Below are 129307 nucleotides of genomic sequence, written 5' to 3'. Positions count from 1 at the left end.
CTTTGCTCATATTTCCGGCGCTTTATCAAGCATTTCGCACAGCTTGCCTCTCCCCTCACGTCTCTCCTTCACAAAGACACCCCATACGTGTGGACTGCTGACTGCGAGTCGGCGTTTCAACAGCTGAAATTTTCGTTGACTTCTGGACCGGTACTGCGGCATATTGATCCGGAGGCGTCAACTGAGCTCCATACTGACGCCAGCGGTGCGGGTGTTGGCGCTGTGCTTGTTCAGCTCTGCGGCGGCCGTGAGCATGTCATTGCCTACGCTAGTCGGACACTTACAAAAGCGGAGACAAACTACACCGTTACTGAACTCGAGTGCCTAGCAGTCGTCTTCGCCATTCAGAAGTTCCGTCCGTATCTGCATGGCCGCGCATTCACGATAGTGACTCACCATCATTCACTCTGTTGGCTGGTTGGGCTGCGTGACCCGTCTGGCCGGTTGGCCCGCTGGGCTTTGCGCCTTCAAGAGTACAGCTTTTCCGTTAACTACAAGAGCGGACGCTATCACACGGATGCTGATTGTCTATCCCGTCTCCCTTCGCCGCACACTAAAGCTGAGGATGATGACTTCGATGACTACCTAGTTTCCATCTCTTCCGACTTTCCAGACCTGCGTACCTTCGAGAGCGAGCAACGTTGCGACCCTACCTTGAAATCCCTACGGACAGCTGCACGTGAGCTAGCAGGAACAACACCGTTTACTTTTCGTAATGGTTTGCTGTACAAAAAAAATTACTCGGCTGATGGTCCCCCATTGCTTCTAGTTGTGCCCGAAAACCTGCACCCTGCTGTCCTTCATTCTATGCATGACGATATCACGTCCGGGCACCTTGGCTTTGCACGCACACTACACCGACTTAGAGATTTTTCGGGCCCAAGCTCTGGAAAACAACGAAACAGTATGTCGCCAGCTGTTTGCCAGCGCCACAAGCAAACGACGACGGCCCCAGCAGGCTATTTACAACCAGTTAGGCCACCGACGTTACCCTTTGAAAAAGTCGGCATGGACTTTCTTGGCCCGCTCCCAAAGACGTCAGCTGGCTACCGCTGCATTACAGCATGCGTAATTACCTTACTCGCTACACGTAAACGGCGGCACTTCCATCTGCCACTGCAGCAGATGTCTCTTCATTTTTGTTGCACCACGTCATACTCCGTCACGGCGCTCCCCGTGTTGTCATCAGTGACCGTGGACGGCTATTCACCGCCGACGTCGTTGAATAACTTTTACGGCTTTGTGGTTCTGCATATAGTCATTCCAATCCTTACCACCCGCAAACCAATGGTCTCACGGAGCGGACAAATCGAACCCTTACCAACATGTTATCAATGTATGTCGCTGCTGACCACAAGAATTGGGACGCCGTCTTACCTTTTGTAACATACGCGTACAATAGTGCCAAGCACGAAGTTACTGGATATGCGCCGTTCTTTTTGCTGTACGCACGCGCTCCCCAGAGCTTTCTGGACACTATTCTACCTTTATCGTGCCAAGAAGATCCTTCCATCGCCCAAAATCTGTGTCATGCTGAGGAAGCACGTCGACTGGCGCATCTTAGGACGTTGTTCTCACAAGGCAACAGCAAGATTCGCTATGATGCGCGGCACAGCCCCGTTAGCTTTACTCCCGGTGATTATGTTTGGCTGTGGACACCTGTTCGCAAAAAGGGATTGTACCGCAAGTTTCTCGCCACTTACACCGGACCATTCGTTATACTCAGCCGCTTGAGGGATGTGAACTATGTCGTCCCCAAAGTGACGGCAAGTTATCGGCGTTCACGTGCGACGCAAGTTGTTCACGTGGCCAGACTCAAGCATTACCATCACAGGTCCCTTTAACTCGCTCAGCGAGCTTCGCCTGCCCTCGGGGAAAATGTCGCAGCACTGCGCGACTGAGGCAGAGAAATAAGTAGAGTGTGCGCGCGTGATCTCGGGGTACTCGGCGCCGGCTGGGCCTGGCCTGTAGCTTCCCTCTCGGACCTCTTTTCACCCTGTAAATAAGCATCATTCGTAACAATATATATATATATATATATATTATGTTCTCAGTGAACAGTTATTTTTCGGGCACCAAGTATGTATGTTCAGGCACGTTTTGTGCCTTCTCTCTCCACCGGAATGAGATCGTCGCCGGTGACAATCGAACCCTCGACATTAAACAGCCATCTTTACTGTCAGCCTTGCTCGTGTGCACCTTCCGATTCTGTCACGCAAACAGAAAGAAAGTAACCGTGGCCCGCGCCCCTTGGAGAGGCACCTTCGCACTCTCGCATGATTGCGAGAGTGCGAAGTAACGAGAACGCCACGAACCGTATAGAGGCTACTTTTGTTCAAGCGGCACGATGACCGCCTCCGTACGCAGAATAGTGTATCTGTTGGGCTTCTCTTTTCCATCACTTTTACTCTTTCGTTCCGTTCGAGCTGGTTGATAAATATGCAGTCTGTTCTTTTTCTTTTCTCTTTCAATTCAGGCGCTCCGAATAGGCAAGACGAAAAACCCGAGGATGCTGGCAAGCCACTCAGACCATGCAAGTCCCATGCGGCGAATCCCATACGAACGCCGAGGGTCACGCTCCAAGGCCCACGCACCCACTCGGCACTTGATGAGCGAAAGCGGCGCTCGAGCGATTCCCCGTTATCGCCTTTCTCTCTCTCTCTCTCTCTGTTTCGTTTCTTTTTCTTTCATTTGTTTGTTTAGTCCAGCCTCTTAAAACTTTTGTTTCTCTCTCTCTCAATCTTTCTACGCAGTCGTTTTCCCTATCATAGCGTAAATAAGGAATGAAGTTGTGGGGGAAAAGAGCGTGTGGCGTCCGCCATGTGCGTATTTCAGGCAAATTGTCGCACTATGACCATTCTTCCATCTCTTGCCTTGTATTGCCCTACACCCTTGAGTGACTGCGCCGTAAATCCTTGCCGCGCCAGTGTGGTATCCTTTCTCGGCTGTAGCCGAAGCGGATCGGGTGTCTGTGAAAGAAGCGTATGGGATAGACCGGCGAGCCGGGACACGCCCGGGAAGTCAGCAGCCGGCATACACGTCTGGCTTCCGCGTCCTGCCTCGAATGCATATAGTTTCGCTGCTGCCGCTGCCGCAACAAAATAGGAGCCAGGAAGGCGGTCAGTCCGCTGGTGGCATTTCTGCTGCGGAGATACGGAGGCTGGGAAGGCAAGCTTCCGCACGGATCAAAAGCAAAGACTTTGGGGCAGGGCTATGTAGCTTCGTGCGCATACGCGAAATCTTGAGCGAGACGAGACGTGCGCAACGAGAGAGAGAGAGAGACACCCATTCGTCTTGCACCTGCTCTTCGGCATGGTTTGCCTGCTTCCCGAACAAAGCTCGGCTTGCGCGCACAAGCGGGGCGCGACGGGCGCGAAGGCGGAATGTCTGCCCGTCCGTCTGTCGGCAGGAGCCGCTCTGTTAGCCGCCTAGCTAGTCGGCAGCCAATTAAGCAAACGGGCTTGAGGAAAGCGACACGGATAAGTGCGAGATGCGCGCGTGGTAGCTTTTGTTTCCGTTTCCCGTAACTGCGCGCTGCAATTATAAAGTGAATTGTACCCTTGATAGGAGTAAGCCTTCTATGTATAGCGCAATTAGTACGGGCGCGTGTCGAACAAAAGAGGTAGGATATGTAGGTGGATGTGCCGTGGACGTCGAGTTTATAGTTTCCATCTTGGCTTAATGCGTCCTTTAAATGACTTCCCTGTAATGAAAGGAGGTGTGCCAGAGAGCAAAACACCGGGTAGAGGGGCGCGCAGCAGTTGCCTGACACTCTCGTGCAGCGGGTGCGAAAAAGAAAGCAGTATATATCGTGGAAACGGCGCACGGGTTGCGGAAGCCTCCTGCGTTTCGGGACGGACGGGCGTTTTGCGGAAGCACGTATGTAACGAGAGTTAAAACAAAAGCGAGCCGTCTTGCCGGGGCGTCGTTCAGTATAATATCCACGGAGATGCCGTGCTCACTCCTAGTTTTGGACATCCTAGGAAAGTGGAACGACTCGCTTCCTACTGTGACGGCAAGACCCAGTTCGTCGGGGCGACTGCCGTTTTATATAGGGTCACTGATCGGCACATTTGAAAACCGCAGCTAAAGAGGCTGTTTGTGGGCTTAACAGGGCCACCTGTAACCAATGTAGGCACAAGAAGGCGCCACCAAAAGTGGTTCTAGATTGTTGGCGAAGCACGTGAGCTGCACTGGGTTTGTCGCGGGCAAGCGAAAGTTGTAGATTGCAACGTTAGGTTTCTTGTCCTAACTAGCCGTGACCGATGCATTCCTCTTGTATAAAGACGCGCTCGCATAGCGAGAGCCTGCCTCTGCGTGAGGCAATCGCGAAGAACAAAAAGGAAAGCAGAAATCGAGACATTCGCGCTAGTTCCCGAAGCCTGTGACGATCGCTCGGCTGGGCATATACGCTGTATAACCAAAAGTTTCAGATAAGAGGGAAAGTAGGGGACCCCACTTCGTATGGCTTATATAGGGAAAAAAGAAAACACACGCACACACACACACACAGCTCGAGGTGAATGCGTTCTTGCTCACTTTCTAAAACGGGCACCGTATAAGAGGATGCGCGCGCGCGCCGCAGCGACCGCGAACAGCGCACCCAGCAGAATAGCAATATTCCAGGTTCTCGAAGAGGTCGTCGCGCGCTGGCACAGCGACGGTCGGGCAGGCCCGCACGCGCGCGCACCCGGAGCATATATATCTTAATCGGGCGCGCGATCCCTCGACCGCGACCCAAAGCGCCTGCCCGTTGACCTCGTGGGACTCGTGGGAAAGCCAAGCAGTCCTCGCCTTCTTTATTCTTTTTCTTTTCTGTGTGCCTTCCTTCTTGTGCAAAAGAAGCCGCTTTCTGCAATGCCGGTAAACGGAAGGCCGTGCCTTCGGCGCAGCTCGGGTGCCAGCAGACTCTTCGCTGGCGCGCAGAGGAAGAGCGCTGCTGCCGTGGCCTTTGTCTTCCCTGCTGGACGAGACCCGTTTCTCAGCACGGAATAAACCGAACCTTCCTCTAAAGCAGCGGCAAACGCAACAACAATGTTGAAGCAACGCAGATTAAGAGCGAAAGGAATAGTAACAGTGAGAAACGTTAACCGGGTTTGTGTCATATTAGCTGTGCATAAACACACGTCGATGTAGGAGAGAAACAACGTTGCACTCGCGCGACGTGTTGGTTATCAGGATACGTAGGCGCTCGGCTCTTTCTCGCGTTCATCGCATTTTGGTAATAGCTCAAGGCTCCCTTGAAGAACGCAAGTGAGTAACTATTTAAATAAATGAGGGAGAGAACTTGTCCGCTCACACCAGCACGAAGCTACGAAACAAAAGCGGGAAGAGAACAGGAGGGAAGGGTATTGCAACTGCCGTCGGAGATAGCCTTGCAAAAGCAGCCGGCAATTGCTCCGTCCGAGCGGCCCTTTTCGAGTGGGGTGGGTGACGTGCAGGTTGTTAACTGCGTCCAGGTTGAACGCCGTCTTGGTCGTTGACCTTTCATGTATGTATTGTGACGGGCTATGCAGACGGTACCGCGACGAAAGAAACTCCATGTAGGTTCATCGGAAATAAAGCTTCGCAGCTGAGAGGAAAATAGGATATTTCTTTAAAGTAATAAATAGGCTAAAATGATATTGCGAAATTTGATTTAGCTTGTTTGCATCATTGAACACGGGAACAGAGCCTTTATCGGGTGGTCACTCTACCATATATTAGCTAATCAGGTAGTAGTAGTCTAGCAGATCACAGGGCGAGGCCGAATCAAACACATACTCAAAGCACAGATACGCCAACTATGGCGAATCTTTTCTGCAGCGCGGAAATTTGCAAGGCAGATGAATATTCATGAGCAGAAATCATATCAGTTCATAGATAAAGAATGATAATAATGATAACAGATAATATAACTTCTCAGATGCGCAGACAGACAGACAGACAGACAGACAGACAGACAGACAGACAGACAGACAGACAGACAGACAGACAGACAGACAGACAGACGAACGAACGGACGGACGGACGGACGGACGGACGGATAGATAGATAGATAGATAGATAGATAGATAGATAGATAGATAGATAGATAGATAGATAGATAGATAGATAGATAGATAGATAGATAGATAGATAGATAGATAGATAGATAGATAGATAGATAGATAGATAGATAGATAGATAGATATGGTCATGAATTGAACTGGGCCGCTCTCCCAGATTAAAGTAAAGGGTTCGTTAAAGTATCTCTATATTAAAGCCTTTTCGTTAAGCACTCTCTCTCACTTCTTTGGTTGAAAGGGCTGTAGACACTGCTAGATACCAGTGGATATAATCCGTGCTCAGGCCGTTAAGGTTACCCGAGAACAGCGCCGAAGAAACGGCGGCTGCGCCCAGGGAAAGGGGTGGCCCCATACGCGGTTTCAGCAAGGAAAACGATGGAACCGGTTCGCCACTTCGAGACTGCACAGCGGGTACCTCGTTGCCAGATACTCCTGCTTGGATGAATTTTTAGACCGCGAACATAATGTAGTGTTGTGTACGGTCGTGTAACTACTGTTTAAACAGTGCCTGCGTGCTTCGACCATGTGACTCCAATCGTGATGTCTCTATTCACCGCGGCCAGTGCACTACATTAAAAAAAAATGTTCTACACTCTTGAAATGTTTGAATTAGTAAAGGCAAGGCGCAGAAAACCAGGACTCAAGAAGAAGAACACAAACGACAGGACCGGCGCCTCGTTCATGTTTGAATTAGTAAAGGCAAGGCGCAGAAGACCAGGACTCACGAAGAAGAACACAAACGACGCCGGTCCAGTCGTTTGTGTTCTTCTTGAGTCCTGGTCTTCTGCGCCTTGCCTTTACTGATTCGTCCTGTCGTTTGTGTTCTTCTTCTTGAGTCCTGGTCTTCTGCGTCTTGCCTTTACTAATTCAAGCATGAACCAACTAGCCCAAGCAAGAGTTTTTCTTGAAATGTATCTTGTCCCCAAACAATATTCGCCACCAATCTTGGGTAACACTTCCTTTACTTGACACTCTGCGCTACTTTCCCGTCAGGAACGCTATATGCCTCGCTGATACTCGCATGCCGTTCGTGACCTGGAAGCATAGTACGGGAGCGTAGCGTTAAGGAAAGATAATGTATATAAAGGGGACAAATTTTAGTGCGCTAAGCAGTTAAGCACTGGATATATGGGTATCCATGTTCCATCACGGTTCCTTGTAACACCAGGCCCAATGTTTCGGGAAGCAAAATGGAAGAAGAAAAAATACTCGCAAACTTACGCGGGTTCGAACCGCAAGCACCAAGATTTTGAAGCGTGTGTGTTCAACCACAATTACAAAGCCGCATTTCATTTGTGATGAAGAAATATTGTGTCATGGGCTTACTCTGCCAGTTCACAGACTGGCTTTAACGGGTCACCATAATGACATACGAAAACATCAAGACCCGCCGGGGTTGCTCAGTGGCTATGGTGTTGGGCTACTGAGCACGAGGTCGCGGGATCGAATCCCGGCCACGGCGACCGCATTTCGATGGGGGTGAAATGCGAAAACACCCGTGTACTTAGATTTATGTGCGCGTTAAAGATCCCCGGGTGGTCGAAATTTCCGGAGTCCTCCACTACGGCGTGCCTCATAATCATAAAGTGGTTTCGGCACGTAAAACCCCATAATTTAATTTTTTTAAAACATCAAGCTATTTCTTCCATGGATGAAAGTGTGCCTTTAACGTACCCAAGGGCCAACCGCCCAAGCAACACTTCGCGTTTTCGTGTTCTCCCATCCCCTGAAAAAAAAAAAAGACTATTTTACTATGTACTATGTTACTTCGCTATACAAAATGCTTTTAACTGGGCACATGGCATGTAGAATAAAAATAATAACATCTTTCATTATCAATTTATGTTATCCTTTAAAGGACACAAGGACAGAATAATCAATAAACAGCGTGCCTTTCCGTCTTCTTCAATGCAGTCATTCCAGGCTCAATATCGCGTGACTGCCAGGTCAGTGAGGCCGATCATTTTATACCCCCAAATTTACGTAAGCAAAGTTTCAGATGATTATTTTCTTCTCACATCACATTTGCTGTGTTCCAGCCGGTAAATTCACTGGCATGGTAACTAGGGCGAATAAAAAGATAGTAGCTGAACCTGCAGCATTATATTTCCCCCCCCCCCGGTCCCCCACTAAAGAGAGAGAGAGAGAGAGAATGAGCTGCAGTGTAATTGTACTTTTACAGATCACTACATAGTGACCACACACGAGAAAAGGAAAGCGTGAAACTGATTTCGTGATTGAAATAAAGCTTTTAAAGCTCTGCTAAAGGAACATAGTGCTACACGATCAAGCGGTGTGTGCCGAAGAGTATTAGCCAGTTCCATGGCTTCCGAAACTTCGTGGTTGACTCGATGCTCGCCTCCCATCTCTGGCGTACTTGGAGCGTATACACATGCTATATGTCTCCGTTCGATCCAACGTGTACAAACAAAAATCTGTGGCCATCACAAGCTCTGCTGTATGTTCCATTGTTGAAGAGCACAGTGCGGTCCACAGCTGAAGGGAACGCTGTAATGTGCGACTCTCACTCTGCTGGCGCTGTGGCTGCAAGTTCCTGCTGAAGCTACGTCAATGGTATGTATAAAGGTGCCAGTGCCACCAACGACACCTCACCTACTACAAAATGGGGGGTTTGTACATCTGCCAGGGGGCAAAATTAACACATGTTACACACTAATGTGCTCCTCTTAACAGTGCACCGCTATGTACATATTTATCCATCTTTGAAGGAGTTATTCTTGACTGATGCATCTGACGGAACGGGGAACTGCAACTTTCACCACGTCACTGATACCCCGAATCTCATTGCACAATCGCGTTCGAACGACGACTAATCTTGAGCATCGCTTATGTAAACATTCCTTCGATCACTTGCGTAACTGAGGTTACTAGGTCACTAGAAGGAGTACAGCGCAGTAGAGCTGCTTAGCGCAGCCATTGACTGCCGATTCTGCGTCGTTTATTTTTAAATGTCGCTTTTCGAGACCGACTCTCTCGTACAACCAAGGAGCGAGAGCAACTATCATGTAATCCTGTCGCCTATGACAGCAAAGCGCTTGCGTGTATAACTGAGCCCAAAGGGAAGTCGCCCGAGTATTTCCTTTATTTCCTTCTTTATTTCTATATATCTTTCTTCCCGCGTCTACTTTGTCACCTAGCGACTTATCTCCGCTGTAATCAGTGTGCCACCGGTTTCAGCGAAGGCGGGCCTGGCAGAGGCGGCCGGCGTTCGGGGTCGCCGGAGGAACGCGGCGCGGTAACTTCCCGCCGCCTCGAGGAGCTGGCGAGGTTTGGCCCGCATCGCATTCCATGCGAGATTGGCATAGCCGGCTAAATAGCGCCGCGGGAATCCTCGGCCGAAGCCGAAACAGAAGCCGCCGCCGCCCCGCGCGCAATCCGCTGCTCGCTCGTCGCAACTGGAGCGCTGCTCGCCCTCCCGCGCGCACTTGGCTGCGTAAGTCCGCCCCGAGGCTGCGGCCGGGATGTACGTGCGTACCGTTCTTCGACGCCGCAATTCGTCCGCGCTCTCAGCGAAAAAAAAAATGGGCCACGATGCGAGCGGTGTAAGTGTGTGTATATACATCGGCCGCGATGACGACGATGCCTGACTCACTCAGCAGCGGTCCGGAGATATTCTCGTTTGTCAGGAAAGCGTGGATTTAGTGAACGGAAGAGTGCTTCGAGTAAGACAGGGGGAGGAATAAACTTTATCTGTAGAAATGAGCCGACGGTAAAATTTTGCGAGGTGGGCGACGTCCCTAGTCCAGGAGGCCGCGGGCCTGAGCCGGTAGCTTGGACCTGCTCACCAGACGATACTGATCTTCTGGACTCGGGCTTGTCAGCTGGGCCTCCCACTTCTCCATGGTTGGTCCTTTAAGGGATGGTGTCAAAGGGTTGTGCCCACACTCCCATACCATGTGGTAGATGGTATTGGATGCAGAAGAGAAGGCGCAGTTGTAATTGTAGCTCGTATGATACATGGTGTGCAGCATAATGCCGTGTGGCAACGCGCAGGTGTTAGTTTTGGGAGCATCACCGCCTCTTCTTTGATCAGTTTGGGATGCGGAGATGGGTAGGCCCTCCTACCCAGTCTGTATACCGGTTTAGGATGTCAGTGTATCGTTTCGGGACGCCACCATGTGGATCTACCGGGGTCGTGAACCCGGTGGAACAGCCCGGAGAATGTGATCTCAGGCAGCGGCGTGAGCCGCTAGATTACCCGCCAAGGACTCGTGTCCCGGGGCCCAGACAATGTATATTTCTTGAAAATTGTTCAATTTCTCGAGGATGTTCAAGGCTTGTTTGGAAACGCGACCCTTTCGGTAATATCTGCTGTGTAGCAGGCTCACAAAGCAACCTGGGCATTGCCACAGTTTTTGAAATCAACAGGCCTCATGCGACGGATGTTGGTATAATGTCCAGCCTCACGTGCTCGTACTGCTAATGGTTTTCGCGCTCACTTCTTCCCTGTCGTCCATGTTTCTTCTTTTTACCTATGCGTTTTCCCGATGCATGGTAGCAATCCGTACGCGCGTTTCGTTGAGATCCCTTCCTTTTCTTCGTTGTTTATCAACTTCGCCTTCCTTGAGCGCGCAAGTGATACATCTGTCTGTCCATCCGCCCACCCATCCAACTGTCCGTCCTTCCGCCCGTCTAACCATCCATCCATCTATACATACATACATACATACATACATACATACATACATACATACATACATACATACATACATACATACATACATACACACACACACACATATACATACACATACATACATACATACATACATACATACCTTACATACATACATACATACATACATACATACATACATACATACATACATACATACATACATACATACATACATACATACATACATACATACATACATACATACATACATACATACATACATAGCATTGCGGACATGCAACTGCAGATTTCGTATCTGTACCCGGACGATTGTTTCGACATACCTGTACAATGTATCTGATTGTATCTGTATTTATGTTATTGATGTAAAAAAAGAAATAACACTTATTGATGTTTAAGTTCTACCGTGTTTCAAATTGCGGCTATTGTATTCAATACATTTTGTTGTTAATTTATGTGCCTGTGTGACCGCAGCTGCCAAGAGTGGCGAGGCCCAGTCAGGCACGTTCAGTGCCTTTTGTCGCGTCCCCCAAGGCATTTCCGTAAGGAATGTCTTGAATAAATGAATAAAGAAAGAAAGAAAGACATACATACATCATCATCATCGGCAGCCTGGTTACGCCCACTGCAGGGCAAAGGCCTCTCCCATACTTCTCCAACAACCCCGGTCATGTACTAATTGTGGCCATGTCGTCCCTGCAAACTTCTTAATCTCATCCGTCCAACTAACTTTCTGCCGCCCCCTGCTACGCTTCCCTTCCCTTGGAATCCAGTCCATAACCCTTAATGACCATCGGTTATCTTCCCTCCTCATTACATGTCCTGCCCATGCCCATTTCTTTTTCTTGATTTCAACTAAGATGTCATTAACTCGCGTTTGTTCCCTCACCCAATCTGCTCTTTTCTTATCCCTTAACGTTACACCTATCATTCTTCTTTCCATAGCTCGTTGCGTCGTCCTCAATTTAAGTAGAACCCTTTTCGTAAGCCTCCAGGTTTCTGCCCCGTAGGTGAGTACTGGTAAGACACAGCTATTATACACTTTTCTCTTGAGGGATAATGGCAACCTGCTGTTCATGATCTGAGAATGCCTGCCAAACGCACCCCAGCCCATTCTTATTCTTCTGATTATTTCCGTCTCATGATCCGGATCCGCCGTCACTACCTTCCCTAAGTAGATGTATTCCCTTACCACTTCCAGTGCCTCGCTACCTATTGTAAATTGCTGTTCTCTTCCGAGACTTAAACATTACTTTATTTTTCTGCAGATTAATTTTTAGACCCACTCTTCTGCTTTGCCTCTTCGGGTCAGTGAGTATGCATTGCAATTGGTCCCCTGAGTTACTAAGCAAGGCAATATCATCAGCGAATCGCAAGTTACTAAGGTATTCTCTATTAACTTTTATCCCCAATTCTTCCCAATCCAGGTCTCTGAATACCTCCTGTAAACACGCTGTGAATAGCATTGGAGAGATCGTATCTCCCTGCCTGACGCCTTTCTTTATTGGGATTTTGTTGCTTTCTTTGTAGAGGACTACGGTGGCTGTGGAGCCACTATAGATATCTTTCAATATTTTTACATACGGCTCGTCTACACCCTGATTCCGTAATGCCTCCATGACTGCTGAGGTTTCGACAGAATCAAACGCTTTCTCGTAATCAATGAAAGCTATATATGAGGGTTGGTTAATTCCGCTTCTATTATGCTTTATTATTATTATATTATGCTTCTTTCGGCCTCCTAACTTCACTGAGTCCTCTTATATCCCATTTGCTGCCCTCTAATTCCTCCAATAGCACTGCTAGACTCGCCTCACTAGATAACGTTCTAGCGTTAAACGTTGTCAGGTTCATATTCCAATGGCGGCCTGTCCGGAGCCAGGGATTCTTAGCACCCTCTGCTGCGTCGCAGGTCTGACCGCCGCCGTGGTCAGTTGCTTCGCAGCTGCTGGGGACTGAGGGCCGAGGTTTGGTTGTTGTGTTCATATAGGAGGTTGTGGCCAAGTACTGCACCAGGGTGGCCAATCCTGCTCTGCTAAGGGAGTGCGTTGCCGGTTCTGGTCACCGGGATCAGGCCACACTCCAGGCCTGTTTATGCAATTTTATCAACACGCGGATTTTTTTTTAATCCGGTGGGAAATTGCACGGCAACGGCATTCGAACCGCGGACCTCTTGCACGCGAGGCGGGTATTCTACTTCTACGCCACCGCTGCACCTCATACATACATACATACATACATACATACATACATACATACATACATACATACATACATACATACATACATACATACATACATACATACATACATACATACATACATACATACATACATACACACACGCATGTATATGTGCAGGCCTACCGCACCACCGACAGTATTATCTGCGCTCTGTTAAAGGGCTACTGTAACACATTGCATCGAAGCAGCAGTTTCCTTGTATCAGCGGCATTCTCACCCCTTTCCCAACGCGAGCGCGCTGGTGCAGCGGGTGCAATGACCGCGATACTTGGCCACTCATGAGCAGCCTTTCTAACCTTCTTTGTCACCGATATGCATGCAAACGTTCGTTGCTGCTGTGTTCGAAACAATATTCAGGCATTGAAAAATTTGACATCCATGAAAATGAGGCCGAACTCTCGAAGCTGTTATAATTCGCAAGAGCTGTTTACCGGCTGTCTTCGCTTACACGATTGGCTAGCATCTATACTGAAAAAAAACTTCATGTTTAAGCTTATTAACCAACGATTTCACCTTTATCCAAGGTAGCTTCAGTATTGGTAACACACAGGAATCTCCAGAGTGGGGAACTGTCGGGGGTTCCATAGAAGAACAGTATAACAAAAAAAATTATGTGAAACAACGGTCACGGTAACTTAACCTTACGTCTGAAGATTTCGCTTCTAGCAAAGAAGTTTAGCATAAGAACTATTTTGTGAATACTGGCTCTGATATATGCAGCTCACATCCATTGCCGAGAGCGATACGTGGCTCTACAATATAGGGTGTCCCAGCTGACGTTAGCAAAGCTGTTCAACGAAGGAAAAAAAAATATATTTAGAGAACATGATGCAAGATACGATTTCTAGACCTACGGTGCTGAGTCATAAGCACTATGACGGCCGAATGCCGTAGGTTTCATAATTGCATCACGCACAGTGTTCTTTCTTAATCTTTATTCTCGTTCAACAGCTTGACTAACGTTAGCTGGGACACAGGGTATAGCCGGAAGTGTGAGGGATGCTAACGACATGCTCAGCAAGCGTTCTCTGATGTCGAAAAAAAAACTTTTCAGCTTCTCGAATCGCGAGAGAGTCGAGGAAATAATTGTGCGCATTTCGCTGACTATACGACATTTAGAAAATGGTTAGTCTATCAACATCACAGTTCTCTGCAAATTGTAAAGTAGCCAGGATTATTTCGCAAAGCACAGAATATGAACGCGGAGCTCGCATGTTTCGCAACACGGAAGATTATTTGTGTGGGACCCGACACCACTTGCCAGTGTCGAGAAGTACTATGGGCGTTCAGCGATTTTTCCTCAGTCGAACTGTGATCAGTTCCGCCAGCGTATTTACCGAATGTCTCAAGGACTGTGACAACACTTCATTCTCCTCCTGAACCGAAGTCTCCCCAGCCCGTGTGAAAATGTTTGTATGGCAACGCATTCTTTGCCTCATATCAAGCACATTGCTCGTTTTGGGCCTCTTCAAGAAAAATTAACTTCTCATCGGATGGTGGCCTTCAAACCATAGTCTCCCAGGACAATTGCCCGGCGCTTTATCATAATGCCACAGACGCATGCATGATTCTCCTGTGCCAATGGCAACTAGCGCTTTTAAATGATTGGCGAGTGCATGCGTGCGTGCGTGTTGAACTATGCACAGTTTTCTGCAAAGCTTACTGGAGGGAATCTGGCCAGGCTCTGCAAGCATGTCGGTTCACCCAGCTTGAGAATGATGGGTATTACATAGATGTGCCTAAACACCTTATTTGCGAACCGAGCGTATCAACTCCGTACACATTTTCTTGTTTCGAAGTTTTTGCTTCTTCCACATGCGAGGAACGAAACAATGTTCTCATTTACATCCGCTGGGACATGACCATATATGTTTTGCATACGGTTCATCCTCATGACTACAAAGAAAGAACAAAGTGTCTTTCACTCTTATTGGTTGTTGCATCTCCACATCAAGGCAGTTTGACTGTGAAAGGCTGAAATATATATTAAATGAAACTTATGGCCCCTAGGTCATCACTGGTGATTTTAATGTGCACCACTTGATTTGGGGAAGCACCAAGATCAATTACAAGGGAAGGAATGTTGGGCCGCTAGCCTCTGATTGTGACGTCTGCATAATGAACGATGGTAGCCCGACGTATCTGCAGGGTCCTGCGTACAGCAGCTGCTTCGACCTTAGTGTCACGGAGCGTCACGTCACATGTTAAATGGTTTTGCGACATCGAGACACACGGTAGTGATCACATTCCCACCTACATAAAGGTTAATAGGCTCACTCGGTCTTTCTCTCGTGGTGTCCTGAAGAGCACTGACTGGACTGTGTTTACGTCGCTTATGGAAGAAGCGTGTCGGGAGATTTCACCGGCAACGTCGACGACACCATCGCAGAAGCCATTAAAGCTGCGAAGTGTTTATTATCACTGTCGTCAAACCGAACGAATTTTGACATTGAACTTGAGATACTTCGTGTGATTCGACGGCGTACAGAGCGACGATACAGACGCACTAAATCAATTCATGATCTCAGAGACGCACGACGCATTCAGAAGAAAGCGTCGCATCGGCAAACTACATAGTGAGCGACGGGAGACATTCTGTGAAATACTGGACCGCCGTAAGCCGCCATCACGTATGTGGAGGACAGTCCGCGGTCTTCGTTCATCCCCGCAACAACGACACCCATTCGCAGCTTTGCCCTCCATCTTGGCCGAACTGAACTTGGTGTGGCGGAGGAATTCTATGCAAGAGTCACTGGCGAGCCTGTAAACACCAACGTTGATGTGAGTGACCTTTGTGCGCCTCGGGTACCAGAAATGGACGTGTCCTTTACCATGGAAGAACTCGAAACTGCCTTGGACGTTTCTAAACGACCACCCTATCGAGGCCCTGACGGCGTCACCTATGCTGCCCTGGGACATCTTGAACAAAAGGCAAGTAGAGCGCTTCTCAACAGTTTCAAAGCTCATGACATAGAGGTACAGTTCCCCGGCAATAGAAGTTAAGTCGGCTGGTACATTTGCTAAATCCGAGGAAATCTCCGTTGGACTTGGCAGCATATCGCCCTATCGCTCTGGCCAGATTCATCGGTAAGGTAGTGGAAAGGATGGTTCTTGCACGTCTAGAATGGTATCTCGAGCGTTGCGCTTCTATGTCAGGCTTTCGTCAGGGTCGTTCCTCAATTTATAGCGTTATTGACCTGATAACGTTTGTGCAACAGCAGAAAAGCCGTAAGCGCATATTAATTGCGCTCTTTCTCGACGTGAAAGGCACGTACGACAACGTTGCACATGACGCCGTCATCTACTCCCTGGAGACAATTGGTATCGGTGGCCGCATGTGTCGCTGGTTATCCGACTACATAACTCTTCGGCCGTTTTTTTTTTTTTTTTGTACTAACAGAAGATGGACCCACAGCTGAATATTACATCTGCTGCGGCGTGCCCCAAGGAGGAGTATTGAGTCAAGTGTTGTTCAATGTGACGCTCATTGGACTAGCTGAACTTTTACCTAAACCAATCTACCTCTCGATATACGTAGATGACATCTGCATTTGGACTTCTGCGGTCACTCGCCTTCAGGTTCGCGCGCGATTGCAGCGGGTAGGAACTTTGACATCAGCGTACCTTCAAACACAAGGCTTGACTGGACCGAGAAATGTGCATTGATTGCATTCACTCGTAAACCTATGACACCAAACCCAGTTTCCATTAATGGACACATTATCACCTATGTAAACATCCATCGATTCTTGGGTACAATAATCGACCCGAATCTTTCCTGGAGCCCTCATTGCGCGCACCCGAAGAAAAAAACGGTTGTCGATTACCCAGGTACTAAGATCCATGTGCGCGAAAACATGGGTCACATCTGTACACCCCATGCATAATTTGCACAGAGCTATATTCCTAGGATATATACGCTACAGCTTTCGAGTGTTGTCCAGTACGCGCAAGTCAAATATTCGCTCAGTGGAGAGCTTACGGTGCTAAGCATTACGCACGTGTTTAGGACTTCCTCGCTTTGCGTCAACAGCTGCAACAATCGTGTTCGCCAAAGATCATACTATCCAAACATATGTTGCTGTGGATTTTCTCAGGGCGCATTCCCGTCATCTTTTCCGCGTCCCCGATCATCACTTGGCGCTCGTGCCATTGCATAGACCTTGTGCAATGTTTTCTTAAGTTATAATCACCCATATAGATTGTCTTCCCTTAGGATACATACCAGCAGCAAGGCGTTCATTACCCTTGTGGCGTCTCCAACAGCTTCAGGTGCGCCTAAGTATTCCGGGTGTAAACAAGAAGGCGAATCACCCAAAAATAGCTCTGAAATAGATGACGCTGCTATTAATCAATGAGGCATACGGGGACCAAATACACATCTATACCGATGGTTCGGTCTCACCTACCAGCGCTTCAGGTGCCGTTGTCATTCCGGCTACGAAAACCACAATGAAATTCAAACTGTCACACATGAAAACATCAAAGGCGGCAGACCTAGCTACCCTGCGTGCAGCTGTCAAATACGTCCTGCAACAGACACCTCAGAAATGGGTCATCTTTTGCGACTCTAAGGCAGCACTTCAAAGCCTGAATTTTGCCCTATATCATAGGAGTCATGAGCAACTGAGATATGAGATAAGTGAAGACTACAACCAAGCTAGTGGCTACCTGCACGTACCGGCATTGCTCGGAATGGCCTCGCCGGCGAAGCCGCCCGGTCTGCCTATCTGGAAGCCCAAAGAGTTCCAATCCCCTTATCCAGAACCGACACTGCAGGAAAGCTTCATATCGTGGCTAAAGCTACGACACACAAATACTGGTCTTCTCCCAGCCTCCAAAAGTGCCATCTTCATGGGCTTGATCCATCTTTAAATTGCCATCAAAAGTTTCCCGCTCTCAGGCGACAGTATTATGCCGCCTCTGGCTAGGGGTGGCATTTGAGAAAGCCTGCTCGTTCCGCATTGGAATAGGGCATACCCCCATGTGCGACTCTTGTAGAACCATAGAAGCAATTGAACACGTACTATGTACCCGTCCCCACTACGACGTAGAACGTGAAGCTCTCCGGACATCATTGACCCAGCTGGACTCTAGACCATTTTCGGAAATGACGGTCTTTGGACCATGGCCGTACGCGTTGATGGCACGGAAAGCTACGAAAGCGCTGCTGAAGTACCTCAAGTCGACTGGTCTTGGAAACCATGTGTAGACTCGGTGCGAACCTTCAAATGTGCACGAAACTGTGCTCTTTCTATCTATCTCCTCTCTCTCTTCGTCCCCATACCCCCTTCCCCAGTGCAGGGTCATGGAGGCTAAGGAGGTTAAGGTCATGGAGGTTAGGGAGGTTAACCGGACATGCGTCTGGTTAACCTCCCTGTCTTTTCTCTCTTTTATGTCTCTCTCTCTCTCTCTTTGAACTTCACCCTCCCGGCTTCAAATGACTTTGTCACTTAGCAGATTACCATATTCAACAAAATAATGCATTATAAGTTCAATAAATCGCAACGAATATGCATGTGCGCAGAGTCTTTGAATACCCCTGGTTTTTCGCCTTTCGTTTTACTTCCTCTCTGATTTTCCCTTCCCTCAATGCGCTACGGCGCCCAAGAATTCACGCCGGTAACCTTCAGACCACAGGTTGCGTGCCACGTCGGGACGACCGCGTTCGCGTTGCTTGTAATACTAGGACGGTTCGCACGCTCAGAGGTAGCATGCTTCCATATGCGGGTAAAAAAGTCAGCCGAGAACCTTCGACGGAGACCCCTTTCAGCTGTCAAAAAGTGAATCTGCACGCAACCTCGAAATTCCAAGCTTTCTCAGAGACATGCAGTGTTTTTCCCACGACGACAAATTCGGCGGCGGCAATGACCTCTGGCGCGCCTGCAGCAATGGGCCGTAGCGTGCATGCGGGCGAGCCGCGATTTTCCCGCCCACAATGCAAACTCCAGCTGTGGTCCTAGCCAGCGTATGCACACACAGACACGCTAGGTGCCGTTCGCGCTCTAAGGTATATGCTGCGAGCGCGCGGCCCGCCGCGATATAAGTGCGGGTCCGGGGAGGACTTCCTTTCCTTCTTTCTTTTCTGAGGAAGGAGCGGGCTTCGAGTAGAAATGATGACAATAATTGTGAAGATGGTGTTGTTGGCGGTGGTGGTTGCGCTTGTTACGGGGATGATGATAACAATCACGTTTATTGCAGTGGGGTGGGGATGATATGCCGGTTTTGATAATGATGGCGATGATACAGTTGTACCGGTGGTGGCGGGTATGATGTGGTGGTGATTGCGGTTGAACGATGTTTACGTTATTGGTATAACAGTGCTATTTCTTGCTCGCATTGTACACGTCATTTTTCTTTTATTGAGCTTAAGGTAGATAAGACGACTTGACACTTTGGCGCCGTGGGCCACGGCTTCTGGCCGACGTCGTGGCTTTTGACCGTGGGATTTAGCAGTGCGAGCCGCAGCGGGTCCAGCACCAGGAACAGGACGTGATCATTGGTCATGTGGGTTTTGGTACCATCGGATGATAACGTCGGAGGCCGGTCGCCAGAATTATCGCTTTATGGGGCATATAAGGCTTTTTCCTTAATAGGAAGTCTTCATCTGAAACATTTGCCTCGGACAGATGTTCTTGTACACAGCCACCGCATGTACTTGTGCATATACGTAGTGTGCGTGTATGTCATGTATGTGCTATTGCACGTGTGGCATGACAGGCATGTGGCCAGGCTAACATCTCGAACTAGCATTGGTTAAGGAATGCCTACATCTCTCTCGTTCTTTTACGGAATTCGTTGGCTTATAAAAGTAAAGATGTGGCAGGGGTATAGGGGCAGCAGTAAAGTGGCTAGAGTTTTGTGGGTAAACTAAGCTATGCAGTACAAAACAAACCGATGATATCATCAGACTCATTTAAATGCGTCCCTGTTCGGATTATTTGGAAATCATCCCTAGGCCGGGCGTGTTAGTCCTTGAGCCATGCTTTCTCATTTTATGCTTGAGACGTTTGAAAAGAAGGTTCTGTAATGATAGATATACATGGAAGGGGTTTCAAGCATCAAGCTAGACCGAACGACAAAGTATTCTTCGAGAGATAAAGATAAGTTTGTTTAATTTAACGTTAGTATCATCACTGCTGATTCAAAATAAGAGCCCACGTATCGTGGACCCTCAGTAGATGTGACCTGCATCCGCAGACGGAGGTAGCCTGAGGTTCGTTTTGGAGGGGACTGATAGCCTACGGGGTAAACATTTCCGTAGAATATATGCGCTATCTTAGAGTGCCCGTTGCAGTGTTTGCACTTCGATTGGGGGATCTGTTACCACAACCCCGTATAAAATTATTATTGGTTAACGTTTGGAAAATACTCGTGTGCGCTTTACGTCCTCCCACTCAAAAACCCACCAATTTGTTTAGTAATCATATCTTTCCGTTCTATCTGCGCGGGCAGCTCTAAAGGCCGGTCGAAGGTGGCGGGGCCTCGTTTCTTCGTCGGCCGGACGGGGAGAACCTGCAGCCGGTGAGCCTACCTACAACTCCCCCCCCCCCCCCCTTACGCCCCCCTTTCCACCCGCCTTTAACTTCTGTGCCGCCGCCCGAATGTGGGTCGGCCCGCAGCGTCGTCTCCCCGTCATCCATGCCTCGCGGCCGGTATGTGGAGTCTACGCCGCCACCGTCGCCGCGAACGCCCCGACAGTGTTGTGCTAGAGGTTCCTCACTGCGGTTTCCCGGTGCAACGGCAATGGTGGCGGGAGAGGACCAGCCGTCCGAAGAGGTTTGGCTACGCCGCATTGAAGCCGGCTAGTGCCCAAACCTCGTTCGCCCCTAGGGATACGTGCCCGGGGACTTGAGAACGAACGCGAAACAAAATAAAGTAGAAATCGCAACTCGAAATTTCTACACCACGCGCCGCAACTGAGCCCACCCACAGTGGGCTCTTGGCTGCGTAATTGAAGCCTTAGATTATAAATATCGAAACCTCATTCATATATAAACACATCGCTGCGATATCGAACGAATTGTCCTGCCTGGCGTTAGCAAAGTGTTTGTTTTGCGCCCAAAGTACTTTTGGGGCTTAAAACTTGCCAACCCGTAGTCATTTGTATCTTTCCTTTCGATGCGCGCGTGGGCCGCCGCAAAGACATACGACCCGCGAGCGTGGAACGGACGGCACTGTCATGAACGTACAAACACTTATGTATTAATATGAGTTGTTGAACCTACTTAAGTGAGTCTGAGGCATTCAATGGCGAAGTAAGTGCGTAAAACTAAACCCTTAATGTCAGATATGCTCACTGCTTCTTAGTCAAGGAGTGAACATGTCGCATTAGATAGCCGAAATGAAGGAAACCAATAGCTATACATTTATATATCTATATATGAAAGTAAATAACATCTATGCGACTAACAGTTGGAGTTATCATCATCATCATTTCATCAATTTAAGACCACTGCACGACAAAGGATGCTCCCGTTGATCTCAAATTTTGTAATCTAATGAAAGCTCCTAATCATCTGCGGCCGCCGAGAGCATTATCCTTCTCTAGGTAGTGATCTTGGCATTTTAATCAACCACCGGTTATCTGTTCGCCTGCTCACTGCATGATCAACTCAGCTATACTTCTTCCCCATGTTAACAGCTAGATTATCCGCTGTAGTCGTTATCTTTATAACTAATGCTACTTTAGAGCCCATGCAGTTAATTCCTTTTGTCACTGCAGATAATATATAGCCATAACTAGGCGATAACCAAGTTGTTTAGTTCCAGCTAGAACGCTGTTAAAATTAAATGCTGGAGTTTTAGGTGCCAAAACAACCACCTGATTTTGAGGCATGCCGTAGCGGGGGCTACGAATTGATTTGGCCACCGGCGCTCTAAAAAAATATTCACTATTTGGGGCGAATCTTTGTCCTACTGCAATCTTTGTCCTACTACTACTCCTACGTCGTAGCCGACAGAGTGCGTCATGTTCCCATGACGAGCCCCGTCTCCCCCCTTTCTTTTGTCTTTTTTTTTTCTACGTTTTTGTTGAGCTGCGCACTTACAGGGGCGGCATTTCGCGTTCCGAGTTGGACGATTTTCTGAAGTCATAATCAGTGGCGTCTTAGGGAGTGCGTTTTACGTAGAGGCATTTGCATGTGTGACCTTGACTCTCTGGCTGGGACGCGCCTCCCTCGAGAGGGGGGCTCGCGGCGTTTGGTTTGAAATTTCGGCTGTCTTCGGCACACGCAGCGGTATAATACTTTGCAGGCAAGCTCGTCAGCGCCTGAATTATGTGCTGCGCTTGTCTGTTTCAAATAGCCAAGCCTTGTAGAGACCCTTTAACGTGCACCCAATGCACAATACATGGCCGTTTTCGCATTTTGCCTCCATATAAATGCGGCTTCCGTAGTCGGGATTTGATCCCACTACATCGTGCTTAGAAGAGCAACGTCATAAACACTAAGCCGCCCGGCGGGTTTTGAACGCAGTTATTGTTATAGCTGCATTGAGCATCTCGGCGACGTCTGGAGATGCTTATAGTGCTGCAAGTGCTACTGCGTGCTGTGCGGTGACAGTATGCGGTGACAGTGACCGACTGTGATTGTATGTCTATGCTCCTTTCTTTCTTTATCTCCACTTTGCTATCACTTTACCTCCCCCTCCCCTCTCTCCCCAGCGTAGGGTAGCAAACCGGATCTTCCCATCTGGTTAATCTCCCGGCTCTTCCCCTTTCCTCTGTCTCTCTCTCTCTCAGCGACGTCTAGCGTGACTTTTCAATGCAGGTCTGTAGTTGTGGACAGACACCTTGCTCTTCTTCCTGTTGGCCTGGTATAGTGTGGGATAAATCGACTAGTCTGCTGGTCGTCATGCCAGTTCAAATACTGCAGTGGTGTATCGTGGCTACCCGACCTTATACAACACGAATACGGCCCTTTTCACAGACGTCACCTTGTTCAGCATTTCTCTCTCTTAGCCGCTCCACCTTGGCAGAGTACGTTGCATCTTCGTAGCCTGAACATCAGACATAAAAGCCGGTTATTTGCTCAAGTTTCAGTAGCAAGAGCGAGTAGCTATTAGGCCACATGCTGCACTGGCAACACTTTGGTCATTTCATCCATGTTCAAACAACGTGAGCCTTCAACAGCCATGACCAAGCAGGAAACATCATCGCCCATGACAAGCCTCGTCTACTTTCACATTATGATGCAGACAGAGTTTCTTTTTTCTGTGATTGGCTTCCTGTTGTCGCTTTTTTTTTCTTCATTGTCTGTTTAATTCCGTACAATTACTTTTAGAGATCAAACAAAATCCAAGAAACGAAATAGGGGTCACGTTTTGAAAACATCAGTCAATGTTCGGTTGGCGCGCGCTATTAAAATTCCTTCAAGATAGTTAATTATCCGACGGTTGGCAATCATTCCTCTTTATACTTGAGTGTATTTTACTCTTACCCATAGTTTCTGATCTCGTGCACTTGATTTGCAAAGGAGAAGCGACCACTTTCGATACCGGTAGCGCCTTCCTTTCTTCGAACTGTTATGTTTCATTCTATCGCCATCGTCATAGCATAATTACGATCATTTCGGCTTTGGCACACAGTACTGTATAAACAGCTGTTCGTGAATAAGCTTCATCAAAAGACATGATTATAATCATTACTTTTTCTGGACGTCTGGTCGCAAGCGGGGCACGGCTGAACAGCTCTGGTACGGATCGAGCGTGGCATCAACAGCTGTTTGCTGCAATAGAAATTGCCGCAGGCACTATAGTACGTAGCGCCTCGCAGAGCAAAGTACACTGTTCAGCTGCACATCCTCGAGTCCAGTGAATGTGCTGCCCGGCATTGCATGAGGCCCTTCCTGCTAACGCACCGGTACGTTGTTGTTATCACCTTCACAAAATTTGATCCCTGAAATTAAACAACGGTTACTGTCATGTAAAGCTGACTCAGAAACACACGGCATTTTCGTTCCGTTTATGCTCCCAGCGCATTCCACCGACTAAACCCACGTTCCTTCAAGTGTCAATGGCACCTCGCGGGGGGCGTTGGCTTCCCGTGCATCGCGAGCGTTTCTCCGTTAACCTTGTTATGCAAAGCCGGCCGCGTCTTGTTTCTCTGGACCAGCTGGCGGCTCTTCCGCGCCAAAATGTTGCGTGCCCGCTCCGCTCAGCGCCTGTCGTGTATGTGCGTGCGTGTGGGCTCGCAGCACCTCGAGGCATCATCGGGTTTCGCAACAACGCGAGCGCATCGCTCTCAAACTCTCGCCTTCTCGAGAGCGGCTCCTCACGTGCTGCGGCGGCGATTAATTTGTATATAATGTCCGTAGCAGCAGCAGCAGCAGAAGTAACAGGGCGTAGGCGTTAGAAAAGGAACGGTGCGCACCGAACGGAGCAAGAAACAACGGCGGGTGGTTCGTTGCTGCTGCAGGGGGAGAGGCTTCTTCTTCCACTGGGCACGCCATACCATGCGCCCTCGGTTTTGCACGCGCGTCGGGGCATTAAGCAGGGGAGTCACGCGAGCCGCTGCTGCTTCTCCCCTGCAACCGCTGCAACGGCGGCCAGCGCACAGGTGCCTAGGTATGCGGTGAAGTGCAACGCGCAGCCACACCACCAACCCTGTGAACTGGGCATCGAGGGCTCCCGGCGGCGGCGACGGCGTCCGCCCCTGAAAGCAGGCGTTGCGTGAAATCGGGTGTGAGCCGGCCCAGAGGCTGCCGCGGGGGCTGCGTGCTGGACGGAGCGCGTAATGGGATAGCTGGCATGTTTGGATGCCGCGCGAGTAGAGAAGGGGGGGGGGGGGGGGGATGCACTGAATTCGCCTTCGGCATCCGCGGCCGCACCGATGGGCTAACGACTGCGTCCGTTTGCTGCGCCGGCGATATCAGCGCGAGCGAGTGTCCGCTCCCGCATCGTCGCGCTGTAGCGTACGTGCAGTCTTTATCGAAAATACCTAGCAGAGTCGGAGCAGATATCCGACAACCCCTGAGGGCTTCTCTAGAACTTGCTGCATGTGCTACGAATTGCGGAAAAGTGAGGAAGATTGTTTCAGTCCCTATCTGTGTGTTGTCCAACATCGAAATGCAAGGATGCACGCTTCGGAAATGCGACCTCCTTGAACCAGCCCATGGCCTGCTAAGATATGCGTGGTGGAAGATAAACATGCAATAAAAAGTTCTTTTTTATATATATATACCGGCACTAGAGTGCGAATTTTCAGCTTTGGACATGTCATGCTGAATACACTGGATTTTGTCACATCGTTGAAGCCTCAAAACACTGTATACAGTCACTATTTAAAAAGTCGACCACCTGGGAATGCTACGCGCTGACACCTTCTTTTTACCAAAAATGCAGTTCATGAGTCCGCCATGCAGTTACGAAGTCTGCATAGACGGATCGCTTCCATGATCCCACCCAAGGCAGCCGTTTACAAAGCACGGCACCTCCATCCCCTCCGTCTGACCTACGTATGCTCAACAAATGAAATACAGGCGCATCAAACACGTTAGCTGCCGCCATGGCTTAGTGGCTATGATGTTGTACTGTTAAGCTCGAGGTCGTGGGTTGGATTCAGGTCGCGGAGGCCCCGTTTCTATTGCAAGCCCCATGTGGTCAAAATTAATACGGAGTCTCCCGCCAGGTCGTACGTTGTAGTTAGATTGTATTTTTGGCATGTAGAACCCCAGAATCTGATTTATTTTCAAACACATTGTCTTTTAAACAAAACCACCCGGCTCCTAGAAAAGAAAAAAATGCCCAACCAGCGGCAACCATAACGTGCAATTTATGCGTGGGTGTGCGCGATGGCGACGAAGTGTAGAAGGCATGCCGTCAGTGCTTGCTGAAAATGTCGGTCAAATGTAGAGAACGCTTGAGTGTACGAGCACCCGCGCGCGTACTTTCGCACCCCAGACTTTTGAGGAAGAGGACCGAGGAAACGCCTGAGGTCAGGCGCGCTCAATTCGAGCTGAATAACAACTGCGGGAACGGTATGCCTCCACGAAAGTTCACTAAGGTTAGTAGGTGCGACATTTTTTTTTTCTTCATGAGTTGAGAAAACGAATCCCAGCCAACAGTGAGAACCTGAATGGCGTACGTTTGAAGAGGGCTTGCGACAAGAAGCGTAGGGGGAAAGTTTTCATTCTTCCGGGGGGAGGGGGGGGGGGGGGGGGGGGCGAGCGTCTTTCCCAACCCGATGTGCATGTATATACGTATGTGTGTATATATATTTCTTGCACTTGAAGAAACTTCGTTTGTAGAATTGAGCGCTCAAGTGACGGCGTTATATGAGTATATACAAGATCTCCTAGTAGCAATCAGTTCAATTTCACAGCCTGAGTCCTCTTGGCGGTGCAATCTTCCTTCGTTTAATTGTCGCATGCTTGGCTATCACTAACACTGCTTCGCCTTTCCGGCGAAACTGTAGCCTCTCTTACTCTCTCTCTCTCTCTGTCTCTCTTTCTTTTCTTTTTCTGAGTCCGGGTATAAGCGATGCTGCACATGACTGCTGGTGATTCTTAATTCGAGTGAATCCAGCCTGGCCTCGTTTCAGTTACTGAGTGAATTAAACAGTGTTTCCCAACTGTCATGCACCAAGACTTTAAAAAAATGGCAGTTGCGTTACTCGATGAAAACCTAGTGGTTATTGTTTCCAGTACCGTGGAGTAGCCGCCGCAAATTCTTTCATTACTGGGATTTAATTCGGTAATTGCAATTATTTATCTAACTGGAGATGTACGGTCCTAATATTCAGTGACGCATTTCTGGCACACCAAAATGACATCTAAGTGCGGTGTTTTCAGCGACGTACTAATTGCGTACATTTTTTTCCGACTGGCAAAGCCACATCACGAAGTATGAAAAATACCACGTGAGAGCGCTCCCACCCGCATTATAAAGCCGCGCCCTCAAATAGGCTGAATGAAAACAACTGCATTGCCTGTCGCAAACCCGCAGAGACAACGCATCACCTTGATAATGGTGCAAAAGGAGCGCCTACAGCAGGTTTCGCGGCTTCGCAGCTATTCCTTACTCTCATTTGTACGTCAGACTTATTATCCGTCTCTCAACGCCAACTGATCACATTGATAACAAAAGCCCCTGATAACGCGGCCGAAGCACCGCTCTGACTAAAATGCGAAAAGCAATGGAATAGGCCTGGAATGTTTCAAAATCCTAACTTTGCTAGCATCTCATCGAAAGAGTGCGCGCGATGCTATATTTCGCGCAATAAACTTGCTTCGTACCAAAGCCAAAATAAAGTGACCCTCTTATTTTTCATGAAACGGTATACGTGCTGCAAAAACAGGTTCGTCTCAAAAAATAAAAGTGAAATAAACAGACCGGGAAGCGACCAACGCGTAGAAAAAAAATGGCAAAATCAATGCGTTAAGAGAGTAAATATAACACTTCTAAATTAGCCGAATTGGCAATGAGGATGTCTGCACAAAAAAAAAAAGGAAAGAAAAAAACGAAGAACGTCAGATTTCAATGTGCCGTTAAAATCCATGAATGTTTAAGCTCTGTCGAATACCAGCCTACCGTACGTGTTCGCATAGGTCTCCTTTTTTGCAGCTGCGCAGTTCTGCGTCCGTTTTATCGCATATTCAGTGGCTTTCTTGATGACCGAGCCCGGAATTCTGCGGCAGACGTTCTTTATCCTTGCCTTGAACTAATCTGACGTCAGTCTCGATCATGTAAGCACGATCTTTCACATAACCCCAAAGAAAGAAATCGAGTGGAGAGAGGTCAGGTGACCTAGCCGGCCAATTTACACGTACGTGCCTTCCAATCTATTGCGCATGAATAGTCGCATCCAACCAGTTTCATGCTCGGCTGCAGCTGTGTGCAGGTTCCCCATCTTGCTGATACCACAGATGGAAGACGTGACAGTGGGACTTCGCTGAGAAACTCATACACCACTCTTTCAAGGATTTCGATCACGTAACAATCTCCAGTCAGTGCGTCATCGAAGATGGGACCGATTATAGCACCGGGGTAAATTCCGAACCACACATTGAGCGACCACTAGTACTGGTGCCGATTGCGCTTTACCCAGTGCAGGTTGTAGTCCGTCCTATAGTGCGCATTATGCAAACTTACCTAGGCGTTTCTGCGAAATTTGGCTTCATCTGTGCATATGACTTCCGGAAAAATCCAAAGAGAAATACAAGGGGAGGGGCTCGAGCCCCGGACCCTCCCCGTAGTCGGCGCCTATGATAAGCAGAGTATCAATGACCTCTTTCTAGGATGCCCAGCACTTGGTAAAGGCGAGTGGGTAGGAACAGAGCCAGGGGCGTCGCTTTGTATTCATTTTGCAACGTGAAGAGTGTAAACGGTAATCTAGAAAAGGCACCAAACCGAACAAGCGTGATTTACTTTAACCACGCCGTTCCCGGTGCGGCACACGCGGTAGTGCGCGTCCACGTGTGGCGTCGCACAGCACCGAATGCGCATGCGTGGCCGCCTAAGAATGTCAGTCTGTCCGTGTAAAGTCGTCAGATTCAAGAAGCCGCAACGAAGGTCGCTCGTGTCTTCATTTCGTATCTCTAAATTGCGCAAATCTCACTCAAAACATCCCTAAAACATCGAACCGGCTGGCCGAACGGGTCTTACACGGAACGACAACGTTTTACGGCTCGCGACGAAAAATCCAGCACGGCGCACGTGCATGCGGTTGGAGGCGCACGCCCGAGGCGCCGTGCAAAGAGGAGCACTACGGGAAACGAAGAACTAGAAATACCGCCACACATAAGCGAAAGATCAAAAGGGGAGCAAGTTCGCCCAGCGAGGGCGATGTACTACCGAAACGACGTTAACAAAAAAATAAAAGAAAGCAAGAAATCGCAAAGCAGCTTATCAGCAGACCGAACTCCCGCGCGTTCTCTGATGCGTTTCGAGCTGCATGCCGCGCGCTGACTCGCGACTCTTCGCCTTGCCGTGCCCTGCGGCTGCTCCCCCTTCCATGGCGGGCGAAGGCAGCGGCGAACCGTTTAAACGGTGTACGGCCGAAACTGGCGCCCAGCAGCAGCAGCAGCAGCAACAGCAGTGGCGACTGAAAGAAGGCGGCAGCGACGAGAGCGGTGCAGATCGGCAACACGCGCCGGCTCGTGCACTGCCGTGAAGCTGCAAAGCGCCCATCGCGAGACCCGGAGAAAGAGAAGCGGCCCACGCTGGGCTGCAGCGTAACTGAATCGTCCCGAAGAAGGCCTCCACGTAACCGATATTCCAGTTTCCAGTCTCTTTCTGCATCTCTCACTCCTCTAGCCTCCCCCCCCCCCCCCCCCCACTCTTCAGCTTTTTCTTGTTTATTTCTTAATCTTCGTTTTCTTACTGGGCTTTCTTCGCTCACAGCAGCCACGTCACTGATTGTTCTTTCAGCCTCTTGCGGCCGTATACTATATACCTCCGCGAGCAGCGTTAAAAAAAAAACGAAGAAAGAAACAAAGGAAGGAGTTCTGGGAGCAGTGCCGGCGCTTACACCGCGATGCTAGCTGCGTGCCGGCACTGTTTGTTTTCCTGAGCGTCGCCGTTTTCTTCGTGCTCTTTGTCGGCGCCGGCCTCTCCGTGTCTTCAGAACAAAACGACGGCCGGACCTGCTGCACTGCTGCGCGGTGCAGGTGAATGGGCGGTGCAGTGCTGGAATTGAAAAGGCGCCTCTTAGCGGCTGAACGTGCGAAGGAGCTCGCGGGAAAAAAGCAAGATCCGCAACAGTGTTCGAGGAACTGGGCCGCGGTAGTATACGTGTAACGCGGTCGAAATGGAGTAACGCTGCGAGCGACAATAGGAACAGCACGACAACAACAGCATCGACACAATATGTGGCTGCATACTTGCGATCCTCGTGGCACTCGATGCACGATCAATTGGCTGCAAGCAGGATTACGAATAATCTCCAACTTACAATGGAGTTGTGCAGGAAAACGTTGCTAACGTCGGCCCAACTGGAGCTGCTTGACCCGCGCCGCTTAGTGGGCACGAGGTAGCTGTTTAGATTTAAGACCGTGGTAGTCTCGTTCCTGTGGTGCCGCGGAATGCGAGAAGACGATGTTGCTGAAAAATCGGCGTACACGTGGAAATAGTCTCCAGGGAGTCATCCGCTACAGCGATCCATGGCGGTGACTCAGTGGCTATGGCGATATGCTGCCCAGCGCGAGGTCGATGGTTCGAGTTCCGACAGTAATGACCGCATGCCGTTGGGGAGCGGAACGCATAAATACTCATGTTTCGCGCTTTTCGCGCACCTTAAGAACGCGGGGTGACCAAAATTAATCCGGAGGCCCCAATTATGCTGTCCCCTAATGTAATTTGTGATAGAAGCACTTTCAGTCTTTCTGTTGATCTTCTTGTTGCCTTCTGTTAAGACGCCCTAACTTTATCCTATAGCTGGAGCCAGCCTACCTTTGATATGCAGTGTTGGACTAAGCGAGGATGAGCAGCCGTCATTCCCCATCATGCCAAACTCACTTACGCGACGCATAAAATATTTAAAGCTAAAAAGAAAGCAACAGAATATCATGCACTACTTTTGTAAAGTTCTTTTGTTGATCCTATGTTGCTTTCAGACGTTAAACCTCAATAACTTTCATGCTCGATTTGGATGGTCACATAAAAAAATATAGTCAATAATACTGCAAACAAATGCTAAAATATGTAATTATCATCAAAGTAGGTCTGATGAAAACAAAAACAGAGAGAGAGAAATATATATATATATATATATATATATATATATATATATATATATATATATATAATATGAGAGAGAGGGGGAGAGGGAGAGAGAGGGCGAGAAATAACAAAAGAGATGAAAAAGGCAAAGAAGTTAACCAGAAGATAGATATCCAGTTTGCTACCCTGCACTAGGGAAGGGGTAAGGGGAGACAGGAAGATATTAAAAAAAATTCCTTACATGTAAAAAAACAAAAAAAAAGACAAAAAGAAATGTAGCAGTAGATACGGTACCCCGAGCAGCGTAGCTAAGAGAAGAATCAATGAATCTGCGAAATGCAGCTTGAGTTGCCCTGTGCTCAAATGAATAACTCCAAACATTAGCGTATTAGGGACAGTGAACGAGAGCCCAAGATGTCCAAGCAAAATAATGCGCAAGGTGGTAACATGGTAGCAAGAAAGACGATAATGATGAATTGCTTCTTCTTTGTTGTAAAAGAAGCTACGGTTTCTGATCGAGAAGACGGACCGCTAAAAGATGATGATATATGATTACAATTACACTGCGGAAGTTTGTCAGTGTCACCTCACTTTAACGAGGAAGACATGCATTGATCCGCGTGTCATGGAAATTGTAGATATTGGAAACAAACCTAAAATATTGAACGAACGTTGATATCACAGTGGTTCGTGTCATCATCCCTGTCGAAAGTTGGCGATATGACTTCATTAATACAACGGTACGAACCATTTAATGGCATATACAAAAGCACATAGCCTTTTACACAGCGTGCACCAATGATTACCGATTTTCTCTATTCGTTGCAACTTTGGCTGTCCGGTAGTCGAATGTGCCACATAGCGCCCTGCTCGTTCATGAAACATGCATGATACTATTGTCACCGGGTGTTTCTAGGCTATCTTACGAGAGGACATCATACAAAAGGGATTCGGGCATGACTCTAGGAGACAGGATCTGTCGTTGGCTCCTGTATTTCTTTTGTATAAGATGTCCTCTGGTTGGCTAGCCTAGAAACATCTGGTGGAATTATTCTCCCTCCCTACGCAGCATCGACTCGATGTTCAAAGAAAAAAAATTATATGGCGTAATAGTTCCGCGGAGACCCGCAACGTGGAGATAAGTAATTAATAAAGGGAAAATGAGACATCCACCCAATCGTAGCAGTCGCTACAAAGGAAACCCATACGGATTCCTCGAAAAAGAAGCCTTGCTATTGAAAAAAACATTTGTCCTGGTCTGGGACACTCTAGCTAATGTCTGCGTCCCTGACCAGGACGAATTTTTCTTCAACTGCGAGGCTTTTCTTTCGAGGAACCCGTATTGGTTTCCTTTGTAGCGACTGCTACGACTGGGTGGATGTCCATTTCATTTTCCCTTTATATATAGTTCGCGTCACTCACACGCCTTAAGACTTCATATGGTCCACTGTACTTGTTCAAGAGTTTGTCGCCGAGGCCTCGCGGTCCGACTGGAGTTCAGACCTAAACTTGGTCACAAGGTTGGTAGCTAACTTGTCGGCGGCGAAGATTGTATACCGTTGCGCATCTGCGCACTGCTGCTGTCCTATGTGCACGCGGGGCAGTTGTCGCGTTTCCTCGGCGCGCTGAACATACTCGTCGGTGTCAGCAGTTAGCTGGTCGAACCGGTCGGCGTTGTCACAGGGAATCATGGAGTCTAGCATCATTCGAACATCTCGACCATAAACGAGACGAAACGGCGTAAGGCATGTAATTTTCTGCGTGGCAGTGCTGTACGCAATGGTTACGCATATACGGTAAGGTTTCGTCTAAGGTTTTGCTCTGCGCATCCACATACACAGAGATCACGTCTGCCAATGTTTGGTTTAGTCTTTCCGTCAAGCCACCACCATCATATCGGCTGCATACCAGTCTGAGACTGGTATGCAGCCGTCTTTCGGTGGCTTGTGCAGCGCAGTTTAAGATGTCGTCCATGAGCTTTGCTGTGAGCGCTGTCCCTCGGTCAGTGATAACGAATGACGAGGCGCCGTGCCGAAGCACAATGTGGTACAAAAAAAGAAAAAAGCTGAGCAACTTCTGATGCTGTTCCGCGCGGTAGTGCTTTCGTCTCGGTAAAACGAGTCGACTAATCAGCACCGACAATGATTGACTCGTTTCCGAAGGAAGACAATGAAAACAGTCCAACAAGGTCCCTTCGCACTTGGTCCATTCCCACTTAGTCCAATGGGTTGAATTAGGCCTGCTGGTTTCAAGAGTGGGGATTTCCGTCGCTGACATTCGCGGCAGCCTTTGTCATAACGCTTGACGCAGGCACTAAGTCTAGGCCAGTAGTAAAGTTGACGCACTCTAGCTAATGTCATCTAGTAGCCCATTTGCCCGGATGTAGGTTCGTCGTGGCGATGTGAGAACGTGAGCTCGTGCTTGCTCAGGAATGAAAGACTTTCCTTAAAGTGCAATGAGCCTTGCCCAGAGATAGAAAAAGAGGGAGGAATGAAAAGCAAGTAAGTCAACCAGACGGGTGCTTGCTATCAAAAAGAGAAGAGTAGCAGAGGCGTTAATAGAATGAGCGGTAATCACACAACCTGCAGACATTTTTGTTGGAATGAATACACGCAGAATAACTAGTTCACTGCAGTCCGCTTTGGGAAGAACTTATAATCCAGTAATAATCCAAAACAAGCTAAGCACACGGGCTTGTTTGACTTATACGGTACAAGTAAACAGGCCAACACCTGAAAGTAAACCTGGCCTCAGTACGAGAGCGTGTAAACAGTAGTTGGGGTGAGTAAGCGTCGTGAGAAGAGGCAGTACGCGTTGACGTCATTGCCACCATCATATCGTTTGCATGTAGCACGATGAATATCTGGGAGTTACACCAGCCGACAACATGGCGCCCCTCCCCCCCCCCCCTCCCTCCTCTACTCGTCCTGACGCCACGTGAATACTCCATACTACCTCAGGGCCGTGAAACGCCAGTAACAAAGTTCGATTCATTTTCGTTTCCTGAAAGGAAAGTTTCCCGACATGCGCCCTGAGCACCGCTCTCCGAAGCGGTCTTCAAGGTCTCACGCGTACAGGCAAAGAGAACGGGCCGGAGTTTCCAAAGGACGTGCCAGCCTAAACACAACCGCACGTGCGTGAAGAATCCACCGGGCCCAGACGCTTTCTCCCCAGAGCGTCGCAAGCGCATGTAGAAAGCGTCCTTCACTCTCGGGGGCGTGAAGCGTTTCCGCGCTGCATCCATGCACGAGCCGAACCATGACAAGAGATATCATTGCTCAGTTCTCTCCCGACCGCTTTGATATGTGCGGTGCGTCTCACCCTACCTCTGTTCGTTGACCCCGCGACGCGTATGAGAAGAGAAAGAAAAAACGAGGGAAGCGCACAAATCCTCGGTGGCGCGACCCGTTTACCTTTGAACAGAGCCGCGGCGGCCCGCAGCTTGACGTTCGCGCGTGCTCCCAGAAGAACTCGGTTGCACTGTAGAAAGGAATAAGAAGCGGGTTTTTTTGCCCGCAGAGCCGAGAAAACCGGCCTCTCAAAGGCAATCCTTGTCGGCACTGCCGTTTTCAAGCTAGCGTTGCTCTGAAGCGTGAAAACCCGGCCCGAGTTCGCGCCGCCAAGGTACGTGAAGTTTGTGTGAAGGATGTGGCTGGGACTTTTGAGGAACCCAAAAAGGGCCCAAGTGTGCGGGTTTACTCACCTGTCCTGGGAATATATGCACATGCGTCGCTTCGGTGACAGTCCCGAGGTAGCGGGAAAGTCGAACAGTGCTCTAGGTAACTTGATCACAGCCAAATGCTAAATATATGCCATACGGCATAGCCACGATGTTGAGAGCTTTTTTCATTATATTTGCAGATTTAGGCTATAGATAGAAATTATAATCGTCATCATAAACTTTATTTATGTCTGCTTTCAGGACGAAGGCCTCTTCCATGCGACCTCCAATCACCACTGTGTTACGCCTGCTGATTCCATCATATGTGCGGAAGCTTCCTAATTTCGTCGCATCAACTAAACCTCCGCCGTACTCGGAAGCCTTTTCTTTCGCACGGCGCGCATTCCGTTACCAGTCTAATAGGCCACCGGGTCTCCGCTATACACGCTATACAGCCTTCCCGGCTCTAATTCTTCTTCTGAATTTCAACTGGAATATGAGCTGCCCACGTTTGATTTCTAATCCACATCGTTATCACCCTACCTCTTGATGTTACGCCTATCACTTATCGCCCCCTTCGCTCATTGCATGGCGCTTAGTTTTCACCTCCTCCTCCCCTCTCTCGCCAGCGTAAGGTAGCAACCCGGATCTTCCCATCTGGTCAACCTCCCTGCCTTTCCTCTCTCTCTCTCTCTCTCTCTCTCTCTCTCAAGCTTCTTTGTTGTTCATCATAGGTAAGTAGCGAAAAGACAACACTCTAGTTACGAATGCTAACTCGATGGTACAATGTAACCACGATCGATAGCCGCGGTCGTTTGTCTCAAACCGGGTCGCACAAATGTCGCACGCTCTGGCGAATGTGTAAACGCAAAAGTGCGTTCCAGTTTATTCGAATTATTGACTCACCAGTTTGTATAGATGCTACGAGCGTGTGATGGTGCTATGTGACTTACATATAACATGAACTGTATACTGTCAGCGTCTTCAAGTGGAATGGAGGGCTCGAAAGGAAATATATATGATGCATTGCAAGTATGGTGCCTACACATTGATTCATAGTCTCGGGAAGATTAGTCGACCTATTGAAAAGTTGGCACCTTGCTGTAATTCAGCCTTGCAAGTTTCAGTTATAGGATAGGGATAACTTTAATAAAGTGCCGGCAAACGACGGTTTAACGCGTCGTGACGCTGGCCAAGCGTCCGCCCGGGGTTATACCCTACTGTGCACTACCCAGTTGAACCCGTTTGTAGTGGGTCATGAGGTTTGTGCTTTTCGAGCGCACCCCGGGCCTGCTGGACGGCCCATAGTTGTGAGTCCTTGTCTGCAGACTGCAGTGCACCTTGAAGTTCGGGCGGGTAAGTCCTTGAGGTAGCTGCCGTCGGGAACCTGGCACAGTCCCACATGATGTGCCATTGGTCCGCCGGACCCGCTGCACAAACACCGCACAGCCCACCCGGATAGAACTCTGGGTGAAGCACCTGCAGCATTGCGGGGGCGAGGAGTGACGCGGTCTGTATTTGCCTTAGTATTACGGCCTCCTCCCGACTGAGTGCCGGGTTGGGAGGCGGCATTGTCCGTCGAGCTAAGCGGTAACACTTGGTTACTTCGGCATAACTGGTCAATCTGTCCTTGGTTTCGAACCACCACACGTAACGGTCACTCTCGGGGGCGCGGAAGGTAAGCGCTCGCGCCGCCGAATGGGCCGTCTCGTTGTCGTTCGGTGAGGATGCACACTCGCCGGCGTGCGCCGGGAACCACTTGACACGGATGATGCTGCCGCGGTCTTGAAGTTGGAGCTTGCCGATGACGGCGGCCGCCGGCGCGCATATTCGCCCCTTGGCAAAGTTGCGCACGGCATTCCTCGAGTCGCTAAGCACGGTGCGACACTCGGCCTCGGCGATCGCCAGAGCGATGGCAACCTCCTCAGCGTGGTGTTTGTTTTGTGTGTATATGGTTCGTGTAAGTCGCTCAGTGAAACCAGCTAATGTGATTTTCTTTTTTTTTCTTTCTTTAATGTTGTTAGGGGTGTGAGAATATTCGATACTTTCGAATAAGGAATCGAATAGTCACTGTTCGTAAATGCGAATATTGTTCGAATACTTTTCGAATGTTTTAAAGCCTCAACTGCGCCCAAACACACAAAGTTGGAGCAGAAGTACGGTAAGTTTTCGCCCCGGCGGGCTTCATACAGACATAAAACATGAGTACTTGCGTAGTGGAGCAGGCTTCTTCACTTGGATAGCAATACTTTACAGGTTGTACAGTGATCATCGCACTCTCTGAAGAGCCCTGTGCATGTGAAGAACTACTTGTTTGCTCCTAATGCCGGGTTTGTGCTTTTTGACAAACAACGCTTCATAACGTACTATGTAATGACAGAAACTTGCAAACACTAAGAATGCTGGTATGTGAACATCGTTTTATATTAGTTGTGGTCACATCTTAGTTTTATTCCTTAAAGGCTCCTTTCTTTTACGGGCATTACATAAGCTATCCATGATGTTACATTACGTTACATTACATTACATAAGCCATTCATTGTTAAAAAACTATTCAAAAGGTACTCGATATTCAATTCGATTCGGATGGGGCAATATTCGATTTGTGTTTGATCCGGTCTGAAAAATCACTATTCGCACACCCCTAAAGGTTACAGAAGGCTCTTATGAAACGACGGAGGCCTCACTCATTTTTTTTCCTCACTGTATCTGCTATCATTTTATTCTGTTGCAGGGTGCATAGTGCAAAGTAGTAACAACAAGGCACACATTTTTCACACATTTTTGGTTAAGTTTTGTCGTTTAAATCACATTATTTTATATAGAATTCTCCATGTACCACCTTCTGATAATCTGTATGGTGACCGTCTTTTCACAATAAAGCTTAGTTAGAAGTTAGCGCTCGCCCCTGTCTATTATCGTCCTGTTGTTATTGTTTCGCGATATACGGGCTTGCAACATAATAGAATGCCAAGTAGCACAATCTGCTTGGCTATCATTTCGTCCTCTTCAGAAAGCAAGTTTTGGCCAAAGAGAGACCATCATCTCTATTTGTGTTCTATATACTCAAAGCTGCAGAAGACTTACGAAACTGATACCATTGTCTCGCCAGGCTACATTTTAAGGAGCTTCATTTAAAGCGAACCATTTTAAGCACTGGTCCGCAAAGTCACTGGCTTCCGACTATTCTTACAACTTAATCTTGCGTCAATGAATCGGATACACGCTATCTAAAGCACTAGCATAGTTTGTGTTGGTGGGATGCGTATAAAAAGCTAGTTAATGCTCGCTTTGTCTCGTTACGGGAACCTCAAAAGTTCCCAGGATAATATTGAGCCATGCATTATATGGCTTTTAACATGTTTCTAAGGAGCTGAGAAAATAAAGCAAATGGCGACAAGAGACGGGAGCTTGGTTCATTAATGGGGTGACCAGTAAAGAGCCATTTTCTGCCTTATATAGTTGCCGACTCGCCGTGGCGCAAGAATCTAGAGCGTACCAGAACAAGAAGGTGGCACGGTTGCTTAATTCCGGCTAGAAAATGGAACGGCCATACACATACAAGCGTTCCTGTGGGCCTTATTCTTGTTTCTTGCACAAGTAGCCCATCAGTTTCTCGAGAATGCTTAATTACAGCACTCGTACGGAGGGCAGGCAACGCGCAAAGATTCCTCACTATTTTTTTAATCTTTCTAATTTTCCTTCGTGAACAGTGTGACAACCTACGCGAAAGATTCAGCGGAGCATTTAAGAAAGAAGGAGAAAAGACTCCTTCTTAGTATACGAAGAATAATCCTCTGGCTTGTGCAGAGGCACATTTATCAGCACTCGGGCTCCTGATACTGAATGAGAAACGCAAGCAAGACGCATAACGGCAACGAAGTTATCAAATCTGAGTTTGACAAAAATCGCGAGGTCTGTTTACACTTCACACTTTACATTTTATTTATTCACGTAGGCTTAGTTTTCCGCGTATAAACTTCGCAGTCCTTTCTATGCTTTACCCAGGTTAGTGCTCGCACCCTCACGACTTTCGTATTCGCACGAGAATTACGTCGCGAACACGTTAGGGCGCGTAAACTCACCGGGCATTCGTCGGCATTCGACACAGACGCCAACGAAGCGGTGGTGGTGGGGGTGGTGTTGTAGCAGGAGGGGTTAGCCTGGCATACATAGCCGGCAATTGTTCAGCCTGAGCCTGCTATGAGTGTCGCTTTGTGTGTCACCAGGTGTCGAAGAGCCCCGTGTCTCGCATGAAGGCGATCAGCAGTCGTTGCGCCCTCCTCCTGATTGCCGCAGGCCCTCCGAGCAAAACGACGTCTTCAAAGGTCCTGTGCGAAAGGCCATTTTTTTGCACGCGGTCGACCATCGCTTTCCTTTCTGTGTCGAACTGCGACCATAGCCTAATGAAATGTTCGATTCGGAAATATCACCACAGAAGGCACAGGACGGGCAAGCGCATCGTCCAGTCTTGAATAACCAAGCCGAGGTGTGCGCGGAGTCGATTCGGATGCGGTACAACAGCGTTGCTTCTTCCCGAGTTAGTCCATGGGTCACAAACGCTGAGTGTGGTCTGGTGGATCGCCTTGATGTGAATGTGGATTGCATCATTGGGGCTCTCAAAAATATTTGGCACTCCTTACTTTTGGGACACATGTCAGTGCCAGGCGTGCAAGAGCGCCAGCTTTCTCATTTCCTTCAATTCCTACGTGGGATGGGATCCATTGAAATTTTACGTTAAATTCCTTGCTCATTAAAACTTTGATCAGTGCCAGAGACTGCCTTGTAAACGTGTCTCGAGGTAGGCCACGGTGTAATTGTTGTAACGATGATTTTGAGTCCGTCAGTACCGCGACGTCACGTGCGGAATAAGCGCGTAGTTTTCTCAAGGCCGCGGTAATGGCGGCACTTTCTACTGTTGTGGACGAAACTACGCGATCCAGGCGGCCAGACCATGACACATCAAGCGAGGGTATGCAGAATGCCGCTGCGCAGCTGTTGGCCTGTGCAAACACCATCCCGTCTGTGTACACTTGTAGGTGGCTTTGAAACGATGTGCTCAAGTGTTCTAGCACGAGAAACTTTGCTTCGGCAGTTCAAACGGTGTGTTTCGCCGGTAGTTGGAGTACACCGAGGCTGCACGTAACGTCCGAAAAAGACCATGGCGGGTCGAGGCGACTCCGTTTAGGCCACTCCAATCCTAAAAATCGAAAGGTGTTCAGCGCCGCATGGAAATGGGAGCGAGTTCTTGCTCTTAGCCGCCGGAGAAGCGCCGCGCATGTGCGGGACTCGACCAGCCTTAAAAGCTGCGTCAGCAATGCCTGAGATGCCAAAAGGACGAGTGGAACAGACTTCGCTTCAGTACTAACCTTCTTGTTTGAAGCCGCCTGAGAAACTCCCATAGACACGTGAAGTCCCTTTCTGTGCACTGACTCCAAGTGCTCGAATTGGCTCGGTGATGGTGATATCAGCGGCAGCTGATAAAGAATGCGGCTTGTTATCGGTGCAGCGTTCAGTTTAAGCGTAGTCATAGGATTGTTTCCCCACGTACACCTCCCGTGTGACTAAGTGCACTGACTCTTTGCACTGATACAGCCACAACACTTTCAACTGTGAGTCTCCATAGTAGCTTATTGTCGATGGTGATGCCCAGGAATCGAACACTAGTTTCATGGCGATTTGGATGGCCTCTAATATTCAACGACAGGCGAGTTTACTTGCGCCTCACTCCCGAGAAAAGCATTAAGGTAGATCTTTCCGCTGATAAAAATAGTCCAAGCGTCGCCAAGTGACGATTGAGGACGGAGATTGCACCTTGGGCTATGCGGGCCAAACGTTTGTGTTGCTATCCCGAGATCCAAATGCAGATGTCTGCATAGATGGACATTTTAACAACATTCCAACCTACCTTCAGTGCGTCTGGAAGGGTGGCCATGGAAACGTTAAAAAGCAAGGGAGATAGGACACTTTCTTGCGGGACGCCGAGGAAAATGCGTCGCTTTTCGCTCATTCTATTTCCGAGCTGAACCTGAACATGTCGCTCTCTAAGAAATTCATGGACAAATCGAAGAGCATTTCCAGAGACACCCATGGCTTGGAGTCCGTTGATGATGCCAGTATGGAGCACAGTCATATGCTTTGGCAACGTCCATAAAGATGGCGAGTGTCGAAAGGCCGTCGACGCCAAGGTACTCCCTGTAGCTTAGTAAGTCCAAGACACTGTCCTGGACACTCAAACGTGGACGAAATCTGGTCATACACGATGGCAGTCCATTTCCTTGCTCAAGATACCAAGTCAACCTCGTACATATTAGTCTTTCCATCAACTTTGATACGCATGATGTTAGTGATACTGGCTGATATGGCAAGGTTTGCAGCATTCTTTCCAGACTTGAGCACTGGCACCCCCCATGCTGTCTTCTACGTTTCGGGGATCTCCTGAGCGCCAGACGCGATTAAATATGTCCAGAAGGGCTCGCCTTCGCTCGTATGGTAGATTTGTCAGCATTTGATTGCTGATAAAATCGGGACCCACAGCAGAGCATGTGGGTCCCGATCTGCGAAACGCCAAATAGAGCCAAGACGTCGAGGATGTAGGAAACGTATGACTCTGTAGATGACTGAGCACGAGACGCAAGAGCCTTTCTCGCGGCAGCCTTGCGCCCAATCGGGTCGCCGAACAGTTCCCGTAGCTTTTCTTTGAAACTGTCCCAACTGGTTATTTCGTCATCATGCGTTTGGTGGCACACGCGTGGGGTGCCGCCGAGATAAAAGATGACATTGGCGAGCATGATCGTTGGGTCCCACCTGTTATTAGCACTGGCGTGTTCATACAGCTTGATCCAGTCGTCGACATCCTGTCCCTCCAGGCCAGAGAACACACCTGGGTCACGGTGTGGGGCAACCGTGACGATTGGAGCCGTCGGACAAGCCGACGCCGTTGCAGAGGCGGGCTTGTCACCGGGAGGCATGGTGACAAGCTCGGTGTGCCGACCACTTCGGAGACACAGACACAGACGAATGATGATATTTACACGCTATTTACACTGGAGGCAGGCAGCCAGGATGACACTCGCTCGCGCCAAGGTCACCGACCAACTTCTTCGTCGTTCTCGCGGCGGCTCGTCTCTTGAGCATCGCTCCATGATATCGTAATAATAATAATAATAATAATAATAATAATAATAATAATAATAATACATATATATATATATATAGAGAGAGAGAGAGAGAGAGAGCAAGGAATATTATATAGGAAGGCAGGGATGTTAGCCAGTCAAGGGTCTGGTTGGCTACCCTACGCTGTAGGAAGGGAGAAGGGGAAGAGAGAGAAGGGCGTTTCAATCTCATAATATAGGACAATAAAGTTCACTTGCCTTAAATCAGCTTTTTCTGACACTGCAGCGATTAACACAGGATGCCCACCATCCGGTCTTTACGATGGCGCACGATTCGGAAGCCAGCCTTGTCCATATCTAGGTCTGAAAAGTTCGCCTCGTCGTGGTCTCCGATGATTTTGGACTTGTCCTCAGATTCCCCAGTGTCTTGTCGCTTGCAGTCAGGCAGGCTTATACAAACCAGCTGGCGTTTCTGACCCGGTGTCACCCATTGAGAGGTCATAGCGGAGGGCTCGTTGGAGCCAGCTTAGGTCCTTCTAGCACCTTGTGAGACGATGGGTGGCGCAGCATCCCTCGGTCTCCGGTATGGAAGGTATCTTTACGAATCGTCTGACGTCTTGAACAGTTCCGACCAGTAAGACGACCAGAAAATAACAATAAATACAGGCAGAGCTATTTAGATAGGCAGCAGCAGCTTCATCGTCTTCTCGCTCTCCCAACGTGCCTTGTTTATAGCGTGCAGACAACGGCCGCGTTTGGTAGTGCGTTGAGACATTTCTGGCGTATTAATTACTGGTCGAGATTTCAGTGTGGCAAAAAGCTCCCGACAACTCGTGTGCGTTAGGGTCACACGTGCTGCTCTATCTCTCTTTCCGCAATTGGCCTCCCTCCCTATAACCTCATCTCACTCGCTATTTCCTCACTGATCTAGCCCTACGTATCTCGCTAAATCTGTGCGACCCCTCGGAAGTAAGGTGTGGCGCGGATACAAACAAGAAAGTCGCACCGCAAAAAAAGAAACAATAAAGAAAAATAAAATAAAGAAATATGCCACTTGGTTTTGCAGGCGTATATCGACGGCACTACGAGACCGAAGGAGCGCATATTCAGCAGCGTTGCTTTCGTCTGCCGCACGCAGCAGACTACGCATTCTATATTCTAGAGCCTATGTCATTCAGTCAAATTACATGGTTGAGAAAAAAACGAGTAGTGGGGGGTGATGGGAGCTGGAGGAGGGCGTTCCGAAGGCCGCAGCGTGGAGCTTTACCTCACCATGCACCTAACATTTTCGACGTTCCTGCTTTGTGTGTGTGTGTGTTCAAAAGGATAAGGCCTACATTGTCTACAGGTTGAAGCCGGGATCTCAGCCTGAAGTGTTGGCTTCAGGCTGAGGCTTCACTGGTTTGCCACGGGTGATCACTAGGAGTGAACGGCAGCACTCGCAGATCTCAATTGCTCCCTGCATTCAAGTAAATAAGTAAACAAAATCACAATAATGGTGTCTGCAGAGAAGACTGGTATGTGTGCTGCAACTCTTCTAGAATTATTTGGCCGCAATTTTCTCAAGAGTGCAAAGAGAGTTCATGACCTCTGCTTTCGAAGCTTAAGAACGTGAAGACCGTCATGGAAACCCCGTTATGTGGCTAACCAATAGAAAGTTTTAGAAATAGCGTGCCCAAGTGGCTTTGCGTACCCGAAAAATCAAAACTACATTTTGTACGCCTTTCGCTTTCTTTTGTACTCTGCGTTCTTTTGTCCATCTGGCCGGTAGCCAGGCGTTGGGCCCCTTCCGGTGGCAGTTGCCAGCGTGCTCCTCACTTTCCCTTTCCTGTCTACCGTATATATGTTTGCAAAACAAATAATAATAATAATAATAATAATAATAATAATAATAATAATAATAATAATAATAATAATAATAATAATAGCACTCCCCAAAAATTGGGTTTCCTATTTCTAAAACTGTTTATAGCACGGGTGCGCTTGCACAGGTATACGCCATCTATCGCTCACTTTTGGCTGCGTATACTTTCATCAATACCATTTATTGCGTGCTCGTCTCGTATTCCACGGCCGGCTATAGCTCCTGTAATACCGCAGGCTTTAATAGGGACAAAACGCGAGAGGGGTTTATATGAGCTTTATTTATGCGAGCTGCTTGCGTCTCGAAAAGGGAAAACACGGCGCCTCGAGTAACCAAAGGGGTCAGGAACGAAAGTCGCAACGGGACACCGCTCGCAGGATTCTTTCGCCTCGCACGGCGCCAACTTGGCACCGCGCAGTGGACACAACCCGCGCAGGTCTCAACGCCGCGTTCCCGAGGAAGGAAGTCATCGCGCCCTTCTTGCAAGGACAATCCGAGGGTTGCCCTCGGCGCCGCAGCCGGCGATAATAGCGGCCGACGAAGGGCCTTCATGGCAGCCCCATTGTTAGTAGTGAGAAACAGTCGAGAAGGTGGGGAGGGGGTGAGGGAGTTGTATGCGTTCAGGGCCTCCTTTGGCTTCAAATGAGTAGCCCCATTTGGGAGCGCGCAAATTAGACGCTCTTGGCGAGTATAGCCAAGCCGAGCCACCTGCTCGAGCAGCCAGTAAGCGCCGCTGTGTTTTCTGCGACGTGCCTTCATATTCAGCCACAACGCTTCATTCTCTCCCTCTTTCTCTCTCTCTCTTTCTACCAAGCGCGGCGCCGGAGAAGAGACAGAGAGAGACTTCCCAGTCGCCTCCGGTGCAAAGTTCAAAGCAGTTTGCTCATTAATAGCAGCTGCGGTCATGTTCCGAGCCTCTTGGCTTTGAAAAGCCTGTTTGTTTGCTTAACGAGAAACGTAGTGCTGCTATATACGATAATGAAGTGTGTGTTGCACGCCTGCGGTTCTGCATCACCGAGCTCGTGACGGCATTTGTGTGTAGGCGTCAGGTGCACTGAGAGATGAGAGGATGCTGTGGAGTCGCGAATAGCAAAGGCGCAAACTTGCCAGGTTACAATTTTCGCCGGGATAGCTGTTGTGGGAACTGTCTGGGTGCATTCGCGTCATAGCCGTATACGCGCGATCACGTTCTCTAAAACGCCCGCAATTTACCGGTGCGCTCTCTGCACGTGCTTCCTTGCACAACACCATCGTTGCTGCTGTAGTTGCCCGGGAGCTCTCGTCAAAATATTTCTTTCTCGGGTGGAGGAAATCTCTCTTCGGAGAATACGGGCTGGGCTAGCTCTTACGCCTTCTGTCACGTGGGCCTGGTTTGAACACGTGAAGGCTCGGCGAACTGTCCAAAGTGTGTTGCTCCGGCTTCTACAGCGTATATTACCCCCTGTTGTTGCACTGCTCAAGGACGAGGGTTACTAAAAAAAAGGATGCTAAGGGCTACCAGGCTTCCAGTTATAGGCGCTGGCTTATGGAAAGCAAGTTCGCTAAGCCAATGCTGAAATGTGTGCATAAGGAGGGTCTCCGCGCTCTTGTTTAAATAAACGTCTGTGCAACAGGCGAAGAGAGAAGAGAGGGAAAGAAACGTTTATTATTTGAAACAGTGTCCCGAGCGAGCCTAGCCTCACGAAGAAAAAATTTAAGGAGTAAGAATTTTTTCTCGTTCGCGTATGCCTCTTAGATGTATGTATGTATGTATGTATGTATGTATGTATGTATGTATGTATGTATGTATGTATGTATGTATGTATGTATGTATGTATGTATGTATGTATGTATGTATGTATGTATGTATGCTTTATTTCCACAAAAACTAAATAGAGCTTTGCGGGGGTAAAGTGGGGAAAAAAGGTACTCGTAGCAGCTTGATCAGCCCCAAATACCCTTAATACAAAAAAAAGAAGGGAGCAGGAGAGCGGAAATACAGTTTTCCCAAGTACTTACGTATTCAAGCACTACAACATATCATGCATACGCATCGCAAATCAGGCGAGGAAGAAAAAAAAGAAAATACAACAAAAGCAAGATGTGAGCAAGGAAGCAAGAAAGCACAAAATCTCACTGCACGTGAAAAGCATATAGACATTGTACAACTCACATATGAGAGAAAAAATCAAGAATATCAGGAGGAGAACAAGTTGCAATATCAATTTTATTAATAATAAGATCATGTAATAACCGAGGTAGCCTGGAGCACAGCATTTGTGATCCATAGTTTGTGCGCGATTTTGGTACGTGCCAGTACTCCGACTTTCTTCTACTGTATGGAATTGCGTGTAGCTATAAGTTAGCCATAAAATTAATGTAGTTTATCTTCTTTTTCTGTTCATTTTTATACGCAAGCATTAAACGATACTTTAAAAGGGCCTGTACTTTTGGTGTCTTAATTTTATGAAATAAATAAGCTGAAGGGAAATCGTATGGTTTATTACAAATAGCGCGAAGTGCATTCTTTTGCAGTATGTATAGCCTGTTGATATTTGCTTCAGAAGTTGTAGCCCAGACAAAACAACAATAATTTAAATGGCTAGAAAAAGTGAATTATATAACAAGCACTTAATAGAGCGAGGAAGATAGTTCAAGGAATAAAAAATTCCAATGATTTGTGAAAGCTTACTAGCAAGAAAATCTATATGGCACTGCCAGGTCATAGTATGATCAAAAAATACACCTAGTGATTTTACCGAGTGTGCAAGTTCAATTTTAGAATTGTTCCTTAGCAAGTGTTCCTCTAGAGTAATCTGCGTGTTCTTAGGGCGAAATAATACCGCCTTAATTTTTTTGGAAAATAATAGCCAAATCGTTGTCAAATCACAATGTGTATAGTTTATTCAAAACTGCATTAGCTCTTATAATAAATTCGGCAGGGCGGTTAGATGAAAGGAATAACGTAGTGTCATCAGCATAGATTACGTAACGTGTATCAACATCAATGTTTACTAAATCGTAATAGATATATTAAAGAAGAGGGGCCCTAAAATACTGCCCTGGGGTACACATACCTTGACCGACCAAACTTCAGATTTAAAGGTATTTACTTGTACAAACTGCTGTCTATGACCAAGATACGACCTAATCAAGTCAAGTGCATTGCCGCGTATACCATAGTGGTGTAACTTGCTAAGCAATAGAACATTATTTATAGAATCGAAGGCTTTTGAGAAGTCGACAAATGTTCCCAATGTTAGCAAACGTTCCTCAAAATTATTTAGAATTAGTTTTTTCTGTTCAAGCAAAGCTAGCTGTGTTGACATATTTTTCCGGAAAGCGTACTGATGATTAGTTATCAAGTTGTGCTTGTCCAGAAAGCCTGATATTCTGCAAAAAATAATTGTTTCCTAGCACTTCGAAAATATAGGGAGAATAGACACAGGTAAATAACTAGATAAGGCAGTTTTGTGACCTTTCTTGAACAGTGCGACTACTTTTGCCATGTGCATTTTATACGGGAACACACGGGTAGAAAGGCAGATATTATAAATATGGGCTAGTACTGGAGCTATTATATCTATTACAAATTTCACAGGCTTGATTTTAATGTTATCAGCATCGCAGGAGTTGCTATTATTTAGTGCGAAGAGCAGTAAAATTATTTCTGAAGTGTTTGTGGGACACAAAAGAATTGAATGCACACAGTTCGCTGTAATGAAACGGCATGCGTTGTCATTCACATTGCATTTAGGTAGATTAGTGAAATAATTATTAAAACAGTCGGCCAACTTCTCGTCAGGTATGTCCGCTCCGTCAGAAATTATACGCAACCCTGCCGCTGAATTGAGCACTTTATTCAGCGAATAATTAAGCCAATGCCATATCTTATTGCTGTCATGGCTGCAAAATGCGAAGGATTGCTTATAGAATGTAGTTTTCGCAGCACGTAATTCCTTAGTTAAGCAATTTCGAAATGATTTAAACACTCCTAAATCATCAGGATTCCGAGATGTGACGAATTTATTGAATAACCTGGCCTTTTCTTTTATCTTTTTAAATAATTGAATAGTTACCCAGGGTTTACGTATCCTTGATGGAGCGAATACTTTAGGAACGGAAGGAAAATGTTTAACAGAATAAGAGATGAACGTTTCCAGAAAAGCACCGTAAGCGCGATCAGCACTTGTAGCAGCAATAACACTCTCCCACACTACGTGACGTAAGTCATCGCGAAAATACACTAACCGTTCTTCATTCATAATTTGCGAGAAGCAAACTCGTTTTCGTGATCTTTTATCTTTGACAGTGAGGAATACCGGCATGTTATCACTCAAGCTGTATGAAATAGTGCCACATTTAACACTGTTTGATCCGTAGTTAGTAATGAACAAGTCAAGGCATGTGGATGTATCGCAGGTAATTCTGGTAGGAGTATTGATAACACTGGAACACCCAGACGTTTTTAAAAGCAATTCAAGTTCACGTGTGATATTGCAGTCAACCAGCATGGTTATATTGAAATCGCCCCCACAAATCAATTTATACTGTAATTCCTTGAACTATTTTCCTTTTACGGTATTTAGATGTCGCCTTTAATTGGCGCCGGCTACTTCTTTTTACATAGGGAATTAAAAAAAAAGGAATAAATCATAATAAAAATAATGAAATCATAACAGCACAAATTTCAGTCACATAAGTACTAATGTCACACTGTAACTGAAAGTCAACTCCAAATCATAAAAGCACAAAGTCCAGTCAGGTAAGTTCATTAAGGCCACACTAAAACTGAAATTCAGCTAAGGTACACAGCAACACAAGTCCAGTCACATATCTGCACTAATGTAAACACAAAGTCCGGTCACTTAGCTAGACTAAGATCAGGGCACATAATAAATCACAGATGAAATTTTTCTTTACGGTGGCAGCAGTTAAACGCCAGAAACTTGGATTCCCTGTGTCCATCCGTATGTCCCTTTTGTTACGCAGCAGTCATTGTCATTGTCGCGTTGTCGTCAGGCCACCTCTGCGCGATGATGATGATGATGATGATGATGATGATGATGACGACGACGACGACGACGACGACGATGATGATGATGATGATGATGGTGGTGGTGGTGGTGGTGGTGGTGGTGGTGGTGGTGGTGGTGGTGGTTATTTATTGGCATACCATTCAAAACCGGGCGGCGACATATATATATATCAAAACGTTTATTTACAAGAAAAAAAATGCAGAAAGCGAGTGGGTGGAGCCCCTAGTCCAGGGCCCCACTGGCTTGAGCGGTCCGCCGTGCTTGGTCGAGGAGCGCTAGTTGCATCTCCCGATCCTCGCTGGCGAGCCAAGTCTCCCACTGCTCCCTTCCGGAAAGTTTGCCGGCTATTTTTGGTGTATTAAGTTTGGGTGACCTGTTCTGGCAGTCCCACGTAATGTGGGCGAGAGTTGGCCCGCCTCCGCACCAAGGACAGCGAACGCTGTACAGCGTTGGGTGAATGGCATTTTTCAAATAAAGGTTTGGAAATGTGTGCGTCTGTATTCGGCGCCAGTCATAAGAGTCCTGCCTGGATAGGTCAGGGTGTGGTGGACTGTACTTTCTTCGCTAGCGCCGCTGGTGCTCAAGGATGTCTCGTGGTAAAAAGGGGTTTTCGTCAGAGTGGTCGGCCGCTCGGTTGACAAAAGCACAAGCTGCGCCGTCCGCTTCTCATTGCCCTCGAGTCCTGCGTGACCCGGGCACCAGATGATCATGTGTTTCTGCGTTAGGTTGTGTTTCTGCGTTAGCCTCCCGGTGAGGAATAGTCTACATGCGACTTGGGAATCTGTAAGAGTTATCGACGATTGTCCCAGAGCATCCTTAGTTTTAATAGCTAGCGCGATGGCTGAAGCTTCTGCGGTATTCGCAGATGCAACTCAAGCCGTGGCGCAAGTCACAAGCCCTTGATTTGCGGCCGCTCCTACCACTGCGAGGGCGTATTTGTAAGCACCACATCGAGCGACATCTGTGTAGACTGTATCCGGGTTTCCACCGAATTGCTGCATTAACTTTCGAGCTCGAGCACTTCTACGTCCCCGGTGGTATTTCGGACTCATGTTCTTAGGGATTGGGGCTACTATGATCCTTTCACGAAGGACTCTGGGCAGAGATTCGAGTTCTTCTCCCGCATACTGTGGACGAGTAAGGTAACCTACGCGGCAAAGTAATTTTCTGCCAGAGGAGGTTAATAGTCACCTAGCCCGCTTGAACTAATCAAATATTCTATGGATATTTATCAGCCTAGCATTTTTTTCGTTTGTCTCTTCCTGAAAACCTCTATTTCTACCTTGTACCTTCGCCTCTAACGGATCTGGTACTATCCCTTTCGTCCCTGTTTGTTTTTCCGCCAGGGTTCTAAACGTGCTTTACTTATCTCAACTGCGCTGATCCTTATCCCAGTGCTTCTAGAAGGTGGGCTGAGATATCGCCATCAGCTTCAGCTACGCCATCTGGCAAGCAGAAACAAACTTCGCATCACCACTACTGATGCAACATGCCCCTGTTTGTTGTTAGTGCTTAATAACTGTTGAAAAATGGGAAGGTATAGTCTAGGTGAGAGCCGGCTATCCCTATGCGCAGATAAGAAATGGTAATTAAAAGATAATCAAAAATATCTTGGAACTGTGTATCGCGCGAAAACTGTGGCAATGCCTATGCAAACTTACTGTTGCTGAACGGGCGGTAGTTTGCAGGTACATTTGGCTTCAACACAGCCTTTCTTAATACCTTAAGTTTGATCACCTGCGTTCCAAGGCACCAGCAAAGCAGTTGTCGAGCATCTATATATATGAACCTGCGTTAATTCAGATTCCCGTACAGTGCACTAAAAACGCCGTTTATGTGCACGCACGAGCGCATGAATGCGGCATTGTTCTAATAGTCCTAAAAGCAAACACATCGTGTCGGTAGAGTTCGCAAAAATCTAGAAACCAAAGCAAATTTGAGTTAGGTTGTTATCCATAAGAAAATAGCCTATTATTTTATTTTTTCTTGAGGATATACGCCATTATTTGAGGAGCAAGTAAGCATGCCGCGTAGCGGCGTCCGCTGTGAAGGCCATGCTCCTGCCCCAGTATAAAAGCTTTCAGAGTGTGAGAATCACTGAAGTCTGCTCTGATTTTTGTTTTGAAGCGAATACCTTCCTTTGGCTCTTTCGGTCGTTTTGCGTAGTTGATCGGCGGTCGGTCGATGGTCAGCGGTCGGACTCGGTGAAAAAAACATTCGCTTGCTCTCTCGCTTTCTCCCTCTCGCTCGCTTGCCCTCCTGCTCATTCGTTCGGGCTATTCGTTCACATTGATGGTTTCTGCACAAGCTTTTTTTTTCGTTTCCTTCTTTTTTTTCTTTTTTGCCATATGACCTGCTTCGTGCAAGAATTTACTAAGGTACAGACGTATAATCTGCCTGACAGAAGGATGGTGAAGAAGGCGGGCACTGCAAGTGTATCACTGAATGCTGACACACGAATTGTGCCAAGACATAAAAGAAGCCAACAGCCACTTGGCCTTCCCAGGCGATTTGCCACCTTCCCTGGGAGTCTTGCTAATCAGTGCCACTTAACTTCCTCAATGCGATGAGAACCGGCGTGTTCGTGGCGGCCGACAAAGACAGGGAAGAGAACGTGATAAGGTAATTGATAGACGTCGTCATCTCGAGAAAGGTTGCTCTGGCAACCATTCGGCGACACGATAAAGCAAAATGTAGCAACAGCGATCGAGAATTATTATGTGTGATAGTGAGGACAGGCAACGAAAGACAAATGGGCAGCTGATTTGGCAGTCGAGCTATACACAGCCAAGATAGAGCTTCGCGTCTTTCGTGGCGAGATTTCATTTGGGCGAACGGGGCTTCATCTCACGGTGTATCCTGCAAGAACAGTTGCAAACCGCGCAAGCGAATCCCCGCTGTATCAACAAATTGGTCAATCAGCGCCATTCAGCCGTTCAATCACAGCTGAATACTACTTCCTCGTCGCGATAAACTCATCACGGTATTTACATTCTAACCAACAACTCCATCGTGGGTAGAAAACGCGGAAGTTTGGCGATCAGTTGAAGAATTATTAAGTACGCAGTAGGAGAACGGCGCTTGCGATCCCGACGCAATCAGTATCAAAATGTTTGCTCTTTCCTCTAGTTCCCTTTTTTACTTCTCCACGTCGGTGGGAAACGTGCGGCTCGTGTAACAGGACACAGCAGAAGGCACGATGAAAGACGTCCTAATTTGAAAGTAGAATTTATATTGTTATCATAGCATAGTTATTTAGGCAAGAGTCTTGCGCGTCATGTTTCAAAGCACACAGATGATTTCGAAAACACTTAGTGCACATTCAATGGGGAAACTGATGCATGGTTGACGGGTAAAAAAAATCTGCTACGAAATAAGAATTTGTTTCTACTGACAGAAGGTGGACATTTGAATGTGCCCTGGAGAAATTTCTATTTGCGGGACAGTTTGCAGGAATGAATATTTATTGCTCCCTCTTTTCGCACGCACACACAGAAATACACTCTCTCTTTTTGCACATCGGCAACCAGACTCGTATCCTTGAATGACTTTTCATGTGTTTCCTCACGCATGAGTGTGATGGCATGCTTACAACGCAAACACTTTGTGGGACAGCCGATCGCGTAGTTGTGACTTAGTATTGTGCGTGTGTGAACTGTAGTCTTCCTTGTTTGTTTAGATGGTTGAAATAACAAAGAAAATATAAATTTAGTCCCCTACAATAGTGCCGGCTTCCCCTCTTCGTTTTCTACTATCAGTTAACTATTTGTTTTTTAACACAATAGTTATCCTAACCATGGCTCCAGCTCGCTGGTACTCATATAGCCAGCGTACTCATGTTACTATCCTCTAACCAACAGCAAGCTACTACGAAGCTTGTGTTCTTAACACAGTGTGTACAAATTGAACTGTACGTTGAAAGTACAGCTTCCAGTCGAGGCGTGGCGTAGTGGCTTCGGCGTTACGATGCAAAGCCGAAGCCACTGAGGCGCGGGATCAAATCCCGGCCGCAGCCACCGCATCCCAATCGGGGTGAAATTCAAAGAACGCCTGTGTACCGTGCATTGGCCGCGCGTTGAAGAAGCCTAGATGGTCAAAATTGATCCGGAGACCTCCACTGTGGCGTGCCTCGTAACCATATCGTAGTTTAGGCCCGTAAGGCGCGTAACTTTAGAAAGAAGAATAAAGTATATATAATCATTCCGTCATGAGCCCGGCGGCGATGATCCAATGCGAAACGCTCCGGGAGGATGCAGAAGGGCCATTGTTCCTGTCAAGCAGGTGCGCCACGCGTCCAGAGAAGCTAGCGCCACGCGGCGACCATGCGCAGAACGATGCCCTCACCGGGAGCTACTTACTACCTGCTCCCCATTCATTGCACGCGTCACGCTGCCGTAAGTTGGCAGTCAGCGACCTCTGGCCCTGGCGGCTGGCGGCTGTGGCATACGTGGTTGTTGCATACGTGCTTTCACGGCCATTTCGTTTCTTTTTCTTTCTTTCTTTTCCTTTTTTCTAGCCATGTTAAAGGGACACTAAAGCGAAACAACAAATCAGTTTAGACTAATCAAGCATTGTTTGAGAACACTGTAGGCAGTCCTTTCAAAATAATAGTTTGATTATTAGACGAGAAAATGAAGGTCGAAGTATCACTACTTGAATTTCGCGCCATAACCCCGGCGCCGGTACGTCAGTGTGACTTTAGGGATTCCAAAGTATGTTTCGCATTTGGGCCGCGTCATCTGAGTAATGGTTCCCGAAACTTGCCACGTTGAATATTTGATTCCTTTAGAACACAATGTAGTCAATCTGTACGGCTATATAATTAAGTGGGCCCTAGAAGATGCCATCAAAATCCATGACGTCACAACGACTACGTGCGGGAACTTCAAGGGGCGTCGCCACCCGTCTTTCGTTCTTGCGCTTTTTCTGGCTTACCAAGTGTCTTATTGTCGTAAGAGCGGTGTTTTTGGTGTAGTAGAGAGGCAATTTACTGATCCATAAGAAATCATTTTTCTCTTTAGTGTCCCTTTAAGTTAATGGGAGCCCTCGGCCTCGTCGTCATGGTACGTGTCTGTAACCAAAAAAGCCGGTTGCTTCAGAATCAGCCCAGTTCGCTGGCTTTGAGAGTGACTGACCAACGAATATATGATGGATCGAGGGGTGTTTGATCAACGCATGTGGCCATTGTGCAAGTGCCTTTGACCCTGAGAATAATGTTAAATTCAGGTGATCCAACGATGATCTAACTTGGTGCGTAGTGGTAGGCGTTGATCTTCTTAGCCGGGGCAGATGCAGTGATGCTCGAAAGACTCCTCATACCCGAAACGTTCGTAAGAAGGTGTTTGATTTTGTCCCAATGAAGAACAAATTTATTTATTTATTTATTTATTTATTTATTTATTTATTTATTTATTTATTTATTAGGTCTGAACTGGCCCAATGAAGGGTATTACATGAGGGGGTGGGTGAACAAATTTACTGGATAAGATGGACGATAGTTTCATTGAATTTTCTGGTTCGAGCAGTGTGTACAGCATCGGTAGGCAAACTATCTCTTGCTGTTCGGACAAAGAAATAATTAAAGTGGACGGAGGTGCGAGCTGATGGGAAATAGACGGCTTCGGGGTGACCGATGCGTTTAAATAGATGGTTTGCAGGAATGATATTTGAAATAGCGGGATAAAACTTTGGATATAAACAGAGACGGGATACATTACGCCGTTAAGCTAATGGTTTTCGATTAGCCTCGGATTTAAGAGCGGAGACACTAGTGAAATAGGAATAATCCGAGCCAACAAATCTAACCGCATGATTCCGAACGTCATCGAGCATGTCATTACGGTTGGATTGGTATGGATCCCAGATAGCACTGGCGCACTTTAAGTTAGCGCGAATTAAAGTTGAATGAGCTAAAATTTTAACTGAGGGATGGGCGAGTCCTACGTTTCTGCGTTATTAGCTAAGAAAACGATTAGCTTCATTGGTAACGTGTGCTACATGAGATGACCAAAACAAATCATACAGGAGGTTAATGCCGAGGCATTTGAAAGCTTCCTAAGAATGGACATCAGAGTCATTGATGGCGTATACACTTTTGCGATTGGTAAGATAGCCTGCGATGAAATGAGACATGTCCGGATTTTTTTTCTTTTTCTTTTTCTTTTTTTACGCTAAAGCACATCAACCACTTTTCCCAGCGGGACTACATATGGTTTAAATCAGACTTCAAGACTGAGAGATCCAAGCTGCTGTGTACATCACGATAAATAACGCAGTCGTCTGCGAGTAGGTGGATGTTGGATTATATGGAAGAAGGTAAGTCATTTATGTAAATCAAGAAAAGAAGAGGGCCGGGGACACTTCCCTTTAGTATACCTTAAGCGCCCGTCTTTGTTCACTTTGTTTTTTTTGTGCCGGCGTATTAATTTGCGCTAAATTACCATAACTATAGTGCAATCCCAACTAACCCAGCAGTCGGTACTCCTTGAAGAACGGGAGACAGAGGATATCAATGAATATTAACGAAAACATATTGGGGACGAATGGTTAGCAAAGCTTTTATCGAGGACTGGAATTAAATTTAAGTATAAAATTTAAATTAAATGTATAAGTTTAAGTCTGATATTAAATAGGTATTTGTGAGTGCCACACCCCCAGCTACAAGTGACACAATAAGGCTGCACCACAGCGGGAGATGTTGTATAGCTGACGCTTCAGGAAGCAGGTCGGACATTCGCGGGCAACAAACAGTTCTAGAGAGTGGGATCAGTCAGCTATGGAGTGGAATTACGAGCCCTTAATCTGAGAGCTGTTGTTTTTTCTGTTCTTTTTCTTTACTTCTCTTTTTTTTTAGCGTCCGTTTCTGGGCAGTGTACTGGGTGAGCCCAGCGGCCCTATCAGTGAACTCATTACTAACTATGTTTCAATTACCTTTCAGCAACTTATCAATCATGTTGGGATCATTTTCGAGTGTACAATGGTGAGCATCCTGGACTTCGGGCACTAACCGGTCATGGGTTCCATTACGTAAGCTTTACAGCGGGTTCTGAAGGGCTGGCTTGAAATCACAGAATATGACTCACTTTCTCAGATGGTTCTTCAGTGGCATAATCAATTGAGTTCTTCTAAGACACCGCTATTTTTTGGGCTTTATGCGGGAGACAGAGCTTCATAATTATGTGCATGATTAATTTTGATGCTGTAGGGCAAACTAACGCAATAAAAAAAAATAGAGCGGCAAGTTCAGTCGCTGTCGCTATCATCATCAGGGACAATACGAACTTGGAAGTTACTAATTTAACCAGGATGACAAAGGGGCTCGGGCAGCTCGCAGATAAAACAAAGTCGTTCGTACAAATTTGCATAGTCTCTATACGTATTTTGCAGTGAAGGTAAGCACATTTGCCTCAAAGCCAAGGCAGACATCTAGGCACATTTTGCGATGTCCCTGCCTCAGTTGCCATCAGTCGACCTACAAGAAGCGAGGAACGCAGATTTCCTTCATGTGTTGTGTCTGTGTGTTTTTATTTTTCATTAGACGAAGTTATTAGTAAGCTTAGCCCACAACTCTTAGCGGAAGTCCCCCTTCCCCGAACGAACGCAGCGATTACTTTTCTCCAAACACTATCACCGTCGTCGTCGTCGTCGTCGTCGTTATCGTCGTCGTCCTCCTCGTCGTTTCATCATCATCATCATCATCTTTCACCTCTTTTGGCCTCTTCACGCCGTCTCCGGGCATCTATGTCTCGCTTCACCAGACCACATTGTGCCGCCTAATGTCGCCATGTCGCTGCCATGAGCACGTGGTGAGGGTTTTTGACATGAAGTACGGACGTACACGTCATGAACCCAAAACGAAACGTATAACAACAATGCAATCGCAAAGAGAACGCAGGAACAAGAGCTGCAGTCATGGCACTTTTTACCGATACAGATTTTGAATGACTAAGTACATCTGAAAACATTTATTTCTCGACTTGAGGCAGCGCTTTCCTAGCATATGCTCCGAAATAAGACTGTTCTAAGCGAGAGACTCAAAAACAGAGCTTCATTTTGTACGTAAAAATAAGGTTTATTCCAACACTGTGATCAGGCACATAGTATCACGCACACGACTCACATTTCTTTTTCTTAGGATGTAGGCTAAAAAGAAGTATAATATATCTCACGAAACAACAAACAGCTGTTGTGATTCACCCTCATAAAAATCGTGTGGGTGTTTCTGCAAAGCACGGCAAGCACGTAAACATGAGAGCAGTTTTCGTGTCCATAACCACAACATTACACACTCTTTATGATTGAAACTGCCGTTACACACCACAAAGAACAGATACGACACAAATAAACAAGATGATAATCTATATACAGCAGATGGAAGGACGTTTCAAGTTGCTTCAAGCATAGGTGCACTTATAGGAAAACAGGACAGCACGCTCTGCACTAAAAATATCGCGACCTGATTTTGCTTCTAGTCAAGATTTCTTGATCGACAAGCATTCAACGCTCCTACAACATCTACGATTACGGAAGAATGGCTTTTCAATATAACTTTCTTGCGTTCAAATTGAACATGCAAAAACTCGAGTACCTTAAAGCAGCTGCGCAATCTCAGACAGTAAACCTTGCTTTTCCTTATGTAGAATGGGGCATACTGAGGCGATGGCGTGTAAAACATGCTTCGCAATTTGTACGACTCTCCGATGCGGATTTTATATTATTCTGCATAGTTACGAATGGCGCCACTGCGTCTTAAGTTGTCGTCATAAAACGTTTTATTTATTTTAGGAGCGCGCGAAAATGCACTCTTTAGTGGGAATCTTTACATACTGCACAGGAGCTCACTAACATCTTCACACCACAAGAAGGCGTTTCAAGCATTGCCCTAGGTCACATATACTATCTATTTTTCCGAAAAGCGAAAACATAACAAACATCCATTAAAAGTTATTTTCTTTCTTTGTTCCAAATTTTCTTTGACATTCTTGCGCTATCGTTCCACACGTAAAGTTAAAGTTAGAAAACTAAATGGGAGTGCATGTATACATTTGACGTTTCGTACGATTCTGGGGACTCTGTGCACCACGGTCATCCTCCGTGTTGGGAAACGCAACTTGCACAAGATGAAAATGCCTGAAAGTTCCACAGGATTGCACGAGCGCACCTTTACTTGTTTGCAGGTCACGCAGGAAACATATTTCTTATTCCCTGTCAAATACCTCTGCAAGCCGAATTAAATCATTTTGACCTCCCTGAAAGCAAGTCATGAAAAGTTGCCCTCGACGGCGTCTCCACGGTTCTTCAGCAAATTGAACGGGAGTTGCTGTCGTCAAGTCATCGGTAACTTCTGCTTTGTCCTTGTACATCAAGGGCTACTTCGCGCCATTTCCAAGTCAAAGTAAACGAGTGGACGAGTTGCAAGATCAGTGCATCTGGCGACATGTACTATGCCAAAGATTAGCTGGTGCAGCAACATTTCCGCACTCTATACGGGGCCCCTGTTGCTGTCCGTATGACGGATCAGCGCATCTTATCAGACGCTTCGCGGTTGCACAAACTACCATGGTTTCGGCGTATTCTATCTTCCTCGTCCTCAATGTATTTCGCATGCTAATCGTGGAGGTAGGGCGTAGATGTCGTTCTGCCGGTCATTGGGATTCGCGTCCATATTCCGCGAGAGACGTAACAAGTCTTGTTCGCGGCCTAGAAATTGAAGCATGAGTATTCTACCTTTTTTTATTATTATTATTCTCTTTACTGGCAAAGGAATCTCGACGCGCATTCGAACGCCACGGCGTCAAGGCGTTTGACTGCAACGGTACGCCGCGCACCACACGAAGGTAAGCCACTACGTTGTTGCTACATCATTTTTGCACGTACGCGCCCGCCCACACACGTACGTACGTGTGAGGATAAGTAATGCGTCCTGAATGGCAAGCGAAGAGACCAAGGCTTCGCACCAGCAAAGAAAGATGAATGCACCGGTTCTTAACACAACGAAGCCAGACCTTGTGAAGACACTTTCATTTGGCAGTTCATAGTTGCACTCTCAGGACTTCTAAACCTCCATCTAACAAACGGAAGAACGTTAAGCGAAGTGTTGTTAGCTATTCGTAGATTAATCGCTACCATTGAAATTTTTGTTTAACGCTATTCAGTTTTACACGGCTATTAACGGGCAACGTTACAAGGCATTCCTAAACATGGCGAGCTAGATTGCCACCCATCGTAATACGTTCGCGCATCGTCGGCACTGTTTCAGTATACTCTGTCAGATATACTTCTACCCACTGCTACTTACGCCATGCAATACCGCCGATGTAACCAAAACGAGTACTTCTGCCTCCGGTAGCTTCATGACTGGAGCTATCCGTACCGCACCACTGCTTCAAGCAACGCTGCCTGCCTGACAAAAGGCCAGTTAAGTTCACAGCCGTCGCGCCACACATTTACGCTAATGGTTCAATCGCAAAGTTCCAAGTGCTGAGAATGTAAACGCACTTGGCATCACTGCCACCCTGCCGGCGCCTGGATTCGAGCGCACGGGCTGTCCAACCGCCAGCGCCACGTCGTGCACGTTTTCCAAGCTTCCAGACCTTACGGCATTGAGAAGACCTCCCAGACCACCCAAATGCTTTATCGTCTCCGCCCTAGACGGCAGCCACACTAAGTCTCACCGGCGATCCTTCCACTCCCGGCACGGAAGCAGTACTTCAGCCAAAGAAAATCCGCTCAATAACCCTAGCGCTACTGTCCTGTCAGAAGGAGTACTTTGTCGCGACACTACAAGGGAGGTCCACTCGCTTTCGCTCTCGCTATGCTTTTAACAGGAGCGAGAACGGCGGCAAGAGTACGGAATCGCCGAAGGCGAACACCGTTATAGGTTGATCAGAAGAAGAACCCCGCCATCTCCCCGGCCTCAGGGAAAGGCGACTCTCTCGACTCCTCGCCGCTCCGGGAGGTTGCGAAGTCAAAGGGTGGCAGGTGGTCGTCCTCGAGTTGGGAAGGCTGCACCGGCGACGCTTCGTCCTTGACATCGCCGCCGCCGACCGACGAGCCTTCGATCTCGTTCTCGCTGCTCTCGCCCTGCGACCGCCAAGTGGGCCTCGGCAGCTGCTTTTGCTTCTTGGTGGCGCTCGTGTATTTCTGGCCGCCCTGCGACTTGCTTTCGTAGATGCTCTCGTAGGGCTTGACGAGCGGCTTGCCGTAGCGGCTGTTGCTGCCGCCCTCGGCGTTCAGTCGACTCGCGTAGTCCAGCACCTGCAGATGTTTCGCAAATTTGTGAACACACTTTCTCCAAATGTCCCTGCGTTTCCGCAGCTGTACACCTCGTGCTTTCTCGCGTTAATTTCGCCCGTGCGTTTATTTTTCCTTCCGGCAGAGAAAGTGAGTGTTACCGACAACCTTCGAACAACTCTCTTCGTTTTTAACAACCTAGAACATTCAAATAGCACTTGATTGCGCCCAATACCGCGCACACTTGCTCCGACCGCACACTCCGTGCGAAATCACGTACGCTTACCAATGCTCTGCCAGCGGGACTACTGCTTCCGTGGCGCTGTTAGAGCACTGTGCGGCTCCACGGGCACATTTCTGCGAAGCTTATTAACAACTTGATGACATCATGTAGCGCAAGGGCACAGCCACAAAAAAAAAAAGAAAGGAAGACACACACAGAACACATCACAGGCCCTAATAAACACACCTCGCCAATGCCCGGCTGATGAATTGAGCTCAAAGCACTTAGTAACAGCGCCGAAGCACGTATTCTTCCACATCTCCTGCACTCTGGCGGGCAGGTGGTGAGCGCATGAGTACTAGCACAAGTGTTGTCGCTGTTGAGGAATCAAACGCTTGAGCAGCGACAGTTGGGTCTAGCTGATCATCTGTGAGCTCTTTATTGCTGTTGCTTTTGTTAACACATACCCGCTTGCAAACAGCGCGCCGCCCGTTAGTTCATGCGTTTAAATAGCATTGTTCAGACGTGCACAAAGTTGCTACGTGTGAACATGCATGCAAACGACAATTTTATTAACGATCTAAACTGTACCGCTTTCCATCGCCGAGTAATATGGGTAGCACACAGTACAACAGATTTTTAAGCCGACAAAGATGCGAATCCCAATAAGGCGCGCTTGCACATTGGTCACGGACGCTGTACTAATCATCGCTGCTCCTTCGGTGCCGGCTCGTAGTTGGTGCTGAATTTGTGACGACAAGACATTCGAAGCTGTACATAGCACCAATGAAGTGAACGAACGCATCACTTGGATGTTAGTAGTTGATTGTTTTGTGCCGTCGTTAATAATATGCAGCGCAAGCAATGCGAGTGGCATTGCAGTGGCGAGACACTATCCTGTTGGGATGCACTCGTGCATAATGAAGTCAAAACGAAGACGTTCAGTAACGCTTTCATCTTAGTTTCAGCTGTCAGTGAGCATGCTTATATGCAGCCAGCCGTCTTTCCGGTGCGTATAGGCATGCTGACTTCAGCAAGCGGAGTCAAGTTAACTGTAATTACAAAGCCTTACTGGATTTCCTGCAGGACGCAAGATCATATCTATAAGTTTTTTTTTTTTTCTTTGCTATGCCGTAAAGTACTGCGCCTCGAAATTAAACAAAAAAAAAAGCACACTGCTTTCTCATTTACATGCTCTGTGTAGCATGCACAGACTTTCCGCGCGATCGACACGTGGCATTGATCAGCGCAGCTTGCAGAGTATAGTGAACAAGGAAGTAATAAAAGACCAGCGGTAATCAAGCTAACGACAGTGCGCTGGTAATCGACTAGGTGAAAGTTTCTTCTTTTGAGCTGGTTGGCGTGTGTGTATGTATATTGTATGTATATATATATATATATATATATATATATATATATATATATATATATATATATATATATATATATATATATATATATATATATATATATATATATATATGTTATTAATAAAAAGTAAGACGGGGCACGTACATGCGCAGATAAATGTTCACTTATGTATAATCGCAAGTGCTCACAGAATCTATTTGCCTTCAAGATGCACATAAAGCACAGAAGTGATCTTTCATGCAACATCAATGGCGTTGTTAAAGGCAATAAAACACGTTTAAGTCAAAGTCGCAAAGTTGTATGATACAACTCCTTCAACGTGCCTGGAACTTTGATGAAATCTATTACTTTTTTATTTGTTGCTGACAATGGTGTTGCTATCACGCTGCATGTACGAAACCAATTCATTCCTCTGGCATTTATATGTTTGTGTTAATGGCCCCGATGCTGTTCTTTAGAGGGTATTACAGCACATAAAATCATTATTTTTCACGGTTCTGTGCTGTAACTGGTTGCGATGCTCAGATACGTCGAGATGCCGTGCTCAAGCGTATTAGCAATCATTGACCAAATCGTCCAGTCAAACGCATCATTAATCGATCCCCATCCCCAAAATTTGACGCGAGCCCCGTCAACCCTTAATTATGCCAATCACTTTTCCGAAGACATGATGAATATAATAGCGGTCGGAGGACCAACCACGTGGCCATTCATGTCACCGCCGCCGTAAACGTAGTAAGACAAATCGACGTAAATACCGCAGGGGAACAATAAAGAATCGGCACATTACAAGGCCGAGTCGACATCAAGCTCTCAGCTCGCATTAATGATAGGTTAGGCCACTGCGATCGCTGGCTGTCAGCGGGAAAAGCCGGACGACCAGGAAACAGGTGCGATCACCACGTGTGCGTGTGTGAGTAGGAATGGCGCTAAGTGGAAGCCTTGTGCAACGGGCACGCGAGCGAAGGGTTCCGGTATAGCACACGACTTTGAGGCACGCAGGAGCAAAACAAGACCGCGATTGATCGTGCGCAATTATCTCCCGGAACAAGCACTCCAGAAGCACCATTGTTTCAATCTCCAGCAACAAAATCATTACGCCCGTGAAGAGTCGTTCGCCGAAACGACGTTCAGCGCGCCTTCCAGTAGTATTATTGGCGAGAAAATTGCACTATAACACTTGTAGCAGCGGCATTTGCATAATTGAAGCGAGTACTCAAGTGCCCGTGGCAAGCCGCGATCATAAGTCGCAATAATATGCCGCGAAGTGACCACCAGCTTCCAACCGTGCCAACGGTACACACCCATCTTAGCCTATTGTTCGTTCTGTGTGCCTACCCTCACGCTACTGGTCGCAGTGGAACTAGCCGCAAGGATAGCACACACCTGTCATACACAGCTGTATTATGTAAATGAGTTCTGCAGAATTAATCCGGAGTCTCCCACTACGGAGTGCCTCATAATCAAATAGTGCTTTGGGCACGTAAAACCCCAGAATTCAATTCGTGTTCTGTGGAAATCTGCATGGTAAAATAGGTTCCGTGTAATATAAAGTTGGCACCCGCTTGACGAAAGCACCACACTCCAAAGGAAAAAACCCTTTGCGGTTCCTCTTCGTTGAGAACCCCCCTGAGGGAAAGAGAAGGTAGAGATGTCAACAACGTCAGGTTTTTTATAGCCCAAGTGGGCTTCCCGTCTAGATTCGTGCTATCTTCAGGTGAACTCCAATTCTTGCTTGCATTTTACCTGTGAAAGGACGCCGAACCTGCACTTGCGTTAACCTTTGAAGTTTTCGTTAACCATTGTATTTCTCAGTAGTCGAGTACAACTTAAGAATTCAGGAGAGGCCCCACTCAGATGACCGAAGTGCGGCACCCGAATGCCTCTGCGACTAAAGAGATAGTCTCGCTGACGCGATTCGCCCAGTTCGAAGAGCGAGCTGCAATCTTCTCCGTCGGTGGGCTCACCGACAATCTGGCTCACGACGTCGCTCTAGAGCGCGCCCATTGGTGGAGGCTCGTCTGCATCCGCCTTTCAGGGGCAAAAGCTGCTGCCTTCTAAAGTTGTACCCGACTATAGTGAAAACGTGACCGTCCCTTTCGTCGTCCTTGCGTCGATTATTCCACGCCTCCACGAAAGAAACCAAAAGCCAACGTGGCATTTTCCTCTTGTCTTCTTTTCAATGTACAGTCTTCTTCCCTTATTCAATTCCTTTCTCTTGTATAAATTGGTCATTTGTGCTGTATGGACGGGTACCCACCGGTCACATATAGTTCAGCAGAGGCATATAATCGTGCGGAATATATTTCGTCCCGCGATTTCATGTTGTAACTCGTGTACAGACTGTGATGACGGAAGCTGAAGATATTTTTCCTTTCTTTAATGAAAGCTGAAGAAATTAATCTGGCCGCAGTTTTTCAACGCTTCTCCACTTTAAAAACTGATGAAAGGTGACACGAAACGCAGCTTATGAACATTCATGCGCACAGGATAAAAGCACGCACATATATTCAAAGCCAAGTACAAAGCCCTCATTGCATCTCGTGCCGCCTGTGAGAACTAACGCCAAAAACCCCTTTGTCGGCTGCAACACAAAGGTTTGTCCACGGACCGAGCACGTCCCGCTGATAAAGGCGCCTATATGAGAACTCAATTTTATCGCAATATGAATTTTCTGTTTGTGACGCGTCATCCCGTATAATTCGTCGCACTGTGCCTTGCGCACCGCTGTCTATCACTGCCTTCCCCTACACTTGCCGGATATTTCCGGAACATCCCATTTCATTCTAGCGAAAAGGTGGACACCTTGCTCAACTTCTTTTTTCGCGCATTACAAGTCACTTACGAAAACTTCCAAGGTTAAGTCCCTGCGAAGGCGCTTCGTTCACAGTACTGGCAACGTGCACGTGCCTTTTACTAGCTATGTACACTTTCAGCACTACACGCGGCCTTAACAAACGCGACAACATATGCTTACACCATGACCACATGAATTTCGCCCATGCGAACCACTTCTTAATTAAAATTCAGCCATTACGATCGCCAATGGGCCATGCGTGCGATGCATAGGAGCGCGTACAACACACTTCTGTATTGTATTCTCTGTCCTTCTCTGTGTATGTCATGTCAATTTGGGTCCCTCTTCTCATAACTATGTTTCACAAACTAGTCCGACAAGAAATACTCCTAAGTACGTCACACACCTTGCGGTTGCAGGATCCGCTAATCTTCCAGTATTTCTCTCAATCCCGACGTGCGTTCGCGCCGCGGACATTGTCATGAGGAGCGTGACGTGATTGACACTTGGGAGAGCAACGCCTATGCTTCTTTGTTCTCAAGTAGGGTGGCTTACACAGGACACTACTGTTAAATTTCGGTGCAGTTATAAGTGTTCGCCCATGTCTGCACGTACGGCTTCGTATGTCGTCGTTGCTAGATGTGCACCATGCCAGACTTACGACCATCAATCTTTTGCGGGTTCCTTGCAATCTCTCCCTCGCCTACCTTCACTTTACCCACGGTGGTGGCAAGTGGGCCACCGAAGTTCAGGCTGCTGCCGTAGTCCAGCGGGTGCCCCACAAAGTCTCCGCCGGGAGACTCCAGGTTGGGCACCTCGACGAAGCTTTCGGCTCGGCGGCTGGTTGAGGGCTCCACGCGGAACCACACGGGGGGCCGGATACTGCGGAACGCCGAGTACGGGCTCGGCCGCCTCGGTGGCGGCGGCGGTGGGCCGTGAGCGGGCGGGGCCGCTAACGTGACGGACGCAAAGCAGGATACAAGGGCCACCTGCAGAGAAAGCGAAGCCAAAGGTCCCGTTTGTGCCTTCGTATGTCATGTGGTCGGACGCAAGAGTCCGGATACCGCAAAACATCTTTCCCAGGAACATTCCCACGTCAAGGAGAGAGACAGAGAGAGAGAGAGAGAGAAACAAGCTTTATTGACACGTCAAAAAGGTTCACTGAAGAGCGCGGCATATAGCTAGTGGCACATGCCGAGTGACCCAAGTTGGCGTCAGGTTCGTTGAAGAGCTGCACACACCAATACGTGGCACATACCTACTGCTCCAAGTTCGCATCAAAGAGATCCATTGAACAGCAGCGTGTACCCACTGCCACACACTCAGTGACTCAAGTTGGTCTGACGGCTGATTTAGAACACTGTTCCCTCAGCACAACAGCCCGACGCGCTATCCATCAGACCGCAAACTACACACTCCCAGTGAGCCAAGTTGGCGGGAAAATTGTTGGAGACAGACAGACAGACAGACTCCGCAAAGTGCGCGAAGTACCCTAAGAATGCTAATCGCCAGCCAAGCCACCTCACCCCCCCTTCCCACCCCCACGAAAAGATCCTTTAAAGTTTATTCGATGCTCGGCGGAATCGAACTCGCGCCACGCGCGGACTTCGCGGCGGCGCCGTTAGATGACGCCGCGTGTGCAGTGGAAAGCACGAGAGAGGAGCGCAGCTGCATGCACGCTTCGACGTGGGCAATACGGTGTGTCGCTACGTTGCTCCAATGCTAATCGCATTAACGTCGACATTCGTCGTGAGACGAATGTCGACGAATTTACGACATTCGTATTTAAATGCGAAAATTCGATGGCCACTTGCGCAAGGGACCAGTGCTGAACCTTTTGTGACAGTGGAATATGAGGACGGTGCTAGCTACGGGCGGATGTAGCCTTGTAAGGACATGCCTGCAATTGGTTATATTCAAACTTAAGGGACGCCCACTGTATTACATTGTGTCCATTATACCAATGTCTATTACACCTACATTAGGCTCACGAATATGGCAGTACTAGATGAGCAGGGCTTACGTCGCAACATCTACACACTCTCTATGGACCATGATGTTCATCCAAAAGGGCATGTCGTTTTCAAAGGTGTGTATACAGACAGCAGTGCTATAGGAGTCGACTAAAGTGGGTCTATTCTCACCTCGCACATGAGATATCCCTGTGTCGGCGTGAGCCTTCACAAATCTCTCACATGGTTCTACATTTTCCTGCTTCCTTAGTTTGTTTCTTTATTAACTATAAATCAATGGTTTCAATATTGCACTTCCCAGTCCGAACCTTCTTACAGCCTATATTCTCGCTCCCTCCTTTATGTCTTGGCGCTGGCGCAGAATCTCCAAGCATGTTTAATATTTCTTAAAGTATGCACAGGGCGAACTACATCTTGAAACATACGCACTCACAAGAAGCCTATGAACTAATTGCATTCGCTTGAACTAGGCAGCTGTCCTTCACGCAAATCGATTTTATAGTCGGGCATATTCAGATGAACATTCAGCCTGAAACCCGAAATCTTCGCCGTCTTTTTCCAACTGTTCGCCATTAATTCCACGCGGTATCGCCATTTCTCATTACCCTCTCTCACGTTGTCTTTCTACCCTCGCCTTTTGTCCTGGATGCATATCTCACCATCATTACCGATTGGATGTATACTAAGAAGGTATTTTGTTTTCGTGCAGGTGTCATGCTTTGTAACGGACATTCCATCATTCGGAAAGGCGCCGCTGTTTCTGCACAATCCGCAAACTTTTCTATGCTAATGCTGTTGACGACCCTGACCCTTGGAATCTCAAGAGAAGTTCCAGATAAAAAGAAAAGTCATGTAAAGATAGTCTGACAGCTCTTTGCAAGCCCGGCACAACAGCGAAATCGTTAAAGGATGGGCACAAAATAGACAGTTGGCCTAATTCTCGAGGTCAAAAATCACTCAGCGTCGTTACCCCCACAGCAAATCGCCCTGAACAAGGCCGGCTTGTCAGCGCAATTAGCGCTCGAGGCGAACTCCGTAAGCGTGACACAAGGGCCCGCGCGCTCTCCCAGAGTTTCATTACGCAGGACAAATAATTAACGAATCTGCATACAGTAGTTATATATACGCCAAGAGCCGCTGGCATTACGTGCGCGTTCCGTAACTCTCGCGCAAAAAGATCAACATGATGAGCATGCAGTACGTCCAAGTCTCTTGAACTTGTGCTGAATATTTATCTGCTTCGCCTTTGCGGATCACATCGGAATGATGCTAAGCCGAGCCAACGCGATTAGCCATGGCTAACCGGGTGGCCTGGAATGAGGAGATGGGGGGGGGGGGGGGGGCTCGAATGGATGATATACTGACGTTATCATGACAGCACCCTTCATGGTACACGCGGTCATTGAGAGTGGCGTTCATATTAAGCAGGGTGGCCGCTAATGCGCGACCACTCTCTGACGTGCCCGCTTAGGCGTAACGACGAACCAGTGAAAGCCAGTTTACCACAACCACGAGCGCATCCTCATACGCGAAGCACGTGGACTAACGATACCGTGCCATAAAGGCAGAATGAAAAAGAAATTACTGTCGGTGGGGGAAGACCTCGGCACACGTGTAACCTTGAAAACGCTGCTTCCCATAGCAGGTTCTCCAGCGACCGCGACTGCACGGTTACGGCGCATACGCAACCGTGCGTCAGTAGTCGATTGTCTCGAGGGTGGGTAGCTGTTCGTCCGAGGTGTACACCATCAATCGCCGACCGTATACACAAGCGTAATTTCGCTCAAGTCGATCTCCATCGTGATCATTTACAACCGCGATCGGACGTCGGCGCTCGAGAGCATTGATTATACGCTCCCGACTGCCCGCCAGGTGCCGCGTGGAGAGAAGCGCAGGGATCATGCGAGAATTCCTGCTTGTCTCCGAAAAACGTGCTGTTTGGAGTGACACAACATACGCGACAGACGCGTCTGCACACACGGGTCATTTCGTCTGGCACTTGGCTAAGGGGTGCGGCTTAAACGCGCGTAATAAATATGGCAAGCTGCGTTTTAACTCTTGTGCAACGGGCCCGGCCGCGCCCCCCTCCCAAGTTGAGCAAGGTGGAAAACCAGCTGAGCTGAAAGAGCCCCTCCGGCTCGGTCGTGCGTTACACCAACCATCGCAAAAGAGCACGCCAAACACAATACTCCTCCTACGCGCGCGGGTCATGCGACCTCCCGCGTTGTTGGACGACCGCCAAGCGCCAGGCCCCTCTTTCAAATATATTTTTTTTTCTTATTCGCCCAGAGCTACTTCGGGCCGAGGGTACTACGTGTACCCACAACAATTCAAGCATCTGCAGGTATCTGCGCTCATTGCCTTAGAGTCTTTGATTGTTTTTGTGACCCAAGAAGAAATTCCCGGGCCATTAGTCATTAGAGTATACTTAAATGCATACGTGCGTACATGCAGTCACAGTAATCACGGTCAGTTACGTACAGGCAAGCTCAGCTCGCCGCCTTCAGTATCGAGACAAGCAAGCGATGATCACGCAATAGGACTTTTCGGCTTTGCAGTGATGTTATGCGGCAAAACACTTGCCGCAGGACCTGTTCTCGTTGGGTCTTTCAATGAGTTGACTTATCGCCGTTCGCATCGCGAACACACGTGTCATATGATGGGTTGCGAAATGTCAGTCGTTCCTGATGGCGTAACCTGTGATTTGACGAGGGTGTCACACGAAGCACTGCTGAAGTTCTAGCAGAATCTCATCGTCAAAATCAGACGCAGCACCCTGTCCGGCAGTAGATGGCAGAGGGATCAACTAAGACGCGTCCAGAGGAAATGGTGCGAAGGCAAAAGAAGAAACTTAAAGAATTAGAAGCGTTTAACCTAAAAAGGTAACCTAAGGCGAGTTCCGGAAGCTCAGGCTCGCTGATTACTCGCGGACAGCAAAACAACACTCGATGATGAAACGAACTCAAATCAGCAATGAGCCAGGATGTTATAGAAGACAGACCTTCGCAGCCGTCACAACGTTATAACAACTCTTATTAAGCCATTTATTAATTTAATAAGTTCCCAACACTTCAAATATATACGTAGCTGCGTTATTGCGTACCACTACTGCCCACAGAGAAAGAAAGTGGTGTTTTTACGGCGAGCGTCGTTGTTGCTCACTCCGCTAGTCGTTTTAATGGCCGATGGTGTCAGCCGCCGCCGGTACTCATCGCTGAAATCCCAGATTATTTTCGCCCAGGCTTTGATCAAGAAAAAGTTGCAGGGCCCCGCAGGAGCTGAATTCTGCAGCCACTGATTGCCAGTTGAAGATTCTACCTCTCCGCCACTCCGGCTATTTTGTGCCTGTACAATACTGCGCATGGCCTCTCGAGCTCTCGTTAACATGATTGGCTCAGGCTACGCTCTGCAGCCTATTCGTAAGCCAGAGCCGAAGTGCAAGAATTTAAAGGAAGCAAGTGGCAACAAGCGAAAGGAAGGGCAGGAAAGAGGAGGAAGAAAGAGTCGCTTCTCTCCGCTTCTCCAAAGCCTACACACAAACAAGTACGACTCAGGATAGAAGCATCGCTGACTAACGTTTCGTTCTTCTGCACAAAAGAAGGTTTCTCGCACGCATTTTCGAATGCTTACTCCAACCGATAAAGGACGAAACAGTGCAGGACCTGCGCCAGCTATCGCGTCACTGCTTCGCGTCATTGGCGAAGCTGCAGCTCTTACTGGTTTCCCTCACAAAGTACACAGCGCAGCGCATTCCAGATATCGTACAGTGATGTTCCGTCGGGTCTCTCTCCGCGCGCATCAGCAACGCGTGTACGCCTGTGGATATCGGCAGGCGAGAAAGACGCGGTCGCATCCGCGTTAAACCTTTGCTGACCCTCAGCGCGCGTATACCGCGCCGCGGGAGCTTCTTACGACACTGCGTTTGAACTGCAGAGGAGTTAGGGAGGGGGCGTGTGCACATTTCGCCCTTGCATCTCGTCACGAAGTCCGAGCCAGCAACAACGTCCGCCCCCCCCCCCCCCCCTTTATTAGATATGCAGAGACACGATCGCTCGCTCGCTGGCTGACGCCACGGCGGCAGCGCATCGGTGAAGACCGCGAAAATCGACGCCCGTTGACCGAGATACGCGGTGCGCCGCGTATGGTGCGGTCAATCCGCAGTTAATTGACGACGCTTCCATCGACGGTGCGCGCCGCTAAGCAGGTTTAGGCGTAAGTTTTGCCAGTTAGGCCCGCTTCCGTCCGTGGATGGTTTTTCTGGGGGGGGAGGCGGCGATCGTGTGTCGAGCGAGCGCGGAAGTCGAAGCGCGTGCGCATCGCGCGGCAGACGGTGAAACAGAACGACCCGTGTTTGGTGCTGGTCGTGACGCTCTCCCGTAGGAATAAGGCCAGCGAATTCGTGGAAGCACAGTGGCGCACAGAATGACTTCGGAAGACCACGAGTGGGGTAATGGTTATGGACATAGCTAGACGTAACAGAGTGGCCACAAGAGCTTTGCGGCGGTTATACCGTTAGACATTGGAGCATACTGGCTATACTGCTTGATAGCGAGAATCCCATAGTTTACTCTATTTTAATATGCCCTCGCAGGACCGGGTACAGCGTGTTCCCTGTGTTCAGTGTGCTCACTCGTTTTGTACGTGCATGCCATTTAAAGTTACGAGAATTTTTGTAGATGCTGAATGCAGAATATGTAGATACTCTTGCGAAATGTGTTTGCTATACTCCATCTCTTCCCAGGGTGTACTGACAAGGCGGGACATCCAATAGTTTGAGAATGCACGAGGAATCCTAAATGTGATGCTGGAAATTAAGAGTCACAACCCTTATTGGATTCATGCGTGATGCATCGTGCAGAAAAGGGAAGAACGCACGATTCATTTAGCAGTACGAGCTTTACTGTACAGGAACGACGACAAACTGGGCCAATTTTCCACATGCTTTGGCAAAATATCGATGCTGACTAAGCTAAGCACCTCTGATCATCGTAGTGTGTAGTGCCGCGTATTGCCCACAAGCGCGGCTTTTAGCACTCGAGCCTCCGCTGATTTCTCAATCTCCAGACTCTAAGATCCTACACAGTCGCATCCTAAAGAGAAAACTTGCAGGCAGAACTTGGAATCAGAGAGCGCGAGCCAGGGGTCATTGGAGATTGTTGGAAGAGACCATCGTCCTGACAGTGGATATAAAAGTTAGATTATTATTATTATTATTATTATTATTATTATTATTATTATTATTATTATTATTATTATTATTATTATTATTAAGGAGTCGCACGGCATAGAGGAACTCAGAATCTTAGAACACGGGTGTTTCTGTCCCTATTCTGTCCCATTTAAATGCACCCGCCGGACCAGTCTTGCGGCCGTGTTTCTGCTTAGTTTGAAACGATATTCACACCCTAAATAAATACAGGTTATGGTCATGGCCTTGCTAAAACATGGTCAGCCAGTTAACAAAGCATACGCTAAAACTGCCGCTTGGTTGTAATTGAAAGAAACCGCGACAATGGCAGAACGTCACAGCCATTGAAACATCGCGGCACGTCTCTTTGGTGTACGAACTCTGATCACTCGATGAGCGAGTTTAAATAGGTATATTCTGCCTGCTTATGGAGGCAAGGTATTAAATCCCTTTCCTTTTCCCTTTTCTGCCCTCTATTCCGTCCCCCTTTGTAGAGTAGCAAAGCAGGTGGAACCTGGTTAACCTCCCGGCCTTCCCTTAACTTTCTTACCTGGTGTCGAGTAAACTGGAGCGATCACTTTATTTATTTATTTATTTATTTATTTATTTATTTATTTATTTTTTATCACTTTCTCTTGTATCTTCCTTCCTTTCTTTCTTTTCTTCTTGTACAAATAACTCTCTGCATTACTCAGGTCAGTTTTCATTAACGCCCACCCTCTCCCCGCCCTCCCTTCCGCCAACTCTGGTCGATTTTGTTGGGAACCCTCGAGCCCCTATTCCTGGGTAGTTCCCAACGATATTCGCACCCTAAATAAGTATAAGTTGTGGTCATGACCTTGATAAAGCACGGTCAGCCAGTTAAATAAATATACGATAATACTTCCGCTTCGTTGTAATAATGAAATATTAAGATTACGGTAAAATCTTAAAAATCATTGTGCTGTATTCGCAGGATGAACTTTATACTCGCTATGCGAACGGTGTCGTGATAACGCGTTTAGCAGCCACTCACCGACAACCTTTGCTATACTGACCGGGGAGTCGCACGTGAAATCGAAAACGTGAAAAAGAAAAAAAAAAAGGAAAATAACAGAGTCGGAAAGAGAACGAGTTCAAACTAAAGGCTACGGCTTTCGAAAGCGCGTGCTCGATCACCTTCGATGATGTCCCTCCCCGCTAAAAGACCGCGTCGGATCTGTGCGTGGTTGAAAAAGAAGAAAAAAAGAAACACTCAAACAAAATCAGTAATGCAGAATCTCAACAGAGGTCGACGAGATCAGCCGGCAGTGGTATAGCTGCAAGAACGACCGTGCTTCATTCGTTAAAAAAAAAAAACGCCGGTGGCGCCTCCCGCTGGACTTGTCATCTGACGAATTGCAGCGCGTCCAGCGTCAAATGCGACGTGAAAAAACACCAGCACACCCGCTCGCGTCGGCACAAGTGTCTAAGCGAAATCGTGATCACTTCGACAGCCAGCGTGATGGCGCCGGTCTACGACCACTCCACAAATACTGTGCAGTGCACGGAAGGCAAGATGCGCTCTGCCATGCTCGCTACAGTTAAATTTATTCGCATACAACCTATTGCATACTTGGCCGCCGTGGTTATTTTCGGCCCAGCCGCGCGTATTCAACTGTAGCGTATATTTTCGTCGTGCTCCTATTTAAATTACAAATGCGAAGTTCGATCGTTAACTAGTAATCACTCTTGTCGACATAACTTCTTTCTTAAATCGTATTAATACCGACATCTACTTTCCGCTGCACTGACATAATTTCACATCACTTAACCTAGCGTTTATAGAAGGCATTACACTATAACTCGACAATGGCCGGTTTCGCAGTTATCGCTTCTTTGGACCGTCTTTGTGCTTTAATTATTGATGATGTGTTGCGAACGTTGGCAAAAGTACAGTCGACAACGCAAAATTGTTGAATGAATGAAGAGGGATGAATGTTTCATATCTCGAGAACATAATCTTAGATAATCAGGCGCTCAAGAAGATACTAAAAGAGGTATTCAGAAATTATCTCTGTTTTTAATAAAGAACCTGCGAAGCGATTAGCTATTTGACCATATCAAAGACAAGTCAAGGGCCCAGGACCAAATCTTTAAGGATCTTCTAGTTTCTACTGAGCTTCAGGTTCTCATTTTATTTTTTTAACCTCAGCCTTTCAGCATGAACTACCGAATGAGATTTCACGAAAGCCACGCTTATGACTTATCCAGCCTGAAATCCGCCAGATATGGCACCCCCCCCCTCCCCTAATTGTGGCTATATATACTTCTCACGCGACCTCACGTACCCAGCCCTTTCACCATGGCGGTCAGTGCTCAGAGCGCACGTTCGAGCTGCGCTCCGCGCGCGTAATCAGTGGGATCAGCCGACCGTGAACGGTGAATGACGATAAGAGAGGCATAGAACCTATCGGAAGCAATCGCAACGTTATACCGGCCCTGCTGTGCGTTTCTTGTTTATAGCAGCCGCGCTAGTACCACAACACTGCAACCCCTTCGATGGCGTCGATGCATACCATATATATATATATATATATATATATATATATATATATATATATATATATATATATATATATATATATATATATATACACGCTATACTAGAGCGTGACACACCAGCGTTGTCCTATCGGCCCTCCTCCCCAAGATCAAAGCCACGCACTGCACCGATCGGCGCTCCGCGGCATCAGTGACAAGCGCGGCGTGCCTCCAATCGTCGTTGGCGTCGCGCGAGCGCGCACTCCGGCATTCGGAGGACGCGCCGCCGTTCGGTTCGCCCGCGTCGTGCCGTTCGACGTCGTCGTCGTCGCCGTTGCCTTGACCGGCAACGCACGAACGCGAGAGCTCGGCCGTCTCGTCGATGGGGGCCGAGGACGGCACGTACGGGCGTCGTGAGAGAGCGCGCGCACTCGCTGGACCCCACGGGGACGGAAACGACGACGGTCGTGCCGATATATTTACCCGACCGCACCTCGCCGCTCGTCTCCCGACTCGTTCTGTCCGGCGCTCGGACGTCTGCAGGGAGATGTGGTATCGTGGCGGCCGACCAGCCGCGTCACGACCCAAAGTGAGGCGCGGGCACGTCGCATGCCGGCTGCGAACTCGGCGTGGTCGTTGAGCCACCCGATCGCTGGGAACGAATGGCGAACGGAAGAAGAAAGAAAACACACAGCAGGGCCTCGGCGTTTAAAGAAAACAATGCGAGTGAGCGCGTGCGCAGGTGCGGACCGTTTGGTTCGCGTCGACTGTGTATACTTGCACCAACGATGACGTGTGCGTGTCCCTGAACTGCATCCTGAAAGGCAGTTCTGTATCACGTTCTTCTTTTTCGGCTTCATTTGTTTTGATTTCGAACGGGGAAGGGGGGGGGGGGGGGGGGGGGGGGGGAGACGGTGTTCCTCGACATCGTGTGGCGCAACATAACGTTGTCATACGCTAGGCGTTGAACGACATCGCGATGTAGAGTCGGTCGTACGTGCGGGCACAAGAAATATGGCGCGACAAAAAAAAAAAACAGGAAACACGCAGGCAAGGCAACACACATTGAGAAGACGAGCGCTAACTACCAACTCATTCTATTACTGGAAAAAAGTACCTCTGATAATAACCACAGTGCCTGGGAGATATCAAACACTGCCGCAACAACAGGGGCAAAACCATATTAGCAGACCGACACAACACGCTTGCCGAAGTTTAGTCTGGTAGGGTTGTCTACCTCAAGTTACTGGTTTAGTGTTTGATATCACATGATGAATGTGGGTATAAGTAGCTCTCTTTCCAGGCTCAGCTCGTAGTTGGCTCTCATGCTGTCAGTGCATCTTTCTCTGTACCCCCCCCCCCCTTTTTTTTAAATTTTTTTTCGCCGTATATCTCGTTCCAGGGCATCGAGACAAGCGTTGTTCCACATCCGTGAGAAGCCGCTGCAGAAGCTCTAAAGCAGCATTTCATTAAAGCAGGGTTTCAGACAGCTGCTTTTATCGTGCTTTATTTTCTAAACTTCTTGTAAACGAGAATTCATTTCCACAATTCCAATTTTGCAGCAGCACAAGCCAGCGTACATTACATTAGAACACTGAAGCATGTGAAAAAACAGTCCTTCATTTAGGCATTGCCACTATGAGCGACAATCACCATCGATACTTCTGCGTGTTAATTATTCCGTTATATGCACTGGATGTTTTACCTACGTTAATCTTCTATATTTTTTTTAGGTAAAGCTCGTACAACCAAGATGTAAGTAACACTAGTTATGCATATTGAGATCTAGCCCAGGCGTCCTTGTAAGGTGCCTGGGCACAAGCGCACCGGCGAAGCAATAGGAACCGACATACGTTTCTTAACGCATTCTTTATCCTGCGCTGCGATCGTGTGCCCTGTTTTGTGCGCTTGTCTTTTTTCCATTTCATTCTTATCTTTCAACTCCCCTTCCCACGTCCCCCAGTGTAGGGTAGGAAACCAGATTGTTGGTTATCGTTAACGTCCCTGCGTTTCTTGTCGTACGCCTCTCTCTCTCTCTATCTATCTATCTATCTATCTATCTATCTATCTATCTATCTATCTATCTATCTATCTATCTATCTATCTATCTGTCTATCTCTCTCTCTCACCTCTGTGTCTCTCTTGATCATTATTGGTGCCGCCATGGTAGCTCATTACACTGCTGAGCTCGAGAAAGCGGGTTCAATCCGAGCGGCGTTGGCTGCATTGCGAAAAGACGGAATGCAGAAACGCTCATACATAGTGCATTGCGTGCACGTTAAAGTACCCTGGGCGGTAAAAATTAATGCGAAGTCACGCAGTACGGCGTACCTCATAAACAGATCCTCATTTTGGCATCTGGAATCCCGGAATGTAAATAATTAAACGTACAACTCGCATCACAAGGCTTCTTACGTCTCGTCATATCACTTCTTTACGTGCGCCACAGCTGCCGGCACAGTTGCACTACCGTGACTTCATTCGGCATTGGGCACAATACACAGAAGCCCTCCGGCGCTAGGCCAGTGCGTCCCCACTGCTCTCGGGCGCGAACTCAAAGAGAATGGCAAACCACACAGCTTCATGTCTTGAACGTAACGTGCGCGACCAGAGTCGCGGTCATTGAACTTCATGCACCCCAGACGCCGCAAGAACAACCAGCGATCACGTCGGTACGAGACCCGTGATCGCATCTTCACCTTACATGGCCTCCACTATATACGTTGTCGCTCTGGCACGATTAAGTTTCGGCACGTAACCGCCCTTGGACTGCGAAGAGAAAATAGCGGTCCGGAAGGAGGCGCGATAAGGAAGCGCTGCCCGATAGTTTCGCGACGTCCGCGAAGTGCGCTGCCTTTTTTGTCTTTCACGCTTCGCGTCGCACAAACGTGTGCGGATTAGTGAGTGGAGCTGTACGGCGATTTCTACGGCACAAGTCACCCCACGTTATCGGCACACGTTCCAACAGAAAAATAAACATTAAGGCAAGGAGAGAGAGAGAGAGAGAGAAATAACTGCGAGTCGTGTTCACCTCCGAGACTGCTGCACGTTCGCGAATCGAAAAAAAAAAAAAACAAGAAGAAAGAGTCGTACCAGCCACCATGCTACAAAGGGCAAAGAAAAGCCTGACCTCTTGTGAGGAATGACGCTCACTTCGCTGGGGAGTGAGGGGGAGGGGGGGGGCTCCGCATATCGAGACGTTTCGATAATACGTAGAGACAAGAAAGAGGTACACGCTGTAGAAGCAACATAAGTGCGCGTCACCAGGTCGACAGTTTTTAGTAGTTTCCGATGCTCAGCGCGAATTCTCGAAATGTGTGCACAAAAGGAGGGAGAGAGAGAGAACGAAAGAAAGGTAGAGAGGTCAAGTAGACGTACGTCCGATTTACTACTCTACATAGGGATAGGGTTAAAGGGCCCTTAAACCACTCTGATAATTAGAGAAGACAAGCACGTGCTCCTCTCCGGGCTTTTCCTGACACTTCGTGTGCCGTCTTCACAGGTGGTGACGTCAAAATGATTATGCAAGTCACGTGACGTCAGCACGGTAAAAGGTATCGGTTGGTCCATATACTAGGGACATCAGAGGGAAGGGTAGTGAAGGCAATATAAAAACCGCTCGGTCGATTTCGGGCTCAGAATGGCTTATGGGGACAATTAAGGGCGAGAAAAAAATTATGCAGATTCAACGCACACGTTGAAAACTGTGTGCAAAACAACTTCATCCAACAACAAAGTACACACGTGCTGACGTCTTCTGCGAATATGGTTTCAAGCAAGAAGCCGTGTTGTTAGCATAACAACTTGAACTCAGGCATCATTACAGCTTGAGTTATATGACTTCATTATTGGAATATTCTAAAACTAGCTTAGAAATAATTTGAAACTAGAAAGTGTGCAGTGATTTGCATAACACGAACAAAAGTTTATCATTGCAGAAATCATATTCACGAAATGAACACATTCTGCGAAAACTTAGGGAAATCTAGGGGATTCTTTATCTTAGGGGAAAACTGGCTTCGGAGAGTGGCAGCACTGGCTCCTTGCCATTGTTCGGACGCCTTTACTAATAATAGGTCCAGTATCAGGATTGGCTGTAATTTCTCTCTTACGAAGAATTCTAGCATAAGAACTTTCTTTTTAATACGGGCCAAGATGTTTTACTTTGAGACTAAAATCGCCTCGCTACGCCACACCTGGAGTCATTGACATTACGGTGACGTCTTGCCGCAATAAGGCTGAGTGCTGCGTACGTTTATTCAGTCTGTACTTGCCTGTGGCAGCCGCCATGATCGCTGGAACGTAGCAGCGAGTGAAATCACAACGTAACCACCTCAAGGATTTCGAAATGGGAAATATTGTTCATAGAAATAAGTATGATTGTAAATTATTCAGGACGCTCTTGCTATTTTCAATATTTTCCCCCGAATTTCGGCAGTTTCTACTGAATCATAGAAATAACTGTCATTGTAAATTATTCAGGACGCTCTTGCGATTTTCAGTATTTCCCCCTTAATTTCGGGGGTTTCTACTGAAGTTTTTAAATATTTACAAGTTAGATATGTCTATACGGCGCTCCGTTAAAGCTCTTAAAACAATATTATAGACTATTTTACAAGCTCCCTGGCAGAAGTTAGCCCGCGGACCCAAGGAAACTTCAGGGCCAGGGTCCTGCAAGCAGAGGACACGTAAAAACCATTTGCCGAAAAGGAAAAGCGCGTTTTCGAGTGACGTATAGGTGATCCCCCGTTATACGCTTTCGAATAAAATAAACGCTTATCATGGTTCCGGCTCAGGTACATTTATTTAATTTTTTTTATGTATTATATTGCAAAATGAATCTGTGTATTCGCGATTACCCGAACATTATCATTGCTGAAAATATGCGGGGCTCTGTTTTGCCGCACAGGCGTGGTTCGTATATCTGTCTTTCTTGCCCGCTCTATTTCTTTATTGAAAAGCGGAAACCTACCACAACTGTTTGTAGCCCACCAACCCTGTTTGTAAACATCACAACAGCCTATAGGCGACACACTACATTACCAGTGCCAACACATACTCGTACTCAGAATGGTTCATAGTTTAGGCACTTCAAGGTGCACACGATGGCATCATCATCGTCGGTGTGTCCGGTCTCTGTTTTGCTGTAAAAACAGCAAGGGCTATGAGTAAGCACGAAACGTTAGGCCTATTGCGCAGCTGAGTTCGGGGTTTTCACCGGTGATGACTCTCAGACGTCTTCCCGGAATTCAAGACGGACCTATATATATATACTGCCCGGGACGCGTGCTATCAGATATGGTAGCGGGAAGAAAACAGAAGAGCGCGGTTTTTACCGTTCGTGAGCCAGGACATTGCACAATTCAGACACACAAAAAGGGGTCAGGAAATAGATCTCGACAAACTACATTTCGAAGCGCCAAAGGCCTTTCCCTAAACGTATCTAGACCAATCGTGGTATACATCAGTAGGGCAAAATGAGCCCGCCCAGCATCGAATGATTCAGTACTTGGTGAGTGAACGCGCTTAACTGTAGGTTTCTGGGTGGAACACTAAAATCAAACTACAACATGTTAACCACGGATCTGCAGAGCTAAAAATTTAAGATTTTGTTCCAACATTCTGAGCTTGAGTGATCCACAGTGGCCGAAGAAATGTCTTTATATTGCTTGTTGTAACACTGGTGATCACACCAGCTATCCATCTTCCTGTAAACGTTCCCTGTGAACCTTCCTTTCTTCCTTGTTTGGAAGTCTAAGCTTGAAGCATTTACTGCGATATACGAATGACACAATGCGATCGTTCATGCTCGTTGGTACCCAAACGAATACATAACTTACAGTCTAAATTCATTGGTATAAAAGCACAACAAGCCCACTAGCCACAAGAAGAAGACTGTGGACAAAAAAGTTTGGAAGGGGAATAATGTCAAGCCCTTGCACTTGATTTCTGCCTCACGCTTAACATCATCGGATCTGGAAAAGTAAAATTGTAGGTTCCAGGGGAATGCCCCCTGCCTGCTTCCGAGCCTGTCAGCGTCTCACATGTCACAAATATTGTCTGCACCTGCGGTTGTTTGACTTCTCAATTGAGCGAAGATCTAATGTCCTTTACTCCGAATAACTTACGCGGCAAAAAAGCTGCTTCGGTGGGGCGTGTTTCTGTATCTGTACTGTCTCTTTTCTGTACGAAAACGAATTTTATAAAAAAAGAAATTAAGTTAAATGTTTGCACATTCTTATTGCGCTATGTACAACACACTAACGGGGACAAGATGAGCACTGACTCTAAACGAAGGCTTCTTCGTGTCTAGAGCAACTCATCGCTCTGTTGAAATGTTCGTAGTTCGCCGGGATAGCTAGACGCCGATAAAGAACCGCAACAGTCGTTGTTTGAGTCTCAATCTTTCTTCTTAATTTCGCTAGGGCACCTCTTCAACCCCGTGTTCGTTCTCTAACCCACACTTCTCTGTTTAGGAGTCACCGGTCAGAATAAACGGCTCTTTCCTCTCCGATTCCAGCGTCGCGCTCCGTTGCTACTCATATATGTATACGCGATTGCTGTCCGGCTTGTTCTCACCACCTGGGAAGACGCACGTTCGTTCTCACGCTTCGATTTGGCGCACTCGTCGACAGCCGAAAAGACAAAAGGTAAGCAGAGGAGGAGGAGGAGGAGGAGGAGGAGGAGGAGGGGGGGGACCGCGCAATAAGGATTCCATTTCATGGTCTATCTCCCACTGACGGGCCAGATACAGATACCGAATATTCGTCGCTGCGTGTTCAAGGCTTGCCTTCACTTATCTCTATCACAACGATGGGACAGTCGGTGCATTAAAAAAAACTAGGACATCACAAAGTCGCCTCCAGCTGTAAAATAAAGTGTCTTGTCTCAGCTTGCAGATGCATACAAACAAGCACGCACGCCTGCGGTCAGTGTATACGTATACGAGGACGACCACCGTGATTCGGCTGCTAGTGAATGCGCGAACTTGATGGAAAAGCGTAGTTATAAGCAATCAAAGGCTGCTTCAGCCCGAGCTGCGATTCGACTCGCGTAGAAATAAGACAGAAAGAAGAAAGGCGAGGAGTGAGCGAGAGAAGTATGAAGATATGCTATCTAAAAGCGACCAGTTTCATTTCGTAATACGCTGTCGACTTTAAGTGTGCCCCCGCTACCTCGATTCGAAGTCACACACACAAGCTCTATGCGTGTTATCGTTTCCCCCAGCCTGGCCGTCGCCATGTTTCAATCCCCCTCTTTTCTGTTCTTTTTCTTTCATTTTCACTGACTTTGTTTATTCATTACCGGATTCTTCACGCACAAGTGGCTTGCCTTTTCAGTCTATGTCTTTCTTTCTCTTTGGACCCACTGGGAAAAACCCGGTTGGATGCGACGAGGTCAGCTCACTCACGTACGCACGATGTGAAAGAACGAGAGAGAGAGAGAGAGAGAGAGAGAAGGCGCTATATGGAGGACTGCAGCGACGACAGTAGAAGTGGTAGAGGAGAGTTCCCGCGCCCCCTCCCCACCTTTCCGAGGACACCTCATTATAGTTTTCTCACATAACGTCTCCCATTGTTGGTCGCTCGGAGTCGCGCTGGGGACTTCCCGGATGCTCCCGCAGTAGGCGAATGCAGATTTTAAAAAAAAGAAGTAATCAAGAAACGACGGGGCTCTGCCACGAGTTTTGCATAGCGACGCGGACGCCCTTTGGCTAATAACGAGAACGTTCTGTCGCGAGAGCACGCCGCTCGGCTGGTTGTCGCGGCAGCCGATTGCTCCGCGAGGCAACTACATTCCCGCTGGAAGCGGGAGAAGCCGTGGCCCATGTTGTTTGAACGCTCTAGTATACAACGGCGCTTGTCATGCAATGGCGCGTTAAATACACATGAAGAAGAACACAGCGTTCCCGTTCCCCTTTCCAGGACAGACGCTGCAAGACAGCTCCGTCACCTAGCACGCAAGCTATATTTAACAGAGTGAGACACCCCAAATATAAGGTGCACCAGGTTACACGAAATGAACCCTTCGTTCCAGCTCCTATACTTCCACCCGGGATTCACCGACGTGAGGCATCGCTTCTATGTCGGCTATGGCTGGGAGTGGCTTTCACGAAGACTTACACTACATTTATCGCAATGACCTACAGTGCTGCGTGCGACTTCTGCGGCAGCGAAGAGAAGCCGCCTTCGTCGATTTCAGTCGGAAAGGCGAACACTATCTATCGCATCGCAACGACTATATGAACCAACTAGCCCTCATCAAGATTTTACTAATGCAAATGACTGGGCGATCGGCCGTTGTCCATGCAGGCGCTATTTGAAGACCGTCCTCATCGCTCGTCGAGCCACAAGGCTGTGAAGGCAATTTTGTCTTTCTTGAGGGCGAATGACCTGCGTGAACGTCTTTGGCTTGATGGGACCCTCCGGGCGCATGCGCGAATTCACCGCGTTTATCCTTCCCCCACTCTCTCTCCAGCTCATCTTTATCGATCCCCATTTTCGTCTCCCAGTGTGGGGTAACCAACCAGATGCATTTCTGGTTAACACATTCCTGCCTTCTCTCTTTCTCTCTTCCTCCACCTCCTATTGCAGCCAAGTATTTTGACGTGTCTCGTGAATCGGTCAAGCAATAATTGCCTGCTCGTCATCTCATCTCGAAACACTTAAATATGGGAAATTCATCATGTTCTTGAGCGTGTTTTCGCTTTCCTTTAGTCTGTTATCAATGTTTCATAGTCATTCAAGTTGCTGCTAAATTATGACAACGTAAGGAAATAGGCTACCGAAGAGGTCAGCTTTCCAGGAACTACATAAGTTAAGCGGTATATAAGGAATAAGGAGCAGAAATTTCTAAAAATCACGAAGGTTCTTCAATTGTTCTCAATGGTAGCGTCATTAACATTCAATAAGTATATTTTCTTGACAAAGGTTTAAGAGAAACGAAACGAAAGAAACGAAACGTTCCCTCTACCTCGCTTCCTTTTTCATTTCTCTATACTTTTTAATGACAGGGCTTATGCAAGTATATGGTTTATGGGAATAGATCAATGCTTCCTTAGAAAACCACGCTTTATTCCCAATTTACAGGTATAACTTATTGCACCGATAAATAAATGATAAGGTATGCTTTCACCAACTATCGTGACATACTGTCACAGATATTATCATGTTCCCTACGGCAGAAGTCGCCAAGAAAGGAAAAGCTTTATCCATCCCCAGACACGATGCGATGCCGGGATGACTACTTCTGAGCTGATGTCATCTTTTGAGAATGAGAGAATAATTCATTTAAGGCAACACTGGACCACGACAATTTCACTTGTGTGCCGCATGCTCTTGTACGTTCAGTGTTCTGCGTATGTGTGCGTAGATCTGTAACACAAAGTGCATACCATTTCATTCCATCGCACCCATCTGCAGCAGCATGCTAGGAATGCCGCTAGGTAAACCTCCCAAAGATGCATTAAAAAGCCCCTTCTCTCTCTTTCTCTCTCTCTCTCTCTCTCTCTTTGGTCCGCGCCACGTTCATGAAGAACCGGCGATTGTAAACATGCCAGTGATTTCCCCTGGACGTGAAGGCAAATCCAAGAGCACACGCGGGTTGTCTGTCCCATGGCTTCATCGTTGTCTTCGTCATAACTGCTGCCATCGCTATCTTCGCAATCGATATCGTAATCATCGCTTTCGTCCTCGTTGTCATCTGGACAGGTACAGCCGTTCTACAAGTATCACCTTTCCTTCAACTGACTCTACACGCTATTATTTTCTTCTACGTACACTCTTCATGTGCGAGGTTCACAGGAAGACGAAGATTCGAAGTGACCAACAGAAGTCGAGCACAAGGAATGTCTCTGGAGTCAACGTTTCGATAAGCGGACTTGTCTTCGCAGGAGGAGAAAAAAAAAAGAGAGAGAGAGGGAGAAATGCAGGGAGCTTACTTGTATCTCTCATCTCATCTAACTGTTTCAAATAAGGCGATTAGCGTTTCTCGTGGGACAAGAGCTCCCGCGTTCTCGGCATCGCGGGTTTTGTCTCGCGTCGTTTCTCTCGACTCCGGTGTTTCCTTTTTTTTTTTTTTTTTCTCGCACGCGCGGCAGGAAACGGGCCACGATGGGCAGCGCTTCTCGAGCGCGCTCCACAACCGGTTGATCGGCGGCGCGCTCGCGCTCACAGGACGCTGCATCGCACGCCGGGCAAAACCGCACGGCGCAGCGCGACGCGCGCCAGCCTTTTTAGCGGTGCGCCGCCGCCGCATCGATGGAGCACAGAGGCTGCAGCCGCCGCCGCCTCTATTCTGTGACCGCGCCGTAGGCATCCTGCTCCGTGGCCCGGCGTAACAAGGTCACGGTGCCGATCGGCGTCCCGCGCTGGCCGCACGACGAGAGGCCTTTTTTGAGCGGCGGCGCGATTCACCCAAGCCGTTTTTCTCCTATCGCTGCCTTTTCCTTCGGTTCGGGTCGCTTCTTCACTCTTTGTCCGTTTACTTTTCGGGTGCGTGCGTAGCACGGAGGGCGTCCGTGAAAGAGGATTTCGGTTTAATTTTAATCTTTCTTTTTTTGTGTGTGCCGAGACACTATTCTCTCTTGGCCGAGAAAATCCTGCTTCGAACGCTTCACAACGCGCTGGAGTTCTTACGCGCCGTCATACATACTAGCTGCATACCTGCGGGGACGTGCGTTATGTAGGCGGCGCCGGCGTAGAGGAAATTTCGCGTAAAGCCACGAAGGCGCTCCTGCTTTGCTAGGGATCCACCAGCCAATGTGACCGCTCGTGACCGATTGAACGCTTGTGCACGTGGGTGTGCGCATACTGTGAAAATTTCTTATTTCATTCTACTCACCATTTAGTCCCCTTTCCCAATACAGAGTAGCCGACTGGGTTCAACCTGATTAACGTCCCTCCTCTCTCTCTCTCTCTCTCTCTCTCTCTCTCTATATATATATATATATATATATATATATATATATATATATATCCCTGCATAAGTAGTGCCACAGGCTGTTGGATATAGATACAACCTGCATTAAATTTTCGTTATTTACCCGAAAAAAGAAGGAGGCAATAAAGTATCCACACAATGGTGGCCGTCACTTCTTTTGAAGTAGCAGCGAGGGCGGAAAAAAGGGATATGACAAAGGAAGAGACGTTGCGAGTTCAGAGGCGTAATCTGATAATGCCGTACGAAATCTGCTCAAAAGTACAAAACCGTCAGTACAACATGCTTACCTGCAGTACAACAAAGGATACCTTGCGTTACAGGAATGCGTAATACGATTTGTATTGAACTCTGTTGGCGATTCTTACTACGATTTGGTCAGGTGGCTGAGTGACTATAAGGTTAGCACGACGTCATCGATCCCTTAGTGGCGGCGGCCGTATATTCCGATAAGTGAGCATTGCGAGGATGTTAAGTTGATCTGAGTCGTCAAAGATAGACAAAAGTTCCTCCCGTTCGGCGTACGTCATGGCCCAGGTGTTGCCTTATAGGACGTTAAGTTGAATCAACTAATCAGTCTAAACATGCCTGACGAGCACTGTCCAATAAGAAGGCTTCTCCTAGCCCACATTTCCTCTGCCCATTTTTATTATTTCCTTACAAATTTGGTAGAATTAACGAGTTACTAAGACTTTAATTAAGTTCTACGACCTCAACATCAGTTACGTTACACCCTTTAAAAAATGCCGTCTTCTTGCTTTACAACTTATCCGGCGCTTCCATTCCGGTTGTATATGCGACGCCCATTGAAATTCCGCAATACATGGAAGCTCGGTGAAAACGTGAGTCATTGTTCTATGTGCTAACGGTATCCCTTTGAACGTGGTTGCCTTGTCCGCGGAGTGAACAGACAAACAAACGTCCAGACAACCTTCAAGCCCTCCTTCGGTTCCGGACACAAGCCGCAGCGCAAAAGATGTCGCTTTACGTCGATGCAGGGGCAGCACAGGCCCCGTTGCAAAAAGAAAAAAAAATTCTAACCGCGCACTTTTGTGCTGCTTCCCGGGTTGCTGTGATCCATACTTGTTTCGCATTGAACCAAGGTTTACGCACACCAGACGAGAAGAAAGCGATCATCCTCTCACTGCCTGGCATGTTGTCATTTCGGAGACACGTTTATGCTGATGCCCCGAGCATCATGCGGCAATTCCGGGCTATAGGGAAACTTCGGCAATGAAGAATAAGAAGTCGCGCAGGATACGTGCAAGTCTTCAGTGTTGATGTTATCAGTGCACTGACCTGTACACCGCACCGGGAGTACTAAGTCTTGTTCATAGCCTCGTAGGCGTTATAACGGCCCCTTTGGTCCATGGAAATTGTAAACGCAGGTATCAAAACTGAGTACTTGTATTTCGTACTTAGTTAAATTGCAAGGGCTTTGTTCTTCAGAATTAGAACTCGAAATGACAGCAAAAATATAAAGAAATACAAAAAAGTTAACTTGAGCGGTGCGTAAGTCGAGCTCAGCATCAACATCAACAGACTGGTAAAACCCGAGTCACACTGATTTTGGGGAACGGAGAGAAACGCTGTTCACAGAAGTCCCTTCACAGAAGTGGCACGTCGCTTCTCGTGCGCCGAAAAAAGAAGTGCCGAGTGACGTGAGGTACAGAGAATTTCACAGCCCACTGACCTTGTATACACTTGGGTGCAAATGACGCTCAAGTCGCTGTTTCAGGGACAGTGAACTCGGCGAAGAAACGTGGGATTAGGAAAGCGCGCCGGGTCGGGGATTCTCTCATTTGCATGCCCCCGTGAGAATCACGCAGAATAATGTAAACGAGTTCGCGAACAGGCCTGTTCGCAGGCTGCAGTAGCTCTTGGGAAACGGATTGAAGAACAGGCCGCAGCGATCATACGCGAAGGAGCAGCGTAACAATCTGTGTCATTAAATACGTCGCCGCGGTGGTCATTGGAGCATAACGGGAGAGGCCGTAATAGCGTCATAGAGGTGGACCTGTGTTCGAGAAGCACATCAGATCTCACTGCCTAATAGTCGGAGAGGCGGGTGAATTTCTATTTAAGGTACTAAGGAAGTGACAGGCGCAGAGATGTATAGATAACAGTGGCTTAAGCTTAGATAGTGTGTCCTTTCTTTTTCCTACTTATATATACAAAACAGATCATTGAAATAATCGCCCGATCCTTGAGTTAGATGAGAACTGAAGTAATAAGCGCGAATGACCGCAATAATGGCTTGTCTATAGGATGCAAGAGAATGAGCAAACTATACGGGAACAGAATTCCTGAAGCGTTCACACAGTCGCCCTCACTATCGCTGCCTATGCCGTTACTAAAGGGATTCCGCGTTCCCACGTGAGTCTTCTTGCCTCCTACTGATATATAATTCCCAGGGCTTATTTTCTTTCGTGACACATATTGGCGTGTTTCCTCGTTTGAAACTTGCTTCTCTTCACCGTAAGTGTAAGTATGAAGCCGTCTCTCTGATTCCACATTCTTCGTACAACCGTTAACAAGCAACCATGCGTCAGCCACGCACCGTCCTGTGTAATCATGAACTGGTTAGGGCCTATTCAAGATGCAGAAACGTGTCACCGATATAAACAAAGCAACAAAGCGTCGAACCGTAAGCCCTCGACGTTTGTTAACTGAGGACGACGTGGGCCCTAACAATTGTTGCTGTGACGGAAGAGGTCTGCCGACAACGTGCCGTTGTTCGTCGATAATGTTTGCCAGTCAAGGCGACTCAGCGATCAATACAGGCCGCCTCAGTATGAGTCCGTCTGGGAAACGCCGCGAGGTTAAAAGCTGCGTGTCGGCTGCAAGTTGTCATGCTATAGAATAATGCGTCAAGTAGTCTGTGAAGTATTTGTTTTTCTATACAGTCGAAAGAAAGCGTGAAAGGGGGGGGGGGCTTTTGACATCAGCTCCGAAGCCGCAGAGGAGCAGGACGCCTCTCATCGAACTGATCGGAGCGTCGCTGTCACTACGCGTTATTACATATTCACACCGAGGGAGAGAGCGCGATCACGGCGCGTTCTCGGCTTCAGCGCGCGAGCCGCTTCTTCTGCACACACGTTTTCGTGCTCCGGAGGCATCGACCGCGCCGAAGCCGGCGCGTATACGATCGCCTCGCGGACGAACAGGCTGCAGCATAAGGCGGGGGCCGTTGGCGATCCCCATCGGCGCTGCGACGAAGTGTCGCCGCGACGAACCGACGCCTGTCACCGAGGCGCGCTGGTGGGCGTGTATGGAAGGAGCACGCTGCGTGCCTCGATCGGCTCGAACGTCGTGTCTTCGGCGGCGCGCCGTACACAATCAGAGTCAGTGTGCCAGCGTGATTGCGCGAAGGTGCAACGACCAGAGGCCCGAAGGCGAAGTGAGGGGGGGGGGGGGGGGGGGGCATCGCGTGGAAGCCGGAACCAGAACATAGCTTTCGCTCGATCACTGTCACGCCGGCCAGCCAATGGCCGTCCATGGCGGAGGGCCGAAAAGAAGTGGAACGGAGTCCGCATCACCACCCCCACTCCTCCACCGCCCTCCACTGCAACGCAAGTATACATGTGACAGAGGGTTACAAGCACTGCCGTGCCCCCGCGTGTGCGCGCGCGCGTATATGCCCTGCTATCGAGGGAGCGCGTACGCAACTCGTGGTTTTCGTTCCCCGGACTGAAAAGGAGCCCGTACCCATGCAGAGGACAAGAGGGGCTCGGTCGAAGAAGGTGTCGCCTGTGTACGCGGCCGTACACGACGCAGCCGGGTGTTATTTCTTGCGCCCTTGCGCGTACCGGTATTTATCGGGGCTTGGCGGATCGAATTCTGCACCGTGCGGTAAAATGTGCGGTTATTTCTATTTTCTTTTTCTTTTTTTTAAAGGCTTCGTTGTACAAGCTTGACAGCGAAATATGACGCTGGTAAACACAAGCCTCCTCGGGAGATTATAGGTGTCTGTTGACTGTGGTTTCGCTGGTCTTTCTGACTATTTCGCAAACTACACGAACGAAAGGGGGATATTTTCTTTCTCTTTCTTTCTGCAGGCGTCATCTGGAAAGAGGGCGAGGGATTCTTTCCTCCAGTATACCTGCCAATTTCGCTGTTTCGTGCAGTTCTTCCAGACAAAGTGTAGTTGCGTCTTCTGACGCTGTAGCGCAGGTCGAAGCAGCTGCTCTTTAGTATCTGTGTCGTCAATACGTGATACCCCAGAGGTGTAATCTTAAGTGTACAGGGTTGTTTAAAACCCGTTTCCAAGTGAAAAAGTCAAATATTCAGCATGTATTGAATGCCACGTCTATTCGCCTAACTCTGTATTGTGTCGTCAGTGATTTAGTGCGTTGGATTTGGTGCACCAGTGAGTGCTAAGTGAAAAGACTAGATTGAAAGGCACTCTTGCAAAATTTCAGGGCTGCGTAACGAGAGTTATATGAGCTTAGTAAAATAGACGGACCGTAAAGGTGTATGCAAAAAAGTATATATCTCTTCAAGAATTAACTCGAACGGATTAAGCCAACAGTCCTCTCAAAGTATTAGAAATCTGCGCCCATTTGTTTTCTAACTTGCTCATATGTCGCATGAACCACCGTTAAATAGTGAGCAGTAAAAATGATTCACGCGCAGTATAGCTTAAAACAGTTGACAAAAATAAGGAGTCAGACAGAAGGGTGTAGGATTGGGCTTGTTGGTGAAACATGCTTTAAAGCTAGAATAGCCGCGCAGGGACAGCAGAGGGGACAGGAGAGAGAACAGAGCGCTCTGTCCTCTCTTCTGTCCCCCCTGCTGTCCTTGCGCTGTTATTCTAACTTTAAAGAGCCAGACAGCACACAGCGCTGTTCTCTTTCGTTCTTCAATTCAGCAATCGTATAGTCCCGACTCTTATGGCTTAACCTAATTAATTAAATTACGGGGTTCTACGTGTCAAAGCCGCGATCTGATTACGAGGCCGAGTGGGGAACTCCAGATTAATTTTGACCACCTGGGGTTCTTTAACGTGCACCTAAGTCTAAGTACACGGCTGTTGTTGCATTTCACCCCACCGAAATGTGGCCGCCATGGCCTGGATTTGATTAGTTTAGATTTGATTTGATTAGAAGCAGCATAAGTCGTTCAAATCAAAGAAAAACTGCCTATTTAGTTCGAACGATTCGTTTTTCATGTGAGCTTTCCCTTTCTTTTTTCTTTCTTTTTTCTTTCTCTCTCTTCTTGTTCTTCATTTCACTCCTCCTTTTCTTTTATTTAACTTTGTGTTGCAATTATAGTTACCTATTCTTTGGTGTAGTTATAGTAGACCCATCGCTAAGACAGCGGAGAAGCAATTGCTTTCGAGAAACAATGCCCATTGTGGGAAATAATATTCTGCAAACTAAGTTCACGTTTGCTAGCTTGCTTGCTTTGCTTGCTTTGCTTGCTTTGCTTTGCTTTGCTTTGCTTTGCTTTGCTTTGCTTTGCTTGCTTGCTTGCTTGCTTGCTTGCTTGCTTGCTTGCTTGCTTGCTTGCTTGCTTGCTTGTTTGTTTGTTTGCTTGTTTGCTTGCTTGTTTGACTGTTTGTTTGTTTCACTAACTTCCCTTATCGCTCGATAGATCAATAAATCACTGCAAGTCCTTTATGGTGGAAGTGGGACACAATTGCCTGCATACTCAGCAAATAAAATACACGTGACTGGTTTATTTCTTTGTTTGCTTCAATGACATCTTTGTCTATCACTAACTCAACGAATCTCTGCACGTTCTCGACGGTTTCGGTCAGGCGCCTTAGGCTCTCGGCGAACTGTAACATTATCGTGAGAGAGAACGCAGCAAGAGCTTCCACGTGTATGGAACTGCGGGCGAACAAAGTGGCGACGACCTCATCTTCGAGCAACCGCCCACGTTGACCCAAGACGCCGGGAATGATCAACCCCGCACGAAGGTGCATTCTTCTTTATGTCGAGCGTAGGATGGTGCAATTACCGCGCTTACGCCCGCAACCTGTGCCGAGTGATGGCCCGACCACCGCTACGCGGGGTCTCAACAAAAAGTACCGCGGGGACAGTGTAGAGGGCCCCTGAAAAATCATTGTTAAGTCCCTTTACGAAAAAGTATTGCACTTATTCACAAGATCCTCTGTGGGCTCTTCACGGATAATTTCCATGCATATATATATATATATATATATATATATATATATATATATATATATATATATATATATGGCAGGGCAAAGTCGAATTCATCAACAACTCGAAGCAAGCGTTGATGAATTCGCCTTCGCCCTGCCATCTGCTAGCCCCCTGGTTAGCTCAGGTGGTAGAGCGGCTGCCCCGGAAAGGCGGTGGTCCCGGGTTCGATTCCCCGGAACAGGACGAATATTTCTTCAACTGCGAGGCTTTTCTTTCCAGGAACCCGTATGGGTTACCTTTGTAGCAATTGTTACGATTGGGCGGATGTCTCATTTTCCCTTTATTTGTATAAAATGATGTTCACACACTAGTATTCACAAAGTTAGCAAGTTTTGGCCATGACGTTGCAGGTTATCAAGTGTTAGTTATTAAACGCACAAATTAGGTACTCGGCACAAATAAACAACTTCTTCGCATACGCTACATGGAGTGCGAATTATCCCAGTTTAGGAAGAAACTTCTGGCTCCCTGAAAGAGAGAGCGAGAAGGATAAAGGAAAGGGCAGGAAGGTTAATGAAATCGCAATCTTCGATTTGTTACCCTGTGTTGGGGGAGTGAAAAAAGGGAGGATGAAAGATGAAGAGGAAGAAAAAGCACAAGAACATCGCGGCGAGCACAACACATGCGCGAAGTCAAAACACTGAAGTGTTCGTTATCAATCGCCAAGGCAGTTGTTCGAAGTGGGCGCGCGATCTTCTGTGCTGACAATCGGAGGAGCCACTTTTGGATTTTCTGTGCACGAAATGACGGTAGCTTGTGGAGCATTCCGCTACTCAAGGGGTGCCAGCACTGGACTCACTGAAGCCAATACGTGTATCACACATTTAGCAGATGTAGTGTGCTGGTAGCGCAGATGCTTTCATTAATGACCGTAGCCCGGATACGACTCGTCAATCTGCAGCTGGTACTTCACTAGCGGGTGTAGTGAGTGTCAGAGTAGGGGCAGTACGCTGCGACTGCTAGACAATCTAAGAATAGAGCCTACCGCGCTCCATTACGTAACGTTTCGTGATTGTCACCGCCGGGATGAAATTCATCATAATATCGTTCCAATTTTATACTTGATCGTGCGCACTTGATGACTCAAAATATTCAACAAAAATTTGAAAAATTTTCGTATTTACGAAAACTGACTATCTCATTCGAATATTGAATCAAATAAGACAATATATGATTGGTTGTTCGAGAGTACGTTTCGAACATTCACACTACCCTGACAATATGCAGTCTGTGACCTGTGTCTGTACCTAAACCAAACTGCCTATAAATCAACAAATCATGCTTGCATGAAAAGGTTATTTGATATGTAATCTTGAACCTTGTATGTTGTAGGCTAGACCCATTGAATAGCTAAGGATTAGCCGGCGCCTTAAACTGAGCGTCAACATCTCCTTATATCGTATCAATAAAAAAGAATCATAGACGTCAAATACACAATTTGTGAACAAATATGTCTGCAAAAAAAACTATCTATGGTTCATGAAATTGAAACCGGCAGAATACGGCCTCGGAAGATTGCATAAAGGCAAACTTCCTACAGTTCATCAACTTCAAATAGACGCAATAGAAACTAAAAGTCCATATATAAGACGTCAGCCAAGAAATGCCTAAATATAGTTCATAGACTCACCGACTAGCACTTTTAACCAACTATATCTCTCTTACCTAGGTGACTGTAGGTTATCTGAAGACTAAAGGAAATTTTTAGGAAGACGATGTGCTCTATCGGTCGACTGTCTATACAGTAATGCGCCTAAATCTAAGTCAATTTTTAAATGGTGCGCTCGAAGCACAGGAAATCCATTCAATAGGTTTGTTGCACTTAAAACACTACGCCATTTCACTGCGCGTTGCCAGCAGCAAAGACAAGATACGTAGTCGTCAACGAAGAGGGAACTGCAACGAGATATGATAGCAAAATAGCCATACCTCCGTTGACAAAAACGGTCTTACGCTATAACTGTTCGTAAGAGAAGATGTCAGTCCATCGCGGCATTGGACATACGATTAGGGAAGGCGGCTGGCCAATGGTAAACAGCCCTTACTAAGGAAACACCTTTTTAATTTGACCTCAGACGCGATTACAAACACTTGGCGATTTGTTGTGGTTGTTTTTGTTGTTGTTTACCTGCAATAATTCGGATGAGAAAAAAGTGAACCTTACCCAAAGTATTCGCGAAATGTATATATATATATATATATATATTTATATCGTTCCAATATTATACTTGATCGTGCGCACTTGATGATTCAAAATATTCAACAAAAATTTGAAAAATGTTCGTATTTACGAAAACTGACTAATACGAAAGACAACGAAAACGAATAAGACAATATATGATTGGTTGTTCGAGAGTTTCGAACATTCACACTACCCTGACAATAGGCAGTCTGTGACCTGTGTCTATACCTAAACCAAACTGCCTATAAATCAACAAATCATGCTTGCATGAAAAGGTTATTTGAGATGTAATCTTGAACCTTGTATGTTGTAGGCTAGACCCATTCAAGAGCTAAGGATTAGCCGGCGCCTTAAACTGAGCGTCAGATTATATATATAATTTTATAAAAGTGGCACTTGTTAATGTCTTTAGGACGCAATGCCAACAAGCTTTCTACGGTCACTAGCCAAAAGTTGTAAGCAGCCACTATTGCGGCAGCACCGTCGCCGCCATCGTGACTGTGTCTCTGCGGTTTGTCGACGGCAGAGATACCGCGATCGCCAACCTCCCGCCTGCCACGGACTGCTGCTTTGTAGGGAGAGTCTTTTTTCTTTTTTTTTTATGTTCGTGCTCTTTTGCCCGCATTAACAAAGTAGCCGGTCGCACGCGGGAGTTGTTCGTAAGAAAAGACGTCCCCCAATCGCAATATGAAACAGACCATTCGGGAAGTCGGTCCCGATCAATGGGGGATAGTTTTTACAAAGCAAAGCCTTCGTGAATTCGACTGCTGGGTCCACCATCCCAAAGCTCCTCCCTATATTTATAAAAAAATCAATAGCCCAAGGGTGTTGCTTCATTAGCCATCGTGCGAGTGCGCGCCACTCGCGATGCCGATTGGGGACGTCGATTCCACACAGTGACCTGATTCGGTCCCTGGTACCTAGATCACCAAATTTATCCTACGCAACCATCGTAAGAGATTGCTCATGAACGAAACGACCGTCTCTCTATATCGCATCGATCGCACTTGAGGAAACAACAGGCCAATGAAACAACACTTTCGCGTAAGATAGGTTGCGTTTCACAAGAAAATTGTTACGCAACGACTACAGTTCGCAAAACTAGACACAAGCCAAAAGCGATTTTAGACGTACTATTAGATAACGCGTGTGGTCAATTGCAAACATATAAAGTCTTGTTAATATTTCTGTTTAGCATCAGTTATTAGGTAACTTTTTTTTTTCTTACAAAGCAACTTCTTCTTTCGTACCTTGCGTCCGCTTCTGCTATAACCCTCTAGGGTTGCAGTGTCTATGAATAAATGGAAAAAAAAGCTGTCACAATCTGAAAGCTTCGTGAATTTGTCCTCTGGGCCAGTATTCACAAATAATGTACTTACGAGCTATTCGTAAGAGCAGGTACCAACAAATCGTGATATCGGACACACTACCATCGAGGGCAGCCGGCCAATGGCAAACGCCTCTTAAAATTGAATTATGGGGTCTTACGTGGAAAAACTACGATCTGATTATGAGGCGCTCCGTAGCGGGGGACTCCGAAAATTTGGATCACCTGGTGTTCTTTAAGGCGCACCTAAATGTCTAAGGTGCACCGCCGTGGCCGGGATTCAATCCTGCGGCCTCGTGCTTAGCAGCCCAACACGTTAGCCACTAAGCAACCGCGGCGGTTTGACGCCTCTTAAAAAAACAAAAATATCAGTGAATTGTGCCCCTGACGAGTTTCCGCAGTGCTGCGCTGATTTAGCGAGGCACGCAGAAAACGTCGGGCGCTTCGCAACCTATAGATGCCACGCAAGCTTCTGCCGTGTTGTTCGCATCTGCGACAGGACGCGAAAGGGCGCCCCCTCACCGCCAGTGCAACTTATCTCTTTTCCTCTCGTTCTCGCCTCGTTCGCTAAACCCTCATTTCATTTGCCGCCATATATTTCGTGGTTCTCTTCGTTGTTCCATCAGTTTCCGCGTGGCCCCCCTCCGACCGGCGCCTGTCCGTCGTCGCCGCGCACACAATGGAACGCTCATCCCTCTGCTCCGCGCGTGGTGCCGCTGCTGTCTACCGGCGGAAAATGTGGGTTAAGTGAAATCACCCCCCCCTCCCCCCTCTCCCGAGCCCGCGGGCGCGTCCGGACGCCGCCGAAGACGCGCCTATCCGGGCGCGCACAGTGCGCGACTAAGCGCTGGAGCACGCGCGCCTGGCGTATGGATGGGTGGAGGACGAAAGGCAGTTATCCGCATTTACGAGGCAGGTAGCGCGGAGACCCCCCCCCCCCCCCGTGTTATGCATACGCACGTTAAAGGAAGGCACACAGCAGCAACCAGCTGTAGGACACATCTGCGCGAGCAAGAGAAAGGCGTCCGCGCTCCGACTATGACGTCATCTGTAGGAATGGCCAAATGCTCCCATCGAAAACAACGCGAAACGTGATCGCGCTAAGCGTCGTCCACGTGCCCCACAGAAGAATACGGCCTTCCGACCTTTTCTTCGTGACGTCACAGCTCAAAGCGCGTGGATGTTAGGTTTTCGAAAGGTATCGCCGTAATTAACAAGACCGCTCTGCTCATTCCTGGGCGTTAAAGTTTGCCCTGAAACGGCAACACCTGTCAGGGTTGCCAGGCTCCGTTAGTTTACACCAAATTGGCTAGTTCAGGGGCCTGATATCTACAGAATTTCCGGCTATTGCGTTGTTTGGTTACTTTATGACAGCTTTTGAAAAGTACTTCAACAGTTTCATAAGTTAGCTTGTTTTGTATATAAGACAATCGCGGCTTGCGCTATACAACACGGACGTCCTATGCTGGCCGACGTAATTCCGAGTACGAAGTTAGCGCTAACGCGGTACTTCAGTTCCGGACAAATCAAACGCAATACCCCACACTGTGCAGTTAATGGCACGCAGTGTGAGTAGCAGAGGTGATTATTATTTATTCGCAGTTTAGCTACTTTCCTTAGGCTCAAGTTTGCATATATATATATATATATATATATATATATATATATATATATATATATATATATATATATATATATATATATATATATATATATATATATATATATATATATATATATATATATATATATATATATATATATGTGGAGAGTTCCACGTTATTTCTTTTCTTTATTATCTGCCAACGTTTACATCAAGTATGAGAAGGGGAAAGGGTGTGGCTGCACCGCTTTGTTGCTTACGGATTGCTTTCCTTTAGCAGGCGAGTGCAGTGATAGGCAGGCGATCACTTCGACGTCGTTTGCCACATGCCCCAACTTACCGCATACTACTGATACTCCTTCACACGGACACGAAAACATGCAGATGACTAATAATAAAACTGCATTGTGGGATACACAGACGTACTAATTGATCGGTCATCGTGAAAAAAAGTAGCAGTTTCGCTCAAAAGGCGAAGCATCGATTGCGATAGCATATTAGTAGACAGCTACACGAAGTAAGGACAGTAGCTTTATCGGCCGTGTAAGCTTGTAAACCTTCCTCGCTTACTAAATTAACAAACATTGCGTCACACGCGCGCAAGCAAACATGAACACATCTCATGAGATGACCGCGGAAACGCGCTGTCAAAACGCGGGGGCGAGGAAGCACGGCAGCATCAACGAACGAATTCACCTTAGTGCAGCCTGACGCTTCAACGCTACCTAAGCGGAGAAAACACAGCGCACACGAAGCTATCAGCACTCAGTCTCCCATCGCAGATCGCTTTCAAGATAGGGCCCGCGCCATACGCAGCAGCCGCCGGAGTAGAACGCCCTCCCCCCCCCCCCCCCCGCTTCCATCTCCCTACTGTCCACACAGTTACTTGCGCGCGACGGAAGACGACGCGCTTGCTTCCCGCATTCCTCGCTTGCGGTCACGAGATTAAGCCGCCATCGTCGACTCACCCTCGCACGCTTTCACTCGCACATACAGCATAGGGCGCGCGGGGACGATATTGTCGCCCTTGAACTTTATACGGAACATCACGGCGACGCCGACAGCAGAAATACGCAGTGTCCATATAATTGATATCGCAATTAAAAAAAACAACTCGAGAACAGGAAAATAAAAAAGACAGGCACGCAGCACTAACTATAAACATAGTAGTCAGTGCTGCGTCCATGTCTTCTCTTTTGTTCCGTTTTCGTGCTTTTGCGTGCGTGTGTGTTGATGTGTGTGTGGGAAAACTGCATCGTTTTGAAAGGCGTCCACCTCGTTGCGTGGCCTGTACAGCAACGGTATCACTAATCGAAAATATTCCCTTGCACCTGTAGTATTTTTTATATGTATAGGCCTCCATGCAGCTTTCTGAATAATTTAGTATGTGTGTCCATGCATGTGCGTGTATCTGCTATTTCTGGTATATTTGTGTTTTTGTTGTTTTTTTTCCTCTGTATAACATTTCCTATCCATCACCTGGAGTTACATATCAGGCTTTCCCGACACTTTCCCACCTTCGCATTTAGAGTGAATGATAGAGGCATTCACACATGGCATCGGATAGAGAGGAGATAGATACAATCAGAGCCGGCAGTACAGCTTGCTGTTTACTACAGTGCAGCAGATACAGTGGTCATTTTCCAAAGGTAATTCTGACCTATTGCTGTTTGCGCTGGACAATTATTTTCGAACTCCCGAGACACTCAGCTGCATGACGCAGCGTTCAAAGCTTCTCTCCCTTTTTTTCCTTTCATGTTTTTCCCTTCAGCTGTTATTTTATTCGTTTGGCAGCACTGTCCAATGGCAGGAGACTCGAACGCGTACTATTACGCGAAACGCTACACAGCGCTTGCACATGAGTGAGAAAGATACATTGTTTACTCCCCAGTTTAACTCAAATGTGCAGGAAAGATGAATTTATTGCGAGACGCATAGTCACTGTGGCAACACTAACTTGATGCTTTTGTACAGAGAGAGAGAGAGAGAAATAGAAGTGAGGAAAGGCAGGGAGGTTAACCAGACGCGCGCCCGTTTTGCTACCCTGATCCTGGGGGAAGGGGTACAGGGATGAAAAGAGAGAGGGAGGGAGGACATGGAGATAGCACAGTTTCGCACACTTTTAAAGGTTCGTACCGAGTCTACACACGGTCGCCAAGACGTGTCGACTTGAAGTAGTGCAACAACGCTTTCGTAGCCTTCTGTGCCATCGACGCGTACGGCCATGGTCCGAGGACCTTCGTTTCTGAAAATGGTCGACAGTCCAGCCGGTTCAACGCTATTCGGAGAGCTTCGCGCTCGACAGAAAGGCTTCGGGTAATGTGACACCGCCTATTTGCGCAAGGCTCTTAGTAAAGTGCTTTTCAGTACTCGTCATTGCCACATGACAATTGCGAATTCAGCAATGGAGGCTTTTTACATATGCGGATATAGAATAATATAAGCCTGACGGCGCACTCCTTCTGCTTCTTGTTGTGATATAGCAGTCCTACACGGTTCACGGAGTCCTATCCCAGTTAAACCCTGCTCGTAACTGTGAAGTATTTGCGGCATTCAAGTGAAATTTCTTTCGCATTTGCTTTGCGGATCAGCACGATTTCTTGTCGGCACAAGCCGTGACACGGAACACGCAAGGAGGTCGCGTGCTGTGCGGCTTCTGCATTGTCTCCCATTCCATTCTTCCCGCGTGCCTACGACCACACACACCAACTTCACGCTTTTAAATCGAATCAGCGGAAGTTCTTTGTCCTCAGCTCTGTGGGCCGGGCATAGGACGAAACGCAGGGGCGGATGTAGGCATCACGCAAGAGCGACCCATTTAAGACGACTCGCTCACGCGCTATCTGCCGCGGCGTGCCGCTCTGCGCATGCCACAAGGGGAGAGGGCCGGACTCCTCAATAATCTCCGAGCGCGATCTCACGCGCAGATGTAGGGCGCCGCTAAACGACGCCGAAACACGGTGAAGTTAGGTTTGACGAAAACCATTTGGCGCACAAACAGCGCAGCACATCCCGGCACCCCGCAACTTTGCCTTCGCTCTCCAGTGTATAGCTTCCGTCTGGAAGTGCGCGTGTATACGACGCGTCGGCCGTCATCTCGCGTCGTCCGCTGTTTCCCAAGTAGCTGCGTTTCGGGTTTGACTCCACGTTTTGCTTACCTTTTTTTTTATAATGTCAAGGCTGCCAAAGCTGTGGGCGTCCAATTTCGTTGCTAGTCGGCAAATCCCTGCATTAAAATCAGCAGATTCCTTGAAGCTGTTGTAAATTGATTTCCGGCATATGAATTAAAATTTCTGAAGACGGCATACGGCTTACTCTGGCGGATATAACCTCCGCGGCTGTGTTCCCTCTCGCACGCACACGGTGTGTAAAGGCAAGAGATGATAGAAAGGGCAAACGCAAAGAAGGAGATATCAGCATTGAATGAGATCGGTTTCACCGACCCTGAGTCAACAGCGTGTCCGCGCGTTCGAGGGCTGCGGAAGTCGGCGCAACTTTGAGAAGCGACCGAGGCTGGCAGACCACAGGGCGTTCAGCGAAGCGCACGGGCGGCCGTCTTAATGATCTTTTGTGCTGCGGAATATGGCAGCGTTCCCGAGCTGGAGATCGCGGTCTCTTATCGGCTCACACTGGAAGGACGGGCCAAAAGGTGATCGCAAACCGAGCTCCGAACACAGATGCAACGCCTCCGATCCGGTCGTTAAATGATCTCGATAGCCTGGGACTGCCTCGCTTTTTCTGGGAAGTGTTATGCACACACCGGTGCGGCCGTTCCGGTCCTTGACTAACGCGTACATGTGTACGCCGCTCTGGTTTGCCCGCTATATACAAATGCGCGGCGGCCCATTGTTCGGGTAAAACTGGTGCTGCCGTTTGGGCTGTTGTGTGACCGTGCGCCACGGCGTCTGTTAACTACGTTCCGAGGCTTCTAGCCATGAGAAAACCAAGGGAGGTCGTTGGAATCACGCTTTTTCTAGAGCGTTGAGGAGAGCGGTGGCTGCCCGAAATGCGAGCCCAGGTGCAACGCAATTTTACGGCGGCGGTAACCGGAGAATTAAACAACGATGGTAACCAGGAAGCGGAAGCAAACGCGACGTATCAGGCGCACACAGAAGGGTAAAATGTTCTGAGCCCCACCTCAGGCAATTTCCTCGCGCTGTGCCACGGAATAGGGTATGAATGTTTGCCGCTGAGCCCACTCTAACCAATATTCTCTCCAATCTCGCCCCTCCGATCTCTTACTTTGGGAATTTAGGATAACAACAATTGAGTATTAAGGGCTAATGACTAGTGCCCGTATTCACAAAAGCCTTTTACGCCAAAATCTTTCGTAAGAGAAAGTTTCAGCCAATACTGATGCTGGACACATTATTAGCCAAGGCGACCGTCGAATGGCAAAGAGCACTAACGAATGCAAAGCTTTGTGAAGTGAGTCCCTGGGCCAAAGTTTTAGTTTGCAAGGTCTTTTTGTGATTTACCAATCCTATTTCGCTATCTCTATTGACCAGCGCTTACTATTAAACACTCAAACACGTAACACCTGTGTTATGAAGATGGAATGAATTATTGAATATCTGGGCCCGTATTCACAAAAACCTGTTAGGCTAGCATTGTTCGTAAGAGCGAAATCTATGCAACCTTGATGCTTGGCTTTATTAATGGCGCGGCCATTCAATGGGAAAAAAGAACTTACAAAAGAAAAGCTTTGTGAACTCGGCCCCTTGTCATTTTGGGCAGTCAGAAACTGGGACAGTGTCAGCCTGATACGGCCGAATTGCGATAGCTCTTTTTCAGAGGAATAGTTTAGGTTTGTCTTGAGCAAGATATTTGCGGTGTCCGATCCCCACAGACAAGTGAATAGATACCAGCTATAGCGCTCAGCAACGCAACTCCGCGTCGCGTTCGACATTTGCTTTCCAAGAAGCAAGCACATCCGTTATTGCAAAGGAGGACTGGGTGACTGTTGCCCCAATCAAGGGAGACGTCTCATATGAACGGTGTCACTGGCCACATACATGACTTGATGTGTCGAGGGGAACAACGACCTGGTTAAGATGTCGAGCCTGCAAGGACAATTCGCGCACTCGCGCCGTCGCTCCAGCCGCTTTCGCAGACGCCGCGACAAAGGCTGCTTCTGAGCAAGGGCGGAGACCGATGACGTCGCGAGCTCCGAACACATCGATGCAATGAAAGGCGACCAGTTTCTGAACTACGACTCGCTAGAATACTGTGCAGCATTCTGAACGCTAGGGCGGATGTCAGTATAGCAGGGTTGGTATATAATGTACAGCAACTATTTTCACCTGGTACTATTTCATTTTTATGATCCGTCGCTCTTGACAGGCCGACTGTTGTGGTCGCGTAGGCAGCGTTATGTTACGATTCATGCGATAACGTACCTTTAAAAGTCTCACGACCCGTTTCTGCGCTAGAACGGTTTTGTGAACATAACGTCAGATTAAAAGAGGCTTTCATTCCTATTAGGCTTCCGGGATTTGCCTGTGACTGACATGTGTCGGTGACATGTGACTGTGACATGTATCGTTAGTTTAACAGACCAACAGACGTCCTCTTTCCAGCCCATTTTGAGTCTTGTTCTTAACTTTTCGTCTAGTGTCGTGCGGCGCGCTTTGCTACAATTTCTGAGCTGCTGCCAGCCAGCCGCATAGCGTCTGCACTGCTGCACGGTTTTAATGGCACGAGACATGCCAGCCTGGCTCGCCGCGTTGACGGCGACTAATCACGACGAAACCGCGCGTCACCGCGTCTCATACTCGGCACATGTGTGCGTGCGTGTGTGCGTGCGTGAGTGCCACCAGGCAAGGTCGTATCGTCCCGTCTCCCGCGCCATCGACAACCCATCAAGGCCTGTCTCCTAGCGGCGGTGGCATTGCCACCGTGTGTCAGGCGCGCCGAACGAGAAACAATGGTCCCGGGTCGCGGAGAACGGAACGCTGCTGGAGGCGGCGGCGGGGACGACGTATCAAGGTTTTGTTTCCGAAGGACCCCTAAACCGAGACGAGAGTAAACGGACGGCGGAGGAATGACAACGCGCTTTCCGGACACCAACCCAGCGGTCAGACACATGTAGCTATAGCTCGAGAGAGGACGCGAGCGTCTTTGAAGACTCAGTGTCCCAGTCTATAGAAGGAAAAAAAATAATAACTACTTCGAACGCTTTGAACGAAGTTAAAGCGTCACGCATCGGAGATTCCGACAGGGTCGAACACAGGAGAGGCGCACGAGATTGCTAAGACCGAGATCGCGCATAGCATTCACGCGTCACTTCTTCCGCGGAGGTCCCTGAAAAGGCACCCCGCGTTCATTACAAGGTGACAGGTGACGACAGCGGCACCAATACAAACGACTATTACTACGACCAAACGCATCCCGAAACGAAACGCTCTGTGTCCTTGACATGTGTCGGCCTTTCTCGACGTCCTGAGCGCAGCTGCCAGCGTACCTGCCGTTGCCACCGTTATCACTCAGGTATGGCTTATTTTTCCCAGTATGAAACCTTCGTTTACTTTCAATAAGCATTTCATGCACGGAAGTAGCCTTACTTTGATGGGCCTGCCGAGAAGGTAGGGCATAAGGCGTGCGCACGTTAGTTAGAGCCGTGACATAAAACTCTAAAGCTGAGCATTCTTCGTAATTTAATTTTTCTACATGTGCCGCCTTCCTCTCCCTCCCACCGCTCACCTCCCCTCATTACAAGCTCACGTCTTGCCTTAAAGATTTAAAAAAGATCCTTTTGAGGAAACGTCCTTCCGTGTCGTAAAGGGGAAGTAGCGATGAACCTTGTCGAACAGCATATGCGTGCATATTTGAATACGTGATTGCTTCGGCACCGAAGCACGTCATTAAGTCAGCACAAAATTGGGTTGACACTGGAAACAGTCGAGACGGAAACTACACGCTTCCATACTACGGTCACTGCACGAGCCGGTCTACTCGGCGTGCTCAGTTAAGGTACGTCCTCTCTCAGGTCAGACAGTTGCAGGGACGTGGGAGCATCTGGAGTCATACTCATATGCTTGTATAACCGTTTTGTTGCTGTTGCTGACGTCGTCGTCGTCGTCGTCGTGGGCGGCGCCTGACAGAAATGGAACGTATCCTAGAGGAAGGATTTGAACTTGCTTGAAATCATGAAACGATTTCTTTTTCTAGCTTAGTGGCAGGCACGCGAAGCCTGAAGAAAAGTTGTGAAAGGGATACTGTATCCCTCCGTCGCCACATTTCTCACTTCCAACGCTGTTATATGAAACAGTCAACGCCTAAACCAGGGGGCTTTTCTGCATAGCACACGAGGTGATGTTATGTGAGAAAGCCACCTCAACGTCGCCTCAAAAACTCGTCTACCCATTCCTAGTGTTGCTTACACTACATAGTGAGACCTTGGTTTTGGACTGTTCCGAAAGGCGGATGGAAAGACGGATGCCTCACTACATACAGCATATACGCTGTCTTGGGGTGACACGCGCCGAACTGTACTTGAAGGGTCGGATCTCTTAAGCATAAAATTTTAGCCCGAGTTTGATCAGAGAGCCACTGGACGTACGCGCACAGTTCCACAAGAAGAAAGCGCGAACGTCCGAGAGAAAATCTCCTCAACCTGTTCAGACTCGTCATGAAGCTGCCCCACAGCCGCTCGCCTAAAACGAAGGCAATCGCGGGCACGATGCCAAAACGTGAGATCCAAGCGGTTGGGTACAAACGCTTCCAGAGAAATGAAGTGGCTTGGGAGGAGGGGAGGGGGAGAATAAAGGAGTTGAATAGGGTTCGAGAGAAGGTACCTTAGGACGAAGCCAGTGCCACTCCGCTTCTGACGCCGCCACTAAACGCCTAATCGTCGCTATTCTTCTTCCTTTCGGGGCATTAAAATACGCGTTCGTAAACAGCCACAAAGCATGTGCGCCACTCATATTGTCCGGCCTTTTTTTTTTGCTTAATTTGTTTCCTCCTATTGTTTTCGTCGTCACTTTTACCCTCGCGCGATAGGCGTGCTTTTCCGACAGACACCAGTGCATGGCGCGGCAGACAAAAAATTGTTGCTGGTGAATCAACAATAATTATAGAAAGACAAATCGTCCAGGCGCCGGTCACTCGCGTCCCGCGGTGTACATTAGCTTTTTCAGCAGATGGTGTTTACATCAGCAAGCAAGAAACAGAAAACAATAAAGCGGTGCGAAAACATTAGCACCGACCATCTTGTTACGTGAGCGTGACGCACTTATGCGGCCGTTGCGTTAACGGAGAAACCTCGCTTGATTGTCGTTTGGTAGCCATTTGGAGCCAAAGCTCTCGTCACCCGGAGAGCTAAAAAAAAACATGAAAGGAAGCTTGTGTCGGCGTACAATAGTGCACGAAGGACATTATCATTACCATAGCAACGGAGGATGCCGGTATCCTTATTGTCTTGTTAGCGGCGCGTCTTCGTCAACTCACCAGCACCATTAAGTTCTTTGGGTTCTGGCCAGCTGCTAACGGAAGTTCTTGCGACAAAAGATTTGACAACAGACTTGCGCCTTCTCCTAGGGTACGTCGATAGCGCATCTCACCAAATGGCACCGCTGCTATCGAGGCACCATACGTTTTCTCGTGCGTTTTGCGCCTTCCAATAGCCAGCGTCGTTGAAGTTGGCAGAAACTCGACTCCCGTGTTAAGTACGAAATTGCAAGACATAAACACGTCATTGTCGTTCACACTCCGGATCACTTTCTGAGAATGCTGCAGGGAGAATCGTTCTATGTCGGAGGAAATCAACCCTCCAATTTTTTTCGCTAATGTCTCCGGAACAGCTCCAGGCGGTTTGGCAGTGTAGCCAGAAATTAAAGAGCCTGTGTACCACCGTAAACTATTATGTCCTCGCCGGTTCGAAGAGTTAGGTTTTCATTGAGCAGTGCATACACAAGCTATTGGAACTGCAGGTAACAACACCCGGAGACTATCCAAAAGGTAAATGCAAACTTTGGCTAATCATCCGCCAGTCAGGAGTAGCTATATCATTAGCGTATAGGATGATGACACAACAGTGGTTCAGCTTGTCGCTCGAGAAACATAACGTATACCGGAATTCACGCTCCGGGCTTGTTGCAACATATATGCTCACATCATGCGCTCTGAACACGCTGCGTTTATCACTTTGAACAAGATATGCACTGCCCCTTCAAAGAACAGAAGCTATGTGGGGAAGCCCTTGTCGACGTGCCGTCTCACAACTCCTTCGTCTATGGTATTCCTACGTCACTTGTCTGCCAAAAAGTGGGCATGAACCTGGCAGAAGCTGAAAACCGCGTTGTACTTAATCCGACTCGCTTGGCAGCCAGTGACGAATAAGTCAATGCTTTATTCGGCTGCTTCGTTGTCGTGTCTCAAGGCTCGCAAGTCGACCCGCTCGCGTAAGGTGCACGTAAACGAGAGAGAGAGAGAGAGAGAGAGAGAGAGAAATTTGATGGCAAAGAAAGCAGAGAGGTGGGCCTGACGTGCGTTCCTCTAGCCATTTACAGCGGGCTGAGGAAGGAGGAAGAGGTGAAAAAATAGGAACACGATCATTGACAATGACGACAGAGGGATGACTCAAAGCACGTAACGGGCAGGTCTACTCATAGCCTTGAATCTAGACCCGTAGTTCCCGGTATTTTCTTTTTTTTTTTTTTCAGTCGAGTAGAGAACCTGGATACGGCGAATGAGATTACTATTGTGCTCAGTGCATTGTTGCTGCTGTAGATCTATGGTAACCTGAACGATACGTCTGTTCTGTTGCAGCAAGAATGAAAATTCAAACGGTATTTAGACAACGCAGAAACCCCGCGCGATAAATGCCCGTCACTATAACCGTTGCTTGGCCCCTTTGCCTACCACTCGCCAAAGGTGTCACGTGCTGGCGTTGGTAATCTTGCCACATGCACTTCGTGGGAACTGGTTCTATGTGGTAAGGTGTAGACTCAGATCTCCACTCGTTTCCCAATGCGCGACAAATGGGATAGCGCTTTTCAATCTGACGACTCTGCGACATGTTTGCACAAGCGTACGTCATCTCTAGAAGCGTTTAGCGCATACAGCGTAATGCTTCTTTGTGTCCGCACACACAATTCTTTGCGACCACGTAACTACAGGTAGCCTTGGCGGTTCCGCGCGGCACGATAGCGATGAAGCGCGTGAAAGAAAGAAAAAAAATAGAAGCAGAGTAAACAGAAGAGACATGGATGGGTCGACAATAGAGCATCGCTTAGTCGTTATTCGCCGTGACCATATCGAATCGGAAACACGTTTCGCGGTGGCAAAGGTGGCCGTAAAACGTCCTTGCAATAGAAGACGACAGGCGGCGGCCGGTGCCAGCGTTTTGTGTTCCGTATGACCCGCATTCGGAGAGAGGGGCACTGAAAGCTGCCGACGCTGTCGGGACAGAATCATCAATGGTGGCGCACTTATCGAAAAGAATCGGGGGGAAAATTGAGGCTCGACGTTTTAGACAAGTAATCACCACATAAAGTATACAGAAAAGCCAATGAAAGCACAGATAAAATGAACATATAAGTTACTATTATTAATTTCCTGTATTTGGCGCCCCGGACTAACACCAACGCAGTTGGTTTGCATTCAGGTCTTGGGACACGTGACACAAAGGAGCACGAGTCCCGTTCGTTCCTTTCTTTGTCATGCTAGCCTTGCGCGCCATTCCATAAAAAGCGTGTGCAGGATATAGTGCATGCGCACAGAACGTCGACTGGACGCTGTATCAGCACTCGTGGATCTCGCGAAACGCAAACAACGCTTTCGTAGCCGGCACTATACATGAACCTTAGCGGGGGACCAACGCCCACGTTGGCAAGCTTGCGGTTCTGCACTCCTGCGGCAGCTACGTTTATGCGATTATCCCAGGCACATCGTTGCAGTGCGTTCCGGCAAGGAAGAGGCAGCGGTAATGTTGTTGCCGTTGTACCAGGACTACAGAAACCAGTCTCTCGTGTCTTAAGTGCTCGGCGAAGCGGGAGAAGGCAAGTAAGAAAACAAAGAGGGGATAAAAAGAGAGCGATGAAAACAATGGAAGCCCGTCTCCCGCTGCGGTGCAGGTGTGACAGGCGGCGCGCGCCGCGCAAGCGGTGCGGATCGCGGGGAAACCCGCCCAGGCAGCGCGCAGGAAACGCCCGCGTTTTACGCTTCCGAGAGCATGCGCCGGCGACACACGGTTTTCCACGAGCCCGACGAGGGACCGCAGCGGCGGAAGTTGGGCGCAACGAAAGGGAAAGCGCCTCTGTGTATGAGACTGACCCAGTTGGGGGCAGCCGGACATGTAGAGCGGTTTGTAGAGCACGCCGCGCCTTGCCCGGCAATATGCGAGCACAGTCAGTGCAAGCGTACAGCTTATAGAAAACACGTGGCTCTCAATACACGACGCCTAATTAAACCCCGACTCGATCTTAAGACTTCCGAATGAAGCGCCGGGCTTGGAATCTCGCCTATAGTTTAACAGGACGCCCTGACGAAGGCAGTAGTACAATTCATAACGCCGAACCATGCGCAAACCGCTTTAGCGTTAAAGGGTGTTCGCTGCGCCGCACGTGACCCTGTGCTGTGATCGGTGCGTGCCACAATCGTGACCGGCTGTGATCATGTGTGCCTGTGCTGCCCCCATAACACTCTATATACTATACTTTATTTGGTTTCTACTTTCCCTTGCCCCCGGCCTCCCAGTAAGGGTAGCAAACGAGATTTTCCGTTCTGGTTAAACTTCCTGCCCTTCTTTCTTTCGTGTGTATATATACATATATATATATATATATCATAGACCGAAGCACCATCCCTAACTCGGTCTTTCTCTCTGTTGCAGCTAGAACAAAAGTCATGTTTCCTCGTTTCCTTGTGCATGTGACTGCTGTGAGTGTGGCACAGCGAATAACCTTATTGCTGAAGAATATTTCACTTTATCTAAACCTTTCATTTATTCAACATTTAGCGTTGTGGAGAGGCCGTTGACATATTGTTCGAGATTTCAAATATCACAATTTAAATAAATAAATAAATAAATTACACCAGACGCAGAAGAACCAGCACACTGCGGGAGGCGCTAGAACAGCACGGAGTGACAAGCCGTGATTACGGGCTCACTGGCTTCGCAGCGAGAAGGATTCGGTGCTATGCAAAATTTGTTTTAAATATGTTGTTCATTCACGAGTTTCAAAAACTGTGTAGATATCTATATTAAAACGAAGCTGACGTTGCCTCTTTCTTTGACTTCCAGGAAAGATGACGTGGGAAGGCAAAGAAACGCTACTACTATAGACACCACTGCGGTTGACGGCAAACTGAAGGTACTGAGCTTTCTGCTATTCCTGAAAAAGAAATTCAGATGTGTTAAGCTGACGACTGACGCTAGGCGCGCAGACTGCAAAGCCGCATTAAAGCAGCATAGGGTTCACTACGGAAGCGGTCGCACATCAAATCAACACTTCTGTGCCCACCGTGCTTGCTTTGCGGCTATGACATTCCTCGAGGTCGCGGGTTCGATCCCGGCCGCGGCAGCTGCATTTCGACGGGAGCGAAACACAAAAACGTGCACGTGCGTTAAAGAACGCCAGGACGTCAAAATTAATCCACAGTTTCCCACTACGGCATGACTCGTAGTCCGATTGTGGTTATGGCACGTACAGCCCCATAATTCAATTGAAGTTTAACACTTGTGCCCCGATACGATGTGCCGTGTGCGGCAATGACAATACTAACCTTCTCGGAGGTTATGAAGAATGGCGCGCGACGACTCAAGCAAACACATCTCGCTGTGTGTTCTGTGTACTGCGCAGACAAACAGCTATGGTGCACGCAAAATAACGTTTAACATCAACTCGCCACTTTCGTATTAGACAAAGCATTTAGGAAATTAAGCATTCGCCGTCAACATCACGGCTATTTGTCCTCGATCAAAGCGAACATTCGCTTACGTCGATTCCCACAGTGCGTGGGATGATTCCGCATGTTCTTCTTCCTTTTCTTTTTTTCTTTTTTGTTTATTAATTATTTATTTTTATTTTTATTTTTATAGCGCCCGTGGTAAAGAAGAGAGGGGAGTAACGTTGCTTGCTGTAGGTGGACCTAGCATTGCAAAAGTTTGAGCGAGACCTATCAAAGGGCAGTAGAGTCTGGAGACCGTCACACGGTATACAGACCGGGCATCTGTTTTTACAGCTTCTGGTGCGTTCGTAACTGCAGTGCCATGGCCACAGCCACGTAACATATGTTGTGCACCTAACAGATGCCCGTACAGTGAAACAATTACCTCCTTAATATTGAAGTTGCTCTCACGTTTGCAAATAATAGCGGTTTATTTTTGTTCTTTTTTGGGGGGCGAGGTGGGGGGGGCAGTGCTTTTTACTTTCAGAAAGACCTGTGAGACTTTTGCATAGTGACCCATTTTCTCAGGTGAAGGTCACGACGATGACAGAAAAACGGAAGTCACCGGCGCTGTGGTTTAGAGTAAAACCGTAACTCGGAAGCAAGCGCTAAGGCATTCAGGTCATCCTTTCAATGAAAACATTCTTTCGCTTCTACTCTTTCGGGTGAGCTGTAGCCCCCCTATAGCGCCTAGATCACTCGACCACCGCAGTAATCCCTACGGCCACACTAGACTATACACCTAGCAAGCGATATGAACTCGGCGCAAAGTGGCACACCTTACGCCCAAACGATGCGCGTTGCATAACAGCACGCATGTAGACGCAGCCTACGGAGTACTACGTTCCCTCTATATTATGTTCAATAACGCCGGAGACTAAAATTGGACCTGTACCTCACGATTGCTGTGATTGCTCTATATTTTTTTTTCTTTTAATATGCGCATCATCATAATCGCGTCAGCCACACTTATATCTTCCTTAATCGTGTGGCTAATCTCAACGCGCTTATTTCGTTTTGCGCACGATCTGAGAGGCTATTAATTTTGTCCTAACTAGGTAAACAAAATAAGCAAAACCGTGCGCACGTATACCCCAGAAACGAACACGGAACACCGTCTTCGGCAGAGCATCCACACGCTCGGTGGCGCAAACTGGTCCAGCCACATCTCAACACGCCGCTGCGCGTCAAGGAGCCCCGCTGCTCTATCTCGTCGCCGAAAATACGCGGAGAGCGCGGAAATCTGGAAGCGGCCGAGTGAGCGCCGTCTGCACGTCGGCAAAAAAACGGACACCGTCTGCACGTCGTTAATCAAACACCTCGCCTTCCTATATTCCCACAGCGTGCTTTGCACGAGCACAACCGCCCGGCCCGCTCCGTGGCACCCTATAAATATAATGTACACAAGGAGACTGGATAGAACGGTGCAACGATGACCCGCTGCGCTGGTTCAGCTGCTGTGGCTTTCAGCAGCTACTAAGGTTGAGGGTTCGATTGCCGGCCTTCCAGCAGTGGTCTCATTTTGATGGGGGCAAGCGTACAAAGAAAATGGGGGCTTCAACAATTGCCACGACTCTGATATCAATTTCTGCGACAGCAGCAGAGGTTCTCAAAGTGACACACTGACATAGCTGTATGTGAACATGGTTCGTTTAGACCTCCGAAGTGTGGTCATACCATTGGACAGGTTAAAATCAATCGCGTTATTACTCTAGCCACCATAGCGTTATTATAAACCCGTCCTCGACCACCGTTCCCTCTCTTTATAATGGACGTTGGCATTCGAACTCACTTCATTTCTCCACGATGGTCGTAAGCTGTGGCCAGCATCGTCTGCTCGCGAAGGCACAAAGCGGACAAAGCTGTACCGAGCATAGCGTGACACGGGGGCGTTTTTTTACGAGTCTACATCGATAAGTAGACGTTCCTCGCAGCTAGAAATTAAGTAATCTGCAGCACACGTAACGATGACCACTTTAAAACCAACTCGCACATATGGTGGGCTCAACGAATAACTCTGTGCTTTCCAAGCGAGACAGCGTTTAGCGATCTTTTCCGTTCACCGTGTCTTTATTTCCCTCGAAGCACAAGCATGACGTTTCATAAATGGTCTCGGCAGCTACGCTTAGCGGACTCGCCGATCACCAAAGGCCAGTCGTGCTCAAAATATTATATGAGCTCTCCTCACCGCTTCCAGCGGAACGTTGCTACCGGATATATGCCATTCCCAACCTTGCAGAGTTAGGCAACTGCTACACAGAAGCACCTTCTTAGGTCATTTCTAGCCTGTTCTCTTCTTCTTTTCTTTCGTGGAAAAAGGAAAGAAATGGCGTCGACGCATTCGAAAAGATGCGCGTTCTGGATATATACATTGAGCCCCTAGGGCTCAGAAGAAACGGAACGAGATTGAGTCACCGTCAGCGCTCTCGTTCAACAGGTTTTGCACACGAAATCATAAGAAGAAAATTAGCAAACAGAGTAAGCGGTTTCCACTTGAGGTCATCTTCCTGTCGCGTATTTTACTGATTTCGACCTACATTATATGCTTCGTCGGCGTACAAACTAGGGATGAAGGAAGAAGGTATATAGGAATTCTGTTGTGCGTAATGGCTTACGATGTGGCGATGTGGTGTTGAATCGCTGTAGTGCATGAGTGGTGCCGAGTTACCGACCGCCAGCGCCATCCGGCCCGTCTTTGCCCTAGCACTTCTTAAATCCCTTGCCTCGCCTTGCCGCGAAAGCCGGCTCGTTGCTCAGTCATTCTCTGTGTGTTTGAATTACGCAAATGGCTGCGCTTTTAGAAAAGCAGAGACCGCACTAGAAAGACGATATCGGTTTCCCTCGCAGTCTGTATCGGATCAACTCATCGATATCAGATCGGTTTCTCCCGATCTGTATCGCATGTATCGGCCAACAACGTTCACACACCCGCATGCGCTTGTCGAGTTGAACACGTGGCTTAGGTTGCGCATTAGGGCACGCACCCAGTGTCATACACCCGGTGACCGAAGTTGTATAATCGGCAAGACGCCTGGCAGCCAGCGCCAGCAGAAATGGGGAACAGAGGCAAAGAAAGCTTCGATGTAAAAAGAACATTATCGCATACAGTATCGCCGGTCTTGCTTTCTTTTGCCCCAAACCAAGAAAGGAGTCATCCTTTTGCGCAACATAATAATAATAATAATAATATTAATATTAATAATAATAATAATAATAACAATAAAAGAACATAATAACTTCGTCGTTTTGGCCAACCGCCACCATCCACGGATATCGCATCGCCGCTAACGCAGTCATCCGTGCGCGGTAATATGACGCCAGCGAGAAATCGTTGCGCGACCACGCACGAACAGTCGCCGCTACAGGTCGTGCTTCATAGCGCGACCACGGAACCGCATTAAAAGGCACGGATGAATGATCTGTCCAGACTCGAAGTATCCCAGAGCACGTATACACGCAGGAAGAGAAAATGGAAAAAAAATGATAAGGAGTACAAAATCAATCGATTTACGCAGGAGCACGACGTTTTACCCTTGTGCATGCACACGCCAGCGGTGAAACATTGCACAAGACACCGTTGGAGCAGAAAATTCCTCCCCGCGTAAAAAAGCAGCGCTGGCGAAAGAGGTCGAGAGGCAGTGATCAGTCGACGCCAACGGACGCGGCGCGGCGGAGCTTGACCATGTGACGCCGTTGTCCCGGCGGCGGGAGGGCGTCAGAGAGTGCGCGGTTGGTTTTACGACTCGTCGCATATATAATGAGAGGTATCGCCCTGCTACCGAGGCTGATCCTTAATGTACAGACGGAGATGATTGCTGCTGAACCGGTGACTATGCGGTGACGGTGGCACGAAATGACGCGGCCCGAGACGAGCGTATGACTATTGATCGGAACACGACTTTGTGTTGAGCACATCGTATACTAACAGAGACCTTGAGGTCTTGTAGACGTTACTCCTGACTTCATGCGGTCAAAGGGGAGGATTGACGACTTGCCACTAGACCTATTACACGTATAAGCCACCTGCTGATAAGAAATAATGCGTTTTGGCGCCACAGATGAAATACAAAACAGGTACAAGCGGGTTGAGCACACTCTAACATTCCCCATTGCTTCAGCAAGACAGGGCGATGGAATGAAAACCAATTTTCTTTTCACGGTGCGCGCGTTTATCACGCAAGGGCTCGCGTTTCGCGCAAAAGCGAAACTTCTACAATCATGACCATCGCGACTATAGCGAAAATTCCTGACCTGTACAAACACAACAGGTCGTAGTGACATACGTCACTACGATCTGTTGCTGTTGTAGGCCGAACAATTCTACAAACGGCAAGGCACTAGCTATCTAATAAAGATCTAGTGGGGGCCTGGTGGTGGCTGGCAATCATGGCTGGCAATCGCACCGCCTGTAGCACCACTTTCACAGATATAAATTCGTATCACTATACACTCGTAAACACCCACGGTCACGATGAAATACACTTAAGCAGGAAGCGCGAGACATCCCGTCGAAGAATCTCCTGACCTCCCTGACGCAACAAATATTGCGCACAATCTTGTGAAAGTCATCCTCTTCGCAGGGCACCAAGAATAAGCTTCTCTCCGTCATATAACGCACAGCAAGGCAGTGCGAAGTGCTCCGTATTGCCAGTCTCTTCGCATGCTTCACAAATTGGGGGCAATGTGTACACGCCGCCTCGAAAGCCGGAGCTGGCGAGTACGCCAATCCTCTTTTAAAACTCGCGCTACTCTCTGTGCTCGCATTTTACACGCTCGTGAATACTTGGAAGGTGAATATCAGGTATGGCAGTCCCTACTGCACTTCACAACCCTGCAGGTTTGTAAAGTGGCTCGTGGGTTTCTACAGCTTTGATGTCCGTTTGCGGCTAGCCAACTGATAGAACAGCATGTGGTCCTGTGAAGTGACGCGTAAACCACTGTGAGTCCATCTAGAAATAGATCTGGATGGTGAATAAAGTGTTCACGGACATTATTTTATGCGTTCCCATGTACATAATTCTTTAGCCTTATCCTAGCCTGCAGTCATCACACAGACAACATTTGGCCAACGGTGTAAGGCTGCAAGTTAACATACTCACAAGTGATTATTTGCACCTATGTGATCACAACTGCCATGTTAAAGTACCAGTTGTCGAGAGGCCGCACCCTAATCTTACGCAGTTGTTTTCGGCTTATCGGTAGCAGTGAAGTGTAACGTATGAATGGGGTGTGAATACGGCGTCTGTGAAGTCACGTGAAAGCTGCCTATAGACTGCCTGAAAGCATGGCCTTGTATGTACTTACATACATACTATGGGCCTCGGTGTTGTACAACCTAGGGCCATATACTAGTGATAGTAGTATACGGCTACATACTTTTATAGTATGTAGCTGCCTACAGAAATTAGTCACAAACAGTCTGTGAACTTTACAGGAACAGGGGCTTATAAATAAATGGTTTATAACGACTATAGCGTTGGCGATGTACCACTCTGACACACGAAAGCCATGTGAATTCCGTCGCAAGTTATTTCATCGAACTGTGGCTTCTACTACGCTGCACTCTTATAATGCGACTCGGCGCGTACGACGCGACATCTTAAAAACGCAGTACGAGCAGCGAAGAAAGGGTCAGGGCGAGAAGCGACGTTATACGATCGCGCCTCGCCCTGATGACGGCGATCTTCCTGAGCTGAAGGTCGCTACCGAGCGATTCGGATCGCATGCGGCACATTTGTCCTGCAGTATAGCGACCGATTGCTTAGTCGACCCCCCCCCCCTGCGTAATCACCGGCCTCATTTAAGCTGAGGATACGACGTGAACCGCACTTCTATCGCTACATACATTATACAATGTGAAACACGGACGTAGTTCCCTACCACTTTCTGTACACGAAAGCCGTGAAGGGCCCTCACGGATATCTAAGGTTGTCTTCGGCTGGAGATAACGCTGGTATTCAGCAACCGAGCAAACATACAGTGGGAAAAAGGTTAATCATGTATCGACAAGTTTCACGGTACGGAAACGCAAGCGAACAAACCACAGACATGTGTATAGGAAGATCGACAACACCGAATAGAAGCGGCGAACATCAACTTAAGTGTCGCACAATGACGGGGATAGAAATGATGGCACAGTAACTACATGCGCATGCGCATGCGAAGGAAGCGCCAAACCATCAGTCGTCGACCCGCCTGGTCGCTATCGAAAGACAATGGTTTATGGATGACTATTCTTATTAAGGTAATACAGGAGCGGCTTACGCACGCGCTACGACTATTGCTGATATGTCACCCGTCGACCACTGAACAGTTAAGTTAGCTGCAAGTTTGAAACGCAGCTTCAGAAATGGAAGATTAGACTGCGCATAGTGTGACACCGTGATCCATCCTTCATTGAAGAATGTACTTCCTGACCACACGACGTTTGTGACAAAATTCAGGGAAGCTTTCGCGTACTTTTTTTTTACCGTGCAAAAAAAAACAATGACAGAATTACTTGCTAGTCAGTTGACCTAACTAATGCGGCACAAGGAAATTTACCTCACCGATTTGCAGATCCAAAAAGAAACAAACGGACAGTTACGCAAATTTTCTGGTCTTCGCCCGGTGTCGCATGCCACATGAAAATTCCTCGTCATATGAACGCATTTTAGCCAGTGTATGAAGTTGCGCTAATTGCTTTTATCATTATATAAATGGTGCAGAAAACAGGACAAAGGGAAGCGGACAACGTAAGTGCTAAGTATCAGCTCACGTTGACTGATAATCAAGTCAGCAATCCAGTTGATAGTCAGTACCTGAGGAGTCCGCCTCGTGAGGCATTTACTGTTTTCCCAAGTGTTTGTGTAACGTTGGATATTATGCAAGTATTTCTTCCGTGTCCAGTAATCGAAACGTACACGTGTTGTTTGAGACTAATAAGGCGCAGCACAAGAGCGTTCGACATGCTTAAACTAGCAAAAAAATTTATTCCAGGTAAACCCAAATAGGCCTATCCTCCAGAGATCCACATTCCTTCCCGATGGATTCCCCGAACAGCTTCGTCGTCCAACGCGACCGGAAGATTTTCCCTGATTAGAGGCCGTCAGAGTTTGCACAGGCCATGTGTCCTCGGTCATGGTCTCTATAAATTTCAACCGTTCCTAACGCTTCGGTGTGTTAGGCATACTGTTTCGATGATTAATACATAGGCATAGCTTTTCATCGATATTGCAAACAAGATACCCGTATGACCAGAAGTTCTACATTTAGTATGTGTATTTAGACGAGTGCACGTTTTATGTCACGTCTGTTGCGTCCTCGGTCAGATTAGCTTCTGTCAAACACTGGACTATGTTCCTGTTAAAGTATACTTGTTCAGCGTACTAAGAATGGAGCAAGCGAATCAAACTTATAATACGAGTCGAGCCCTAGCCAAAATTTTGAGCTTAAGTTTCAGCCAAATCCCTACGCTTGAGCTGCGCGCTTAGCACTTTGTGAAACTCTCTGTGTCGTTAACTCAGCACCCGTTGTTTTGAGCGCGTATCAAAATAGTATTAGCCGGCATTTCGATTACTGTAGTTGCCGGTAGCGAAAGCAAGCAAGCGTGGAATTCTGACGCGAAACAAAGTAATCGCGAGATTTACATTTCTGTCTAACTCGATCGGTGCTGATCTTCACCAGAATTGACGTAAGTATCTCACTCGCAACCTTTATATAACTCTACGTGCATTTTAGTGGGGCAGGACGTGGAGAGATGTGCCAGTCGAGAAGTAGAAAGAAGATAAACTTTCGCGTAGATATCACATGCATGAATGTCGTCCAGAAGGTGGCTCTGACTTGCAGGCCCTAAATTAGACGCGATATTATAGAAGCATAAAAAAAGCATAATACTAAAACGGAGTTAGCAAGAAAACTACGAGTAAATTCACAAGATATTTCGTTCGTAAGTGATGTCACAATTGGCCGGGTGCCTTCGCTAACACGTCCCGCATCTGGTTAGGCTGGCATTTCCTCTTACGAACTATTCTATAGCTTAAGAGATTTCTGTAAATACGGACCCTTAATACTTCGAATTTTCTGCTAATCTATATCTTTCTTTGTCATGAATACAGTGCCATAAATAATTACTCTTCCTACATTTTATTTACAATTCAATTCCAATTTTTGAGGAGAAGGAGGAGGAGGAGAAAGGGCGTTGCTTGCTGCAGGCGGAACTATAGCCTTTCAAAAGTTGCCGGTAATTGCTCCGCCTGAACGCCACCTACCAACGGTGATACGGTCTGAAATACTTCGCAGTACAACTGACAACACCAATTACTAAAAACAAGTTCACTCGGAGTCCAATACGTTGCGCGCTTTCCGAACCTCGACGGCCCATACTGCGCACCATTCCCTTCCCAACCCTCTATCAAGGAGGAACTTTAGGAGGAGCCTCAGCACCTCCCTCTTAAATATCACACCAAAGACGTGCGCAATATAAAAAGTTGTATTGGCGCAAACAGAGCCAAAGGCGGCCCCGCCGGCATAAACAAAGTTGTTGACAACACACTCGTTTCAGTTCAACGAACCAGCAGCAAGCGCGGAGCGCGAGCCTTGTACAGACATCATCTCTTGAAGACCTGAGCACGCATTCACAAAACTTGTCTTACGTAAGACTGCTTCCTCCGGGACCAGCGTTGAGGCGCACCACACTACAGGCAGCGATTAAGGTGATAACGAGACGGCGATGGCCCTTCGCGCGCAGCGCTTACGCGACGCATTGTGAATGCTGGGCTATCCCAATACTTTTCCGTTCCGCGCTTCGTCAGTTGTTGAAGAGGCGACTGCCTTCCTATGTTATCACCACCAGGATCGACCAGTCGTGAAAGGTGGATGTCAAGAGAGGAATAGAACTGAGAGAAAGGAATACGCAACGATTCAATTCCAATGTCATTCCTTAATCTCGCGCTTCGTCAGTGATCCGATTGGGGCTCGGCCTACGGTATCACAAGGATCAGTAGCGGTCATGAACGGTAGCTGATGAGAAAGCAATGGAATCTAGCGAAATGAATCGCTACAGTATGCCGGCCTTGTCGCTGCTCGGGGAAAGCGAGTGGCGAGTGCACGCATGAATGAAAAGAAAGTCATCCCACAGAAAGGCAACCCTTTCCAGCGTTCACCGAAAACACCCCTTCCATTCCTCGTCGTCTCTTCCGCAGCAGTACTCATCGCACCAGTGTCTCCACTGGCGCGACCGTTGTTTGCGCACGCGCGGACACGTGAGAGTAGCAGCGAACGTTAAGGAAAAAAAAAAAACCGTAAAGGAAGAAGCAGCAGTAAGGAAATCACAGAAAAGAAAGAAAAGGCGATAAATATAAAAAACGAAGAGCAAGAAAGGAGCGAAGTTAAAGCGTCCGAAACGAGGCAAATGGGCCGGCGGTCGGGTGGCGGCACTCACGTGGAGAAGCATCGCCGTGGGGAGCATTTCTCTGCTGAGGGTGTCTCGCCTCTGGCTCGCTGGCTGTACGTATGTGCACGGGTTTTGCCGGGCCGGACAGCAGCGCGGTGGTTGTGGACAGAGCACGGCTCTCGCTCACTCGCTGGAGGGTGACGCTGGTCGGTGGGGCGCTGCCGCTGCCGCTGAGCGATGTCCGAGCGGCGACTGGACCGGCGCGCTTTTTTTCCACCGCGCACCACGGACGGACGGCGGCGACAGCTCTCTCGGAAGGCAGCAGCGCCGCGCGGGTGGAGGGGGGAGGGAGGAGAGAGGGGTGTTGCCGAGAAAGGACGATGTGCCGGCGTGGTGCGTGCAGCGAGGAGAAGAAAGGAGTCGGCGGCAGCAGCGACGTAAGAGCGCGCCGCGCGAAGTCGTTCATGACACGAGCCGCCCGGCGCGAAGGTCGGGTCGGCCGATTCGCCCGCCCTCCACGATGATGCTGGCAAGCATGTCCGCCCCTCTCCCTCTCTTCCGTCCCCTTCGAAACGACGACGACGACAACAAGCTTGCGCGCGCGCGAGACGCCGTCACCGGGTCGCGTTGCAAAACGCTAGGCGTCAAACGCGACCGACCGACCGAACGACCCGACGACGAAGCTTCGCCCGGCTGTTCCGGCGCGTCAGTTTCCGAGCTGAAGGACCCGTCCTCAACGGATCCTTCAGCACCCGCGGCCGTCTGTCTGAGCTTGGCAGTTTGTCAGAGGGACGTAAAATCGAATGTTGAACCAGGCTGGATGTTAAATTACCCTTCTAGGTATCCTCGCAACGGTCTTCTCGTAATCTTTTCCTTCCCACAGTACAGGGTAGCCAGCCGGGCTCAGTCCTGGTTAACCTTCCTGCCTTTCATTTATCATCTCTGTCTCTCTATCCCTCTGTTGGTCTGTGCTAGGAGGTCATTGCTGCCGACATTGCTGCCTGTTTTGAGTCACAGACCAGCACAGCGTGGATGTCACTCTCCCACGAGTGCACAGAAATCAGGCTTCCTGTCACTTTATGACACGACTGATGAATGATACGAGTGAGCGCCGTGTGGTGTCCCCTCCGTTTCTTGGTCGCGCTGATGCAGCCATGAATGACCGATAATCCGGTCACAATGTATGGAAATCACGTATCAAGGGCAGGTGATTACAAATATCTAGCAGTACTGACGAAAGAGGGAAACAGGTTGTTGTAATCGCACCGCTGGCACGAGTTGTTGGGGTCTCGGTTCTGACGCCCGTTATTGCCAATGGGTCGCAAGCCCCAAGGGTAGCGTTGGCCTGGCGGCCTGGGGCACTGGAAGCATCCGAAGGTCCCGGCAAAGCATGAGAAGACTGGTAACAGAACAACTTGTTTATTCTAACATAGCAAAAGAGCGGCCGGTCAGGTCGACCGAAGTGGAGAGACGGGAGAGCACGTAACTCAACAGTACAAATCGGAGCCTCTCCCTTGGCGTCCGGGGGCAGCTGCTCTTATACTCCCGGCGTCGCGGTCCAAAAGGGAAGGAGGGAAGGTCACGGGATGAAGGTCACGGGACGGCGCAGCAGGAGCCCACGACGGCGCGAACTGTCGGGCCGAGAGACCTGCTGAACCGAGTGTAGTGACGCATCGCCAACCTTCACCCACACGACGGCGTGAACAGTTGAGCCGAGAGACGTCCAGGCTCCTCATTCGGGGAACTCCGCTCCCCGGCTGCCGCGCTTTGACAAGCGAGGGCACACACACACACACGCACACACGAAGACACGTGGCACTGAAACACGCCTGGACACGCTTGGCGGGTAGGCGTCGCGGCGGCGTCGGACGGGCCAAAATGTCCGCCGCTTTGAACAAAGCCCCGGCGTCCGTTGCATCCGCGCCGGCATTACCGCGCGTTGTAGGCGAAACGTAACAAGGTACATGGAAAGACATGGAGGTAATCAAAGTGAAAGGCAGGAGAAAGGCGGTGGGGCAATGGTTCCAGGACTTACGCCTGCTGCGTCGATGCTGCGCTTAAAATCTGTAGTACAATCTGTACTGCACACTAATGAGAAGGCTATTGGAATACCAGCGCTGGGAGAACATGGAAGAATCACATATAAGGGAGCATAGGGAAACATGAGCTCGGCATCGTTCAAGACTTGGGAAGCAAATAACAAAATCTTCTTCGAAAGACGACTGATGCATGTAAAGGAAAATAGGTGGACGAGTGAGCTATTTAGGCACCTGTATAGGAAATGCGTTGATTGACAATGGAGAAAACGAACCAGGGCCCGTATTCATCGATAGTTCTAATGCTACGACCCTTCGTAAGAGCACATTACAGGCAATCCTGATGCTGGACACAATATTATCGAAGGCGACCATCTAATGGCAAATGGCACTTACGAATTCGCAGTGTTCTTAGTTCGTGAGTGCAGTTTGCCATTGTCCGCTTATAATGCGCCCAACATCGCCATTGGCTTCCGCTAGCGCTAACGAACAGTCCTAGCGAAGAATATTTTTGCCAGTACAGCCCTAGGAAACTAGCCAGTAACCCTTACCATGGTCCTCTTCTATTGTCTGTCGGTGTCGTGGACGCCGAAAGAGAAAAGAGTGTTCAGTGTTAAATCACAGATGCAGAAACATCATACCGGATAAGCGCAATGGAGGGAGAGCCAGCCATAAAACTAGTACTATATCGAACAGCAAAGAATGAAATTACAAAGAAAACCCTCTGTGATAATTCAAACGACATCACCTAATTCTTCGAAGCCACATCAGTATGTCTGAAAACGAGGAGCGTCGGCAGTATAAAGAGGATTCGTGCAAAATGTTGAGGCAATTCTACAGAAACCATTCAACGTGTTCCGCTAAAAGCGCCACAGTATACGTGTACGTCTAGCGATAGATGTGGAAGTAAGCCTTCCCGAAGGTCTTGGACTTTAAACGAATCTGGGCCCTTATTCTTAAAACGCTCTTACGCCAGGCGTGTTCGTAAGAAAGGAAAAAGTTAGCCAATCGTCATGTCGGACATATTAGAGAAGGCGGCCGATCAAAGACAAACATTCCTTACGAACAGATAGCTTTGTGAATTCGGCAACTCCAGCAGAGAATATAGTAAGAGAAGAGTGGAAAATTTTTGGCGTAAAGGAAAAGAGAACTGCACTTTCTACATTGACTAAAGTGCGTAGCTTAGTATACGAGACTAAATTCTTAGACACGCGAAAGAATGCACCGATGATTACGATACCCCCTAAAGCGAAATTTGAGCGCAGCTCTATACCTGTTTTCATATCGCGATATATTGGTTGGCGCGGACAATGTGTCTCGTGCGGCACGTTGTAAATGGAGCGAAGTGTGGAGCGAAGGCTGCCTCGCTAATCCGGACATCGCGAGAGCCAGCGCGTGGGTGACGCGTGGGCGCGATTCACAACAGTCGCCGTTGACAGACCTCCCGGATGACGCGAGCTACTCTGGCGCCATCTCGTCTTCTTCTCGCCTTTTCGCCATACCCTCCTCCTCCGCTTTCCTCCTCGCGTCTTTCATCCCCCGCTGCGCGCCGCGTTCAATCATTCATCTCTCGCTGTGCTCGTTCGCTCGTTTACGCCGACGCCGACGCTCGCCGCAGGAACGGGCGCCTAAGACGTGCGCTCTAAATGGTTAGAGAACGGGCTTGGTGGGATGTGCCGCTGCTCTGATTTGAAGCGGATGCTCATGTCATGATCATCATCATCACAGGGCCGACCGAGCGGTGTGAAAGGTGGCGTAAATTCGTTCTTTTGTGAGAAAATCCAATAAAACTGTCGAAAATTGGTTATCATCCCTTTTGAAATACAGCGTATGGCTAACTCATTCTTTATTAGCAAAACATGCCCACAATTCACTGGTTACACGGCGACACGTTACTCGTAGGCGCTGACTCTGTATTTTTACAGTGGCGGTGCCGATCCTACCAAAAGTGTACTTCATTTTTTTTCCTAACGAAATCAAGGTTAGTGGCAAAACCGATGCCGTGAACACCTTTGGAGTATTGTCTATCACTTTATTTTGTCTTCATATTTATGCACTAGGCTTAACGATTGAAGTGCGAACAGTGGAACACTGCTCGTGGCACATCGCAGTTAGTCATACATATTCGCACCCTGGTAGTTAGAATTAGTACACACTGTTCAACTACGGCTTTATTTATTGCAGGTGTAGTTTAAGCTCGCTGTCGTAAATAGTAAAAAGGAGCACGTGCTCAACATCTTCTGCGTGAATATCTTGGTTTTGTGAACATTTATGCTGTGTGAACTCATGTGTTGAGTGTGAGCATTTCGGTTTTGTGAGTATTTATCCTACGTGAACTCTTCTGTTGCGCGAACATTTATTTATATTGCAGTACTGAGGCTTAGTATGTGAATGTTCGTTCATGTGTTTATTTGTCCATTTTGGTGATTGTTGACAACTTTCCGACTATAACTATCACGTAAGAGAAGAGGAGTAGCCGGCGTAACACATAGGCACCAACCTCTCCTTAAATACATTTAATAAAGAAAGTGTCTGACCCTTAAAGGTAAGAATGTTATCCATGTGTCCAAGCAGCTCTCTTAAGGGTGCAAAAGTGTTTAATGTGTCTATAGCGCCCACTGTGTGTTCCGCGCTATATGAAGGCGCATTTTAACTTTTCTACGAGACTTTGGTCTCAATGAGATACTTCGATTTTGCATGTTGCGCGTTGGGGAGTGTTTTGTGCTTGGGACGTGCACCGTACTTGTCATTTCACTTCTCACCGTTTCCATCTGGAGTAAATTTCTAGGTGTGTCGCCCGGCAAACCTCTCAAATTTTCATTAAGGAGCCCCTGTCTGCTAGTCGTGCAGCGTGTGCGAGTTCTCGATGCCACTGCGCGTCTCTCAAACACCGATGCTTGTCAGTTCTTCTTTCGTTACCCTTTGTTTCCCTCTTCCCTTTCCCCCAACGCCGAGTAGCTACCTAGAGGAACGTGCATCAGGACGACCCTTCTGCATTCGTATGATTAAACTTTCCCCTCTTCCGATCTATGTCGCCCAGAGTCCAGCAAACAGGTCCGACGTAGTAAAATGACGAATAGCCTCCAAACTTCTTGCCGAGCTATGGTGAGCACTTTCGGAAAGCGCCAAGTGTTCAACGCTCGCAGTGGAAGAAAAAAACCTTTCTTTCTGAGGCTGTCGCGGAGGCTTATTGCCTTTCAGGATCATTGCATATAGGCACAAACGAATGAACTGTTGGACACGTCCCATCTCGTCAGGTAAGGGGCTTAACGTGAAAGTGCACATTACCTTTCGAACAGCCACGCCGGGCCGTACGCAGGTCCGGTTCCAATATTGAGCCTGTATGATGTAAGGATTCATTTCGCTTGATTCTGTTTCCTTCTTACAAGGCATGGCTCACAAATGGACGAAATTGGTCGTAACGTAGGCGGACTGCCTCGCGGACCACTGACGAAGAGGGACATGAATACCATACCGGCACAGATGATTGATGAAATTTTATGTCACCGCAGCAAGGTTAAGCCGGTGTCCACAGTGGAGAAATATGAGGCGTTTTTCTAAATATATATATATATATATATATATATATATATATATATATATATATATATTGATTGATTTGATTATTTGTTTCTTTTTACTATTATTATTATTATTATTATTTCTATTCACGTCAAAGTTACATATCCAGACCGCATAAGCAACATTGCTTGTCTGCGTAGCTTAATAGCGTAGATTAATAAAACACTAAAAGATAAAATAAAATAATATTGAGACAAAAAAATTTTGTTAGGAAATATATATTAAAGTCTATGAGGTAGATTAAAGAAAGTTATTGACAGCAAATATAACTAGTCACTGCTCTGGAGAGGCAAAGCAGAAGGGTGGGTCTAAAAATTAATCTTCAAAAAACTAAAGTAATGTTTAACAGTCTCGGTAGAGAACCGTAGTTTACGTTAGGTAGCGAGGCACTGAAAGTGGTAAGGGAATACATCTACTTAGGGCAGGTAGTGACCGCGGATCCGGATCATGAGAGTGAAATAATCAGAAGAATAAGAATGGGCTGGGGTGCGTTTGGCAGACATTCTCAGATCATGAACAGCAGGTTGCCATTATCCCTCAAGAGAAAAGTGTATAACAGCTGTGTCTTACCAGTACTCACGTACGGGGCAGAAACCTGGAGGCTTACGAAAAGGGTTCTACTTAAATTGAGGACGACGCAACGAGCTATGGAAAAGAAGAATGATGGGTGTAACGTTAAGGGATAAGAAAAGAGCAGATTGGGTGAGGGAACAAACGCGAGTTAATGACATCTTAGTTGAAATCAAGGAGAAGAAATGGGCATGGGCAGGACATGTAATGAGGAGGGAAGATAATCGATGGTCATTAAGGGTTACGGATTGAATTCCAAGGGAAGGGAAGCGTAGCAGGGGGCGGCAGAAAGGTAGGTGGGCGGATGAGATTAAGAAGTTTGCAGGAACGACATGGCCACAATTAGTACATGACCGGGGCAGTTGGAGAAGCATGGGAGAGGCATTTCCCTGCAGTGGGCGTAACCAGGCTGATGATGATGGTAACTTCGCAATCAGGCTAGCATAAACAGGTTCCGATGAGTAACACAATGCGAAAAAGGTACGTACTATGCAGCCGTGTTCTGAAGGCGATCTGTCATTGTATACGTGCTTACAAAATCCTAAAGGAACCGTTCAACAAATCTTGGCATTAGATGTCACCCATGACCTTAAGAATAATTTCATTTCTTTAAATGCACCTGTGATCTCATTGTCATTCAAATTATTAAAATTAGCCGGCACGTATAAAGAAAGGGTCCTCATGCCATAGTCTGTGTACGCACGAGGCACAACATATATTGTATGTGACGTAAGCAGCGAGATTTCCCGTTTTTGAAATTAGTAGAAAAATTATTTCTACACCTGGCATCAAACAGAACTTGTTTGTTTGTTTTGCGTGAGAGATGGCGTAGCTAAAGGGGGCTTAAATAGTCGAACATTTCACAGTATTGTCTTTCTCTTGTTTTTTTTCTTTTTTCTTTAAGCATTGAGTGCTTGCGCTACGCCCTTTGCAAAATAGCCGTCTACACATGTTGACGGGTGCCAACCACATTTCCCAACTGCTGTTATTGGCGCGGTGCGACAGCGGCGCCGGCAGCATGTTTATCACGCGTTTCCGGAGAGAGTTGATCAACTGTTTACTCGGTATGTCAGTGGCCTCACACCTTTAAAAACGCAAGTCGCGCGACTTCGTGGAGCGAAACGAGCAGCAACGTCACGGTGTGACGGTGACCGACCGCGGGTTCGATCCGGGCCGCGACGGCAGCATTTCGATGGCGGTGAAATGCAAACGGGCTTGTGTACTTTGATTTAGGCGCCCGTTAGAGAACCCCGAATGGCCAAAATTAATCCCGAGTCCTCCCCTTACGGCGTGCCCGACAATCAAATCGTGGTTTTGGCACGTGAAACGCCAGAATTTAGTTGTTGTTTTACCGCGACCGCAGTTCAGTGTTCGAAATTAGGTTTGCCCCTGGTCCGTCCGTCACGTACCGTCCGTCCCCAACCATCCGTACATTATGTTACGCTGACGACGTCCGCTGTCGTCATCGACCACCCACAGCGATGACATTCGTCGTCGTCAGGTCACGTCGTCATCCTCCAGCTTGGCTATTGCCACAGCGTGAAGAAAAATGAAAACTTCTCCACAACCACCTCCAACCCACGCCAATGAAGCAACGTGTATTATTAAGAGTCGGGCGCGCAAACCACTGAGATATCGCGCAACAATAATGCTGGTCACTTAGTGCAAGGCCTTGCGCTACACACAGACTCGGAGCGCACTGGCGTCTCTGCGTACATTTCGGTGGCCAGAACAAGAAATACTGTAGTAAACGAGGATTACATTATGTGCATCGTATGGAAATTATTTTCGACGTGATGGTTGCGCGTTCGCGCGGATTTCTTCGTTTTCATGCCCGTGAAAACAGCGTCGGCGGCACAAGAAAGGCGTAGTACATGACAATGATGATGATGAAACTCGAACACGACACATACCCACCGATAGAGGATGCACCGAGAATAATTTGTTTGGTGGAAAACAACGTCGAAAGCACCGACAACGTTAATGCCGACAACGTCGACGTAGCGACAACGTCACGTTGTTTACATAGTAGCTCACAGAATTCACAGCTGTAAAGTGCCCTATGTAGCAGCACTGGATATGGTAAAGAGAAAATGAAATCGCTGAAATTTTGTTATTGGCCCTGGATAATTTCGCTCGTGACATCAGTTGTAGTAAATGTGCTGGCCTCAGAGTTGAGTAATCCCTGTGCGGGACCTTCAGAAACGATTCATCGAGCCTGAAAGCCATGAATCCTTTCAACACAGCGCCTTTCTTCTTACCTGCGTCCAAAATAATGATTTACAAAAAAAAAAAAGTGAAGTAAGAAAATGGTGCAAGGAGATTTCAAATTTTCAGGTCATGTCAATCGCCACGCTGCAGTCACGTTGGGCAGGTAGGTGCTTGGACATTGTGCTACTGGACGATGGAAACAAATAAATGTGACTGTTTTACGCAAAGCAAACGAAAACAGACGGGATGCGCCAAGATTATTTGAATCAAGTATATTTAAACAGTAAAATGTTGGACAGCCTCAACCAACAACAAAAAATGACTTCTTTTAAAACAGCCCCTTTCTCCTTTGCTGCAGCCAAAATACTGATTTACAAGAACACTGAAGTAAGAAAATGGTGCCTTTGGCCAGACAGCTTCAAATAAAAAGTGCCATAAAGCTACCAATTTTAACTAATAAATGCAGCTCACTGCGACAGATGGAGTCTGAGACAGTTAAATCTGTCCGCGCGCGTGGTTCAAATTCCACAACATGCATGACTGTGTCATACCAAAGGGAAGTTTCGTACACGCCAAGCAACAAAATCTCAGTACTTGTTCATCGAATTCACACTATTTTTTATTTACTATCAGACAATTACATTTAATTTTAATGATCAAAATAAATACCTATTCGTTTCAATTTATTCCTCTAAATTAATAAGTTTTCCATACGACCGTATTCATGCCCCCTACAAACCACCCTATAACCGCTGTTTTCTCGTCAATTTCTGCGTAGTGGGCGAACCCAATTATTCGAGGAAGAAGCAGGCAACCGAAAACAAGGTGGTCGTCTTCCCTGTGGGGGAACGCTGCTGTCGCAGTGAATGAGTTCAGAACCAAAATAATCGCTGAAGTAGCTGCCACTTTTCTTCTTTTTTCTTTTTGTTGACTGCTTAACGTTTCATACTTAAAATCTCTGGGGAGTAAAGCAGCGCCTCCGAAACTTTCAGCACAAGCGTCCGTCGGGACCGCCACCCTCGCGTTTCCTGTTTTGGTATCGACCATAAGCCAACTCAGACGTGCGCAGTACACAGGTCTTGCTCAATTTCTAAACTAGATTGATTGCAAGAGGACCCAAATAATGTGCGAGGTACAGTCTTGTCGCATTCGCAGCTCGTTGGCAAGGCTTTTGTCCGTCTTATCCAGAATGCAACGCGGGCTGCTGAATGAGACGCCGGCCCACGCATGACGACACAAGTCATACGTTATCGACGAAGACGTAAAGACGTAGATCGCAAATGACACTTCGCTCGAGCGTAAAGTTACTTCTCCAGTATGGGTGTTTGTTGATTTGATTCGATAGCAGACTAAGAAGTTTAATAAGTGTCGCAGATTTCAATGTCATCACAAGTTTTACGTGCTGTCTGGATAAACCAGGGTCCTAATAACATGTCATGATGTCATCATTCTTATTGAACGAACACCTAATGCACATGGATGAGTACTGACATAAGTGCGAGAGGATGAGAGAATCGGACGGAAAGGACACGGAAGGACGGGAAGCGAATCTCGCTGGAGAACGAAACCTCCGCAACCTGTCAAGGTGCGCCTTGCAGGTTTCGAGAAACCCGAGGGCCTTGCCATCGTGACGTTTCGAGCACTTTCACACGACCGTGCGTACAACGATGTCATTGAGCTGGAAACCACAACGGTGGCGCGTGCCGGAATAACCTGTCGGGAAGGACCGATCGGCGCCGCCAACGGTGTGCGCCGCCCTTCGTCGTCTCGTGGCGGCGACGATTAGCCGCAAGGCAATCCTCTTTGTTTCGCTGCGTTAATCAGCATTCCTCAAACAACTGTGCCCCCCTTCGCCGAGAAGAGGCAACGTTTTCTGATTGCACTTGGTGTAGGATGAGCCACCGCGCATGTTATAAACGCCTATCAGCAAGGCAGAACGGGAGAAGTCAATAACCATCCGGTCCGCGTGCACGCAATATCTCGCGTATTATCTACGCGTGTCATCGGTAATTACTCGGCCCGGCGGGAGACCTACCGGCGAATGCCCGCTAATGGTTTCGCATTCTGCGTGGGAAAGCGTTTAGGGTAAGCACTACCAAGGTTGCGAAGAGTTTCGAGAACAGTACAACATCTTCCTTCGCACTATAAGGACGAAGATTGTTACTTTTGTCGTTATCACTCGAGATTCGTCCTTGCATGAGCGTAACACAACGTGAAAGGAAGGTTTTGTGTGCTATACAAGTTTGTGCTGACTCGATACGCCCATTAAAATAGGTATGGCAGCGAGTTACCTTTCGTTTCATTTTTTTTTCCTTCATATAAACGATCTGGGTAATTTGCGTAAGCCTTTTCAGAAATAGGTGCGCCTTTTAACGAGGAATCTCAACATGCCCGTGCGGTATACAGAAGAGGCGTGTATGACAAGGACGAAGAAGAGATAGAGAGAAAATCATAAATTACAGGCAGGGAGGTTAACAACCTAGGGCTGAAACCAGTTGTCTACCCTGCAGTGGGAGGGGAGGAAAAGATTAAGAGAAGGAAAGCAGGTCATCTGCACTGGAGTGATGATGCCAACCCTACGTATTTATACATATATCTATGGTTTTTGGGACGAACTTGGAGATTTAGCGGCCACCATTCGAAGCGTGCGCGATCAGCGACGCGTGGACGGAAATTTGGACAGGTTGCAGTTCGTTCGCCGCATGACGAGACGAGTATAGAGCTAGAAAGGATTAGCCCGTTACCTGTGCTTTAGAGCCGTTGTCCCCGTCGTTCACGCTAGTACCACCATTTGATGCACGACATGTTACTGCGGACTGTCGTCTCATGTAAAACTAACCACAAAAAATTCAAGGCTAGCGATTT

General features: G+C 47.8%; 1 protein-coding gene across 1 annotated transcript; it reads right to left on the bottom strand.

Moving 5' to 3' along the window:
- Nucleotides 1-56126: 56126 nt before the first annotated feature.
- LOC126537043 (uncharacterized) lies at nt 56127-118550 on the bottom strand. Its single transcript, XM_050184157.2, has 3 exons — nt 118092-118550; nt 64601-64882; nt 56127-59526 (listed from the first exon to the last, which is right to left on the bottom strand). Exons 1-3 carry the CDS (start codon nt 118116-118118, stop codon nt 59155-59157), a joined length of 681 nt encoding a protein of 226 aa, XP_050040114.1. The 5' UTR covers nt 118119-118550; the 3' UTR covers nt 56127-59154.
- Between the last annotated feature and the right edge of the window lie 10757 nt (nt 118551-129307).

Source organism: Dermacentor andersoni, chromosome 4 (genome assembly GCF_023375885.2).
Source record: "Dermacentor andersoni chromosome 4, qqDerAnde1_hic_scaffold, whole genome shotgun sequence".
NCBI classification, from domain to species: Eukaryota; Metazoa; Arthropoda; class Arachnida; order Ixodida; family Ixodidae; genus Dermacentor; species Dermacentor andersoni.
The sequence above is the reverse complement of the archived record's forward strand: the minus strand, read 5'-3'. Positions and strand labels throughout refer to the sequence as shown.

What these genes read in the sequence shown, in the direction of transcription:
- LOC126537043 (XM_050184157.2), bottom strand. Translation starts at nt 118,118, where the DNA reads ATGCTCCCCACGGCGATGCTTCTCCAC. An exon ending in CCACGGCGATGCTTCTCCAC is followed by an intron (nt 64,883 to 118,091) that starts GTGAGTGCCGCC and finishes CTTTCTCTGCAG; the next exon opens with GTGGCCCTTGTATCCTGCTT. An exon ending in CCACCGTGGGTAAAGTGAAG is followed by an intron (nt 59,527 to 64,600) that starts GTAGGCGAGGGA and finishes AAACATCTGCAG; the next exon opens with GTGCTGGACTACGCGAGTCG.